The sequence below is a fragment of the Mercenaria mercenaria genome, chromosome 13 (genome assembly GCF_021730395.1).
Source record: "Mercenaria mercenaria strain notata chromosome 13, MADL_Memer_1, whole genome shotgun sequence".
Lineage (NCBI taxonomy): Eukaryota > Metazoa > Mollusca > Bivalvia > Venerida > Veneridae > Mercenaria > Mercenaria mercenaria.
In genome coordinates, this window is record NC_069373.1 from 61,747,734 (window position 1) to 61,873,198 (window position 125,465).

The window sequence follows — 125,465 nt, forward strand, 5'->3', positions numbered from 1 at the left end:
ACTTGACATAGCAATCAAAACAATGTGGGTGCAAATAAAAGTATTTTAAAGTGGCATTATGTGCATCTTACTGCACATAGTGTGTTTTTGGTGAATGTTTTATAAAAGCAATTTTCGGTTGCTGTGCATTTAAATGTGTTAAATTAACGATAATGCCGCATAAGTATTTGAAGTTGATGCTCTAGAAATAAAGAAATCAGACTAATAAGATAATAGTTTTTTTCTTCAGTCTTCTACGCAGTGATCTCCCTTACCTATAGGTAGAGATTTCTGTAGTTGAAGGGAAACAACTCCTGCGTGCAGTTTGACTTTTCTTAAAATGACTGCCCCAGTCAAAATAAGGAAAGTCATATTTGGAAAGTAATTATCTTGTACTGGTAACGGAAAGAGTTTGTTAAATTGGGTTAAAAGCTGTAATTTCCTTCACCCTTTTTTTCTCACACATCTACTTCAGCTTGATTTGTACTTGAAAAATGCGCATTTTTCCACTTTAAACTTAAGTTGGTGGGGTCTTGACGTATACATTGACGACTTAGATCAGCGAACAGGACTTCAAAGAAATAAATCAAACCCCCTTTACTCAGTCTTTTTTAAAGGCTGTGTTAGTAGGAGGGATTGGCATGATCCCAGCAAAGTTTGCGTTTCGAAATCTTTTAGATCTTACAAGAAAAAACATTTAGATGTTAGCACACATGTTAATCGCCATGTCGTCAAAAGCATTACCTGTACAAAAAGAGGTTCCTTAAACCGTACGATTCCAAAAAAATGCTGTTGTCTTTGTAGTCTGTTGTCTGTTGAAATGACGACGCAGAATTTCTCAACGCATGAAAATATACTTAACAGTTTAAGTTTACATCATAAAAACGCAACATGTTTTTTAAACAAGAGTTTCTTTCATCATTCATGCTTTGATCTTCACTGACTTACATAAAACGTCGCCAATTTACCAAAATCAATGACGTCGAAATCACATGCGCTTGTTGAAAGGTACGTATTGAGGTATAAAGGTTCGTTACTTAGTCGTCCATTTCACGCCTCCGTCGCAAATACGTATGAACAAGGTCAGTAGCCGATCATTTACGTCCTGTGAATTCACTCGTGACACGAATTTACTGAAATGTGACAGCATTGTAATGACAATAATAAGCGCGGAATCACAATATCAAATCAAGCGTAGATCTACTTCTAAGATTTAAGCTGCAGCTTGCACTTGCAAGTCTCGGAGCCGAAGCTGATCAGCTCATAGATATATTCAAGGCAATCAAGAACTTGCTAATGGACATTTACTATATTTTAGAATTGTCGTTTTTTGTTGTTGTTGTTGTTGTTGATGTTGAGTAGAGCCCTTTGTACTGACTGCGCGAACACGTACGATTATTAAGAAAATATATAAGTGCGACGCGATAAAGCGGCGCTGTGATGTCTATAATACCCCAGTCACACATACGGCGCGGATAGCTACGTCTAGCCACGGATAGAAACGTAGTAATCCGTATCGATTCGTACCTGAGCCGTACCTCAAAGTAATAATCCGTATCAATCCGTAACAACACTTGGTCAAAGCGTATTCAAGACTTATCCCAAACTTGCAAGTTTCTCCAACATTTGAACATGCACAAAAGTTTGAGCAATCCGTAGCCATTTGAGCGTGACTTTAGTCCAACTTGGTTGAAACTTATTCATCCGTAGTTTAACGTACTAAAACGTAGTTATCCATACTGAAACGTACCTTGCCGTATTGATCCGTAGTTGAACGTAGTTATCCGAGGTTGTCCGTACTAAAGCGTAGTTCGACGTAGTTCACCGCAGACCCGTCCACGCGCTGGGCAAGTTGCCAGGCGCAGCAAAACGTAGTTCAACGTAGTACTTATTCGCGTCCTGTATTTTTTTGTTCCCCGTTTTTCATCATTTTCCCGTACTAAGACGTACTGCTCCTTACTTATCCGTGTCCACAGACCAATGCCATCCGCACCGTACCTCAACGCACGGACAATCCGTATGTGTGCATGTAGCTTTATACAGTTAATGCCTTTTAAAAATACAGAAAACGACTGTTTTCACTTTCTTACATGCATTTAAGCAAGACTACATCTTTATATTCTATTATCAAAATATTTGGGGAGATTTCGACGTTTCATTAACTTCAATGCTAAACGGAAGGAAAATATGTTTTTGTAACTTAATTTGTAGGCTGTAATGCAAATGCGCGCAAATCTCTGTTTTTTTTATAGCACTACGCTTTAGTTACAGACTGTTATAACTTGAGATATGATTAAAAAAAATATTGAAAAATAAATGTTTTGTTGCGCGTCACTGCAGCTGTATCGTCTTACAGTTGTACCGGGCACGTGCCTTCAGTTGTTTTATTTCGCATTTAGAGACTTAGTTTGTGCTGTAAGTCTTTATCCATCTTCCTGTCAAGAGCCCAAAACAATCGCACATGAGCGGTTGTTGGTATTACGACGAAATACCTCTGTACTGCGCAGGTTTCAAACTTCCGTCGTTAACGAAATAAATTGAGTATGTATAAACTAAACAAACAAACAGGAATAGCGGATGCTTTTTCAGCCTGTATTGCCTGTTACAGCAGCTATCCGATCCCTGCGTTATCAGTTACATAAGCCTGAAATATGCATGGTTTAGCCCATTAATTAAACAAAATGTATCTAAACACGAATTCCACAATTAAAAAAACTGTAAATATTTGTCAAGTCACTTAAGTAGGTCTGTAAATGATGACTTGTTTACAATTCATTTATTTTACTAAAATTCATTTTGTGGAACGTAAATACATTATTTATTGTTTTAACATGCGCCATTTGGTGAAAAAATAAAAGATAAATATATAAAAAAGGCGAATAAAAAGATTAATTTCATTTTTTTCTTCTGAAAATCCTTAAAATTCAGACGATTTTAAATGTAGGCATGACTTTACTTTTGCTATAAAAGTCATTACAGAAGGTATCGTATTCACGCAGTACCGAATGCCAAATCCTGATTTTCAAATAATAAGTTCTAACTATCAAACTCTGAACATTTTTCTAGCATTGTTTTTACGCAATGATATTATTATGACATACACATAACGAAATAAGTTAACGCTTTGTTCTTGAAAGATTAATTTGTTTTTCTGTCGCCTGTGAACGGAGCAACTGAAGCTCTTTTAAATCGTTCTAAATCGTGGGTCATTGTTTTTTTTCTATTCGGCTCAAAGGGGGTCAATTGTACGGTGCCCCTAAAGTGACATGTTACACACTTTTTTCCACTTAGGTAATGAGATACTTTTTTTTTTTATTTCGTTTAAACGAAATCATTTCGTTAAAACGATAAGTTAAATAGTTATTTCGTTAAAAATAGTTATTTCGTTTAAACGAAATCATTTGGTTTGAACGAAATAACTATTCAATAACTCGTTCAAACGAAATGATTTCGTTTAAACTTATTTCGTTAAAACGAAATGATTTCGTTTAAACGAAATAAAAAAAAGTCTCACATCACCTAAGTGGAAAAAAAGTGTGTAACATGTCACTTTAGGGGCACCGTAGAATTGTACTGAATCAAATCACATCTAAGAACCTCACTTTTTTACACCAAGCATAAATTACTGGTTTCATTTTCTATGGTTTGCTCCAGCCCGCACCCGCTCGCCCCCTAGACTAAATCTGGTGCCTCATCAGGGACATGGCTTAGTATGGACTTGAAAGTTTTAAGTCCCATGCTTAACCCTGGTCCCTTATAAGTTAAAACAAAAAATAATATGTTCTGGTGGTAGGGGTTTGAACTAGGTCGAAATCCTTCTAGATAACAGCTAAATATTCAAAGTTCGAACACTACCCGGACATCTTCTATGATCTGTCCTCAAAATTTAGAGCTACCGAGGTACCCGATCTTGGTCGGACTGATAACTACACGGTCATGTAGGGTTCGCTATATTTAATTGCCATGAGAGGATAAGGGCTAGGCGAGTCCAATATAGTTTTCCAAGCTGGGTACGAGTCCAAATATATCTCGTATTGTACAGTACAATGTTAAATAACCTTTTTATTCTATGTCTATTTTATTTTAGTTTAAATAAAAAATTTATTCACTGAATATTGTATTTCTACCCTTTCTGTATTTTCCCATCTGATGATGTTTTTAATCGTATTTTAGGCTTTTGGTCATTTATAAATGTGTTTATATCCAAATCGGACAGCATTGCCATGACTTGCACTTTCGTTTTTTGTGTTTACAAACAAACGACAAATAATCCTGTAATCAAACTCAGTACATAGAGCGCCTACTTTACCCATTTACTAGCTATACTACTCGCCCCGGCGTCGGCGTGAGCGTGAGCGTGACACAAATGTTAAAGTTTGCGTACCACCCCAAATATTTTCAAAGTCCATTGAGATATTGCTTTGATATTTTGCATTCTTGTTAACCATCATGACCTCAGTCTGTAAAAAGGAGGAGGCAACTCTATCAAACATTTTGACTGAATTATGACCACTTTTCGACTTAGAATATGCTTATTGTAATGTTAAAGTTTGCGTACCACCCCAAATATTTTCAAAGTCCATTGAGATATTGCTTTCATATTTTGCATACTTGTTTACTATCATGACCTCAGTCTGTAAAAAGGAGAAGGCAACTCTATCAAGCATTTTGACTGAATTATGGCCCCTTTTCGACTTAGAATATGCTTATTGTAATGTTAAAGTTTTACTCATAGCTTATATTATACTATCAAGCACTGAAAATAGCCGAGCACACTGTCCACTGACAGCTCTTGTTTTTGTACGTACGTGCGTCCAATACGGTAATATATGTACGGTCACAATTAACGTTCACGATTGGATGAATAAAATAGATATAGAATAATAGTATTTATTGTATTACCTCGCCAAAGCGAATGCGTGAGAGGGATAGTTTATATTCATGGTGTTCGTCCGCGCGTTCATGCTGCTACGGCGACAAATGCCCCCGAAGCGTGCACAAGAATGCTACAGTTGTCTGCACAAAATATGCCAGAATAGTTTAGGTATGAATTATCTTGTGACCTTGACCTTGACCTGTGAGACCCTGGTCATAAGCGTGACGCACCTTCTCAATATGGTTAACATTTGTGTTAAATTATTTTCAAATCCCTTGATAAATGGCAAAGTTATGGACCAGACAAGAGAAAGACCCTTCAAAGGGTGATCTTGACCTGGGAGCTAGGAGTCTGTGTCTTGCGCATGACATATCATCTCATTATAGGGAACATTTATGCCAAGTAATTTTAAAATCCCTTCATCGATGTCAGAGTTATGGACTGGACAATGGATATGCTTTGAGTTAATCGACCCCTTCTGAACCAAGAGTGCGTAGTATTTTCAAAACAGAATTTTTCTTCACATGCAATCTATGCAAAGTCCTAATATGATAAAAAAATGACGTAATTTCCCCAAATGGGTGGGACCTGGTCCCATTCCCAAAACAGTGAAAAAAAAAAACACAGGCGGCTTTCTGGTGGATGGTATCCAACACGTTTACAGAGTTGGTAACGAAAGTGCAAAGGCATAAGTAGAAGGAATGATGATAGGCAGACGGGCAAAATGAATAAATGAACTCTGTCTGGTACAGGATAAAATCATAAATAATGTATTACATTTTTAGCTCGACTTTTCGAAGAAAAAGTAGAGCTATTGCACTCGCCCCGGTGTCGGCGTCGCCGTTGGTTAAAGTTTTTGGTAAAGTCAAATATCTCTGTTACTATCAAAACTATTGACTTGAAACTTAAAATATAGTTATTTACTATCAAAGTCTACACTAGAAGAAACAATCCCCATAACTCTGATTTGAATTTTGACAGAATTATGCCCCTTTTTATATCAGAATTTTTGGTTAAAGTTTTTGATAAAGTCAAATATCTCTGTTACTATCACAGCTTTTGACTTGAAACTTAAAATACTTATTAACCATTAAAGTCTACACCAGGAGACACAATCCCCATAACTTTGATTTGAATTTTGACAGAATTATGCCCCTTTTTAACATAGAATATTTGGTTAAATTTTTGATTAAGTAAAATATCTCTGTTACTATTAAAGCTCTTGACTTGGAACTCAAAACAGTTATTAACTATCAAAGTCTATACCAGGACACACAATTCCCATAACTCTGGTTTGAATTTTGACAGAATTATGCCCTTTTTTAACTTAGCATTTTTGGTTAAAGTTTTTGATAAAGTCAAATATCTCTGTTACTATCAAAGCTTTTGACTTAAAACTTAAAATACTTATTTACCATCAAAGTCTACACCAGGATAAACTATCCTCATAACTCTGATTTGAATTTTGACAGAATGATGCCCCTTTTTAACTTAGATTTTTTTGTTAAAATTTTTGATAAAGTCAAATATCTCTGTTACTATTAAAGCTTTTGACTTGAAACTCAAAATAGTTATTTACTATCAAAGTCTACACCAGGAGACACAATTCCCATAACTTTGATTTGAATTTTTTTACAGAGTTATGCCCCTTTTTAATTTGGATTATTTTTACTGGCAAAGCTCTAATTCAGAGTCGAGCACTGAGAAAAGTTGAGCGCGCTGTCTTACGGACAGCTCTTGTTTATTGTCTATTGACATCATTCCGCATCCGCCTTGGTTGGTATTTTCTTCTGGTGCGAAATTGCTAAATAAGTACTTAAGTTTTAAGCGATAAGTGTTAAGTAGTAAGTACTAAATAATAACTACTAAAACTCATAATGTCCCACCAGCGCTTCCGTATGTTACTGATATTTTGTTATATTACAATAAAAATGCGTGAAATATTCTACGAAATTTAGCTGTGACATGAAACTTTCAAATGATATTTATATGAAGAAATGCTTCATGGTTGTAATAAAAAAATTAAACTACCATCAATTAATCACTATCTTGACTCTCTGCGTAATTTTCCAAATCTTGTAGGTGTTTCTGTTTCAAATATTGCGTGCAAGTTGAACTTTCTTGTGTTAATTAAGCCAACTTGACGTTAACACGTTATATGATGTCCATTCCATTGGTAAATGCGGATACTTCCTGCAAAAAATACCGCATCTAACACTTCAGCAATGACCTTGTGGTAAAGGGAACTTTGTGTTACATCTTACACGACGTTTTCCGTCAACCAAGTTCACTGTTATTGGCTGTCAAAAGTTCGAAAGACACGTTTATATCGTTTAAAAGTTATAGTGGTAAGAAAAGAAAATATTTGTAAAAAAACATTTACACTTAAGAGAGATTCCAAAATTAAAAACATACCCAATATATGCAGTAGAACGGAAGTTTACACGTCTGGGGCTTGTAACCGACACCCTAATTCTCGACTTGGAGGTTCGGGCGTCTTACGACTCTCACGAGACACATCTTCACATAATACTTAATGCTAAATACAAATTATATATTATTATGACATGTGCCTAATGTTAAAGCATGACGCATCTACCTTCGATAAACATGCGTTTGACTATTCTGACATTAGAATAGAAAATATTCGACAACATTCTTAGTTCGCGTAAACCAATTTATTTTTTATCTTTATGTGTTGAGGTTTTGAAAATTTTATGGGTCCTAAATTGTTCTTTACTGATGATCAAGAAATAAATAATTTCCAAAAAAGTTCATGAATTTATTATATCATTACAGAGTATGCGTCGTATATTCGATAACTTTGACGATAACTGCGATGAACTTGGTGATATTCTTTAGTTGCTAGAAGGATCCCATTGAAAGGTTTTTCTGTGTAAAGATATTTGATTCCCGTGATAATGTACAGAAAAAGTTGAAATATAATTTCGCTAGTGCATTTATTACTAATGCAATTAGAGCGCGTTCATGTTTTGGCGGATGTACAATAGTGTTTACGTGAGATCCGTTAACTAAATATTAATAAATGAGGTTTCTTGCGAATAAAAAAATGTTTATGTACTCAAATGCAAACTAGTAGGAAATGAATAACCAGTTGTGATATAACGCGTTAGAGGAAATATTACGCAGGACATTTTGAAACGTACGAAATACGTCAGTGACGGACATGAATTATGGAACATGCAAAATACAATCTGAAAACTTTTTACAGAATTGTAGCTCTTCCACTTGTTGACTTTCGTCAGTTTTCTCCATTTACGGGAATTAAGTCGTTTTCTCACAGAATCAGGGGCCCCAGTAATAAAATAGTACTCAAAAGAAATGTATTCGTTTTCTTCATTTCTTCTATTGATTAAAGAATACGGCAATCACTGTTGAAGGTGCGGATGGAAATACCTGGCTCTCGCGATAACTGTTTTGCGGTAACACGGCAGAGCCTCATTACCGCCTAAACAGTTAGGCTATGAGCAAACGTGTTAAACTTTTGTGTAACACACGCACACTAGAGCTTACAGGGTACATCGAGTTTAAGTGTTGTTTGTTCTAGCCATCCAAGTTCTATGTTTATATTAGATGTAAATTTAAAGTCAGAAAAAATTCAAAGAAAACTTTGATAAAAAATATTCTTTGCTGAAATGTGGTTTTCAAGCGAAATAAAAGATAAAAACAAAAAACTGTCTTATATCCTTAAGAGGTCAGTAATCTTGCTGTAGATTAGGGACTTGTTCGATAGCGTAAAACAGGAACAAGAGGCTCATTTAAGTAACATGTGTGGGCATGACCCGCCCTTTAAATTTTTGAAGCATCATGAAACAAACAAACAACATTCTTTTCACATATGATATAAGAAAAGTTGTTACTAGAAACTCGTGCACACCTTAAAAACAACTGCAAACATAAATGTACACAGTTCATTTAATAAAACAGAAATAATTTTGCAGTATGTCGGAAAGGCGTTGTCCTTTTAACTTTTGAAAGAACGACAAACAAACAACATTCTAAAGACAATTATTTTTCGAAAAGTTGCCATAGAAAACGCATACACATTTTAAAAACGACTACAAAGATAAATGAACATTCTTTAATACAACAGAATGACTATTTTGCAGTATGAGGTGCTTGCCACTTTAACTTTTCAAGGGAGACAATTTCATCAATAAACCGGCGATTTGGCTATGAAAGCTGGCAATGACTTTTAAAACATCATCAACAAAGAACATTCTAAAGACATTTCATAAAAAAATTGCCAAAAGAAACTCGTGCACGACAAACATACATGCACATTTTATTCATATAATACAGCAGATTTAATTTTTGTTGTATGTGCATGAGGACTTGCCATTTAACAGCAAGCAACATTCTAAACACATATAAGAAAATTTGCCACTAGAAACCCGTGCACACTTTAAATGGGACGGAATGCCATACCATAAGTTAATTTAATTTGAAAGCCTTCATCCAACCACTCACAACGCTGAAAGAGATTTTTAAGAAACAGCATTTTGAAATTAAGAAAATGACTAGACATTGAGGCAGCCATTTTTATGTGTTTATGATATCATTTTCACAATTTAGCAAGTACCTTTCAAAATAGATTAATTTCTATAGTTTCCTGAGTTTAAAATGCTAAATATTTTAATTTCTTTTATTCTAATAGGAAAGGGCACAGAAAATGTTTTACAGAAATAACAAAAAAGTTTGATAAATCTAAAAAGAATTACGCCCCATCCTGTTTCCATGGAAACAAAATGGCCGACAATTTTGGTCAAATATTATAGTGTTCATGATAACTGTCTCATTTCTAAGCCAATTTTGAAAATGTTTTCAATATTTGAGCCGCACCATGAGAAAAACAACATAGTGGCTTTGCAATCGGCATGGATCCAGACCAGCCTGCGCACCCGCGCAGTCTGGTCAGGATCCATGCTGTTCGCTTTCAAAGGCTATTCCAATTAGAGAAACCGTTAGCGAACAGCATGGATCCTCACCAGACCAAAGCCACTATGTTGGTTTTCCCATGGCACGGCTCAATTTAAGAAGACGTTATGGACAGAATTAACATAACTACAACATTGTCTCTCCCTTGAAAATGACGACAAACATAAATGAACATTGTGTTCAGTTTATACAACAGAATTCATTTTTGCAGTATGAGAGGGCTTGGCGGCAAAGTAATGGAAAATCCACAAAGTGTTAGAGTATTGCATAACTAATTTGCATAAAATAGCGCAAGCCTATAATCTTAATAAAATTAATTGTCAATCCGCCTTTAATAATCAACCGCAGCCTGTCTTTATTTAGAAACGTTAGATTAACTTAATATAATTTATTTGCGTATCAACCAACATGACATAACAAATGAAGTGCATTTTGTGAACACTTATTAAATTTTTATATCGCCTTATATGACAATATTTTTGTAATATTGTTGTAGGTGTACGTAATTCATTCATGATTTGTTATCTTTGCTACTTCCGAGACTGCGTCATGTCTGCGGGCCGATCTGTTTACTTTGTAAAGATAACCCGGCCCAAAGGTGGGCCTCAATGCGTATAAAAAGAAGCGTTTTCGCTGATGTCTTCATTCGTTACCTTGTGCTACACTTTACTGAACGTACACATTGTAAATCTCCAAAGAGCAAACATAATTATATTAAAGCGATATTGAAATTTAAATTTGAAAATGTTTATGTACGGAACATTTCTTGCTTTAGTTATTGGTGTGGCGAGCGCGCAGGAGCCGAAATGTGTAGCAGGCAAATACCAGATCGTACCAAAACTGGACTGCACAGGATATTACCTATGTGTATATGGCCGACCAGTCGAGATGCCGGATTGCCCTGCCGGTTCATCGTTTAGCACGTCGGCGCACGTGTGTGTTCCTAAAGGCAGTGTCTATGATGATTGTAAACTAAATGTCATGCCAACAGTTCCTGATATCGGTAAGTTTATGAATTATTTAGGGGTGGATGATCGTTTGAAGGAGGAAAATCTTAAAGAATATAGTGATTATATACCTTAATACACTGGAAAGCGCCTCCAAGATAAAAACAGCTGGTTCATGCAAACAACACGACCATTCAATATAATTAATGTTGTAGACACTTTAAAAAGTTTCCGTCGGTATTTAGAGTTCAAATGGCATTTTGAAGACATAAAGAACATGTTCTATGAATCTGTTACCACCGAAACTTTTACTCAAATGTTCTGTTTTAATTATTATTTACATGTATTATTATCATACGTGACGACTCGTAAAACTACAAAACGATTGAGTTTTAGTTTTCAAAATTGGAAGAAGAAACTTTAAAAAAATTGTAGATGATTATAAATTCCTTTCTCAAAAGTGTAAGAAGAGCAAAAAAAAAAAGCTATACTTCTAAATATTAAAATACAAGTTTAGACTAAGAGACGGGGAAACCTTGGAATTTGTAGGATTCTCAGAAAAAAACTCGCCACTTTTATTTTATTATTTTTTTGCAAGAAAAAAAACGGCCCGTGCGTAAATATTGAACTCGAAGAGAAAAATGCACTACCGTTTGCGTAAGAGATTGAAATTAAGAACGCGGCGTGTATGAAAATAGTTGCGGTTTCAAACGATGCGACCGATGTTTTCCATGTTTCACGTTTATTTTGTCATTTATTATTATTTTTTTTTTGCAAAGTCATTCATTTTCAAAAACGAGACTGACAACAAACATGTTGATGAACGCTACATCTTTTTTAACGTTTGTAAACAGATCAATTTTTTACATGAGCGCTGCTCACGTGTTAAAATCCATAAAAACAAAGGACATACATTCGTAATTGAATTCAATCAATTAAAAAGTATATAAAATTGGGAGGATTCTTTCGTATAAATCATTGTTAATTGAATCGAATCGGGATAAGCATGTTTTCTTACTTTTCATTACAAACGGTATTTGACGTCAAAGCAAATTAATTACAAGAAATGATTGATGAATGGAAAAAAGTTAAGTCAGATGAAAAGAACATTTTCTTTGATTTTCATTCGACTTAAACTGTTGTAATTCAGGTTTTGCTACGACAGTCCTGGCAATGCTATCTTTTAATTCATGGCACTCCCCTCATACAGTTCTTCTTTTTAGCTCGAACTTTCGTATGTTGAGAGTTATTCTATACTCAAGCAGGCGTATGTGTCGGCGTCACATTTAGGTAAAACTTTCCGTGCAAGTTCTTATCTCAGTAACCATCGTTTGTGCGGGATTGAAACTTTGCACAAGCCTTCCTAGTCATAAAACCTACAGAAATAATTATGTTATATAACTCTTGATTAAATTCAATACAAATTATGACCCTTTCTTGACTTAGAAAATGCGGTTCAAGTTTTGCGTGAAAGTAACTCTCCAGCTGAATCTCAGTAACAACTCTTAAGTATTTGATCGAAACTTCAAACAATACTTCGCAATCAACAAATGATTTCTTTTCAATTCAGAAAATTCAGTAAAAGTTTTACGTGCAACTAACAATCAAGCTGTAATTCAGTAATTTGTATTTGATTGAAACTCGCGTCACCAGACCTATAGAAAAAAAATTAAGATAACGTTTTGTTGGAGCTAATATAAATTATGGCCGCCTTTCTCTACTAAAACATTTGGTTAAAGTTTTACATGCAACGATCAAGGTGTATGCAAGTGACAGCTACATTTAGACATTCTTCTTAACGGACATTAATTCTCATGATTAAAATTAATTCAAATTATTGTCCTAATTTGGTGGAAGTTTTGCATGAAAGTTGTTACCATTTCCATAATGGAATCTAAATTTGTAATAAACTGCAATGTGATAACTCAGTTTTGTAATTATTGCCCAGTTATGGCCCTTGTTCCAATTAGAATTTGCCGAAGAGTCGAGCGCGCTGTCTAACGGCCAGCTCTTGTAGATACGTTCTTGTTTCCTGTTTCTTTTTTATTGTTGTTCTTTTTTTGTTCAAATTTTCATCTCTTCAACTTTGGTTAAAATATTTTGATTTTTTGTAGGTCCAATGACAGTAGCAGAGCAGTGTCAGCTGAAAGGCGGATTAATTCCACACCCAGACGAGTGTCAAGCCTACTACAACTGCAGTGTGTGGTACGATCCCATCCCCAGATATTACGAGCAATACATGCAGGAGTGTCCTTATCCCCAACTGTTCAGCTCAGAAACCGGCAAGTGCGAACACTTCGAGAACGTTAAATGTGGCGAACGAAAAGTCTTTAAAAACGGGTGTAAGTATACCCTTTATAATTATTTATATATTTTGAGGATTAAAGTTTAAAAACAAGTCCATGATTGAACTTAGCCACACTTCAATTATGCGATTTACAAGCACCTGTCAACAGTGATCGTTTATCAAATAGATAATGACGTTATTATGGTAAACAAACCCCAAGATATTAAAATTATTTAAATTTACGATTAACAAGAAATTTTCATTATACAGGCGACTACAGACGAAATCGGTGTCCAGTTGCCCACTGTGTACCATGCAGTATTAGGTTCCCAAGCTGCGAAGGAAAACCCGACGGAATTCACGCCCATGAAGTTAAATTGTGGAGCCCATACTTCGTAGATTGCTACAAAGAACGCACAATTTCCGAGAGAATTTGCAAACCAGACGACAATGGTCGAACGCAGCTTTTCCACCCGGAACGCAACGAGTGCGTTTCCCTGGACAAAATTCCACGTGCTCACGGTGGAATGATGCCAGACTGTGCTAATTTAGCTGACGGGTTCTACCTTGACGAATTTGGACGTTGTGACCGATACACAGTCTGCAAAGACGGGAAATTCTTGAATCACGTAATGTGTCAACAAGGCGAGACATTTGACGCATTCAAAGACGTGTGCATGCCCGCAGACAAAACATGCGGTCCATGTGGGAACAGATCCGACTGGTGAGTTAACAATTTAGAAATGTAGAACACATTTTTTTTAATTACAATGCAGTCTTCACAAAATATGATTAGTCATAGCCAAAACTTTACTGTTACTTCATCTAGAACCGTGATGCATTTTATCATTTAACTGCAATAAAGTTTGTAATCAAGAAAAAATATACCTGCCCGAAAATACTCATTTTAAACGTTTTTTCCCCCCTTCAAAATCAAGGCGAGACCACGCACAAGCTGTATAATTTAATAATTTTGACAAATTATCATTTGTAAACGTATGAAATGGCATGATCGTTTATCATTTCAGTTAACACAATCTAGGGACATGTCGACGTTCGAAGGCAACTAAGCAAATGGGCGACGTCACTTTTTGCGATGAAGATCGTTACGAATTCATCATAGCAGGGCCATACAACCCTGATCATGGACACTTGCTTGTCAGACGATTATCTGTGATATTTTTGTCATTATTTATTAGTATTCTTTCATCTTCATCATACTTATACTTTCGTATTTGTGCGTTGCCCTCTAAATTGTTCATGTTTTGTTGCAGATCTGTTTAATAACCTTCTTAAGTGTTTTTTTTTTCAAAGAAATACCATTTCATATTTCAGTTTTATCGCTTTTTTTGTTAAATAAGCGCCTGTTTTTTATCATCTTGATTTTAAACATTTTTTTTTTATATCATCTTGATTTTAAACATTTTCTTTGAAAGTTTTATTAAAATGTTGCAGGTTGCACATCATTCTATATATCTTTGGAGGAAGCTATCTATATAAATTTATATAATATGAGCTTTTTGAATCATTTTAATTCTCACAGAAAAATCCGACCTTGTAAAATTTTGACCCATGAATATTCGTTTTTTTATTAACTTTTCTTAACATAACAAGAGTTTTATTTCTTTAATTGTGTCAGTTTACATTTAATCCCTTTTTTAAAGATAAATTCAAAACTACTTGGTGTATTTTTGAGAATCCCAAACGTTCCTTATATCAGTCTTTGGATTCTACCGATTCTGGTGGAGTAATATCAACATTTAAGATCTATTTTATCATTACAAATGACATCTTACTAGATGAGAACATGTGAAATTTGTAGAAATAATGAAAACTGAACAGTATATGTATTGTAATGAAATCCAAATTATATCCCGCAATAAAGTCCTATATATACAAGTTTTGTTTGCTGTCTCATTTCATTACAGACCCATAACCCACTTAGCACTGTTAGGGTAAATGGAGAGCTTATTAACCTTTGGTGTTTTTGCCTTTGCGACCAGTGCAGACCAAGATCAGCCTGGTCATGGTCTGCATTGTTCGCTATTCATTCAATAAATTTTCGGCGAATACCCCTTTTTAATTAATAAATGATATTGCCCAAATTGAATGACGAACAATTCCATTTTAGAAATTTAGCGGGCTAAGGGTTAAATATGAATGAACTAGTCAGAGGAATCAAATTAAAACTATTTCTCAAATATAACATCCAATTTATAGATAGGTACTGACAATTTTTTGAAGGCATAAAAACTCACTTCCCAAAATCATTGAAAATGAACAGGGGGAAAAATGGAGGGAAATGTTTACATGCATTATGCATGTAGGAATATCATTGGAGTACTTTTAAGGAGAATGAAGGTCTTCCCTCTCAAACAATTAAATGATAAAGGAAATTTATGGCATTATGCAAGTTTGATATCAAAAGCTTTGTTTCATAAAGTTTAATTTTCCACTTGAAATTGGCAATAAATTTGACTCAAATGATTAAAGTTTAATCTCCAAGACAGCTCAGAGTTGCAAATTAAGCAAAATGGTTAGACAGTGTGGGCGTTTCAAGTGTCAACTCCTTAATCAACTCTCCCTGGTTTACAGTGCAGTATGATAGTCTAACATTATGCAAGAATCTTAACATTACAAAAATAAAATTAAGTCAGACTGTCACTATGTGGATCATATGACAACTTTCTAGCTTTTAATCATAGAAAAAGGCCCCAAGTACCCCTGGGGCAGCATATGGGTTGAACCTCAAAGGTTCCATAAGCCACCTGTATAACTTCCTCACTGTGCATGTTGAACCAGGTGGGGCTGGGACCCTAAGATGTGAGGGGTCAGTGATTCGTAGTCAGCAAACACGATCACTTGGTCAACAAGGTCACTTTGCAGCAGAAAACCTTTAAAACAGTTTTAAAAATGTGAAAAAAAGAGAATAACATTAGTAAACCTTGTACTGTAAGCATGCTGAAACAAGACAATGCATTATACTAAACTACAATTACAAACTGCTTTTGGTGAAACTGCATATCTCCCCATACTGCTTTATTTAAATGGAAGAAAGATATTTTAAATAACGAAGTATACGGCCATGTTACAATGATACATGCCGGAAGACAACAATATAAGGTCTATGACACATAGATATTTTTTGGGAAAATAGAATGGAAAATCATCAGTTCATTAGAATATTGTATGCAATCATAACTTACAAAAACAAGAAAATCACTCAATTCGGCAATATTCAAAACCAGACTAGACATAGCACTAAAACTTTATATAAAATGCCTGAAAACCAACAATCTGTAGTTTAAGAAGAAAAGCCCCACCAATATCATCTGACAGACAGATAAACAACTGCCAAATGATGACAATATGCAAACTGAACCATCATTATTACTTTTGTTGAAATCTCTCCAGTAGTTTAAGAGAAGTCAGGACAAAATTTACCTCTTCAATATTTCAGCGATTTGAAAGTCTGACAAAAGTCATTCAAATGTAAAACCTGTACAACATGCACAATCTTATCAGCATTACTGTAAAATCATTAAATTTCGTGGGCATTAAATTTCATGGTTTTGTCAAGTTGTGACATGAATTCATAGATTTCAAATTGTTAAGATAAGATGAACAGAAAAGTTTGCCTATTCATGAAGATTTGATTTTGTGGATTGGCGTAACTGCAAAGTCCATGAATATTAATTATTTCACAGTATAGGAAAAGTAGTTCCGATAAACTTTATTAAAATTAGAAGCATGTCCATAGGACACTGGAGGCCCTCACTTCCTTGCTCCATGACTCTAGACAAAATAGTTATCATATATGCAACACAACTATTAAGAAATTTATGTGTATTTTCACTAAGTCAGAGACCATAACTCGAATCTAGCTTAGTGAAATCCCAAACAGAACACCAGGTGCACAACTTCACATGTTTTATAACAATCCTGTTTTATGACTCTAGGAAAAGTACATTTTGAGCTACATGGGACACAAACTTTTATCCCCTTAATGCATACTTTTGACAAAGTCAAGGGCCATAACTCTGGTCTTGCAGAGTGAAATCCAACAAAACTCAAGAGCACAAAATTCACATGCTAAATAATATTCCTATGTTGTTTCACGACTCTAGGTGATATATTTTTAAGATATATGCAACACAAATATTTAAGCACTTCATGTATTTTTGACTTAGTCAAGGACCATAACTCTAAAATGGCTAAATGAATTCCAAAACAAGGTGCACAACTCCACATACTATATAAAATTCTTTTAATGTTTTACGACTCTTAAGTCAAATACTTTCTGAGAACAAAAGGGTCATGATGACCCTGAATCACTCACCTAAGTAATATGAGCCACATGTTTAAAATGCCAAACTGATACTAAAATATTAGAAAGTAGGTCAGTAGGTCACATTCATGGTCATTGAAAGTCAGTTTTAAGATCGGTGTGCAAGACTGTACATGTCATCCAAATTTCAAGGCTGTATCTTAAAAAACAATAAAGTAGGTCAAGGTCACGGTCAAGTGACCCCTAATTGCTTGGGGGTCATAAGATAATAATAATTAAACGGTTTAGGAAATAAGATCTGAAAATTCTTTTAAGTATTTATTCTTCTATAACTCATATAACAAGTGACCCCAGAGCGGGGCCTCTTTTCACCCCAGGAGCATAATTTGAACAATCTTGTTAGAAGGCCACCAGGCAATGCTACATACCAAGTATCAAAGGCATAGGCCTTGAACTTTGGGACAAGAAGATTTTTTTCCCTATATAAGTCTATGTTAAATTTGGGACCCCCAGGGCCAGGGCAGGGCCTCTTTTCACCCCAGGGGCATATTTTGAACAATTTTGGTAGAGGACCACAAGGCAATGCAACACACTAAATATCAAAAGCCTAGGCCTTGCAGTTTAAGGCAATAAGATTTTCAAGGTTTTTTCTTATATAAGTCTATGCAAAACTTGAGACCCCGCGGGGCTGGGCCTCTTTTCACCCCAGAGGCATAATTAAATTTGAACAATTTTGGTAGAGGACCACAAGGTAATGTTACATACTAAATATCAAAGGCCTAGGTCTTGTGGTTTTAGACGAGAAGATTTTTAAAGTTTTTTCCTATATAAGTCTATGTAAAACTTGTGACCCCAGGGGAGGGGCCTCTTTTCACCCCAGGGGCACAATTTGAACAATCTTCATAGAGGACCATAAGATGATGTCACATGCCAAATGTCAAGGCTCTATGCCATGTGGTTTTGGACAAAATGTTTTTTAAAGTTTTTCCTTTCGGTTGCCATGGCAACCAGAGTTTTGCATGGAATTAAATTCTTTGAACAATTTTGAAAGGGGACCACCCAAGGATCATTCCTGTGAGGTTTGGCGTAATTCTGCCCAGTGGTTTTCAAGAAGATTTTTTTTAGAAAATGTTGACGGACGGACAACGGACGACACACAACGCACGTCACACGACGGACATTGAGCGGTCACAAAAGCTATCCATGAGCCTTTGGCTCAGGTGAGCTAAAAATGCAACACACACTTGTATGCCCTTTATGAATATTTTTGACAATCAAGAGCCACAACTCTGGTTTTCATCAACAGAAATCCCAAACAAAACCACAGGTGCTCAACTTCACATGCTGAATAGTATTCCTATTTGTTTCATGATCCTACATCAAATATGTTTTAAGATATATGTAATGCAAGCTATAATGCCTTTTTAAGCATATTTTTCATGGGCCATAACTCTTGTCTGGTTTAATGAAATCTCTTAAAGGATTCAAGGTGCACAACCTTTCATAATCCTAGGTCAAATACTTTTTGAGATACATGCAACACAAGCTTGGATGCCCTTTATGCATATTTTTGACAATCAAGGGCCATAACTCTGGTCTGACTGATAGACATCCTGAACAAAACCCCAAGTGCACAACTTCACATGCTGAATTATATTCCAATTATGTTTCACAACCCTACATCAAATTTGTTTTAAGCTATAAGCAGCACAACTTTTATGCCCTTTTATGCATATTTTGACTAAGTCAAGGGCCATTGAGTGAAATCTCTAACAAAACCCAATAATGTTCCTGTAATATTTCATAAACCTAGGTCAAACACTTTTTAAGATACATGCAACACAAAAGTTTAGGTCTTTTTTGCATAAGACAAAGGCCATAAGCCTGGAGTGGCTGTGTAAAGTACCAAGTAAAGCAGCAGGTTCTAATCAACCCATGCTGAATATCAATCCTGTGAGGTTAGATGATTCTGAGTCAAATACTTTGAGATATGAATGACACAAATTTGGATGGACAGACAGATATTTGTTTGTTTGTTTTGGGTTTAACGCCGTTTTTCAACAGTATTTCAGTCATGTAACGGCGGGCAGTTAACCTAACCAGTGTTCCTGGGTTCTGTACCAGTACAAACCTGTTCTCCGCAAGTAACTGCCAACTTCCCCACATGAATTATCAGAGGTGGAGGACTAATGATTTCAGACACAATGTCGTTTATCAAATAGTCACGGAGAACATACGCCCGCCCGAGGATCGAACTCGCGACCCCGCGATCCGTAGACGGACAGACAGATAGACGGACAGACAAGGGCAACCGTAAGTGATACCTACAATTTTTGGGGGTACAAAAAAATGACAGCTAAGGGGCTTTAACGTCGCCATAAATATTCATTTTACTACCTCAGTAGCTTAATTATATAAAGTTGTCTTTTACTGCGCAGATCAGGAGTTCAATCGTTATACCATAGACATTAAAAATAGTTCTCTAAGTACTTAAAAAGTTGTAAACAAAGGTAAATATCTGTTGATGGATACATTGTTGGCTGCCTTTTTATTACACACAGTAATATATTGTTATGGATTAAGTGGCGCTTTGTGTATGGTGGATACCAACCACTCACATTGTCTGTCGTAATATATTTTGATAAACAAACTTTACTGTGCATAATGTCATGTAAAAATTTACTTAAAAAAAAAACAAAAACAAACCTATCTTCAAAAAAATTTATACAAATGTTTATTTACATAAATTATATGAACACAATATTTACATTTCAGCATAAAATATGATTATCCTAATAACACCATAAAACAGTTTATTTATATACATATCATTTTACCAAACAAAAGGGCCAAGACGGCCCTAGGTCGCTCACCTGAGAAACACACCATAACAGTGAAAACATGTTTGACCTAGTGATTTCATGGAAACAAATATTCTGGCCAATTTTAATTAAGATTGAACCAAAAATGTGGTCTCTTGAGTTTAAACAAGTATTTTCTTAGATATGACCTAGTGACCTAGTTTTTGACCCCAGAAGACCCATATTCAAACTTGACCTAGATTTTATAAAGGCATTCATTCTGACCAAATTTCATGAAGATCAATTGAAAAATACAGTCTCTATTGCATACACAAGATTTTTCTTTGATTTGACCTATGACCTACTTTTTGACCCCAGATGACCCATATTCAAACTCGACCTAGATTTCATCAAGGCAAACATTCTTACATAATTTTATGAAGATCAATTGAACAAGAGCTGTCACTAATGGTGACAAAAGCCCCCCGCAGCACCTTGACCTTTGACCTGGTGACCCCAAAGTCAGTAGGGATGGTGTACTCAATAAGTACTATCAGCATGTGAAGTTTGAAGGTCTTGGGTGAAGTGGTTTGCGAGTAAAGTGCCTTCATGCAAAAAGTTAACGTTGGCCCGTGTGACCTTAACCTTTGACTTGGTGACCTCAAAGTCAGTAGGGTTGGTGTACTCATAAAGTACTATCAGCATGTAAAGTTTGAAGGTCCTGGGTGAAGTGGTTCGCAAGTAAAGTGCCTTCATGCAAAAAGTTAACGTTGGCCCCTGTGACCTTGACCTTTAACCTTATGACCCCAATGTCAGTAGGAGTGGTCTACTCAATAAGTACTATCAACACGTGAAATTTGAAGGTCCTGGGTGCAGTGGTTCGCAAGTAAAGTGCCTTCACGCAAAAAGTTAACGTTGGCCCTGACCTTGACCTTTGACCTGGTGACCCAAAGTCAGTAGGGTGGTTTCAATAAGTATATCAGCATGTGAAGTTTGAAGGTCCTGGGTGCAGTGGTTCGCGAGTAAAAGGCCTTTATGCAAAAAGTTAACATTGGCCCCTGTGACCTTGACCTTTGACCTGGTGACCTCAAAGTCAGTAGGGGTGGTATACTTAATAAGTACTATCAGCATGTGAAGTTTGAAGGTCCTGGGTGCAGTGGTTGCGAGTAAAGTGCCTTCATGCAAAAGTTAACGTTGCCTGTGACCTTGACTTGACTGGACCAAAATCAGTAGGAGGAGTATCAATAAGACTATCAGCTGTGAAGTTTGATGCTCCTGGGGCAGTGAAATCAGTCTATCGCAGTAACATGTGTCTTCTTTCTGATGACCTAACCTAGTTTTAATGTGAGACACAAATGCAACAACTAAACGAACGAACTACCGACGGAAGTTTGAAACAATATCCGACCCTTCGGGAGATATAAAATACAGCCTCTATCGCATACACAAGGTTTTTCTTTGATTTGACCTAGTGACCTAGTTTTTGACACCAGATGGCCCATATTCGAACTTGACCTATATTTTATCAAGGCAATCATTCCGACCAAATTTCATGAAGATCAATTGAAAAATACAGCTTCTATTGCATACATAAGGTTCTTTGATTTGACCTAGTGACCTAGTTTTTAACCCCAGATGACCCAGATTGAACTTGACATAGATTTCATCAAGGCAATCATTCTGACCAAATTTCATGAAGATCAATTAAAAAATACAACCTCCATCGCATACACATGGTTTTTCTTTGATTTGACCAAGTGACCTACTTCTTGACCCCAGATGACCCATATTCAAATTCGACTTAGATTTCATAAAGGCAATCATTCTGACCATATTTCATGAAAATCAATTGAAAAATACAGCCTCTATCGCATACACAAGGGTTTTCTTTGATTTGACCTAGTGACCTAGTTTTTGACCCCAGATGACCCATTTTCGAACTTGGTCTAGATTCTATCAAGGTAATCATTCTTACAAAACTTCAAGAAGATCAGCTGATAAGTACAGCCTCTACTGCATACACAAGGTTTTTCTATGATTTGACCTAGTGACCTTGTTTTTGACCCCAGATGACCCTTTTTTGAAATTGGCCTGGATTTCATCAAGGTAATCATTCTGACCAAAATTCATGAAGACCAATTGAAAAATACAGCCTCTATCGCATACACAAGGTTTTCCTTTGATTTGACCTAGTGACCTAGTTTTTGAACCCAGATGACCCATTTTCAAACTAGGCCTAGATTTCGTCAAGGTAATCATTCTGACAAAATTTCATGAAGATCAGTTGAAAAATACCGCCTCTATTGCATACACAAGCTAATTGTTGACAGACAGACGGATGACTGACGCCAGACATCGAGCAATCACAAAAACTCACCTACTCACCTGAGCATTGCTCAGGTGAATGCTCAGGTGAGCTAATAACAAAAACATGTCAAAAGTACATAGACAGTATGAAAATACTATATGATATATCAATTAATCAAAACACTAGTCCAAGGGAGATAATCTAAACAATATTAAAATTTAAAATTACTACATTTAAGCATCTTGTCCATATAGCTTTTTTTGTACATTCTTTTTTTTTTAATGTCTGTAAATCACAGACACTTTCGCATTAATTAGGTAATACTACTCAAGTATCCTCCAGTTCTGAAGTACATACTGCCTGTAAAGACTGGCACTAAAATGTCAAGTGGAAACATCCACTGTATGTAACAACTATATCCATTACCAAGGTTAAATACATTGACATACTACTACAAATTAACCAACATTTTGTCTATTCAGCAAAATACATTCTGACTTTATGAAGAAGAAAATAGATACAGATATCTGCAGATGTGTATTTGTATCTATGAAATTATATACAGTCCAACCTGTATAAAAGGACAAAAACTGGATAGCCAAAAGGTCTTTTTCTTTATTTGTATATGGTCTTTATTCACAGGTTAACAAGTACACCTGTAATACATGGAGGGGCACCTGGGGTCTTCCTCCACCATCAAAGCTGGAAAGTCGCCATATGACCTAAACTGTGCCGGTGCAAGGTTAAACCCAACAACAAAAAAAAAACACTTGCTAGAAATAAAGCCAAATGTACAAATGTAACAGAATGAAAACCTGTCAATATGGTTCCTGAAGAGGTGGTTCAAAACTTTCATTATTTTGTCAGTTTTTCTGTCTGCACCAGTATTAGGTTTAACACCATATTAACAAATAGTGACTTAAGTAGCATTTCCAAGTGTATACAGGTAGGGGATCAAACATACAACTTTTGAATGGAAAGGGACAACCTTTCTCTAACACAACAAAAAAACACATGCTCTATTACAGTGATTCTAGTCCATTCATTATTATACCAGTATACATATTATTTGACAGGTCCAGTACCCTCTTTTATATCAGGGCAATTTTAATGGTTCTGTGGGAATGCAAATGCGAAGTATTTTTCCAGACAAGTGAGATTATTTTATTGATATGTATTTCATTTAAAACATTTAAACATTTAAAAGTAAATCAAGTAATAAAACTATCAAGAAAGTTGTGTTCCAAACTTTCTACAATGGCCCGATAAACGATCCTCACCTTGTCGTATTGACCCTTGGCCTGTGTTCTCAAGGGCCCATATACTTTTTTGTGTGTGTTTACCACAGAGTCATTAAGAATACACACATGTGTAAACATTCCAGTACAATGCTAGCCAGGCTTGGATATCATGTCACATATAAAATGTCAAACTACCCTTCAAATATACCACTGCCAGCAATGGGTCATACTACATCCTGCAAAGCAGGCATACTTCTCTTGTCTTTTCATGGAATGAATTCACAAACTGGCTGATCTAGTTTTCAGGTATATGTTCCTTCGTCAGGTGTTATCATCGGATCATTTAAAGAACCTTCTGGAACACTAGCATTGTCTCTATCCACTACCTGTATAAGTTGTTTACCATGTTTGTTTATGACCCCTTCTTTTGGCATTTTAATATTGTTCTCATTCACTTCTCCACACATTGAATCATCATTGTTATCATCACTGGAATCATCACTCGAGGTGTCAGAGTCCACACTGTCATCATCACTACTGTACTCTGCTTCCATCAAAGCTAAATTCTGCAAAAGTTTAGCACTAAGGTAAGTGTGGTTAAGACTGACTAATAATCTAACAATTATTTCAGCTTAATTGTCACAACACAATTTGAACAAGAGCTCGTCGAACACGAAATGCCCCCCTTCATGCATTCAGTAATAGCACAAGGAACAGAAATTATATGCTCACTGTAAAAAAAAGTTCTACCATTCTGGTTTAATCTGACCTTGACCTTTAACCTATTAACCTAACAAGAGATTACAGAGTGATCTTGGCGCCATCCACTGAGCCATTTTTGAATGTTCCAAATTTCAAGACTAGCTCAAGGTCAAAATCAAGGTCAAATTTCATTTCAGTACAAAACAATGTGTCTGTGATCCAAATTTGAAAGCTGTGGCTTGAGAAATGTAAAAGTAGGTCACTAGATCAATTTCAAGGTCAAAGTTCATTTCGGTAGACAGAACTATGCATGTGCTTCAAATCTGGAGGCTGTAGCTTGAGAAATGCGAAAGTAGGTAATAGGTAAAAATCAATGTCAAATTTTAATTCAGAACACCAAAAAAAAAAGGCATGCGGTCCAAATTTGAAGCCTGTAGCTTCAGAAATGTGAAAGTAGGTCACTAGGTCAATCTCAAGATCAAAGTTAATTTCGGTACACAAAACTACGCATGTGGTTCAAATTTGAAGGCTGTAGCTTGAGAAATGTGAAAGTAGGTCACTAGGTCAAAATCAAGGTCAAATTTTATTTCGGAACACAAAACTATGCAAGTGGTCCAAATTTGAAGCCTGTACCTTCAGAAATGCGAAAGTAGGTCACTAGGTCAATCTCAAGATCAAAGTTCATTTCAGTACACAAAACTATGCAAGTGGTTCAAATTTGAAGGCTGTGGCTTGAGAAATGTTGAAGTAGGTCACTAGGTCAAAATCAAGGTCAAATTTTATTTCGGAACAAAAAACTATGCATGTGGTCCAAATTTGAAGCCTGTACCTTCAAAAATGTGAAAGTAGGTCACTAGGTCAATAACAAGGTCAAAGTTTTTTTCAGTACACAAACCTATGCATGTGGTCAAAATTTGAAGGCTGTAGCTACAGAAATGTGAAAGTAGGTCACGTGGTCAAGATCAAGGTCAACTCATGTCAAGGTTCATCTTGCCACTCAAAACTATACATGTGGTCCAAATTTAAATGATGCAAGTTATGGACATGAAGATTCTAAGTTTTTCCCTATATAAGTCTAAATGAACCATGTGACCCCCAGGGTGGGGCCATATTTGACCCTAGAGGGATAATTTGAACAAACTTGGTAGAGAACCACTCGATGATGCTACATTACAAAATATCAAAGCCATAGTCTTTGTGGTTTCAACAAGAAGATTTTCAAAGTTTTTCCCTATATAAGTCTATGTAAACCATGTGACCCCCAGGGCGGAGCCATATTTGACCCTAGGGGGATAATTTGAATAATCTTAGTAGAGGACCACTAGATGATTTCATATACAAAATATCAAAGCCCTAGGCCCTGTGGTTTTCAAAGTTTTTTCCTATATAAGTCTATATAAACCATGTGACCCCCGGGGTGGGGCCATATTTGACCCCAGGGAAATAATTTGAAAAATCTTGGTAGAGGACCACTAGATTGTGCTACATACCAAATATCAAAGCCCTAGGCCCTAAGGTTTTAGACAAGAAGATCAGAAACCATCTAACTGTTCCTGGCCAATGTGACTTTGACCTTTGACCTAATGACCTCAAAATCAATAGGGGTCATCTGCTGGACATGGCCAACCTAACTATCTTTTTTCCTGACACTAGGCCCAAGCGTTCTTGAGTTATTGCCCGGAAACTATTTTACTGTTCCTGGTCACTGTGACCTTGACCTTTGACATACTGACCTCAAAATCAATAGGGGTTATCTGCTGGTCATGACCAATCTCCCTATCAACTTTTGTGACCCTAGGCCTAAGCGTTCTTGAGTTATCATCCGGAAACCGTTTAACTGTTCAGGGTCACTGTGACCTTGACCTTTAATATACTGACCTCAAAATCAATAGGGGTCATCTGCTGGTCATGACCAACCTTCCTATCAATTTTCATGATCCTAGGCCCAAGGGTTCTTAATTTATCATCCGGAAACCGTTTTTACTATTAAGGGTCACTGTGACCTTGACCTTTGACATACAGACCTCAAAATCAATAGGGGTCATCTTCTGGTGATGACTAACCTCCCTATCAATTTTCATGATCCTAGGCCCAAGAGTTCTTGAGTTATCATCCGGAAAGGGATTGGTCTACATTCCGACCGACCGACCGACATCTGCAAAACAATATACCCCTCCTTCTTCGAAGGGGGGCATAATTAACCCTTACCCTGCTGAATTTCTATAATGAACTTGTCCACCTTTCAATTTGGACAGTACTATTTACTGTTAAAAGGGGTGCCTACCAAAAAGATACTGACTGAATGGCAAACAGTACAGATCATGATCAGACTGCACCGATGTGCAGGCTGATCATGATCTACACTGGCAGCAAAGGCAGACTCAATCGTGTCCAGCATTATAAAGGTTATGTATATACTAAACTAAACACAATTATTGTAAATGTTATTAGTTTTAAAAGTTTGCGCCTTCTAACATGTAAAACATGATTATAGCACAAACAATGTGTTTGCTATACAGACATAAAATGGCACACCTGTCAAAGACTTATGGCTGGTGCCTTTGTGACCCTGGCAGTGCAGGCCTAACTCTTGCTTGCAATACATCTTCTTATGCTTAACATTATCAAAAAGCTTCATTGGAATCCCTTGAATTGTTTAGCACTTGACATTGAGTGTTTCAGGTGGATGTACAGTGAGATTAAAATATTCCTCCCTCCAGTAACATAAAAACTAACAATTATTCTAAACATTCTTATCCTTTGAAGTTTGTTTAACAACTGGTCATTCATGTATGTTAACAAGGATTACATTAGAAAATCTACCATTTCTATATGTGGAGCTTCTGCATCATCTAACTGTTCTATATCAGCAGAATAATCGGGATCAGCTTCAAGTCTTCTCTGTAAGTCTTCATTCGCTGTAGCTAACTTTGGCAGGAAATCTCTCACCTGACTCAGAACTGTGAATATACAAAGCATATGATCACTATATGTCTGTACTGAATCAACACTTGGCTGTTTAATACAGAAAAACAAAAAAAAAAACTGAATCTTTGCTTATTGTTAACAGATAAGTCAGTATAAAGATATGCTGTATGAAAAATATTTTCCTGTTCTAACAAACCACAGTATCCTGTTAATGATAAACCAAGAACACAACATTACTACTCTCATTTATTCCTAAGCCAATATGAGGAAATGAAGAGATATGACCACATGTATTATGTAACAGGTAATAAATTCTTCCTTACAAAAAGGTATTAATTTATGACAAAGATATCTACCAATGATAAATCTCAGTGTTGGCACATCCTGATTGATTTGTTTGGTATGTGGTTTAGACATATTTAGACAATGGACGTCATTTAGCCAATAAATGAACAGAAAAAGTCTCTATTTATTGTATCACATGTCATCAGACTCCACTCCAAAACAAGATCACTAAGAAAGGTCTGTATCATTTACATGAAATAGTTTTTTTCCCTTTCCCTGTATACAACAGTTTTTGGGTTTCAACTAGAATTACTTGAAACAAGAGCTGTCTCCATAGGATGACATATGCCCCCGATGGCACTTTAAATGAGTAGTTATGGCCGATGTTAGAGTTTAGGACCTTTGACCTACGGAGCTGGGTCTTGCGCGCGACACGTCATCTTACTGTGTCACACATTCATGCGTAGTTATTTTAAAATCCATGCATGAATGACAAAGATATGGACCGGACACGCCCATCAATGCACTATCATGAAAAATGACCTTTACTGTCTAAGTGTGACCTTGACCTTTGAGCTACGGACCTGGGTCTTGCGCGCGACACGTCATCTTACTGTGGTACACATTCATGCCAAGTTATTTGAAAATCCATCCATCGATGACAAAGATATGGACCGGACACGCCCATCAATGCACTATCCTTTAATGTCTAAGTGTGACCTTGACCTTTGAGCTACGGACCTGGGTCTTGCGCACTACACGTCGTCTTACTGTGGTACACATTCATGCCAAGTTATTTGAAAATCCATCCATCGATGACAAAGATATGGACCGGACACGCCCATCAATGCACTATCCTTTAATGTCTAAGTGTGACCTTGACCTTTGAGCTACGGACCTGGGTCTTGCGCGTGACATGTCGTCTTACTGTGGTACACATTCATGCCAAGTTATTTGAAAATCCATCCATCGATGACAAAGATATGGACCGGACACGAAAATTGCGGACAGACTGACAGACCGACAGACTGACAGACGGTTCAAAAACTATATGCCTCCCTTCGGGGGCATAAAAACAAAACAAACAAAAAAACAACAACAAAAAGCACTAGGTGCCCCCCCCCCCCCCCCCACCACTCCTGTCACTGTACATGGTTTCATGACTCTAGGTGCAATATTTTTAAACCAAATGCAACACAAACTTTTAAGCACTTTATTTGTATTTTTCACTATGTGAAGGACTATAACTCTAGCCTAGCTGACTGAATATTCCTATATGGTCTCATGACTCTAGGTGAAATATTTTTAAGATATATGCAACAGGACTTTATCTGTATTTTTCACTCTGGTCTGCTTGTGTAAAATGCCAAACTGAACAACAGGTACGCAACTTCACATGCTATATAACAATCCTGTAATGTTTAGTCAAATACTTTTAATGTCTTTTATCCACCTGGTTATCAAACCTGAAGAAGATAATATGCCCATACATTCTGACTAAGCATGATGAGAAATGCTTCACTTATTTAGTAGATACTGTCAATTTTCCCAGTTTCAAGTAATTAAGGGCCATAACTCAAGAGTGACTAGGGGTATCCCGCTGGTTATCAACACTGTCTCAGATGTTATGCCTACAAACATTGTGACCAAATATAGTGAACACTGGACAAAAAGCACTAAAATACAAGATAGGCCCATTACCTGCACTCCAGAAAAAATAACTGGACATGAAAATATTCCTGAAAATATGAGCATGTCCACTTCATACACCAAGCTTCATTTAAATTGCATGGAAACTATAACAGTTGAGTACACAATGTTTTGATGTAGTTGTGACATTTCAAAGTCCAAAAAAAGGTCCATAACTCAAAAATGAGAAGGGACCTGAAAGTCCAAATAATATGCGCATGTCCACTTCATGTCGATGACATATCAGCTGAATGGAAACTGTAGGAGGTATTGAGTACACAAGAAAATGTGACAAATGAATGAATGGACAGACACACTGACACACGGACTGAAAGATGGACAGTTCAAACACTGTATGCCTCCTGGGTCTTCTACACCACTGGCATACAGACTTGAGAGAAGTCCTTATAAGGATGCTACAAAAGCTCCATTAACTGGTTGTTTACAGGTTTTTATATATTTTAGCTCTGGTGTCCCCTTAAAAGGGCTGAGCTGAACAATTTGAAGAAATTGGGAAGGGGTCCATCCAAGGATGTTACAGACCAAGTTTGGTGAAAATCCATGAACTGGTTTAAGAGAAGAAGCCAATTAAAAATTGTTCTTATTTTTAGTTCTGAGGCCATGCAGAAAAATTTACCAGGTAAACAACTTTGACATAGAGTCATTCAAAGATGCTACAGACCAAATCTGGTGAAGATCCATCAACCTTTATATGAGAAGAAGCTGTTTAACAGTTGTTTCTATTTTTAGTTTTGGCAGCACCTGAACGGAACTTAGCCCAACAAATTGAAGGTAGGTCCGTTGAAGAATGCTACAGACCAAGTTAAGTGAAGATCCACTGCGAGGTTCATGAGAACTCTTTTAGAGTTTTTTTTTTCTAGTTTTATCTCCGGCAACTTCTAAAGGGGACCAAAACAAATCATTTCAACAAAGCTACAGACCAAATTTGGTGAAAATTCATCAAGTTGTGTATGAGAAGGTAGTTAAAAGGTTTTCTATTTTAGCAGGGGTCAACTGGAACCATTTGAGCAAATCTGAAAATGGTACAAGCACAGATTCTACAGACCATGTGTGGTGTAATTCGGACCAGTTCTTGCAGAAAAGGTGTTTAAGTACAAATGTGGATGCTGGATGACAGACGAAAGCCGTATCTTCCACTATACTCATAGCTCACCATGAACAAAGTTCAGTTGAGCTAAAAACAAGAGCCCAAAGGGTTACATCAAAGGATGGGAGCAAAATTTAAAGAACTTGACTGTTGAAGCCCAAATGACAGGAACAACAAAGGGAAGAAATTCCAAAAAAAATCTAAGTCCACAAAAAATTCCTTACCAGGTACAGGTATGTCAAAATACACCTAAAAATTGGAGGTACCATCCATGTTGTACCACAGAAAAGTGGTCTTGGTTTTTCTCTACGGCCAATAATAAAAAAGTTTCAAAATAAGCTATTTATAGTAACATTAAAGGCAAGTAATTCAAACATTTTTTATTGTAAGTGAACAAAAAGGGGATCTGCCAAATAACAAGAGGGCCATGATGGCCCTATATCGCTCACCTGTTATTATTGCACGGTCCTCAGAAAAAATATCTAAGTCCAAAGGACAGGAACAAAGCGAAGAAATTTACCCAAAAAGAAAAAAAAATTCTTATAAGGTATATTTATGTCAAAAAGCACCTAAAAATTGGAGGTACCATCCATGTTGTACCACAGAAACGTGGTCTCAGTTTTTCCCTACGGCCAATAATAAAGAAGTTACTAAAAATAAGCTATTTATAGTAACGTAAAAGGGAAGTAATTAAAAAAAAAATATTGTAAGTGAACAAATGAAGGATCTGCCAAATAAATCTGTTGACATAAATGAAATTTCAGATCAGTATCTTCATTAGTTATGGAGATATACCCATTTTAATTTGAAACAAGCAAATTCGATGAATTGGAATCCCCCGCTGAAAGGGTCAGAGTTGAGGAACGGCAAAAAAATATATCCAGCAAAAAGTTAAGAATGTTACCAAGAAGCAAATAATTTCATTAGTCAAAATCAAATTAAAAGAAAATGAATGGTTTGTTTGGGTGGGGCTGGGGGGGGGGGGGGGGGAGGATACAACAGTTTACATGTTGATTATAAATATTGATAGAAAATGAAAAAAAAAAAAAAAAAAAAATGGGGGGGGGGGGGGGGGAACCAAGGTAAGGTGGTGATCAGGTGTAGGTACACAACATCACATGTTTATAATAAATGTTCATGGAAAAGAATGAAAGAAGTTTAATGAAATTCTTCCAATTGGTTGGTTTGTTATGTACAGATCTGTGGATTTTTAAACAATTAAAGGGCAATAACTATATGGAAAATTGACCAATCGAAAAAAACCTTGAAGGGCATCGTCGCAGTATCTTGGTTCATGTCTGTTTCAAGTTTGATGAAATTCTACCTGCTAGTTACTGAGAAATGGCTGCAGACGGACATTTTTCATTAAATCAAGGGCAATAACTCTGACGGAAATTGACCTATCAAAAAAAAAACTTGACGGGCATCAGCATAGTATCTTGGTTCATGTCTGTTTCAAGTTTGATGAAATTCTACCTGCTAGTTACTGAGAAATGGCTGCAGACGGACATTTTTCATTAAATCAAGGGCAATAACTCTGACGGAAATTGACCTATCAAAAAAAAAACTTGACGGGCATCAGCATAGTATCTTGGTTCATGTCTGTTTCAAATTTGATGAAATTCTACCTGTTAGTTACTGAGAAATAGCTGCAGACGGACATTTTTTATTAAATCAAGGGCAATAACTCTGACAGAAATTGACCAATCAAAAAAAAAACTTGACGGGCATCATCGCAGTATATTGGTTCATGTTTATTTCAAGTTTCATGAAATTCTACCAAGTAGTTACTGAGAAATGGCTGTGGACGGACGGACGGATGGACGGACGGACAACGCCATTTCAATACCCCCCTCCCGATTTCATCGGCGGGGGATAATAAAGGGAGGTAATTTGACATATAACCAGTTCATAGTTATCTACCCTGATTGTCTCAGTCTAACTAATAACAATAATGAAATTTCAAATAAGTCCTATAAGTACTTACTGATATAAATCCATTTTGATTACAATCAGGGGAGGTAATCAGATATAAAATAACTCTGGAACCTACGATTGGATCTGATTTGTCATGGAATCCAAGATTTATTGTTGTTGAAGATATTTTAGAAGTTTGTATCAAATAAAACCATAAATGAAGTCTCTATATGGCTGCAAAGCCAAAATAGACAATTCTGGACCTTTAAGGGGCCTTAACTCTGGAACCCATGATGGAATCTGGCCAGCTGAAGAAAGGAAGCAAGATCTTGTGGTGATACAAGTTGTGTGCAACTTTGGCCATAACTCTGAAACCCATAATGGGATCTGGCCAGTTCAAGAAAGGAACCGAGATCTTATGGTGACACAAGTTTTGTGCAAGTTTGATTAAATTCAAATCATAAATGAAGCTGCTATTGTGCAGACAAGGTCAAAATAGCTAATTCTGGCCCTTTAAGGGGCCATTACTCTGGAACCCATAACGGAATCTCACCAGTTCAAGAAAGGAACCAAGATCCTATGGTGATATAAGTTGTGTGCAAGTTTGGTTAAAATAAAATCATAAATGATGCTGCTATTGTGCAGACAAGGTCAAAATAGCTAATTCTGGCCTTTTCAGGGGCCATAACTCTGGAACCCATAATGGAATCTGGCCAGTTCAAGAAAGGAACCAAGATCTTATGGTGATACAAGTTGTGTGCAAGTTTGGTTAAAACAAGTGAATGAAGTATTGCCATGCAATACAAAGTCCCCTACTGGAAGGCACCTAACTTTCTCTACTGCAGTATAACATCATGAACTGATATCTGTCAATGATGTATAAACAATATTGTACTATTATATACAATATGTTATAACAACACACCTGGATTAAAATGTGCATATATAAAAACCCACAGTTGTTTTCATATTGAAATGTTTTTGCCGATTATAAAAAAGTTATCATATAAGTTATTTATAGTACCAACAAAGGGAAATTTATCTTAAAAAAAAAAAAAAAAAAAATAATAAAAAATATATAATATAAGTCCACAAGAAACTCTTGACCAGGTAGAGATAGGTCAAAATACACCTAAAAAATGGATGTAACATGCATGTTGTACCACAGAAAAGTGATCTCGATTTTTCTCTACGGCCAATAATAAACAAGAGGACCATGATGGTCCTGAATCGCTCACCTATCTCCACATGACCCAGTGTTCAACTGAGTATGACATCGTTATTTCTATTATTTGACATAGTGACCTAGTTTTTGAGCACATGTGACCTAGATATCATCAAGATAAAAAATTCTGACCAATTTTCATGAAGATCCATTGAAAAATATGGCCTCTAGAGAGGTCACAAGGTTTTTCTATTCTTTGACCTAATGACCTAGTTTTTGAAGGCACGTGACCCACTTTTAAACTTGACCTAGATATCATCAAGGTGAACATTCTCACCAACTTTCATGAAGATCTCGTGAAAAATATGGCCTCTAGAGAGGTCACAAGGTTTTTCTATTTTTCGACCTACTGACCTAGTTTTTGACCGCACATGACCCAGTTACAAACCTGACCTAGATATCATCAAGCTGAACATTCTCACCAATTTTCATGAAGATCCATTGAGAAATATGGCCTCTAGAGAGGTCACAAGGTTTTTTCTATTTTTAGACCTACTGACCTAGTTTTTGACCCCACGTGACCCAGTTTCGAATCTGACTTAGATATCATCAAGATGAACATTCTGACCAATATTCATGAAGATCTCATGAAAAATATGGCCTCTAGAGAGGTCAGAAGGTTTTTCTATTTTTAGATCTACTGACCTAGTTTTTAACCCCACGTGACCCAGTTTCGAACTTGACCTAGATATCTTCAAGGTAAACATTCTGACCAATTTTCATGAAGATCCATTTAAAAATATCGCCTCTAGAGAGGTCACAATGTTTTCCTATTTTTAGACCTACTGACCTAGTTTTTGACCGCACATGACCCAGTTTCGAACTTGACCTAGATATCATCAAGGTGAACATTCTGACCAATTTTCATGAAGATCCATTCAGAAATATGGCCACTAGAGAGGTCACAAGGTTTTTCTATTTTTAGATCTACTGACCTAGTTTTTAACCCCACATGACCCAGTTTCGAACTTGACCTAGATATCATCAAGATGAACATTCTGACCAATTTTCATGAAGATGCATTGAGAAATATGGCCTCTAGAGAGGTCACAAGGTTTTTCTATTTTTAGACCTAATGACCTAGTTTTTGACCCTACGTGACCCAGTTTCGAACTTGACCTAGATATCATCAAGATAAACATTCTGACCAATATTCATGAAGATCTCATGAAAAATATGGCCTCTAGAGAGGTCACAAGGTTTTTCTATTTTTAGACCTACTGACCTAGTTTTTGACCCCACGTGACCCAGTTTCGAACTTGACCTAGATATCATCAAGGTGAACATTCTGACCAATTTTCATGAAGATCTTGTGAAATATATGGCCTCTAGAGAGGTCACAAGGTTTTTCTATTTTTAGACCTACTGACCTAGTTTTTGATGGCACGTGACCCAGTTTCAAACTTGACCTAGATATCATCAAGATGAACATTCTGACCAACTTTCATAAAGACCCCATGAAAAATGTGACCTCTAGAGTGGTCACAAGCAAAATTTTACGGACGGACGCACGGACGGACGACGGACGACGGACACCGTGCGATCACAAAAGCTCACCTTGTCACTTTGTGACAGGTGAGCTAAAAAGTTACAATAAAATCTATTTATAGTAAAACAAAGGGACGTAATTCTAAAAACAAGGGTGCCTCATGGTGGTGAACATTTGGTCCAAGTTACATCAAAATCCCTCAAAGCATGAAGAAGAAATGCTCCGGACAAAGTCATTCTTGAATTTGACCTTTGATCTCTAAATATGACCTTGACCTTAGACCTAGGGACCTGGTTTTTGCGCATGACAATCCGTCTTATGTCGGTGAACATTTGTGCCAAGTTACATCAAAATCCCTTCATGCATGAAGAAGAAATGCTCCAGACAAAGTCATTCTTGTGTATGACCTTTGGTCTCTAAGTGTGACCTTGACATTAGACCCTGGGCTTGGGTTTTGCGCATAACATGTTGTCTCATCCAGGGGAATATTTGTGCCAACTGATATCTAAATCCTGTTTTCCAGTTTTAGACTGGACAGGAAAAAAATCCTACTGACCTTTGAACTCAAAGTGTGACCTTGACCTTTAAGCTAGGGTACTGGGTATTGCGCATGACATGTCATCTCATCATGGGGAACAATTATGCCAAGTGATATTGTAATCCCTTGATGGATGACAGAGTTCTGAATCGGACAGGAAAAAAAATTTATTGACCTTTGACCTCCAATTGTGACCTTGACCTTTGAGCTAAGGGTCCGGGATTTGCGCACGACACATCGTCTAATCATGGGGAACATTTGTGCCAAGTAATATTAAAATCCCTTAATGAATGTCAGAGTTATGGACCGGACACGAAACAGACCCTGTTCATGCTATGTTAACATTTGACTGCTAAGTGTGACCTTGACCTTTGAGCCAGGGGTCTGAAAGTTGTGCATGACACATTGTCTTATTATGAGGTACATTTGTGCCAAGTAATATTAAAATCCCTTCATGGACGGCAGAGTTATGGACCGGACAGGAAAAAAGCCCTGTTGACCTTTGACCTCAAATTGTGACCTTGACCTTTGAGCTAAGGGTCCGGGTTTTGCGCATGACACGTCATCTCATCATGGGGAACATTTATGCGAAGTAATATTAAAATCCCTTCATGGATGGGAGGGTTATGGACCGGACAGGAAAAAAGCCCTGTTGACCTTTGACCCCCAACTGTGACCTTGACCTTTGAGCTGGGGGTCCGGGTTTTGCGCATGACACGTTGTCTCATCATGGGAAACATTTGTGCCAAGTAATATTAAAATCCCTTCATGGATGGGAGAGTTATGGACCTGACAGGAAAAAAGCCCTGTTGACCTTTGACCTCCAATTGTGACCTTGACCTTTGAGCTAGGGGTCGGGTTTTGCGCACGACACGTCGTCTCATCATGGGGAACATTTGTGCCAAGTAATATTAAAATCCCTTCATGGATGACAGAGTTATGGACCGGACACGAAATTGCGGACAGAGGGACGGACGGACAGACAGACGGACAGACAGACAGATGGACGGAATGACAGAAAAGCGCATTCCTATAGTCCCCGAAACTGGTTTTCAACCAGTAGGGGACTAATAAAATCATAAATGAAGCTGCTATTGTGCAGACAAGGTCAAAATAGCTAATTCTGGCCTTTTCAGGGGCCATAACTCTGGAACCCATAAAGGAATCTGGCCAGTTCAAGAAAGGAACCAAGATCTTATGGTGATACAAGTTGTGTGCCAGTTTGATAAAAATCAAAACATAAATAAAGCTGCTACTGTGCAGACAAGGTCAAAATAGCTAATTTTGGCCCTTTCAGGGGCCATAACTCTGGAACCCATAATGGGATCTGGCCAGTTCAAGAAAGGAACCATGATCTTATGGTGATACTAGTTGTGTGCAAGTTTGGTTAAAATAAAATTATAAATGAAACCACTATTGTGCAGACACGAAATTGTTGATGGACGCACGGACGGACGGACGGACTGACGATGGACGAAGGGTGATCACAAAAGCTCACCTTGTCACTATGTGACAGGTGAGCTAAAAACAAGAGCACTGCAATGCAGAGCAATATACACAAAGCAAAGTCATATATGACCTCTGACCCCTAAGTGTGACCTTGACCTTGAAGTGAGTCATCCGAAACATGCACTCTGCACGTCGTCTCGGTGTGGTGAACATTTGTGCCAAGTTTCTTTGAAATCCTTCAAGCAGTTCAAGAGTTACAGAGCGGACACGAAACAAACTGATATGACCTTTGACCCCTAAGTGTGACCTTGACCTTGAAGCGAGACATCCAAAACATGTGCTCTGCATGTTGTCTCAGTGTGGTGAACATTTGTGTCAAGTTTCTTTGAAATCCTTCCAGGGGTTCAAGAGTTTGCTAACGGACGGACAGACAGACACCGGGGGTATAACATAATACATCCTTTGGGCATATAAAAAGTCATGAACATCTACACATTGTGTAATCATTAATACGGGTATGTATAAGTTTTACTGGAATTAGTGTGGAAGTATTTTGAACCACAAACAATTTGCAACTTACCAAATGTCTGCATGAAATGGACCACAGGACATACAAAATAGCTAAGTCACTGGTTACTTTCACTGTAATTTATGATAAACACATCCTCCTTTGTTTATCGTTACAACTCCTAGTAAACTGACAAGACAACATCCAAAGTAACTAGTAGAAACAAATATCAGTTTTTCTCACCTGAACTCTGCACTGGATTAAAGTTTTTTCTGAGGTCTTCTAATGTCCTGATATCTTTGTTTACAATCAGTTTTGTATCTGTAAAAAAACAAACAGAACATTTTTTAAACTTGGCCACTACTGAAAAAGATACATTCTGATAGCTTAAGGTCACAAAGGGATGACCAAAATGCTCAACTCCAGGGGTGCATTTGATTTACATGGAACTGAATGTAGATTCTGAGTCATATTTCTGTTTCAACAGTTTATTTAAATTTGAGCCGTGCCATGGGAAAACCAACATAGTGGATCCATGTTCGCTTTTAAAGCCTATTGGAATTGGAGAAACTGATAGCGAACAGCATGGATCCTGACCAGACTGCACGGATGCGCAGGCTGGTCTGGATCCATGCTGGTCGCAAACCCACTATGTTGGTTTTCTCATGGCGCGGCTCATTTTATGAAAACATGATACAAATAAATCAAACTAGAAAATGCTTTTGTAAAAAAGCGCATGTCTCCCCCAATGCAAAGTCCTATAGGCAAGAAGTCAATTGGGGTCAGGAGCGAAAGTCAAAGAGACACTGATGGTTGGCTGCAATAGGGATCATCTACTTGGCATGTCCAGTCATCCCGCTAAATTTCAACACTCTTGGCCTAGTGGTTCTCAAGTCACTGTTCAGGCTACTGTGACCTTGACCTTTGATCAAGTGACCTCAAAATAAATAGGGGTCATCTACTCTGCATGTCCAATCATCCTATTAAGTTTCAACATTGTAGGTCAAGTGGTTCTCAAGTTATTTCCAAAAAATGATTTTACATGAACAGGCCACTGTGACCTTGACCTTTAATAGACTGACCCCAAAATCAATAGGGGTCATCTACTCTGCATGAACAATCATCCTATGAAGTTTCAACATTCTGGGTCAAGTGGTTCTCAAGTAATTGATCGGAACTGGTTATCAATGTTCAGGCCCCTGTGACCTTGACCTTTAACGGAGTGACCCCAAAAACAATAGGGGTCATTTACTCTGCATGAACAATCATCCTATGAAGTTTCAACATTCTGGGTCGAGAGGTTCTCAAGTTATTGATTGGAAATGGTTTTCCATGTTCAGGCCCCTGTGGCCTTGACCTTTAACAGAGTGACCCTAAAATCGTTAGGGGTCATCTACTCTGCATGACCAATCATCCTATGAAGTTTCATCATTCTGGGTCAAGTGGTTCTCAAGTTACTGACCAGAAATGGTTTTCAATGTTCAGGCCCCTGTGACCTTGACCTTTCACAGACTGACCCCAAAATCATTAGGGGTCATCTACTCTGCATGACCAATCATCCTATGAAGTATCAACATTCTGGGTCAAGTGGTTCTCTAGTTATTGATCGGAAATGGTTTTCAATGTTCAGGCCCCAGTGACCTTGATCTTTGACGGAGTGACCCCAAAATCAATAGGGGTCATCTACTCTTCATGACCAATCATCCTATGAAGTTTCAACATTCTGGGTCAAGTGGTTCTCAAGTTATTGATCGAAAATGGTTTTCAATGTTCAGGCTCCTGTGACCTTGACCTTTAATGGAGTGACCCCAAAATCAATAGGGGTCATCTATTTTGCATGTACAATCATCCTATGAAGTTTCAACATTCTGTGTCATGTGGTTCTCTAGTTATTGATCAGAAATGGTTTTCCATGTTCAGGCCCCTGTGACCTTGACCTTTGATGGAGTGACCCCAAAATCAATAGGGGTCATCTACTCTTCATGACCAATCATCCTATGAAGTTTCAACATTCTGGGTCAAGTGGTTCTCTAGTTATTGATCGGAAATGGTTTTCAATGTTCAGGCCCCTGTGACCTTGACCTTTCACAGAGTGACCCCAAAATCAATAGGGGTCATCTACTCTACATGACCAATCATCCTATGAAGTTTCAACATTCTGGGTCAAGTGGTTCTCTAGTTATTGATCGGAAATGGTTTTCAATGTTCAGGCCCCTGTGACCTTGACCTTTGACGGAGTGACCCCAAAATCAATAGGGGTCATCTACTCTTCATGACCAATCATCCTATGAAGTTTCAACATTCTGGGTCAAGTGGTTCTCTAGTTATTGATCGGAAATGGTTTTCAATGTTCAGGCCCCTGTGACCTTGACCTTTGACGGAGTGACCCCAAAAACAATAGGGGTCGTCTACTCAAGCAGCCCTACAACCCTATTAAGTTTGAAGGTTCTAGGTCAAATGGTTCTCCAGTTATTGCTCGGAAATGAAGTGTGACGTACGGACGGACGGAAGGTCGGACGGACAGACAGACGGACGGACAGGGCAAAAACAATATGTCTCCTGGGGGAGACATAATTACCATTTGATTATGACTGAAAATGAATTAGAGTCAAAAGCTGCACAAATTATCCTAAAAGACTGACTAAACTAATCCAAACTGTGTTGTGGAACAATAACTGCAACATAATTATTGCATCTACTTGCATCATCTCTTTGACAGACAACAAGCAATATGCTGCACATTTCAGCTATGCAATTCCGATGTTGCAATAAATAATGACTTTTAATGTTATATCTTTTTTAAAGTCTTGAACTTAAGAAAAGTAAAAGCAACTACAGTAGCCACTGCATACTTCTTGTTTGTTGCCATTTGAAATCAGAACATAAAAATCATAGTGTTATAATATTAACTTTTAGCCTGCTGGTGGCAAGTGATTCTGCCTTTGCGACCAGTGCAGACCAAGATCAGCCTGCTCGCCCATGCAGGCTGATCTTGGTTTGCACTGTTCGCTTTCAGCCAGTAAATTTTCAGTGAACACCCCTTCAAATAATGAATGGCATTGCCAAAATAGAATGGAGAAGATTTTTGTCAAAATTGGGAAAAAACAAACCCTCCCTTATCTCCTTTAAAGCGCTCTCTCTTATAAGACAGTCCTCAGACTCTAGACTGACAATCTAGAGGGTTTTGCATATCACAGAAACTGTCAGAGACAAATAGGCACCATAATTATGCAAAGGATGATTAAACAATACCCAAAATGTTGAGTTGAACAATTTGAAGAGATGGAAATAAAACATTTTTTTTTACATGATTGTACTAAATTAATATGCATTGTCAAATGAATAACAACGAGTCAAATGAATAACAACGAATGCCCTGTAGCAATTTACACGTTATAACTTATCTCTGAAAACTGGCGACAATGAGCTTAAAAAAACTTTTCATCAGCCTCAGTTTGTTATTGGTGATACTTTCGTTGCTCAAAAATGTCTTGAAGTGATGGACAAATTAAAGCAGATACAAAGCAATGTAATGAACATTTTAGAATACAAAACTTAAGAAAATCAAAATGGAACAAACTTCATGTAATAATAAATGGAATTATAAAATGAAAGAAAGAGAAAAAAGATCTGTATAGTGTGTCAGAATATGTTACATGCCTGGTCAGCTTTTAGCACTGCTACAGATGCAATGCCTGCCAAAAACAAAAGTATAAGACAAGTTACAGAAAGGAAGACCTAAAGTATAGTAATGAGTGAATTTAGTCATATGTATTTATTCCAATTTTAGTCACATCTGCAGTCATGTTCACATTTTCAATGACTCCAGTCTTAGTGTTTGTTCTGCTCTGTGCCCAAGATTGTAAGCATATGATGCCATTAGCTGTTCAGTGTATGTTATCACCCAATTTGATTGGAGATCATACATTACTGATCCAGTTTCTCAAACTTATTAGCAGAGCTACTGGCATCACATTACGGTTAGACGTGTGAAAAAGAAAATGAATATTGTGTATACTATCGAGTTGAAAATTCGTGGAACTTTTTGGAATCGGTGTTGTTTGGGTTTCTTCCAGCAGTACACTATGGGCATCAAACTCCAACACAGTGTTACCTCCCCTTATCGGTACAGTACATATATTTCATCCACAGACCACTATCTTAAAAATTACTGACCAGTGTTTAACACTTGGAAAAAAACTATTGGCTATACAAAATGATGAGAATTATCAATAAACATCAAAAAGGTTCTTACTACCATCCCTACTCTATAGAGCTATAAAAAGATTAACCTTAAAAAACCCATAGATTGTTAACTTAGTAGTTCAGTAAATTAAACAGGGGTTTTCGAGAATTTCGGTAAACAGTGTTTTTCTCTGAGTAAAATTCTGGTCAAATTTTAAAAATGGTTTGTCTTTTGAGTTTAAAACAAGCTTTGTACATGTAAATGATTGTTTGTCATTCTCCCATACCAGACGTCTATGATAGCAGTATTTTTGCCTGAAAGTTGGACCCATTCTTCCTTCGAAAAAGAACCGTAATTTGACAATAATGTGATTAAAAAGAATTACAATTTAGTCATTGTCTACGATCCCAGGATTACATAAATTCTGATCTATATAAAGTCTGGAATTGGAACATAAACTATTTACATTAAAGTCCTCATTTCCAAACATTCACACGAAAAGAGACACAATTTCTTAGGCGATAGGCCTAATGAGATTCTGTTAGGTTTAAAAATTTCACAGTCCAAGCTTTTCAATTTTGAAGCAGCTATCATTTGTGACTGGTTTCTATGAAAATAATTTATGTAAAATTGTTGATGCAGTATGTTTTAACATGAATAACAGATATTAATTCAAATAAGTTTTTCTCTTCATCTTGGTAAATCTATACCGAACTTTCTTTTGTTTAGAATATTTGTTGAGTTTTCACATGTCGAGATTTAATATTAATGCAGTCTAAGATATAAAAAAACTTATACTTCATTCAGAAATCATGAATAATCATTAATGCAAATAATTGTAATAGCAGAGCTACCGGCGCTGCAAAGCGGCACCGACAGCGTCGCATTACGGTTAAACGTGTGAAAAACAAAATGAATAAAACTGTGTATAGAGTTACTATCGTGTTGAAAATTCATGGTACTTTTTTGGAATCGGTGTTGTTCGGGTTTCTTCCAGCACACAATGCTCATAGTAATTAATCAGTAAGACGTCAGTAGATGCTTATTTGAGCTGATGACGTCATACTTCCACATTGGGGCAATGATTAGCGGGTTCGCTTTGAAAACCAAAGGTCGGGAGTTCGATCCTCAACAGATGCATTTTTTTTATTTCTTTTTTATTTTATTTTTTATATTTATTAAGAGTTTTGAAAGCATTGTAAAAAATAAACTCATTCATGTGAAATTTAACAAGTGTTTTGTTAGAGATGTCAGGTTCCAATGTAATGTCTGTAGATAAAACTTATTTTTAAAAAAGGTTTTGGGGTCAAAATATACAGGCATTGAACTGTGAAAAGCACATAATGCTCTTCTCCCCGTTCACATATATTTCATCCACAAGCTTAAAAATCACTGACCAGAGTTTATTACTAGGAAAAAAAAAACTATTGCCTATGAATTATCAATAAACATCAAAAAGGCTCCTACTACCATTCCTATTCTATACCAGTAGTGCTAAAAGATTAACTATGAAAATGTCATAGACTGTTAACTTTGCAGTTCAGTAAATAAAACAGGAGTTTTCGAGAATTTTGGCAAACAGTGATTTTCTCTGGGTAAAATTCTCATCACTAACTTTTAAAGATGGCTAGTCTTTAGAATTTTAAACAAGCTTTGTACATGTAAATGATTTTCATTCTCCCATACCAGACGTCTGTCTGACATACAAATGTAGCAGTATTTTTGCCTTAAACTTTAAAGTTGGACACATTCTTCCTTCTAAAAAGAACCGTTACTTTCTTTAGTTTGTATATAGCATATTTGTAGAGTTTTTGCATGTCAAGGTTTAATCTTAATGCATTCTAAGACATTCATTCAGAAATCATGAATTATCATCAAAAATTTTCTTAAAATTTTAATAGATCTTTATAAACATATTCCTAAAACGGATCCATAATTAAAGATAATTCCAGCAGCACTCCTTTAATGTTCAAGGTTATTTTTCAAGGGAGCTCTGCCTTCTAGGTAGCACCTAAGTTCATATTGGATCTAATAGAACATAAACTTCCTAAAACGGATCCATAATTCCAGATATTTGCAATAACACCACTCCTTTAATTTTTTATGGGGCACTGATGATTTTTCAAGGGAGCTCTGCATTTTAGGTAGCACGTAATTTCATATTATTGGATATGGTGTATATGAAAGCAACTCTGTAAAACCAGATGTCATCATGTTAAAATCATGAATACTTTAACGTCCGAAAACTACCTGACCGATTCATATACAGTTTACAGAAGTCGTTATCTGATTGGCAGTGGCTAGGTAGCCGGTTTCGGCTACCTAGACCTTTAGTCTACGTAGCCGGTTCTGGCTACCTAGACTAAAGGTCTAGGTAGCCGGCTCTATATACATATCGTATATGAAACATGCAAGTAAAGGTAGCCGGCTTTAATAAACTGTATCTATAAAGGATTATAAGGATCATTATATTAGTTAAATAAAATACATTTCTTGTGATTTATTGTTTATTATTTGTGTTAAATACCTGTTAATTTGCCATATTTACGCACTTATATCATATCGGCGGAAATTTTGTTATGTTAGAATGTACTCAATACATATTCAAGATACAGTGATTAAATCTTTAAAGAAAACAAAACAAACAGTTATGAAAAGATAAAACAAAGAGTATCATCGTACATAAAATGATGCGGCTCTACTGAACATAATGGCGTTTGATCATTTCCTATGCCTTTTTTAAGTGAAAATTTTAAGTAATCATCTCTTTCGCACTTCTATGTGCGTCTTTAATTAATTAACTAATTACTTATTAATTTCTTCGCTGGTTTGTCTATAAGTCAATGATCTTGATTGGTTCTAATTGTTTGTTTGAACATTTATTCTAAGGTAGCGTGATAAATGTGAAATGTATAATTACATGTACATATCAAAAGACTAAATTCTAAAGGATCGCTGGCAATTGAAATCATCTATCAATTTTTAATATTTATTTTTTTCAATTTACAACAAACTACAAAATTTTATTAAAAAGTTTACTTTTAATTAATAAACATGCCATTTAAACACGCCGACGACGATAACGACACTTTGATCATTTAATGATAAACATAACATAATATGGGCCGATATCATACGAGTGCGTAAATACGGCGAAATAAACAGGTAAATCACATATTTTTAGTAAATAATAAGTCACAAAATTGTAATTTATTTAACTTATATAATGATCCTTTATAACAAAGTTTATTAAAGCCGGCTACCTTGACTTCTGTGTTCATATATGATATGTACATATATAATAGAAGTGGCTACCTAGACCTTTAGTCTAGGTAGCTAGAACCGGCTACGTAGACTTTTGGTCTAGGTAGCCGGAACCGGCTACCTAGCCACTAGTCTAAATAATGAGACCTCGGGTAGACCGATTTTACATTTTGATATTTTACGTTGTCTACCTAGAGGTCTCAACCAGAAACAATCAAAACTGTGGTGGAAACTGTGGTCGATTGAAATTACGATTTATCAGAAGTCACGATTTTTCTTTAGCCCTAACTGCTTACCTGTTGTTTTAAATCATAAAAAGTAAATAAAAAACATAAGAACAGGACATATTTATCAAGAATTTCTGTTGTAAAAAATTTAAACCTCTAACGTTTCAATCGTCTTCATGTAATGGCGGTCGGAGGCGTGACCAATGAAAACGCTTCGTGTAGTAATGTGTTTACCGGTGATCGGCCATTTTCCAATATGTAGTACACTCGTGTTAAACCTTGGCATTTTTTTAACTGCCATAGTTTTAATTTTTCTCAAGAAATCTCGGTAATATCTACATCATTGAAAAGGAAAAATTACAGGCTTTCTATGTATGTATTTCTTTTTTTTATCCGTTGCATTATTATAACATAATTCTCGCCCAACGGATTCCATTGGGTGTTACTTACGCAAAGAAGAGGGCAGTGCTATCACATTCTATACCTTTTCTGGTTTGTACTCGGAGGCGGATATCGACAAGTCAAAAAATATAACGATATTCAACTCTCGAGTACAATTATTTGGACTACCTAGCCACTGCCTATCTGATTGACATGACAAACGTGATCACTATTACCTCTTGCATCAGGATTGATATCCATCAAAACTTTTGAATTCTTCGACGTTTTATCATCCATAATCTTTATCTGTGAATCTCGCTAATAACTAAAAGCATGCACAAACTTTCCAGGGCGCAGACATCTTTGGTACAGTATAAAGTTTCAACTAAACTGAATATTTCTGTTTTTTGATATCATAGCACCAATACAAGGAAAAAATAGGCTGGCATAACAGTTATTTATTATTTGTTAAAGTTTTAATGCGCATATTTCTATTTGCCCAAGTTTTCTTTTTTGCCCGTTTTCAAACTGTTTCTGTAGGAAGATGACTGTTAATTTCTGATGTAGTCGTGAGAACTTTATAATATTTTTGACATGTTGGCAGCAAAACATTAAAAGAGAAATTTTCGGTTAACTTCCCGGTAAGGGAGCGCTGGCACTATTGATTTCTAATCATTTATTGTGTTTAATTATTTTCATTTTATTTATTAGTTTGATTATTTGATGCGGTGCTTGTGATGTGAGAATAATCAGTGAATGCTCTCTCGGACACACATTTTTTCGGATACATACAATATGTAGAATACAATATAGAATGGATATGTTACAACGGAGTTGAGAGACTACAGAATTCATGCAGGCACATGTGTCTTAGATAGGCTCCATATATAATTAAAATTCCAAAGCTAGATTGTAAAATAATTTTACTGGGAACTAATTTCCAGATACCTGCTCCAGTTTCTGGACAAGTTCATTGTTCATTACATTATTGTACATTATTTCAGCATTTTCAGTCAGTAGTTTGACATGGATCCATTGGATGTTTGATTTTGATATAAAGTGATTGAAATAGTTTTACTGAATTAATATTGATGAAAATTTATAAAATGGTATCATGCATGCATAGGCCCCTACATGTACATGTGTTTACAAAACAGAATTTCATCAAGTACCAACTGTAAGGTACTAATGTTAATCATACCATGTTATTAGATGCTCATGTTTATAGATATTTTACATTTTTACTTCCTAAAAAGGTAGTTTGTAGGGTCTCTACTTTTTGAGCAAGAGGTGTACAAAATACTTGGAAAAATTATGACTACTGGTAGCGCCCTAGCTTGCTTTACACCTGGTATTTACAAACTGGGATTGTGCAATTTAGCTTTGTTGCATGTTGTCAATTAGTGGCTAGAAGCCACTAATTGTTTTCCCATAGACTTCAGTTATAACAATATGGTGTGTACGACATTCCATAAATCGAAACACTTGTATTTAATCACATTTTTATTTCAAGAACTATCTTAGTTGAGTTATTTCCATGGAAACATTGGACAGAAAACATATAAATAGTGATACTTTGAGAAATTTTAGTGTGAATGAGATGACCCCTTGTTTACTTCATTTGTATGGCGAGAGAAATTTGTTTGTCATGTTTGTCATCATTATGTCTCTCCCCCTGTAGGGGAGACATATTGTTTTTGCCCTGTCCGTCTGTCCGTATGTCTGTACGTCACACTTAATTTCCGAGCAATAACTGGAGAACCATTTGACCTAGAACCTTCAAACTTCATAGGGTTGTAGGGCTGCTGGAGTAGACGACCCCTCTTGTTTTTTTGGATCACTCTTTCAAAGGTCAAGGTCACAGGGGCCTGAACATTGAAACCATTTCCGATCAATAACTAGAGAACCACTTGACCAAGAATGTTGAAACTTCATATAATGATTGGTCATGTAGAGTAGATGACCCCTATTGTTTTTGGGGTCACTCCGTCAAAGGTCAAGATCACAGGCGCCTGAACATTGAAAACCATTGCCGATCAATAACTAGAGAACCACTTGACCAAGAATGTTGAAACTTCATAGAATGATTGGTCATGTAGAGTAGATGACCCCTATTGTTTTTGGGGTCACTCCGTCAAAGGTCAAGATCACAGGGGCCTGAACATTGAAAACCATTTCCGATCAATAACTTGAGTACCACTTGACCCAGAATGTTGAAACTTCATAGGATGATTGTACATGCAAAGTAGATGACCCCTATTGATTTTGAAGTCACTCCTTTAAAGGTCAAGGTCACAGGGGCCTGAACATTGAAAACCATTATCGGTCAGTAACTTGAGAACCACTCGACCCAGAATGTTGAAACTTTATAGGATGATTGTTCATGCAGAATAAATGACCCCTATTGTTTTTGGCGTCACTCTGTTAAAGGTCAAGGTCACAGGGGCCTGAACATTGATAACCATTTCTGATCAATAACTTCAGAACCTCTTGATCCAGAATGTTGAAACTTCATAGGATTATTGAACATGCAGAGTAGATGACCCCTATCGATTTTGGGGTCACTCTGTTAAAGGTCAAGGTCACAGGAGCCTGAACATGGAAAACAATTTCCAATCAATAACTTGAGAACCACTTGACCCAGAATGTTGAAACTTCATAGGATTATTGAACATGCAGAGTAGATGATCCCTATTGATTTTGGGGTCAGTCTTTTAAAGATCAAGGTCACAGGGGCCTGGTGATGTAAAATCATTTCTGGAGAATAACTTGAGAACCACTTGACCTAGAATGTTGAAACTTAATAGATGATTGGACATGCAGAGTAGATGACCCCTATTTATTTTGAGGTAACTTGATCAAAGGTCAAGGTCACAGGAGCCTGAACAGTGACTTGAGAACCACTAGGCTAATAGTGTTGAAATTTAGCGGGATGACTGGACATGCCAAGTAGATGATCCCTATTGCAGCCAACCATCAGTGTCTCTTTGACTTTTGCTCCTGACCCCTATTGATTTCTTGCCTATAGGACTTTGCATTGGGGGAGACATGTGCTTTTTTACAAAAGCAATTTCTAGTTGGATTTTGCTTGGAAACTGAAAAACAATTAACTCTATAAGAAACAGAAATAAAGTTGTTTAATTTTGGTCATTTTCTGGCATTACAGAGATCAATATATCATATACACTACACAGATGATCATGTCCACTTCTGTTATATGTATACACTAACAACACATATGTCCTTCCACTTCTTTTGTTTGTTTGTTTGTTTGTTTTGGGTTTAACGCCGTTTTTCAACAGTATTTCAGTCATGTAACGGCGGGCAGTTAACCTAACCAGTGTTCCTGGGTTCTGTACCAGTACAAACCTGTTCTCCGCAAGTAACTGCCAACTTCCCCACATGAATTATCAGAGGTGGAGGACTAATGATTTCAGACACAATGTCGTTTATCAAATAGTCACGGAGAACATACGCCCCGCCCGAGGATCGAACTCGCGACCCCGCGATCCGTAGACCAACGCTCTTACCTACTGAACTTCTTTTGTACTAACACTAACAACACATAGACATTTGTTTCGTATTAGAGTTCTGAACATCAGTCTTTGGCTCTGTGCCATTCCTTTACTGCACCACTGAAATTAAAGTGTCATTCAATTTTTGTCCTTGCATGAACACTATGAGTAGAGCATTAAGCACTTTCATGCTCAGTGATGAATGGTGTGTGGTCTTTACATGATTCAACTGCTGAAACCTCTCACAATCTGAAAGCTCAAAAAAGTATTTGTTATTTTCCCAGAGCAAGGATAACTAAGGATGGAATTATATTGTAAAAGTTTCTAAGATTTGACATATATCTTGTGTTCTTCTGCACAATGAACTGTATTTCTGTTAAATATTTTTGGGTAAAACACCATTGCACTAGTGTGTGATCAAGATATTGGTTTAAATGGTTTTAATTCAGTCTTATTACATCAAACATGTGTTTTTGTGTTTCAGGAGAATGGAGATAGAATGATGTAGGTGTGAAGTTGAGTATGTCAAGGAAGGGAGAGACATACCCCAACCTCCGTTCCCGTAAACCCAAAATGGTACCCTACGTTCATTCCCATGATTCTCCAGTTTTAATTGATGATGACATAGACTCGGTTACCAGGATAAATCATGCCAAGGACATTCGTTATGGATCTGAGAAATCTGGTCAAAGCTCAAGCGAAAGAAAAGCAACCAATGGAGAAGTTATAGCTGGTAGTCTTATTGAAATTGACGACAGCGGTGGGGGTGGTAGAGACTTAGAGACAGAAGCAGGTGACTTGGGTCTAGGAAGGATTGCTCAGAAGTCTTATTTGAACGACCGAGACCTAAGTGAGACTGCAGAGACTAGTTTTATTGAAAATGGAACAGACACTCAGCCACTGTTGGAGAGTAGTGAGTCCGGGGATGATGGGATAGATATAGAGATAGTAAGGACTGAAGACACTGGAGAAAGCTCATTACAGATCTGTCTGCAAGTATCACTGCCATATATTATTGCAGGATTTGGTATGGTGCTTGCAGGAATTGTCCTAGATATTGTTCAGGTGTGTGTTAAATTTGATAATATTAATTTTTGGAGTGCTGTACTTAGCAGAAATAAATGTCAAGTTGCATAGGTAACTGAGATAAGTCACTCAGAAATCAGTAGTTAAAAGGACATAATTTTTAGCTCATCTGATTTTTAAAAAGTAAAAGGTGAGTTATTGTCATCACTTGGTCGGTGTTGGCGTCGGCGTTGCCTGGTTAGGTTTTGTGTTTAGGTCAGCTTTTCTCCTAAACTGTCAAAGTTATTGCTTTAAAACACTTGTTCACCATCAAAAGCTGACTGTGAACAGCAAGAAATGTAACTCCATCCTGCTTTTTGCAAGAATTATGGCCCCTTTTGGACTTGGAAAATCATGGGTAGGACAATATTTCTATTATACAGAGACAAAAAAATCAGATGAGCATCTGCACCCGCAAGGCGGTGGTGCTCTTGCTTAAAATGTAGATTAAAGCATAAGAGGTTGGTTTGATTTCTTGTTGATTTCTTTGAGCATACGCAGAAACTTATTTTGACCTTTACAATGTTTGATTTTCAATTTACTATTACAATTGTATTTTTGTTTATCATTAAGCCAAATATAAAACATGTTTTGTTAAAGGTAATTTGACCTTACCTAGCTAAATAATGTACATTTCCGTGTTTGATTTTCATTTTTTTCTAGCTGCAATTGTCACAGCTTTTCTTTTGAAATAATCGTAACTGAAGAACTGAAGAATATGCCTGTTTGTTTATACTTTCAGCACTGGCCTGTGTTTGTGAATGTTTCGGAGATATTTGTACTAGTACCCGCATTGCTGGGACTAAAGGGTAACCTTGAGATGACCCTTGCATCAAGATTGTCAACTCAGGTACTGGAAGCTTCCATTCATGTTAAATGTGACTGTGTATCATAAAAATGCAGGTCATAAATTTGTTAGATCTACAGTATATTCTATGTTTAGATCAGTGTATACTTTCTCTTGACTGTCCTATTGATGATGGAGGTCATTATCCTTAGTTTGGTAGGGAAAATATTTGATTGAGAGACCAAAAATACTTTTCAAAGACAGTATATCTAAAATCATTTGTCCCCCACCCCCCACCTCTAAATCATGTGGAGAAGTTGTCACTATACTTTTATTTTTTTGGTAACATAAGTACTTTACACAGTTGTAATATACTACCTGGTCCTTTTTAATTAATGACTGGAATTACTACAAGAACACATATGAGCCGCACCATGAGAAAACAAACAATGCATTTACAGTCAGCATGGATCCAGACCAAAAACATCTGACTAGACTGCGTGGATGTGCAGGCTGGTCTGGATCCATGCTGTTTGCTTTCAAAGCCTATTGCAATTAGAGAAACTGTTAGCGAACAGCATGGATCCTGACCAGACTGCACGGATGCGCAGGCTGGTCTGGATCCATGCTGGCCGCAAGTGCACTATGTTGGTTTTCTCATGGTGCGGCTCATATATTTATGCACTTCATAGCTATGTTAATTTTGTCTACAAAGATTTAGGTTCATATTCAGTTTATGTACAAGACTTTTTGCAATGCAGGCTCATCTAGGAAACATGGATAAGAAGTCTGAGAAATGGAAAATGATTGGAGGAAATATGGCACTGATACAGGTTCGTTCTTTTAAAACACTAGCTCATAAATTTACATAGAAGATCATTTCGCAATATATAACTATGCGACAGTCTGCACAATAATAGGTTAGTTCATTTATCTTTATATCTCTCACCATATGTTTTTAAGATAATGTATTTTATTGATTTGTAATGTGAAATCATGATAAATGTGAATACAGGCTAACCTGCTTAGCAGACATATGTATATAGCATGGTCTTGCTTACAACTGACAAATAGAATGACTGTCTAACATGTTCAATGCCCAGTAGAAATCAGCATGTGCTATTTGTCTTAGACAGTGTTACAGGTAGTTTGGTGGTCTACATGTAAACATCTGTAAAAATCTTTTAAGCAATATTATTGTCTTATTTGCATGAAACTAACACAAACCAAAATATTTTGGGAAGCGATGATGGCAGATTAAAACATATGTTTAAACTTTAGACATTTCCAAAGCAGATTTATTATAGTCAGTCCCTTCGATGATGATTATAAACCAGTTATACTATACTGAAGTAATGTCATGTCTCTGACGTGTTTGTACCCACCATGCTGACAATACCAATCTGTAACTTAATAAAAACAGAGTATATGTTATTACTTTGGATCTAATACCTTTATTTTTAAATACAAATGTACAGTGGTATCCTCATACATGCTATAAATTAACCTAATTTTTTGTTAGTTCCTTTTTTCAAAATCCAAGTGTATTTATCATGCATGTAACTATTGTATAATGTTTTAAATCCTACATTCGTTTGTAGTGTATAAAATATACATTTCATAGCTTCCATTGTTACCATGGTGATAAATAAATGTACATGTGAATAATGTAATATTTCAGGCCCAAGCTATAGTTGTAGGTTTCCTGGCATCTATGGTTGCCATGGTGATGGGTTGGATACCAGAGGGAAAGTTCAACCTTCATCATGCCCTCTTGTTGTGTGCCAGCAGTATGTGTACTGCAGCCGTTGCCAGCTTTGTGCTAGGTAAGCCTTTAACTTTGCCAGGTTTGGCACCATTTTGTTCTGGTAATTTGCTGCAGTCCAGATTAGTATCAGTAGTTAGTTTAGTTTATTATTTTGTTTTAGCTTGATTGTGATGGAAGTTCTAGCTTATTTGAACCACTGTCGAATCTGCTTCCTCGAAATACCAGTAGTTGTATTATATGAGAAAGTGTGATTGTAATACCTATTTTAGAGTCAGTTGTGACATTTATTGGACTAAGATTTCCTTTGGTAAAGCAGTAGTTGCAGGGTTATCTGTCAAAGGGCCAAGTTAAATGTTGAAACAACCCTAGAAATATCTGAAGAATGTCCATAATGCTTGTTGATCATATGTTTCTTTAAAATCTGGAATACATTCCTGCCAGACAGTTTTTGCAAAAGAATTTTCTAAGTCTTAGTGTACTTTCTTCTTTTTAACTGTTATTATATATCAGTATCAAGATTAACCACCATAGCCTTTGCATATGATAAATGTAAGTTATTGATTTACAGGTTCGATAATGGTTGGTGTGGTTTTATTGTCAAGAAAGTGCAACATTAACCCAGATAATGTGGCCACACCTATAGCAGCTAGTCTTGGTGACCTAACTACACTAGCCTTGTTATCAGGAGTTGCCTGTTTATTATATAAATCTATTGGTAAGTTTTAAAGACACCTATTGCATGTGGTCAAGGTACAATATTGCACAAGTCTTGTCATTAGGATTATAATCCCGAGGGAAAAACCAAAAACATTGAATAAAACATTTATTTTTTGTGAAACGTAGCAGTTTTTACCAATGGGAAACAGTTTTTTTTATAGACAGAATAAGCATCAATCAAATATTTCACTTGTAAAAGAATAGAAAGGAAATTGAAATTCGGTGCATATTCAGTCAGTCACTTTGTTATATAAATCAGTCAGCTGTTCAGAGTCTGTTTATAAAGAATGTATTTATAGCAAACTCTGTGTATAACAAACATATACTACTGGTTCTGATGAGTTCACTATAACTGGAGTTTACTGTTTTCAGTTCTAGAAACAAGCAAATTAATGCTCATTTTAAATTTGCAGCATGGTTAAAATTATCTACAAACTGACTAATAGCCAAAATTATGGTAATGTTTATTGCTGTAAAGAGAAATTATTGTAAGGTATTAACTTTTCCTAATTTTGTGTCTTGAGTATTACATGAAAATCAATGCTCACCTGCACAGAATCTCAGATTTTTAGTTATCTTTATGGAAGAAAAAAAAACCCATTATATCTTATGCCTAACTTAAACTTTGCTTTATCAGTTTGTTTTTAAATTACACAATTTTTTTTTGTCACATGATAATATTTGTTTGAACAGAACTTGCACTTTGTTGAAAATGATTATGCAATATTTGATTACAGATACTCAGCCATGGATAGCCCCTGTGATGGTGACTTTATTTATTTTATTGACTCCCTTGTGGATCTATATATCTCTACACAACCATTATACAAACCATGTTGTTTATTACGGCTGGGTACCAGTTCTCAGTGCAATGTTTATAAGCAGGTATGATATATCTTTACAAAACTGTTTGTTGAATTCTTCATCTAACCATTTCAGTACATACTAAATCTAAAGTAAAATGCACAGATTGAACAGAGTTGAATTTAGACAAAGCTAAGTTTTTGGTTTTAAAGGATATCGAAAAATTTGAAGGCAAGCTCTGTTAAGAGTTGATTTTGTTATTTACCGGTATAAGGCTGGTGCAATTGTCATTTGGAGTTTTCTCCCACATCTGGTCTTAGATATCTCCCTCTGTCATTAAAGTTAAAGGTAAGTTTTATATAATGTTGCATATGGTCAATGGACAGCATGAACAACAAAGCTCTTGTATGACCAACATGGATGTCAAGTCACAGATACTTACCTTGGCTTATTTAACCTCCTGGTGCAACAATTTTAATACTGTGAGTTCTAGGCAAGGGAGATACCAGAACCATTTTTCATAACAGTGTTATGGAGTGGACAGGAATCGAACCCCCAACTCCTGCGCTTAAAGTGGACACTTGAAGTTGAGGCATTATGTTGCATTGTGTAGACCATATTTTCCTGCAGAGAGTTTGCTTTCAACATTCTGTTTTATTTTATCAACATGGCTGCACTACTTTATACACTGACAGGGATTGCTTTAAATGTAACAGGTAAGGAGTGCAACTGAAATGTGGACATGCAAAATGGGGATTTTAACTTCATATCATCATAATTCAGTTGTTATTTCTTTGTAATTTCAGTGTTGGAGGGTTAATATTAGATTTTACTGTAGCAAATTACCATGGCATTGCTGTTTTTCAACCTGTGATCAATGGTAAGTTTATGAGGTAAATTTTAATAAATGCAGGCTTAGTCAGCTTGGAAATAAAATGCAAAATTTCGTAAATGTTTAAAACTAGTAAAGACGAAATGTCCTTTCATTCATGTGGTAAAGTTGTTAATTACTTGCAAAGAAAGGTACTACCTATTAAAGGTTACTGTTGGGTTAAATGAACACTGTATACATGTGAAAAAAATGTTGAACATACTAATTAAACTGAATTTAAAGATATATAATATTAGACCAAATTCACATTAAATATTTATAAAATATGAAAAATTAACTACAATTACCTAGTAGTATTTTTGTAAACACAAAGTGAATGTGTTTGTAAGAACAGACAGTACTGCATGTTAGGTTTAAAACAATACATACATAATACATATATACCTAAGTACAGTATAAACAAGTATATATAAATTCATTTGAGGAGGATTTTCTACATTTCAAGTTAGTATCTAGAAGAAATGCCTTTTTTATCTTGAAATATTTACTAATATATTCAATACATCTATACATACTAAAATGATTAATACAGTTGAATTCATATCCATTATTAAAGAATAGAATAGAACAGAATAGAACAGTATACTTTGTTCGTTTCAGAAATGAGCCAGAATGGCCCTTATTCTATACAAAGACATTTAATAGCATTACATAAGGTCAAAATACATAATTTACACATACAAATAAAGTTTAAATTACAAATAAACATTATATTAAATTGCATTACATAAACATTTCTATCAAATAAGTCAGTTATATACTGAATCAGTCTAGTCCAGGTGAACTAATATACTTTTACTTCTTGGTATGAAACAGCCTGTGACAATAAAATGAGCCGCGCCATGAGAAAACCAACATAGTGCGTTTGCGACCAGCACGGATCCAGACCAGCCTGCGCATCCACACAGTCTGGTCAGGATCCATGCTGTTTGCTTTCAAAGCCTATTGCAATGAGAGAAACCATTAGCAAACAGCATGGATCCTGACCCGACTGCGCAGATGTGCAGGCTGGTCTGGATCCATGCTAGTCGCAAACGCACTATGTTGGTTTTCTCATGGCACGGCTCAAATGAAAATACTATCATTATGTTCTTACATGAAGCATAACTGTTCTCACTTTAAATGCCTTCTCAATGAAACCACATAAATTATTTAAGACTTTGCAATTTTCTGAGTTCAATATTTCCACCAGTTTAAACATGTTTGGTCTGATATAAGTTTTTTTTTTTATAAAGATAAAATAAAAGCTTATGTATCATTTTAGAGACCACAAGTAATGGTAGTAAAAATTTTCACAGTTTGTGGGCATTGTGTGTAAGATTAACAGATAGTAAGGGATGACAATTTTTACAATACAAAATGAAAAAATATCTTTTATCTGTATTTTATGCATGTTATATGTAGATATTTAGGTAATGATATATTGAAATAAAGATATGCAGTAGAAAAAATGAAACTTTTATTGTTCTTAGGGTTTGTATTTCTGTTCGTTTTGTTTGACCAGTCTGTATTGTATTTATAAGAGTACACAAGTGTAGAGTCAATGCCTTTGTCACAATCACTAGAACATAGACTATCTCCCATGTGACAAATGTTGTTTCCTGTTTCAGGGGTGGGAGGAAACCTGGTAGCTGTGCAGGCTAGCCGTATATCTACATCATTACACAGGGTCAGTCGACCTGGCAAGCTGCCAAGTAATGCAGTGCAAGGTTGTCCTAATTGTCCAAGTGCCTTCTTTGGAAAAAGTATGATGTTCTATTTTTGGTGTTTAGTGAAGTTTTTTTTTTTGCTGACTTAGAATTATTATTGTAAAAGTTTAGTTTGTAATCAAGATACATGTGGTTTAACAAGTGATTTGGGAGCTACAGAATCTGTAAAACATAGTCGTTATGTGATAGAAAACATGAATTCTAATTGTATTTTTATTTCAGATATTAATGCAAGAGCCACCCGTGTTTTGTTAGGCCTAGTCATTCCTGGTCATCTGATATTTATGTATACCATTTCCTTTATGAAAGCTGGCCACACCAGTATCACACCAATATTTTCTGTGATGTATCTCACTGCCGCTGTCTTACAGGTAAGCTGTACCGATATGACACCAATATTCTCTGTCATGTACCTCACTGCCGTTGTCCTAATCCATACCAGTATGACAAAATTTATCTGTCATGTGGGTACTACTGATCTCTGATGGGTAAGCCGTATCAGCATAACAACAATATTCTTGGTCATTTGAATTGCTGCCATTGTTTTAAAAGCAAAGCAAATGCAGTAAATTCATTGTACAACAGTAAATCTCTATGATAAGTGTTAACCTTTAGCCTGCTGCCGGCAAGAGGTTCTGCCTTTGCGACCAGTGCAGACCAAGATCAGCCTGCACATCCGTGCAGGCTGATCATGGTCTGCACTGTTTGCTGTTCAATCAGTAAATTTTCAGTAAACATCCCTTCAAATGATAAATGGTACTGCCCAAACTGAATGATGGACCATTCCATTATAGAAATTTAGCAGGGTAAAGGTTAAAATAAGTAAAAGGTACATTGTCTGCATTTGTATTTCTTGTAAATTTTACTGCAATGTAGTGCATGTTTAATGGGTGTGATTTGAAATGATGTATTTACAGGTTGCTGTTTTGCTGTATGTTGCAAACTGGATTGTTCATTTGATCTGGCGCAAGGGAGACGACCCTGACAATGTTGCAATTCCATATTTAACTGCCCTTGGAGATCTCCTAGGCACTGCTTTCCTTGCCATTGCATTCCATATTCTCTTCCTGATTGGTGATAAAGATGCAGATGTAGGCGACTGATTTCTTGTTTTCTTTTAGTACTGACATTCTTAATAAAAGGAAGATACAGGTTAAATTGTGGATACAAAAAATAAAAACAAAAAAATGACCTATGGTGGTCGTGTAAGGATATAATAAGAAAGTTGCTATGGATAGATGCAAGTAAGCTGGTAGTCTTTTTTAAGTTCTCTTTCTTTCTACAACCTGTAAATATGACACTCGATTTTTTAGCTGAAGTGAGTTTTTCTGATCGCTCAATGTCCGACGTCCGTCGTCTGTCGTCTGTCTGTCAACATTTAGCTTGTGTATGCGATAGAGGCTGTATTTTTCAACTGATCTTCATGAAAATTGGTCAGAATGATTTCCTTGATGAAATCTAAGCCGAGTTTGAAAGTGGGTCATCTGGGGTCAAAAACTAGGTCACTAGGTCAAATCAAAGAAAAACCTTGTGTATGCGATAGAGGCTGTATTTTTCAATTAATCTTCATTAAATTTGGTCATAATGATTACCTTGATGAAATCTAGGCCGAGTTCGAAAATGGATCATCTGGGATCAAAAACTAGGTCACTAGGTCAAATCAAAGAAAAACCTTGTGTATGCGATAGAGGCTGTATTTTTCAATTAATCTTCATGATTTTTTGTCAGAATGATTACCTTGATGAAATCTAGGCCGAGATCGAAAATGGATCATCTGGGGTCAAAAACTAGGTCACTAGGTCAAATCAAAGAAAAACCTTGTGTATGCGATAGAGGTTGTATTTTTCAATTAATCTTCATGAATTTTGGTCAGAATGATTACCTTGATGAAATTTAGGCCGAGTACGAAAACGGGTTATCTGGGATCAAAAACTAGGTCATTAGGTCAAATCAAAGAAAAACCTTGTGTATGTGATAGAGGCTGTATTTTTCAATTAATCTTGATGAATTTTGGTCAGAATGATTGCCTTGATGAAATCTAGGTCAAGTTCGAATATGGGTCCTCTGGGGTCAAGAAGTAGGTTACTACGTCAAATCAAAGGAAAAGCTTGTATATGCAATAGAAGCTGCATTTTTCAATTGATCTTCCTGAAATTAAGGCCAAAATGATAACCTTAATGAAATCTAGGCCGAGTTTGAAAATGGATCATCTGGGGTCAAAAAGTAGGTCACTAGGTAAAATCAAAGAATAACCTTGTGTATGCGATAGAGGCTGTATTTTTCAATTGATCTTCATGAAATTTGGTCAGAATGATAGTCTTGATGAAATCTAGGTCAAGTTCTAATATGGGTCTCGTGCTCTGGGGTCAAAAATTAGGTCACAGGTCGAATCAAAGAAAATACTTATTTATACTCAAGAATTTTGCTCCAGTTTTAATGATAATTGGTCAGAATATTTATTTCCATGAAATCACTAGGTCAAACATGTTTACAACACTGTTATGATGTGTTTCTCAGGTGAGCAACTTAGGGCCATCTTGGCCCTCTTGTTTCAATTTGTCTCATATTTTCACAATATCAGATCAATTTTTTTTGGCAAGTTTTCAGCAAAATGTTTCAGATAGATCCATAAGAAAGACCTGTATCTTCTCTTTATCTGTTTTGTATATAGAGTGCTTATTTCATTGAAATTGAACCACTGTTATAATTTACAAAAAGCCAAAAGCCTTAAAAAAAACATATGTAATCTTTTCGAACATCAGTTAATGTTGTAGTAGTAGTTTGGTGCTTACAATGATACAGAATCTGAATTTATATGATATTTCTTTAATGAAATGGATGTACATCTCAACAATTTTGCTCTATATTCAGTTATAATACAGGTAAGTTATACGAGGGCACTTATATTAACTTTTAAGTTTACAGGGTAACAGTATAATGTTGGATAATTTTGAAATTTTCATTGATTTGCTGTACCACAGGATCAATTGCAAATCCCGATGCTGATATCCAAAGATTTCACTTTTGTTTGAGCATAAAAGTTGAACTGGTGTTTTGGATAACTGATTATATTTTTTTCTCAAATGTTCCCAAAACTGCTTGGGATTGTTAATGGTGACTTTGACATACTTTTCATTTTTCCTAGTACTGAAATTATTTTTATTTTTCCTTATAATAAAACAGATATATTTTGACTTTCCTTGTATGAAACAGTCTAACCTCTGGGACTTTTGATAACTAGCTTTATTATATTCTTTACTCTGTTTTAGTGAGTGTTTTCATTGTATAATGTAGGCATTGTGCTTCATATAAGCACACACGCACTCTCATACACATGCACACACTGCTTTTTCAAGTTTTTATTTAAAAAATAACTATTAGTTGTTTAAATTCTTGAAGTTTTTGTAATTTTGTAGTAAATGTAGACTCATTTTTAATTTTGCTGTGTATAATGACCAAAATTTCTGCAAAATAAAAAGTTGCTTTCCTTTTCAAAATTATCTTTCTTTAGAATACAGTGCATTCGCGATGCTACGAATCGCAATTTAACGAAATACCGGTATACTACGAAAAGGTGTTGTGGTCCCGGCTGCTTTCCTTCTTATTTCTATGTAACAAAGTCGCGGTTTTACGAAAATGCAATTGTACGAAAAATGCGCTCCTACAAATGTATTGTTATCCCCTTGAAGCCTGTTTTCAACTTGTTTTAGTTGCGATTTTACGAATGTATCATCTAAGTTTTCACACCTTCCATAACGGCATGAAAATGCTTTAGAGTGGAAGGTGTCACTATCATTTAGCTGGGCGTAAACAGTGATTAAAGTGTGAAAACTTAGTAATTAAATTCAAAACACATACGCTGTACACTATGACACAAGTTAGTGGTAATTTTTTTCTTCTATAACTATCCGATCGGATGGCATATAAGACACACTTGCTTCGATATCTATACGTCTCAAAGAATAAAGAAAATAAAACAATATTTAAGGCTGATCATCTGTATATTGTTGTTTTATTATACCAAACAATTCAGTAAAGGGTAGCTGAGGGTATCGGAATATGCAACTGCCAATTTTTTTTTCTTTTGCAACAATGTACCCTGTATATGTTTTATGTACAGTGAATAAAAAGTGAAGAAAAAAAACAACCCGTTCTACATTCTACATACCATCTGAGATTAGATTCGAATAAGATTTGTAGTAAACCCAGATGTACCGGTACATATAAAATTGGTATACATGTACTCCGATACGAAAATCACATGTATAATATCACGAGTTACGACGTGTAGACATTAAGGTGCTGTATAGCGAAATTTCCTATGCTACGCTTGAACGAAAATGCGATATTACGAAAAAAACTGCCAGTCCCTTGGCTTTTCGTAGGATCGTGATTGTACTGTATTTACATTGTTTTTGGTCATGAAAGTAGTTTACAGATTATTGTGGTAGGAAAACTAAGATCTACAGCAACCAAAAAGATGATAACAATTTTAATGTTCTTTTGGAAACTTTGGTTCATGTTATGGTTTTGACTTAAAGAGAATAATAGTTTTTATTTGTTTGATGCTCAATGGGCATTTTATTTCAGGGTTTAGTTTACTGACAATTTATACTGTTTAATTAAAGTACTTGTTAGTCCTGGGGAACACATTTTAAGACCAGGTACTCTACCATTTCTTTCTGAGTTCCATTAATAATACCGAATTCTTGATTGTTTTATAAAAACTTGAGACTTATCATTATATAGTAATTTCATGAAGAAAGGTAGTATTTGTTGAATTGATTGAGAACTTGATTTAGTTTATAAGACTGGATGATCAGTTAAGAAACCTTAGATTCTGGTCTGATTGAATACACAACCCCTAGATAGACACAAGTACTTATATTTATCTCAGCTGTAAATCTTATATGCTTTAAGAGTTCTTCAGAATTGAGCTGAAACGGAATGAAATGAAATGAAGAAAGTCTGTCTCTGTTTGTTTCTACTTCTGAATTGTATTTAGAAATTAGGCTATTCAAAATCAAGTTAAATAGTAATTTCTGCAAATGATTTATCTGAAACTGTTTAGTGTTTAAAAGTTTAACTTTCATTTCAAATTGACCAAACACTGTTTATATCTTGATAGATACTGTAATGGTGGTTTTGGAAATGGTATTGTGTCATAAGTTATGTCAAAAGACAGTGGTCTTTGGCAGTAAGCTGATGATACTGGTGAACGACAGCATTTCCATACGTCTATACATCAACAACTGGATACCGCCGGTATTTTTTACTTAATTGTGACGGGTATACTTACCATAACAACCTGTGAGTGAAGGTGCATTTCATATTATTTGCTTTATGGTCAAATGAGATAATTTTCATATTGACCAGGAAATGGTAAATGTTTGCTATTTCGGTTAATGCAGTATTTAAATATGTATCCTTGCACAATTTTTTAATATTTGTTTTGATAATGCAGGCTTTACAAAATTGTTGACAGATTGCCTGACATTTTGTCAGAGAAACAAATATTGTCAGACAGAAAGTAATAAAATTGTCTCACTGAAATTTTCAATATTCATAAAATGTTATAGCCATATCCGAAATACAGAGGTCGAAATTAGATGCTAAACTGAAAAATCAAAACATTTCTTTTTTTTCTCATGAGAAAACACTTGACCAATTTTGTTTGCTATTTTTGTATCAATTTTGCCTGATATCCAGTCTGGGACCTTGAAAAAGTGTCCAGACCTGCTGACAAATTGGCCTGACATGTCTAACTGTCAAAGAACTTTGATAAAGCCTGATGGTGGTGGAAAAGAGAACTGAATTAATAATTTTCTATTCGTGTTCGAGTTATCACAATATGCCTGATAGTATTTGCAGAAAGTTTTGCTTATTCAGCATTTTCCAACTGTAATATATACATACATTTAGTACCAAAGAAAGCTTTGAAAGCTTGCAAGTTTGAAACATTTCTAATGCTTTATTGATTCTGAAGACTAATACTGGTATAAATGTTTCATTATAAAAAGCAGATTTTTCTTTTGGAAAATTCATGGTGTTGGAAATGGATAGTTTTAAGTTACAAAGTCATATTAATTACTGTAGTGGTAAATGGGAATATTAAAGCCTTGTGGATGCGGTATACAAACAAATTCAGGGAAGAGTATTAATGTAGCTTTAGAACTATTAGAATGTTATTGAGATGGATATAACTGCATGTTTCTGCTATCTTTGTTTATTACATGACTCTTTATGGCCAGTCCATAGTTTGTGCTATATGGCCACGATATCCATCACAAGTTTGCCAGGTTTAAAGTCAAAATCTGAAGAAAAAAAACTAGATTAAAACTAGTGTGAAAAATTATTTCTGGTGTCGTGTAATAAAAAACTTAATTGAATGGCTTGCATATTTTGTTCACTGAATTATAGATATATATTTATTATCAATTGCATAAACATTTACTGAGTAAATTCATCTGCTCACTATGTAATCCATAGAAGTGTGGTTGTCTTTTTAAGGTGATATTTTATGGTGGAAAAAATAAGGATATAGAAACATAAGTACGTTTCTACCATAAAAATATCTTAAAATGTGATAAAGTCGCAGATAAATTTAGTACTACAGCAATATTTATTGATTACTGTTTGGTCCACCATATCTGTAACAGATATTTGGTGAATTGTGGGTATGAACTACATATCATTCTGAAGGCCTTCTAGATTAGTTGTAGAATCTTTCAGAATTTTTAAAAAATATTAAATAATGTCTGTTTACTTGACAGAAATATATTTTTCCCAATGCAAACATCAGACAAAATCACATTTCCCCAAAAAATTTTTTTTAGATTTTACAAAAATGTTGCATTGAAATATTGCAGTTGTGCTAATTAAGATGTCCTGAAAGTTTTACAACAATCCATTTTCAAAGAAAGTCAAAATTTATTTTTTTAAGACTTTGGTGTCAAAAACGGCTGAAATTTACCATGGAAAATACCCTTAATCAGAATTGTTCTTTATAAATTCTAAACTGATAAAAATGTTTCAAAAATCAAAAAAAATTCATATTACCCTCCTCAGAATGCCTTGAAGTGATACACAATCTCAGTGGAATTGTCTTACTTTTACCTTTAAACCACTGGCAGCAAGTGATTCTGCCTTTTGCGACCAGTGCAGATCATGATCAGCCTGTACATCCATGCAGTCTGATCATGATCTACACTGTTCGCTATTCTGTCAGTATCTTTTTGGTAAGCACCCTCTTTAACAGTTAATGGTACTATCCAAATTGAAATATGGACAAGTTCATTATAGAAATTTAGCAGGGTAAAAGTTAAAGAGAAGTCTAGGCAAAACACTGTTACAGAATATTGGGAGCAAACAGTAGGTATATTCAAAGCATATAAATAGTTAGCTATTATTATGATAAAAAATGCTAATAAAAATATCTAATTATAGCAATATCTGTGAAGTCTTTCTCGTGCTATATTTTCTGGTTTCTTTGTATATCTGTAGAAGTGGTTTAACTTAATATTTGTTTTATTTCTTGTTGCTCATTGTAATGTTTTATTTTATGAAATACTCATTTTTGCTTCAGATAAAGGTTAGAAATCAGGGGCATAGATAATAACAGTCAGTCTTAGTATATTGGACTAGTATAGTGTAGTACATCAGTACAGTGATGTTTTAGTACTCTTTATCTTAGCTTACTATTACTTTTCTGTTAAAATATGCACAATTAATGTGTAAAAACTATTAGAAAAGAAAAGAAGATAGAAATTTGACTGAAAATAATTGTATTTGAATTTAAAAATATGTTTTTATTTGAAGTATGATCAGGGTGAATGTGTACATATTATACTTGATGCATACATGTATATTACATGTGATTTTAATTCTCTTGTACTTTGACATTTTTTATGATTTTCATGACTTTAAAATACAAGATATTTGTCACAGAGATACTTATTTTTTGAGTAATGTTATTTCTGTTTTTAGAATGCCTTGTGAAAGAGTATTAATAGTTATAGAAAAATATGTAAAAAATATGTAAACTTTGCAAGTATTAAAGTAAAATTTTATTTGTCAAGTTATTTTAAGAAGTTGCAAACAAATACATGACATGCCTCATTTTCACTGTACAAAAGTGCTGTCATTCAGAAATGTTTGAGAAATAGTGTTCAAGTGGATGAAAATTAACATATGAGCCACGCCATGAGAAAACCAACATAGTGTGTTTGCGACCAGCATGGATCCCGACCAGCCTGCGCATCTGCGCAGTCTGGTCAGGATCCATGCTGTTTGCTAACAGTGCCTCTGATTGCATCAGGCTTTGAAAGTGATCAGCATGGATCCTGACCAGACTGGTTTTCTCATGGCACGGCTCATATGGCTCATATTTTTGCACTTGCGAGTATGTTATGAAACCTTTTCTTCAGAGCAATGAAATATACAGTTGAAACTCAGTATCTCGATTTCCAAGGGATTGGGCATTATACTTCTAGATAATCAGATTTCAACTTAAAAGGATATTTTGTGCATGTGTTTTCAGGACGGGACTTGAAAATTAGAAAACAGAATATTGCAAGTTATTCATGCAGTATAAATGTTCAAAATGTACTTGTCAAGCCATTATCTAAGTTTTAAATTGTCTTGATTTATGTGTAACAAGCAACTCCATGATATGTATAGATCAATTTCATGCAGATGAAACATTTTGTATAATGGTAACCTCTGTAATATGAATTATTGTCTTACTTGATTAATTCCCTAACTGTCAAAGAATCTGCCTCTCTTTCACATGTATTTGCATAGGCATTCTGTTTGCTTATCTCATATGTGATTATATACCTCGGCATTGAAGTGCTATTTACATTATGTTTAACAAAATATGTGATTATATACCTCGGCATTGAAGTGCTATTTACATTATGTTTAACAAAATGAAGTGTACTGTGAAATCATCAGATTTTTAGGGGGACTATTTTCATAGATTTTATGGTTGCATTAAAGTATCCAATCCTTATTATGCCCCCTTTCAAAGAAGGAGGGGTATATTGTTTTGCAGATGTCGGTCGGTAGGTCGGTCGATCTGTCGGTCGGAATGTAGACCAATCGGTTTCCGGATGATAACTCAAAAACTCTTAGGCCTAGGATCATGAAAGTTGATAGGGAGGTTGGTCATCACCAGCAGATGACCCCTATTGATTTTGAGGTCTGTATGTCAAAGGTCAAGGTCACAGTGACCCTGAATAGTAAAACAGTTTCCGGATGGTAACTCAAGAACCCTTGGGCCTAGGATCATGAAAGTTGATAGGGAGGTTGGTCATCACAGCAGATGACCCCTATTGATTTTGAGGTCAGTATGTTAAAGGTCAAGGTCACAGTGACCCTGAACAGTTAAACGTTTTCCGGATGATAGCTCAAGAACGCTTAGGCCTAGGGTCACAAAAGTTGATAGGGAGATTGGTCATGACCAGCAGATGACCCCAATTGATTTTGAGGTCAGTATGTCAAAGGTCAAGGTCACAATGACCAGGAACAGTAAAATGGTTTCCAGGCAATAACTCAAGAACGCTTAGGCCTAGTGTCAGGAAAATTGATAGTTAGGTTGGCCATGACCTGCAGATGACCTCTATTGATTTTGAGGTCATTAGGTCAAAGTTCAAGGTCACATTAGCCAGGAACAGTTAAACAGTTTCTGATCTTCTTGTCCAAAACCATAGGGCCTAGGGCTTTGATATTTGGTATGTAGCACAATCTGGTGGTCCTCTACCAAGATTGTTCAGATTGTTTCCCTGGGGTCAAATATCGCCCCACCCCGGGGGTCACATGGTTTATATAGACTTGTATAGGAAAAAACTTTGAAAAACCTCTTGTCCAAAACCACAGGGCCTAGGGCTTTGATATTTTGTATATGAAATCATCTAGTGGTCCTCTACTAAGATTGTTCAAATTATTCCCCTAGGGTTAAATATGGCTCTGCCCTGGGGGGTCACATGGTTTACATAGACTTATATAGGGAAAAACTTTGAAAATCTTCTTGTCGAAACCACAAAGACTATGGCTTTGATATTTTGTAATGTAGCATCATCGAGTGGTTCTCTACCAAGTTTGTTCAAATTATCCCTCTAGGGTCAAATATGGCCCCGCCCTGGGGGGGGTCACATGGTTCATATAGACTTATATAGGGAAAAACTTAGAATCTTCATGTCCATAACATACATCATCCAAATTTGAACCACATGTATAGTTTTGAGTGGCAAGATGAACCTTGAATTGAGTTGACCTTGATATTGACCTAATGACCTACTTTCACATTTCTCAAGCTACAGCCTTCGAATTTTGACCACATGCATAGGTTTGTTTACCGAAAAAAACTTTGACCTTGTTATTGACCTAGTGACCTACTTTCACATTTTTGAAGGTACAGGCTTCAAATTTGGACCACATGCATAGTTTTTTGTTCCGAAATAAAATTTGACCTTGATTTTGACCTAGTGACCTACTTTCACATTTTAGGTTAATAGGTTAAAGGTTAAGGTCAGATTAAACCAGAATGGTAGAACTTTTGTTTACAGTGAACATATAATTTCTGTTCCTTGTGCAATTACTGAATGCATCAAGGGGGCATTATGTGTTCGACGAGCTCTTGTTAATATTATACTGTAGATAACATTTCAGTGCTATGTTTTTATTGGTATCATTTGAAAAAGTTGTGACTGCTAAACAAGAATTAGTAAATAAGATGACCATTATAATATGCACAAATCAATACAGTCATGTTTTTTGACTGCGAAATGATAAATCTTACACATTAATAATTGGATGTCTGTAAAAGTATCATTGAAAACTGTAAAGTAAGAAAATAAAATTTTTATAACATTTTTGTCATGTGATTTATATTTTTCTTTTCAGTAGACAATACACTTTCAAATGATACCAAAATCTTAATGTGCTTGCTAGGCATCAGTATTTGAAATATTTTGATAGCACTGTTATATAGAACATGCTTATTTATGGACCAGATACCTTAATCCACAAAACTAAATTCCAACAAACGGAGAGAATTTTTGTACATTTTGTTGTCAAAAGTCAAAATCCACAAATTCACATTCCCACTAAACAGCCATTTTGGCCAAAACCAGAAAATTCTGTTTCCACAAAATTAAATAATTTCACAGTATTAGTATCACAATATAAACTATAGAATTTCAGTAAAAAAAAACAGTTACCTTTCTGTTTGAAGGATTTTTAGGGGGTTTTCAGGGCTTCGCCTTTAATTGGATATCATTGTGTTTATATTGACTTCATTATTTACCAAATTTAAGTTATATACATAGATAGATATATATTTATATATTTAACTTCTGTGATAAATTTTCTAATTTCTACAGCTGAAGAAGATAGCTTGTAACACACAGTAGAGAGAAAAATACAGTGAAATCACTCTAAGTCTGTTCAGTTTTGGAAAACATATAATTAAAAACAGTTCTTTTATGTGCCATATTATATTAATATATTTTTTCAAATTCATCATATAACTGGAAATGTATTTTATTTATAAGTCATAGGATTGTACTTTTGATGTAGGTTACCCTTAAATGACTTATGGATGAACATTTACTGTTGGCATTTTTCTTATTAAAGGTAAACAAAACAGTGAATGTACGGAAATAATTGATAAACAAAACATAGACAGTAGCATGGTGATGATGCCGGATAATTTCCTGGAATGTTTTAAATTATAAAACAAAAACTGTTCATAGTTCCTGTTTATAGAGATAGACTGCAAGACATTTGGTACATTACACATGGTCTGAAAGTAGTGGTTTTTAAAGTTTTTATCACTGGTAAGATAGGTATAATTAAGTAGGTAAAACCAGTTGGTGGTGGTGGCTCTAAAACAGAGGCTCTATAATTATAGTAAAACGGGTGTTAATGTTTTGGAATATTTTTAATGCACACTTAAGTAGCTTTAGTTCTTTTTGGGCTTATGATTTACACATACATGTATACTCCTGTTTGAAGAACAGGGGTGGATTGTTTTGTTCATTGGTTGGTCTGTTTGTTTGCCGATAGACTATTTAGTTTCAGAACAATATCTAGTGGAGCTCAGTAGGCTAGAGGTCAATAACCTTTGACACCTAGTGGGATGATTGGACATGCCAAGTAGACGATCCCTATTGCAGCCAACCATCAATGTCTCTTTGACTTACGCTCATGTCCTTATTGACTTCTTGCCTATATGACTGTGCATTTGGGGAGACATGCGCTTTTCTGAAAAAGTATCTTCTAGTTTTTTTGAGATCAGTAGGTTAAAGGTCAAGGTCACACTGAACTTAAGGCTGAAAACAGTTTCTACTCTATAACTAAAGAATGCTTTGTTCTGCAGTCTTCAAATTCTTATGATGATTGCCTATCCCCAGTAGATAACTCCTGGTCCAATTGTTTAGGGGGTCGATAAGTTAAAGGTCAAGGTCACATGATATTCAGACTGAAAATGGCTTACTCTCAATTACTAAAGCACACTTTGACCTACAGTTGTTTAACTTCATAGGATGGTTGCCTGTGGTCAGTAAATGACCTGTATTGCTTCCCAGGACTGAAAGTGGGAATACAATCATTGGAGGCATATATGTTTTACTAATAGCTCCTGTTTAATTTATATTGCTCCAAAATTTGAATGTTTGTTTCGTATGCTTTGTTAGTTGATGTATAGTAGGGCCGCCAAGTAAGTTTTAGTTTTTCATTTGTCATATTGCTGAGACAAGATTTCTAAGAATGAAAAGTTTTGCCTATAGAATAAGAATATTTTATTTTGGATACATGTTAAGTCTATATATAAGTCAAAAATCATTACAAGGTTGCAGGCACTGAAGTTATTACATGCAAAGGCAAAAGAAGTATGTAAATGTTAGAGCAGTTAGTAACATACATTTTAAATTTTCTTTGTGAACTTCACATAACTGTTTATTACCTTTCATGTATTTCTATGACTTATTTATTTCAAAATGCCTTTTCTGGCAGATGCCATGTTGTTGTTGTTGTTATCAAAACCTCCCTTCTGGAAGAACCGTCATAGACGTGGTTAATAATAATCTGACCACCGAATATTTATGCACCTGGCAATACCACCATCTGCTTATTTACACAGGATGCTATTTACATCACATATATATATATATCTATATCAGTTCATGTTAAACTTCTGTTATATCCTAAAGAGCACCTATCAACCTATGCCAGAAAATTAATTTAGTTTTCAGCAATATAATGAATGGATGTGTATAGTCTGTTAAATTTATTCCTCTAAAAGATAGGATTATACAGTATTGGAATATGCATTTATCTTTTAAATTTGTGATCTTTCCATTAGCATATATCATGTTTTAATGCCCTTTGATGAATTGTCTTCCTTCTTAAACAAAATAAATGATATTTAAGATATTTTCCTGTTGTTTTTATTCACTTATTTTGGTTCATTTTATAAGGGATGCTACCTCAGATGGATCATTTAAACTGTTGTATAGTGTGTATTTGATAGAAGCTACTTATCAAGGTTTAATTGCCTGTAAAACAAACATATGTTTCAGATATTTTATAGTATTACTGCACTGAAGCCGAGAACAGGCTACGGAATCCTGTTTCCGCCATCGACTTTTCGACCAGACAGATACGCGAAAACTTGAAATTAAGCATCTAATTTCAACTTTTCGCGCTAAAAATTTACCGCGAAAAGTCGAAAACTTGATGTTTTTAACACGACAATTGTCGTGCAAACGTCAATTTCTCGATCTAGAATCAAGCGCGAAAAGCAGAAATTTAAAAGCATAAACTTCAACTTCTCGCGCAAAGATGTCCCGCGAAATGTAGAAATCTTGAAGTTTTTGACCCGAGAATTGTCGGGCATCTAATTTCAACTTTTCGCGCTAAAAATTTACCGCGAAAAGTCGAAAACTTGATGTTTTTAACACGACATTTGTCGTGCAAACGTCAATTTCTCGATCTAGAATCAAGCGCGAAAAGCAGAAATTTAAAAGCATAAACTTCAACTTCTCGCGCAAAGACTTCCCGCGAAATGTAGAAATCTTGAAGTTTTTGACCCGAGAATTGTCGGGCAAACATCAACTTGTCGACCCATAATCTAGCGCAAAATGTTAAAATTAAGTGACCTATCTTCTACTTTTCGTGCCAGTTCTCTGGCCGATATTTTCGCGATGTTATCGCTTTAATTTCGACTTTTCGTTCTAGGACTAACTAACTAACCCTAACTCTGACCCTAAACTAAGTAATCCTAACCCTAACCCTAGAACGAAAAATCAAAATTTAAGCGATAATATCGCGAAATTATCGGCCAAAGAACTGGCACGAAAAGTAGAAGTTAAGACTTAAATTTATACTTTTCGCCCTACAAATTCAGTCGATAAGTTGACATTTACATGACAATTGTCGCGTTACAAACTTCGACTTTTCAACTTTTCGAGGAAATATCTTAGCACGAGAAGTTGAAATTAGCTCTCTTTATTTCTACTTTCGCGTTTGATTATAGGTCGAAAAGTTGACGTTTGCACGACAGTTGTCGGGTCAAAAACTTTAAGATTTCGACTTTTCGCGTTAAATTTATAGCACGAAAAGTTGAAATTAGATGCTTAATTTCAAGTTTTCGCGTATCTGTCTAGTCGAAAAGTCTATGGCGGAAACAGGATTCCGTACAAGACAGTCAGTATTTCAGTTTAATTACGCCAGACACAATGAAGCATAGGGAAACGCCACGTATAGACCGCGAACATGTCCCTTTCCATGTTCTTTGTTTTTTTTTTTTTTTTTTTTTTTTTTTTTTTTTTTTTTTGCTAAATAGGGATCAACATTACCTCTGCAATTTCCAGTGAGTTTTTCCCAGACGGCGGTATAAATTTTTACTAAGTTCAGCGGCCAGTGAGACCTGGGCGTACTTAAGTCCGAAAATTGAGTGATGGTGGAGGAGCTTACCGGACCTGACCGGGCACATGTGCCTTGTGTAGACAATATAGCAGGGGCAGAGTAGGTAATCTGCTATCATTTCAGCCTTAATCATCAGATTTAGGGAGTCCCAGCAGAACCTCGCACAAACCAACGCGCCAGCCAACACATGGTTATCTGGTATATGATATTGTATTATGTTTCATCAACAGTGTAGATGGGGGTTATTTGAATGTATGCACATGAATATCTGGAGTTAAAAGGGAGGCCTAAAATCTTGGGTCATCATATTTATACCTGTTGTTACCTTAGGAGGCAAAACCATGGATATTTAATAACCTGTACCACATTTGAAGTGAGTATATAAAGGGTTTTCTGCTTGAAAAGTTATTTTGCTCTTGTCGGTTGGTGCAGTGTTTGGTCCGTTAATTTATAGACCAATGGGTTTCAAATGACGAGAACAGTAACTAGAGAAAGCTTGAGACTATAGTAATCCAACCAAATAGGATGACTGCCTACAGTCAGTCGATCAGGTTTGTAAAACGCTTAGTCCGTACGATCACTAAACTTCATAGGACAAGTGTTTATGGTCAGTATATGATCCCTTTCGTTTAAGGAGCTTTCGATTACACGCGTAGTCTTGGATTGTCAGTAGGTAACATGTGACAGTACAATGACAATAAGTGGAGGCACCAGTATGGACGCATATCTAGTTTATTTTAAAGTCCATAACGCATTGAGTTTTTTTTAAAGTGCTTGTATAGAGTCGATTTCATTTTAGTTTAGTTTTCAAGATTTAAAGGTTGCATAAACAGGCAGAAAATTGACGGATTCGTTATATTTATTATTCAATTTCTAAACGTCCAATATTAAAGCTAATCTTTTGACGATCTATCCAACTGTTTGACTAGCCTGAAAGTAATGAAAAGAATAATTTTGCTGCATTGCCAGTCTCATTGGTACCTTTATCAACGTACGAAAATTAACAAACATTGCCTTACCAAATGAATAGCTTATTGATTATCGATTAGGAAAATCAGGAACATAAAACACGAAAATATCACAGGAGGAAAATTGAACAAAAGACACTGAACATACATTGATTTAGCCATATCTCCTAGCAAATACTGTTCTAACACAATATATAAGTATAGGTGCACTGTATACGTACTTGTTTACAGCTATCTGGCAATGCAAAGACATCGTCGCCACTGACCTGTCCTTGTTTCATGTTAGCAAACTGGTATGAAAAGAACATTAGGGCAGCTGAAAGTAAACAGATTAGGTTGTCATGGAGACACACAAGATTCGAATTGATACAATCGTATTAAAGTAAGAAAACGGTGCAAAAAGATGGCACCACTCTCTTCAGGGACAAGCCAGTTTCCGGTACCGTTACTGTGCATGTCCACCCAAAGCATAAAAAAAATGTGTTATCAATTAAACACTTACTATTGTCTGGTGTAGGACCATATATAGTAAGCGACTTCGTCGCGCAGGTACCGTCAATGAAGTGAACATTCATCCACAAAGTCCCGAGATACTGTCCCTCCCAGGCCGTCACCGAGACGGCATGTGTCCCTGAACCAATGGTATACTGTTGGAGCATGGTGAAATTGGCTTGAAACAGTAAAAAAGATATTTTAATTACTTCTTTAAACGTTCCTTGCAACTGTTAAAACCGCATGCAAATAATGAAAACGATTAGACATGAAAACTAACACGCTGCTAAAATAAAACTAAGAATCGATATTTAGGGCTAAAATTAAAATGAAGAGACACGTACGAAACTCAAAAAGGTACAGCCCCACGTTACAAACAACAGTTAGATTAAGGAAGAGGGGAAAAAATAATGCCAGTGGCTAGAGAAAAAAGATACATTGATGGATATATACCTGCTACACAAGGTGGAATCATCAGTTCGTTGAGATGCTCTACCTTACAACCAGAGGACGTTACAGTGTATCTCTTCGACTGAAATTTAAATTTGAACTTATCTCAACTTCATTTCCACCAATCAAAAGATATCAGTGTTTTGTTTTTCGAATAAATTCTAAACTTTCATAAAATTTTCTTGCTATCATAGAACGCCGATTATCTTTCTTGTTCAAATTTCATGCATGCAGTCATATACAAGGTACATTTTAAGTTCAGAGAATTCATTGTATTTACGTGTTTGAAATCCTTGTACTCCGTGTAGTTACTCCGTAGGCCAGTGCTCGGGTCTAGAAGATGGCCCTGAATTCTCTCCATTTTGGCATCGGCGTCGTATTCTATCGTAGAATATATCTAGGAAGATAAAAAGGACGGAAGACTTTTGGTTTAAAATAAAACTGTGCTATATATGCGGGTCAAGTGACATTTTGACTTTACGACTTCACATTTACAGCAAATGAAAAGACGTTGTATAAGCTCATAGTTACATGCTAAAAAGGAAAACAGCTGTGATTAAATCTGCAATAAACAATGGTAAACGCGCGGACATGTGGAAGAACATTTGACGTTAATGACGCCCAGTTCATTACTAATATATGATAAATCAAGTTCAACGTGAATTTTATCATAATATTTCAATGAACAGCATGTTAGAATGAAACATGTGGTTTAAAGTATGATACAGAACGGTTCATCGTTCAAATGTTTGGATATTTAACCACTCTGGCTAACACTCTTGGGATTCAGTTCCTGCCCATCTGAACTCTGAACCATGCCAGTGTGAATCAGACGACAACCTCACGAAGGATTTGATTATTTGATAAACTGGCTTTAAGGCTCATATTTGTACAGGTAGAAAGTCTACACGCTAATCGAATCAAAATTAGGAAAACAGGTACTATGCGGCTGCACAAATAGCCGTCGTCTTGACAGCTCGCGTTGATTTGACAGATCTATCTTCTTCGAAATTCTGTAAATGTATAGTCACCACAGCCCACAACTTCCTTTAAAATTATGCCAAGGTAGTTCTCGAGCAATATTTTTCAACCAACGGTAATGGATTGAACCTGGATTGGCAATGGAAACGCTCGCTCTTTCTACCTATATCGCGGCTTTTTTTTGTTTTCATTGCCAAGCCGGACTCAATCCACTTCCGTTGGTTAAAAAAATGGCGTTAGAACTACCTTGTCATTTTTTGATATCATCGCCAAATCCTTAATATTTTGAAGAAGCATTTAATTAAATCAAGGGTTGTGGGTTATTTTGTGACTATATATAGGGCACAAAAAAGGTAAATAGTTTTCCCTATATATTCTATATAAAACTGACATTTTTAAAGAGCTACCAAACATAGCTAGACCCATTCCAGAGAACAAATCCTTACCTCATTTATGATAAAACTGATATAAGATGAAGAGAAAAGTAGGGGTCATGTATCTTCTAAGAGAGATTTCTCTTGTCACATTTGCTTACAGTACAATCACACTGCTGTGACCTGGAAGTACTACTCGTACTAAAATGGAGTTTCACTTCACAAATACAACCTCCTCTCCCATCTTCCCTACCAAAATGTCACAAATACATCCACAATGACATTTAACCAGAAACTAGCTTTATTTCAGACCTCTGTTGCTATGCCAGTTCAAAAACCTGTCCGCCATTATGCGACTAGACCGATGGCTCCCACGCTGGTTCCTTTACTATGGTATTAATGAATACAGAATACAGATATATTTGAGTTGATAAAATGTGCATATGATGCCAGGCCCAAGGCATAGTTTCCGCGCGTGCATATAATTATAAAAAGTAAAGAACGATATCCAGATGAAGAAAATAATGTTGATGCTTTGTCTGCATAATAAAGTTTTTGATCATGCACCGATAATAAAATTATACTTATTTCTTTAATGAAATGGATATACAAATGAACATTAGTATACATGTATAGGTACATGCATGTAGATATACGTACGTCCTCTATCACAGGAGCTGTCGCTCCAGATGGTAGTGTGGCCTCTATTCGCATCATCAACGCTGAAAACTTCCGGCTCACACAACATGGTGTCCGTCCGTCGGCGCGGAAAACTGCACCAACAAGAAGTAGCAAAAGTATCTTCATTTTAAAAAAACTTCCTTGTTTGGTTATTTTCAGGTTTCTTTTTTTTTTTGTAAGAGACAATATCTGAGATAAGAGCTTATCATTACATTAAATAATTTAGTAGGTTACCAGCTATTAGGACAATTTGTAAAGCCTGCGAACTCGACCACATGCAACAGAAGTTTGTGCTGTAGGCCATAAAATGACTTCTGATGCTATAAAAGGAGTTTAAGATCATATGAGCCGTGCAATGAGAAAACCAATATAGCGGATTTGCGACCAGCATGGATCCAGACCAGCCTGAGCATCCGCGCAGTCTGGTCAGGATCCATGCTGTTCGCTTTCAAACCGTTAGCGAACAGCATGGATCTGGTCTGGATCCATGCTGGTCGCAAATTCACTATGTTGGTTTTCTCATGGCGCGGCTCATATGCCATAAAGCGTGTGTGCAAATCTGGCGGTTACAAGGAAATTGCATTTACAGCATATTCGATACACATATCTTTTTTGTGCTCATTGGGTGTGATTTTTGTTTCAGTAAGTTTATATACTATCGAAACTGAGTCCCATATATGTGTAAAGATGCGCAGAGTTATGTTTGACACCACTTAATGTGTAGAAAAAAATCACAGAACGAAGAATCATTTTCGCTTATATTTGCCATAGCTTAATGCGCAGAAAAAAAGTAATTACAAAAAGTGCGTTCAGATTATGAGGAATAGTTTCCCCTCATGTTTGTATTCATGTATTGTTTTGGAGTAAGTAGGTCATAGGCCAAGGTCACAAAGACCTCGAGACTGAAAACGGTTTACGTTCAATAGCTAAAGAACGCTTTGGCATATAGTCGTCATATGCTAACTGCTTGTAGCCAATAGATAATTGATACTGTTTTTGAGGTCAGTAGGTCAAAGGTCAAGGTCTGAATAACCTTGATACTGAAAGCGGTTTCCATTCAATAAGTTGAGAACGCTGTAGCCTACAGTGGCCAAGCTTCATAGTGACCCCGAGACTGAAATCGGTTTATGCAAAAACTACAGAATGCTTGGGCTCATAGTCATCAAAAAGATGATTGTCTATGGTCAGTAGGTGACCCTATTGTTTTGGGATCAGTAGGTCAAAGGTTAAAACCACAATGATATTGAAACTGAAAACATTTTCCACTCAATTACTAAAGAGAGTTTTGACCTACAATGCTTATATATTTGGAGGTCATTGGGGCAAATGTCAAGGTTACAGAGATCTTGAGACTGAAAACAGTTTCCGCTTCGTAACAATTTGGCCTACAATTCACAAACTTCATAGGATGTTTGCCTATGGTAAGCAGACAGCCGCCAGAGCAACTGATACGCTTTTATGATTAATTGAGTATTATCCCATATTGGGTATTGGTGGCTAAACTGAATTGGGTATTCTAAAACACATTACCCCGATCGAGCATCCTTGCATTTCAGTGGCATCTGATTAATATTTCTATGCCTTCAACACGGATGAAACTGTGACACAAAAAATAAACAAAATAATGATTACTTGATCACAATGTGTATTCAGTTGAACTATTCACATGCCTGGTACACAGTTTTTGAGAAGCCTTGGATACCTACTTGTCCGTTCATTTCAGTTCACCAACTTTAAGTGTCGGCAGAATTGCAAATTTCTTGACAACATTCTTATTGTTCTTTCTAATGAACGCTTTGAATTGGTAAGTCACACTTGACTGAGCAACTGGCCTAGAAAGCTGTTCTAATTACAAGCTGCCTAATCAAACTCCGTGACCTTAGAAATAACTATTATGTCCTAATTGAGGCGACTGAAAGCGCTCCGTGGATTACATATTACTAAACCCGATGATGGAAAAGTGGCTTTTTTAAACATGCCAAACATCTTATATACGCCATTGCATAGAGACGCCTTATTTTAAGGGCTGTATTGGAACAGACCATTTTCGTACTGTTTCGCGGTAAGTGAGTGTCCGAGACTACGAGTGACAGCTTAAAGTCTGCGGGATCGACATATATGATGATACGCATGCATGTGGATGAATGGAGTATTTTGATTATATGAGTTTTGATGCGCATTAAAAGAAAATTCCGTTGCGTATTTTGCAAATTTAATTTGGTATTTACGCAAATTCACGGCTTATCTATTCCTCTGCAGCCCCTATTGTACTGGGGGTCAGAAGGTAAAATGTACATAGTTATCTTGGTTCCGAAAATGAGAAGGCCATCATGGGGGACATGCGTTTTTATAAACAGCTGTTGTTTTTCTTTCCAGGTCAACGTCTTCAGATAGCTTTACCATTCATCTTTTGTAGCTGTATTAGGTAGGTACACAGAAATGTGATTAATAATAATGGTCACTCTAAAAAGATCAAGCATTGCATTGCTTTAAAGGCCTATATACTTAAATGATACATGTATATCGTATATGTTTCGTTTGAAAGGCAAATATTACATTTTCTAGGCAAGCATTGAAAAAGAAAAGAAAACAAAACCATTTGTATGTTGAAATGCATTTGTTTATATAATGATTAAACATTGAATAGCACTTTTATCAGAATATGATATCAAGAAAGTGCAATGTATGTATTTTGCCAATAATTTGTCAGTTTTTATATGTTAATTCTGCCGTACTGTTGAAATATGAAAATTGTTTGAATTTTTATCGGTTTCTATTCATTATTTTCCGTGTTTTTCCCTCACATCTTTCTGATGCAGCTTTTTATTTTCACATAATGAATCTTTTAGCAATATCGCGCTGGTTTGATGTGACTGAACGTCCTTTTAATAATTTTATAGCTATTTGAAAGCATTGCATAGGAAAAAGAACGCGAAAAACGACTCTGTATGCAGCAAGGCCCTGGCATTCTAAGCTCAAGAATAACACGATAACCTCCGGAATATACATGAAGCTACATGTATTATATACTTCTTGACAAATGATTATTATCTTATTTTCTTCTGTCTGGGTACCAAAACAATCTTGTTAATCCATTTGATACTTTGTGTACCCAAATGCATAGTGTTTTGGCTATTACTGTTTGAATTTTAAATGTAAAGAATTGCATTTTTTTTTCAAAATCCAAAACACTTTTTGACCCTTCTCCAAAGTCTTCCAGGAATGCTGCCTCTTTTCGTTTTTTTAGCGGTATTCGTTCGGCTTTCAAAATTTTCCTGTTGGAATTCTTCAATTTCATACTTCTGCCCGCGACAGCAAGAAAAACGTGTGCACAATTTAAATAGTCCGCATCTTTTCTTCTTGTGTCCGGGTTCGCTTGCACTATAATCGAGCACAGTATAACGAATCTCAATACCTTCCTTTCTCTCTTGATCAGTATTGTGATCTGGCACTTGGCCGGGAAGTAAATAGTCCGAAACATTTTCCGATGGTCGTCCTGCGGAAAGAGATTTGTGTAAGTTGTCAGCTGTTTCTGTGATTTTCTGTATTTCTGAGACGGGGTTACGGTTTGACACATCAAGGTTTGGAAAGTGATGTGGTAGATGTAGAACTGACATATCTGTAATTGTTCTATGGAAAATGTCCTCTTTCTTAAAAGAGTCCGAGTTGACAGGAGGCAGGCGAATTGACTGAATGGGACAAGGAAAGGAAGGCGCTGGTATTCCTTCAGTCATCTGATGTTTGTTTTTGCTGGAAGTTGAAGAAACGCTTGCAGAATTAGAAGGTTTAAATGAAGTAGACGGGTTGTTGTTAATTTTTGTCTGTTTCAGACCGTGCTGGGTTCCATTTGTGGGATCAGTGCCTATGATAGTACCAATTTCTTCTACAGCTGAATCAGCTTTTTTCATTTTGGTACTGACGCTTTCATTTTTAGTGGCGCGTTTTGGTACAGATACATCCATGGCCTTTTCTGTTTTGTTTAAGTCAAGATCCACTTCCGGTGTCGAGACCCATTTTTCCACGGCATCTAAATCGATTTGTCCAGTTTTATGAAAAGCCGCAAGTCTTGACTGCTTGCGGGAAGTTATTTTTACGTTGTTAGTATCACGCAGACTTCCCGTGCTGGTGATCGAACCAAGATTCACATGATTAATGTGTACCTTTGCTCTCCTGCCAGTAGCACTATCAATGTCACGTAGGAGGTTTTCTGCTGCCAGCAGACTATCTTCGCTGTCTGTCTTATACACTTCTTTACCTTTGTCTGAAGATTTCTTCGTTTGACTTCCAGTCTAAAAAGTAAAAAATGATGATTCCCAATCAACACCAAGAAAACAAATGACAGGAAATAACTGATCCGCTAAGATTTGATTGGTAATTGTAATAACATTTTATTGCACCGTGCACTGGCATCATAACAGAAAGAAAAAAAAACAACACTACATACATTTTATACCCTACCCCCAGGTATAGTATTATTATTTATTTCGCAATTACATGGATCACAACATAACTGCAAAATAAATAATGTTAGTATACCTAGGGGTAGGGTATAACATGTCCAGCTAATCAAGCTGCGATTGAATGGGGTAGCAATGGTAATGAAAGAGAATTGGAGCACAAGTTAAGAATAAAAAGCCATTTAGAATACAAACAAGATTTTTCAAGATTTCAACAAATCATTTACAATAAACGCACAAGTCCCACAATAGCGAGGAAGATCAGCAACATGATAGCATATATATTAGTATACAAAATGCATTATAACAGAAAAGAGTACGATGACTTGTAATACACGTATTTTCTAATGTTTGTTTAATGTAAATATTTTAGTCGCAAATATTTCAAAATTTATGTATACACTTATTGTATGATATGTTAATATATACTTCATGTCCATTTATTATTTCTCTGCATATAGCATTACAGTACAGTAAGCATGTTTTATCCTATACATCCTCTGGGTTTTTTTATAACATTTAAAAATAAATATTGCATTCACTTTCATACTGGAAGCAGTAAACTACGAATTTCATACTTCATAAGAGAAATAGTTCATGATTACCTAAACATTGTCATAAGAGAAATATTTCACGATTACCTAAACATTATCATGTGAAATATTTCATGATTACCTGGACATTATCATAAGAAAAATATTTCATGATTACCTAGACATTATCATAAGAGAAATATATCATGGTTACCTTTTTGCTTGAAGCACTTATTCCACGAGTACGCTTTGACTGTGTGATGTTACCATTCTCGTCAAGTACACAACTCTTAATGCTCGAGTGTTTTTCTGCCATTCTTTTATTTCATACTACGATGTAGGAAAAGTTGACTGTAAACATAAATTAAGCAAAATGATACAGTGGTGTGAAAATAACAAGTTTAGAACTGTTATACTAAGACATCATGTATTAGACAGACATATTTTGTCAAATCAGTTTGACCGTCTGATGGTAAACAGATATATTATGTCCTATACTAGTAAGAAAAAAATTGATGAAATGCATTTTCTTTTCAAAACTAAGAGAACAAACTCTTGAAGATCTTACTGCTTCTTAAATTTATTGGCCACATTGATAAAACACATTGTAATTGGTTTTAATAAGATTTGTCGGTGAATGAAATTAGAACTATGCTTAGCCGTGTTTTATACCCACGAAAGAACTATATTTTTAATTCACTTATTCCATAACATCTTATTTTGTGAATGTTTCCTAATTTCGCAGACCTTATACATTATTATATGTATTTCTAAGCCTGTTTTGTTGAACTTTTAGTCACGCCGACAAAGTGCTAAAACACTTTGTTTCCGGAAGGTGTTCTTCGATGTGAATCAATATTTTAAGGACAGAAAAAAATAATCTGTTAGAATATTACAATTACATGCAAGTGTATTATTATTATTATTATTATTGTTATTAAAAGCAAGGCTGGAATATTCAAACTTTTCAATTCAGTTAACTTTCTTAATCGTTTTCTGAACCTACCCTTTCGCAGTATTATTAGTATTGATTTTAATCATGATTTTCCTAATTGTCGCGAAATGCTACAATAAAAATGCTTTCAATGTAATAATAGCAATTTATTTTTCAATAATAACGTCTCAAGATTTAAAAAAAAATCGCTTAAAAAAGCAGTATTTCTTACCTAAAGCTTTAGCGCCGCTGAAACTCTTTGTCTGTTTCTATGTGACGTCACAATAATGGACAACGCTATGTAAGGATTTAAGCGGTTTTGATTGGTTAATTCAGCTCATACATTGTTATGGCTAGGCGTCGCGTCAGAAAAAAGGCTCCATGACAACTACAGAAAAAACCCCAAAACAACAACAACAACAACAACAACAACAAAAACAGCAACAAAAAACAGACTAAGAAATTGTTAATAATGAAAATCAATCTTTTTTTTTATTTTTAATGCCTAAAACCATTTTCATGATGAAGCCGTCTTTTTGATGACATTAACCATAAACTTCCTTGTCAATTTGGCCAAGCGTCGCAAACATTCCGCAATCGTCAAGGACAAATACAGAGATGTAACAGAAGTGTTAGACAAGTCCCTTGTTCGTATAAAACATTTTATGTACTAAATTGCGGATATGGATAATCACAATTCAGTTCAATATTTTATTTTCTTCTCGTCCTATGTACAACACAATACAACATAATGAAATCTTATTAAAGTACATAACAGAATTGTTTGAAACGGGTAAGAATAACTTTACTTCAGGCTAATGAATATTTACAGCTCTTATTCACATTTATACAGGTCATTATTACTATTAGTAAAACGATTCAAAACTATCCTTATCTAGAAAATCAAAGCGCTGAAAGCACAGAAAGGTAAACCATTCCGCTGTAACAGTTCAAGTCACTTCCATGAAACAGTATAACATTCAAACCATTTGCATCCATGTTACATTATATACTAGAAATTCTGCTTTGACTAAAACCATCAAGTGTCTTGAAACACACTGACAAGCTGGATAAGGCAACTCTTCATCAGCTTAATTAAAATTTACTATGATGATACAAATGAGAAACACAGTGTATGTTTCATTAAAACACAAATATTCACAAAGAGATACATTACATCCATGCTTTTTTTTTTGAGATGGGGTGGGGGGGGGCGATTAGCCCTTGAGTTAACAATACGGTCCAGATTGCCTACAGGCAACCAGTAAACAATCGCCCCCGAAATAGTCCTTATATTTCAGCAGAACAGTAATAACATAAAGGACACATAAATATGTATAACTGTCCAAAATACACAGAATGCCATAATTTCTACGTGATTCTGTAACAGATTATGTCATACAGCTGTCTATTATCCTTTCATAACATAAGAAAATAAATGAAGGTAAATTAATTCGCCCCCTATAAATGAAATATCCGTATGAATGGAACTTTTATTTCGTCTTTGGTAAGACATAATGCACTCACTGTGTAATATGCAGATATAAAGCTAATAAATCATACGAAATGTAAAATGTATTTAACAAAAATATATACAATATTTCTATTTTTTTTATCGAAACAGTTAGGTAATGTTTATGTTGTTTAATCGTTATAGCTATGACTTCGGTCTATAAATAGCCTATCAAACAAACGTTGTTATGAATTAAATTGTGCATTATAATTATATTTTTAATAAAAGTTTTACTTTTACTAGGTATAGTTTTGCATATTAAACAATAAATAATGAGCAAAAAATTTGTACAATATAAAAGGGAAGCATGAATTTTAAAAGTCAATTCTTCCGGATGAATTACTAGGTTCTAGGGGAGGTAAGCACTGCGTGGAATTACCAAAATAACGTGAGAAGAAAGGGGTAGATGTAAGCGATTTTTGTTTAAACACCTGTTTTCAACAGTATTTCAGGTTATATTAAGGCGGTAAATTTTCTTGCGGCGGTCTATTTTCCTACCCATCGTATTAGAGATAGAACAGGACAAGACCACAATCATTAAAACTCCGGGTTCAAGCCCTAAATTACCGTCACACTAACAAGTCAATCACCACATCAGAACTTCAGTGCTTTGATTATTCAATTACTTAAAATTTAAGCTAAAATCTATAAATGCTATTTTCAAACTGCAAGTGTGTCACAGTTTCTCTTTTGATTGTTTACAGATATACACCATTAGAAAGCTTGCGATCTGAGCTTTTCATTGATATATTTTCCTTATCATGTGCATTGAAACGATTGTTTAACCTGACAGGAACTTTTACATAGAAATTATGCGGAGAGATAAGCGGTCGGTATACTGGTAAATAATCAATAAAAGTAGTATGGAAATAGAACGGTGTATTAATCTGCTTCAGTGAAAACTGTCATTATTGAATTCTTGCAGTCTCCAGAATACGATAGTAATATGTTTCACCGCCTAACTAGAAAAGAACGATACTAAGCTGGGGTCACGACCATGCCTTCTCACATGACACCAGTACTGGTTTTCCCGGAAGCGAACTCGAGAGTGGTTCAAATATATGACGTACCAGTTTGGTACCATACACGCTTACCGTGTAGATATGCACGCTGAGCGTGTAAATGTACACGCTTACCGCGTATCTCGGTCGGGTCGGTACATGTATAAAAGTACATTCTCACCGTGTATATTTACCCGCATAGCGTGTAAATTTATACGGTTACCGTCACGGTAATTTAAGAATCACTCGCTGGAGCTATATTTTTTAGATGAAACAGCCAATCAAAATGTATGTTACAAAACTAGATATTTGAATGACTAATTTTAATCACGTACTGATGTTCATTTTCTAATAGCAGATTACGGCAGTGGTACAACAGATGACATCTCTGATTGCAGTACAGGGGAATTAAAATGCGCTATCTTAAAAATTAGATGATCATGTAGATTTTTTATTCGTTGATAACAATATAGAATAAAATGTTTACGGAATATAATAACGTGAACATCATTTATTTGGCACAAGACCGCACGATTTCTAAAATCCAATCAAATAATCCGTTTTGAAAATTTAGAACCGCCCACTACCCCGTATGCTTCAGGAGGCACAACAGGGGAGCATTCCAGGAACGTATTGTTTTTGCGAAAAAAGGAGTTAGAACGGTTTTACTTAGCGGATAAATACACAACTGATGCTAATATTGCACAGCCGCTAACTGTAGTAAGTTATCGCTGGAGGGTATGTTCTGACAGGTATACAATGAGATGTACATGTATTCTTTTTAGTATGAAAGTCAAAGCTCATATGACTCATTTGCGCTCCATTGTTCCCACTCCATAGTTAACTGCATGCAAGTACGATCGATCATCAGCCATTTTAGGTACAAGGGTTACATCCGTCGCCGTCGCTCCCTCTAGCTGAATTTCTACTGTTATCTTGTTCTTTGCACGTAAAGAATCATGTGAACGCAGACTATCGTCTTGCAGGTGCTCGGCCAGGGGATGCTGGGAGGTGTCTCGCAGGTGCTCGGCCAGGGAATGCTGGGAAACTTGGTCGTCTGTGGTAAGTGTGTTGTAGGTGTCAACCACACCAGATTCTCTAATGTCCGAGTAGAGATCGGAGTATTCCATGCGCTTATCATAACAGTCGAAGGTAGGTGCCATCCTGTGATAAAATAATAATATACAAGTTGAGCGAGCTAACGGACAAAGAACAAGTTTTTAGATCGGATTTGAAGGTTCAGTTGTAAGACACCTGTCGACGAAACCAGGGTATTCCAGTAACATGTCACACTAAGGTATGCTTACGAACCAGGGAAGTTACTGCAGCCTATTTCAAGTGCACTACTCTCTAGTAAGCAAAAGACAAATTAAAAGCCACAGTTTCTGGCAAGTTTGTAAACTCTAGAATCTGGTATTATTGGCAATTACCTGTTTAATCGTATTATATCTGAATTCTCATTTAAGCTGTTCTGTTTAACTAGATGTCGTAGTCTGCTTTTCATTCTTCTGTACTGCCGACAGATCAAAATAGTGGCTGTAAGAGAAAAATATATAATCCATTATTTGTATATCTAGATATAATTATGTGGTAATGATTATTCTAATTCTAAAAGAAATAACAGTTTTGTCCCATATAAAACATCTAAGTTATGCAACATAATTATGATGAAGCAGGACTGGCATGTACATGTATTTCTAAAGTGCAACATTTGTTGAAAAATAAGATATTTCATTGAATAATTCTTGCATTCAATGCAAATGCAAAGTGATCACTTGTTCTGACACGAGAATGTCCTTGTTTACCTATTGAAATGATAAGAATGAGAACTGCAGCTATCCCTGCAGCAGACAGCAGCACAACAGGACTGCTGATCCAGTCTGTGCTTCCTTTGTACTGTACATACCCAATCATCTTATGTATGTTTCCAATGGTTACCTAAAATTATAATGTGTCAAATATATATATCAAATGCCTTAAATTATATTTCATTTTCATCAGTTACACGTTTAAAGGATAACAAAATTGACACATAATTTATTATGCAGGTCTATACAGTACCGTTTTGTCGTGTGTATTGGTATGCATAGACTTACCTATCTCTTGTCAGAGCTGTTCCTATACTAACTCTTACCATGCTAAATTTCTATAATGAACTTGTCCATCTTCCAATTTGGACAGTACCATTTACTGTTAAAAGGAATGCCTACCAAAAATATACTGACTGAATAGCGAACAGTGCAGATCATGATCAGAATGCACGGAAGTGCCGGCTGATCATGATCTAAACTGGTCGCAAAGGCAGAACCAGTCGTATCCAGTATGGTAAGGGCTAACGTTTAACAACTCCAGATTTAATATACTATCTTTGTTAACTTTATATTTCTTGTCATCCGAGAATTATATACTTTCAACAGACAGAATTCCAAGAAATGATAGTGGAGAGAGGTAAGTGTTTCAGATCATTTTGCATTCACCAATGGAATACACATAAGGTTTAAGTTCCTTACATTAACTTCTGGGTATTCAGCATGAGATATTCCACATTCGGGTTGAGTTTTAGGCGCAATGCAGGTTATATATGATGAAGTCAATTTTACTAACACACACGGTTCAACTCCCACTGTTATGTTGATATCAAATAAAGTAGCAACCTTGTTCAACCTGTTACCCTGAAATTACAAATTACAGACAAATCAGTTTGCAGGCAGGATAGAATATTTTCCAAAGTCACAATAATCTTCGTGCGCGCAACGTTTGCAATTCCAAGTTGGTTGTGACAGAGCTTTAAATTATGCAACTTTTACAGACTAATAACATATAAATATGCTGTGCCTGTAGGAATACTTGTCAAATAGGTCCACTAAAAATGAAAATGCAAACGAACAAACACAAGAAGTAAAAGATAAATTCCTACTTTAATTCTCAGATGCCGATCGTCTTCTTCGATTTGTACGACGTTATTGTCTGCCCGAAGATTGTCTATAGACGGATCCTGATAGTAAGATATTTCAACATTTTCTCGAATGTTGTCCAAGTGGAGAATAGATGTTACTTTGATGTATTCTGACAATTTATACGTATTCTCCATATTAAGTAACTCTTCCTTCAGACTCTGAGGTGCTCTTGGGGCCTTACATATTGCCGAACTCTCCGACTGTATAATGCAGTCCCCAATCTGTATCAAAAACATATTAACAGTAAATTGTTATAAAGCATAACCTCGTCTATATATGTATTTTGCTTTATTTTCGTGCTAAAGTTAATCGAACAGTGTATATCGAAAATAAAGTCGACAGAATCGTTGTCTACGCTAACATTTACTGCTAGAATATTTTACCAAAAACTGTTAGACAGGTGTAACAGTTCTAATAAATCAATATAGAACGTTGGTAGATGGAAAGTTGATTGATGCAATAATGATTAATTTACCTCGGTCACGTGTCCGTACGATAACGTTATTCTTGCATCATGGGCATTGTCCAGCTGCACACCCTCGACAGATATTTGTGTTCCACCACTAAAATTGAAGAAACAATAGACAAATAACTAATTTCTAGCTCAGCTGAAATAAAATCTTGGAAATGTATTACAAAATTGTTAATCACCTTTAGTAATTTTAACCAAAATTTCCACATGATTAATGCTTCGTGATACATGTACATCAAAATCACACTGTATGAATGTCATACTTACTTTATCGTTAACACGTGACTTAACAATGGCATTTCATCGAACGTAGCTCAAATTTGCAATAAACATTACCTTAAGAATGCCTTCTTTGGCGATATGGGATGTAGAGTTGGGTCAGTGACAAATCTGAAAGATGCAGATGCTTCCGAGACAACCGTTTTGCCGTCGATAGATAATGTGACTGTCGTGATATTACCACTGTATTCTCCAGCGACAGTGCAAACAATTGTGAAAGTACCTAAAAATCTGAAACAAGATGTTGAAAGAAAAGCTAATAATGAGTCTTGTTACAGGAATAATTGCGATCTTGTCTGTGACTAGGGACTACACTTTACACTCGTACAAATGTTATTGGATGTGTGCAAAGCAATAGTTTTCGAAAAATTCTTTAACTTTTCTAATATTTTACTTACACAGTTTCTCGCGGTATATCTGGCCTGACTTCCGGTTTAAGGCAGTGCTTGCCCCCGAGCAATAAACCGATGTGTCTGTTACCAATTCCTAGATTCTCGCCGTATATAGTTACTCGTGTCCCTCCAGCCTTTGGTCCGTACTTCGGTACAATATCTCCAACAGCTGGGATCTGCGTTTTCCAAATAATCACCATTTTAAAACAAACTAGATATTTAGCATGATGTGTGTAAAAGCAGCATGCCTTAAAGCCCTGCTCCGCGTCTATTCAAATTCTACTGTGTGTATGCAACCCATGATTACAATAGGTAACAGTTAACGGCCACGCGCCACACTTTAGCACGCAAAACCACAGGTATTTTATATAGAATTTTAAATAAAATAGACTCTATTTTGACAGGCGTGACTGTTCATAGTTAGGATTTTCATGCTTTTTCAGTGACAATTTAAGGTTAAAAGGTAGAACTAGAGCAGGTCTTTAAGTCCTTTTAAAAACAGAAACTTTATCATACATTACTTAGCAATACTAGGTTCAAGATTACCATTTAAAAAAAAAAAATCGTATACAATTATGAAATTATTGATGTTCCAGTCATATCTTTCAAGTTATGATCAAAAGATGAAAATTCCGTCATTCAAGTCAATGCTATTGTTTACAGTTATTTAAAGTTACGGAATAACATTGAGATCAGCACAAAATTTCATAAGAAATACAGAGATTTATGACATGTAGAACATTTACCCTATAAGAGTAAGTATCAGTTGTAATTGTTGTTTTTCCATTCACTGTAACATTAAGAGCCCCTGTTGTCTCGTTCACAGTTGACCCGGTATAGCAAACAAGCCTGAAAATGTAATGCCACAAAACGATATTTTACATAATGCTTATTGTCGACATAAATACTTCATAACAAACGAATTAAAAAGTTAAATCAGACAGACCACTTGTGTTTCTAAATTTACATCTAATACAGAATTTGATTTTTCGATGAAAATGAAACAGGAAGAAATGCACTTGAATTATAAAATTGAACAAACTACATGTAATTTGCTATTTATTCAGGCACAATTAAGTTTAATTTTTGGTGAACACAACAGCTTGTCTCACCGATTTGGTACACTTGTTTCAAAATCTCCATAGTCTGTGACAAGAAACTGTGTAACATCATCACTCAATTTGCAGGGAATATCCGCTATCTGTACACTGTCTATGTCCGACAGGTTCGAGCCAAGATTGGAACCATAAACAGTAATCTTTGTATGACCCGTCACCGGTCCATCTCTTGGTACCATCTATATAAAACAGAACCACAATTTGACGAAATAGACAATTCTAACAGTCCTAATATAAATATCCGATACATTGCTAGCATTCTGCAGGAACTTATTTTGATATTTTTACAATAATAAAATATTTATTTAGTGAACGTGACAAACGTGTACATAACAAAAAGATAGTAAGAAAGAAACATAGATTTTTTTATAGAATTTCAAGTTGATAATATATATCAACTGATTGAAATTAATCAAAACATTTGTTTTCTTTAATATGAATTAAGGCATCGCCTAGCATGGGGATTTATCTTTTATATATCCACTTACAACGAAATATTCAACAATCAAAAGAACTTGAGTGAAATTTCGCTCTACCAGTTTACATTTAGTGTCATCATACCTCTTTCAGCGAATATCATTCTTTGCAAAATTTACGGGAAGCCGTGACGATGACGTCATTCACGGCGTTCTCGCACTGACTTTAGGATTTTTTGTTTGTTTTTGCACTCCAAGCAGAAACTTGACGGCCTTTAACACTTCCTTACTGTTTTAAAAGTGTTTTTTTTTTTCAGTTGCATGTACAGTTTTCATTACGAAAAGGAAGTAAAAGAACCATGTTGGCGCGGTTTACGAATTTTTGTGACTAATTCGGGGTGCTCGGATGTTCATGCAGACAACCAGTCTGCGACGTGTACGTAAACCGGAACCGGAAAATATCGAAAAAATTGCCTCAGTATATGCAAACAACACAGACGAATAATTATATACGGACGTTACCGTCTTGGGGATTTTCATCCCCTATTAGGGTCTTATACATACAGTCTATCAACTTTTTATAATGTGCACAATCTGGAAAATATATAATAACTTAAAAGAAATCACCATGGAAATGGTAGGAGCAGGACACGTTGCCGTGGTGTAGTTTTCATGTCTATATTCACATAGGTTCTTGTTGACACACCATTCACAGTTATATCTTGTTTTGTTCAAAGCTCTACAGTGGCTACAGTCTTTGGCCAACCGAGTGCAGTTGTAAACTGTAACTAAAATATAAAATCTTATTTCAAAACTTACGTCTTAAGATATCAAATCTGGATACTTTATGCGAAACATTTAGAAAAAAAAAACTTAAATGAAAATGAAGAAATGACCGTTCATTAAGCCGGTGGTCTTCCATGCATTTTACCAGTATGTTCGTCCCTGCAGCATTGCATTTCAGAACTTAATCTAAATACTTGAGAAAATTATAATTCAGCACATCTTTTTGTTTCCTACGACAAAGAAGGCCCGAAGTTCAGCACTTTGACATTACATATGATATTTTAATAATGTCACCAAATCATGCAAATACATTCTTCTAGAGTAAACACAACGAAAAGAGTTCACTGAATGTTTTCTGATAATGCCCTTATTATTTAAAGTGGGCCCAGCAGATTATAAGACTCAGGACTATTGGAAATACCGAAATTTGCAAACTCGTCATCTATATCAGATGCTTTTTGACCTTTCGCACCATAGTAGATTCTGATTTTCTGGTCTTGTTTTGGCTGATCTGGCGATTGTTGTAACTGCAAATAAAGTTACAGTCAGTACTAGTATGTAGGTAGAAGGCAGTTTAGTGTTGTTTAGTACGAACAAGGTTAAAGTTAGTAATATCTTTTTGCATAATTGTTCGAAACCGCAACAGGTAACTAGTGTTTAGGAAATCTGTATTCAAAGTAACTTGTATACGAAATGTAATATATCAGGGACACTCGAGTGTATAGATATGGAAAGAAGTAAATGAAATTGTAACTTACATTGACGCTACAGAATATGGAGTTGTTGAAAGCAGCAGCCGTGGAAGATACTGCACCGGACGGCATCTTACAGGTGTATGTGTACTGGTTTGCAGTTATGGACTTGAAAAGAAAGAAATTTAATTTAATACAAATATATGAAAATAAATGTATTAAGAAAAAACTATTTGGTGTCCGTAGTGTTTTTTTATATAGGAGAGATTTTGCTACATTATTAACAAAGTACTCGTATTACGTTTGTCTGTAACTCTGTGGTAAGTAAATTTCTTACCGCTGGAATATGTATTCCGCGAAAGGGTACAGTGGTCAATACACCGGCATGTACAAAATGTTGCCCTCTTGTGTCTAATAATTGGGGGCATGTGTCTTCCTGGAAAAACAATAACACGTTTATCTTAGAACGACATCATTTATTTTTCTGTTTAAGGGTATAAAATGTACGTAAAACGATGAAGTAAGGTAGTTGCTATATTATTAATCAGCCGAATGTCTGGTAAAACACCTCCTTTTACCTAGCAAGTGAATAATATTTCAATTATATTTTACGAAATAAACTCAATGTAATCGAGTAACTTATTTCAACGAAGACCCACATCCACTGGTATGTCACAACTAACGTTAATGTCTAGTATCATGAGACACATATTTTTTAAATCTTTAAACCTACTGAAGATCTCAAATCGGCAGTGCATGGTGATCCATGTGGCAGACACATTGCTTCGTCTGTACACCAATCACAGTGTTGCTTTGATCTCCCGATACAGTCACGGCATCTACAGTAGTCGCGTCAATGTTTTATTTATATACAAAGTTGCATTTCAAAGTTGTAGATATAACAATAATTGTAAGATAAATCTTGAAATTAAAAAAATAGATATGGTTAATAGTAACCAGTAGGTAATACGAAATTGTACACACAGTTAGAACACAAATAACTGATTTGTACATATTTTCTTATACCATAGGTATTTTCCTGATTATTTCCAGTGATAAGATAGGTAGTATTGACTGAATGATATTAAAATTTTGCTATTTGTTTATAAATTTTTTGGCGTAATATAACTTGTCACAAGAACAATCCTTGTACATACCTGTTCAATCGTGCACACTCGAAAAACAAAATGTTCGTTTTAGAAAGCACTATATGCTCATTAGAAGCCGTTTGGACTGAAAGTGCTAATGTTGCCTCAACGTGCTCTGAAATAACATACACGTATTTTGACATATGTACTCAAACAGGGGCCTCCGTGGCCGAGTGGTTAAGGTCGCTGACTTCAAATCACTTGCCCCTCACCGATGTGGGTTCGAGCCTCACTCGGGGCGTTGAATTCTTCATCCATCCAGCTGGCTTATGGAAGGTCGGTGGTTCTACCCAGGTGCCCGCTCGTGATGAAATAATGCACGGAGGGGCACCTGGGGTTTCCTCAACCATTAAAGCTGGAAAGTCGCCATATGACCTATCATGTGTCGGTGCGACGTTAAATTCAACAAAATAAATAAATAAATGTACTCAAACAATACCTACAGTATGGAAACACAAATAAACACAATGATAACTCTCAATGACGCCCAGGGACAAAACATAAAACTTAATGAATGTCATTGGGTCGCATGCAATTGTATCGGCTACTATATTTTTGGTTGACAACAATACCTACGCATTTAGAAACTTGTATTGAAATAACTTATAATCCAATGCGCTGGCGTTGAATTTGATATATTCTTGTGATCATTATGTTGAGACCAGCAATTCAAAATAAGTACAGGGAAAATGCTTGAAATAAGGTAATTTTAGTTCGTTCTGATTGGTCAGTAATGTAAACAAACCCAAGAAGCGATTTGTGTTGAAAACTGAATTCATCTATTGCGTTTATTTACTACATTTGATAGGTACTGAAAAACAAATTCATGAAACGGTTTTTTTTCTCTCGCCATAACAACAATTTAGACAAGGGGTCATATCATTCAAGCGAAAAACAGCCTTCACGAATAAAGTGTCACTATTCACAATTATATTTTTCGTGCTTCATTTTCAGTAGGATAGTTCTTGAAGAAAAGTCTGATTATGTTACAATGGAAGTCTATGGGAAAACAAACGTTGGTCTTTTACCTGTAACTTATTCTTTGAAAACAACAACATTAAATCAATAAGCAAACTACAATTATCTATTTGTAAATAAAAGACGTTTTAAATGTTTCATCTTAACTCATTAAGATTTTATGTGTTTTATAACATACGAGATGCTACCTTTAACAAATGGTAAAGTGCACGAAAATACACTCCCATTCCGCTCAGCTTGTATGTCAGTTCCAATGCTGGGTATTTCATTGATGAGTCTGCATTGGTATACGTCCTCTGTACGAGGTTTCGGCAAGTTTTCTAGTGTCAACGTCAACTGTTTGTCAAAATGAATATAATACATGACTTTAAGATACATTTTGGTTTCAAATTATATATAATTTTAGTATAAATTTGCATGTCTGTACACAAACCGATCATTTTTGTAAGACTGAGTTGCATAAGTACGTAAGGCTTATGGCGTAGATGACGGACCCCCGCCTCCCCCACGCCCCCTCCTGACCTTGGATGAATTAAACAACATATTTCAAGTAAAGCCCACGATAGGTGTCATAATTTACGTTAGCTACAAGAAACAGTATCCTCTAGTCGGGAAATCACACGCGACCAGCAATCGATCCCAAATAGCTAACATTTAACCCTGGTAATCACTCTATCATAAACTCGCTATGGCAATGATTATCAGTGAATACATGTTCAATATACTATCTTTAATTATACCAAGCACATACATTATATTGGTGCAAAATTTAGGGAACTGATTCAGTATAATGCCACTAACTAGTACCATTAGAAATATATTTTCACATACAGTAACTAAATATTGGTCAGACTATCTTCTTGGATTCGTTTTAAATCCATCCCGGGTATTCATTTGTGAGAAGTAACAACGGGAAGGGATGTATACTGATGTTAAAATATCGTAGTTCTATACATTTGTTTATTTTTTTTTCTGTAAAAATGCATGTACTGTATAATATCTTTGTAACAGAGGGCAATAAATATTATTAACCTCCCCCCCCCCCCCCCCCCCCAAAAAAAAAACCCAACTAATAAACGGAAACTAAGCAGCAACTTACGGTAACGTTTGTGTTACTGGAGACGTTTACAGGTATATTAGACGGCGTCACGTGCATCCGAGATACGCAGTCGCGTATTGAGGACAACCAATGATTTGGTTCATCTGAACAGTTAGATTGTCTTGTTGCTCTGTGAAAAATACACACACATATAGTTATCAGTACCAATTTCCTGGTTGCTTTACAAAAATGCATATATAATCATCAGTATTAAGTACGAAAACACACACACACACAAGTAGACAGTAGACAGTATTTATTTAGGCTATACGAACTAATCACCACCACATATTTAACATCAAGTCCACTAACCCAATAAGATTAGTTTCGATGCTACTTTTTATACACACCTGAATTGTACTATACATTCGCACTGGTTCAACATTTGCATATATACTCAAATCTATGTTATCACGTCTCACAAATCAGCAGCGACATTTTAGGGGTTTTTTTTACTGATTGGGACCAGAGAAGCTATAATCATTCTCTCTCTGAAAGTTAACTGGATCTCGAGGATACAATGAACCCATAAGATAGTTGGCATTAGAGCATAAATTAGATTCGTAGTTAACTTTCCCCGTGTGGATACAAGTTGATTATAAATTATTATTATAGAGGATATAACAACTAATCCTCATGTTATATATATCATCAGTTTACAATTTCTTGTTGGTCATCGAAGTACATTCTTCGCTATACTATGTTACTTTGCGACTGGAATACAAATACATGTACTAGTACCCTATTCTTTGTTAGTTACGGATTTTGAATTGAAATAAAGTGACATGACTCACTTAGACTGTTTTACTATACTAAAAGCTAAACCGCCATTGATATTTTGCCATTGTCATGAAATGCTAGTGTATTTTTAATGTAGTGTAAGCTCAGAACAACATGTTGATGGCAATGAAAAATCAAACATAACACAAATTTATTAATTTTACGATTTCATCCATTTTTGAAAAGTCACACACAAATACACTTAAACCTAAGCAGAAAATATCCATTGCACATCTTTAGCCAATACTGGCATTTGATGAACTTTTCGGCCTTAAACAAAATCAGGGAACCAGTATCTTTTGACAATTACGTGTGCTTCAACAAGATTACCTTTTAACAGTACACATATACTTTATTTGTTAATCTAAAAGAAATGGCGCTACAAATGGGAAAAAAAACTAATAAAGAAGTCAATCAATGTGTTATTTTCATTTACCTTTGTTTGTAGACACACCAACCACACAGTGGATTTCGGCCGGTCATTGTGTCGGAGCACGTGGTATACTCAGAGCAGTTGGAACGTGAGAACAAGAACACCTTTGAAGGTAAAATGTTCATTTCTAATCATAATTCACTAGAAACTTACAGAAAATCGTTACAATTAAAAGTACTAGGCGGTGGTACGTAGTGATGCATATGTTTGGCCAGGTGCCTATAGTGATATGCTCCAAAACACGGGCCAACATTTTGCAATAAACATGTTCACACATCTGCAGTAGGATTAATGCAAAGTCACACTCTTGCAAGTTTTTTTTTTAAGTTCAGCGAGATATATCATGATGTTGTATATATATAAAAGCTAATCAATCATAAATTACTGCTGGTTTATTTGTTTTGCTTGTAGAAGAGAGAAAATAATTAAAATATACATTTTTACTGCTCATCACATAAATCGTATCGTCATCTTGTATGTGCACACGCTTTATAGACTTTCTCACATTTGCTGTGCTAATCACTTGGAGAGGAGATTCCAGGCTTTCCATTGTCATCTGTAAAATACAGGCAAAGTAGGTGGTTTACAGAAAGATTAAACGCGACTTGTAGAAGGGTTCAGCGGCTTATATTTTGCTATTCCAAACACGTCAATATAGGAATACTTGAGCAGGACAGATACTTTATTTGTTACAGTTACTTGAGATGGCCGTCTTAGCAAAGCATAAGCAATTACCTGAACTATATGTCCAGTGGATGTTCCGGCAATTATCACAATGTTTCCTTTAGCATTTCTGGCTCCGTTTAGTGCTGTAACAGAACCCTTCTCTGCGTGTAGTAGATATCTCGATGTCATCGAAAAGGTTATATTCCCTATCACGTAGAAGAAGGTCGGATACGGATTTTCACAGGAAAAATTATAGTCATGGAATTTATGTTGCTGAAAAGTAAAAGTCCATTATTGTGCAGAACCTTACTTTTGTGTAACATCTAATAATTTGAAAATTTGTATTGTTTTAGAAAATTTGTCACTGACTGTAGATGCGGGTGGGAATATTCAATTCTAGGGACGGTATTTCTGTAGGCATCTAGTAAAACAAGTAGTAATTTATTACATACGGTATTTTACATTTTCAGAACAAAGCAAAACGAAATACTTTCTTTGCTGGACTCTGTCTTCTGGTACATGTGGTAGCTAATTTAAAAAAAAACGCGGGAAAATAACACCTGTTAGGCATAGGAAACAGTGATCAATATAATTGCACCTTACTAATCCTACCAGGTGTTCTGTATTACAAAAGTGATTCTCATGTGACATTTTGATACAAGCAAAACTGTATTATCTGCACTATAAAATACTTACAAGTATTTCATTTTGTTATCGGCTTGTTACAAGTTATTTTTTCACTATAAGTAAGTTGACCAAATCACAGGAACCAGGTTTTGAGGGGTAAATCAAATACATATGAATAAATCCTAAATGTTTTTGTTGTGCAAAAAAGTATCATATTGTGTCTTAAACCGTTTTCTTTTTCCACTCATTTGTGTAATTGCAAGGGAAGTAAACTAATAGATATCTCTGCTTATAAGTACTAGCCCAAGGCAAGAGTTGTCATTCTTTGTGGATCACAACTTTAAATTAAATATTTAAACTTCTGTAACTGATATTAACAAAATTATCATAAATTTCACATTTGTGAAACCATTTTTGGTTTTGTCAAGGACTTGGAAATCATTATCTAGACTTAATTTAATGTGTTTCTATCATTGAAAATTTTAGGGTCTATCTCTACACCTGTAAACAGTAATGAAATAATGTCATTTCAAAGACGCACGCAAGTAAAATTCTGACTTAATTTTATCATTTGTAGCGTAAAATACGGTACGCAAGAAAGTGATATCCTACTGGTAGTAGATGCAGATAAAAATATTCCTACAGAGCCTCGTTACCGCCAAAACCGATAGCATTGAACCGAATATTTCCATCTGCATCTACAAACAGTGATAGATTATTATGATCTCCCATGATCTGTATGTTATAGGTCTGTATGACCCTTCTTAATTGCAGGCAATGTTACTAAAATACAAACAAAAGTAATTACTTCTTATTTTAAAATTCATTTAATGTGTAGTTAACTGTATCAACGTTCACAATTAGAAAGGAAATAATTAAATGGCTTTCCTGAAAAAGAGGTATTTACCCTTGACCTCTCAACACACACACAAACCAAAACATAATAGTCATGGGAAAAAGGAAACAATTCCGTTAAAACTTCCTTGTAGTCATAGGCCACTTCGTACCTTTCATCCGTTCCGCGAGATTGCATGCGCAATCTAACGTTATTCACAAAAAAGACGGTAAAGGCTGAACACCACTAAATCCGGCTGTTCTTTATTTCATATAAAATCCACTTACTTCATAACGGTTTTTCGACATTTTCTAGCATATCAGATTTTCAGAGACTCACACAAAGAACTATATCGCTACTTTAGAAAATCAAAAAGAAGGGGGTGGTCAGCTTTCATATAAGAAAACTACAGTTCGTTAGATACAACCTGCAGAATTTACTACTTTTCGCTTCTTTCAATTTCTCTTTTCGAGACATTAAATTCTTACGCCGCCATTTTTACCTAGCATGCGACAGGGACATGCTGATTTCGACAGAATGCAAAGTGATACATATTGAATCGCGGTAGGGTAAAAGTAAACACGTTGCTGTTGAGAAAAGGCACTAGGAAAGAAAAAATGATTAGCAGTACATGTATTTATATTTGGACTACTTTGGAGGCTTACATTTGATTTGGTAGTGATCAGCCTAAAGAACAAAATTGAATCGACACGGCTGCATGATATGAAAGCCAGGAACTATTTTTTTTTAACGGAAGATGAATTACGATTGAACATGGGCGGGTCTTTTTGGCTGTTTAGACGTTGAAAAGATCGATATATCCCGACATTTACTTACATTTATCATGATTTTCTGATATTTATGGAAAGCAAACCACTTATTATTGTAGCAAGCTACCTGTTTAAAATAGCATTTCTTAAAAATTCTTAAATTATACGAGCTTTGGTCTCTCTCTAAGTGCCGTGACCGACTTGACCGCAACTGCCTCGGTAGCCTAGTGGTAGAGCGTCCGCTTCGAGAGCGGGAGGTCGTGGGTTCGATCCCTGGCCGCGTCATACCAAAGACGTAAAAAATGGTACTAGAAGCTTCCTCGCTTGGCGCTCAGCATTAAGAGGATAGTGCTAGGACTGGTCAGCCCGGTGTCAGTATAATGTGACTGGGTGGGATATCATGCCACGTGTCTACGGGGTGATATTCCAGTGAGGCAGCACTATAAAGTTGGGCATTGTGCTCACTGCTACAAGTAGACACCGTCGTTTATATGACTGAAAAATTGTTGAAAAAGACATTAAACCCGAACACACACGACTTGACCGCGTCATTTTATTGTAGAGAATATGTTTCCTTAGTAATAAAAATGTTCTCAAGGAACTAAAAACATGGATTGTAACAAAATATTATTATATTACTAATGAGGCATTGACCGCGGGAGCTACGTTCTGCATATCAATTCATTATGACACACATTTATGTTACACTGTTTTAAAACGTTCAAAGGATTAGGAGAATGTCGGATGGATAGGAAATACTCCGACGCTGCACTTAAACTTCGTATATGGCATTGATCTTCACCGCCGTGACTGTACGTTGTGAGAATTTAAACCGAGCAAACACGATATAATTACGCACAGACGGAAGGGCCGAAAGCAATATGTCTTCCAAGAATGTGTGGCGAGGCTGACAAGGGGAGAAATACAAAAATCATCAAAAGAAAAAGTTTGCTGTCTCCTAAAATCATGGCTTGATATAAATACAGAGTAAATAAAGATTGTAAGTTAGTTAGTGCACGCTTAAACTGGCATTTAAATTTACTCAACTATTATGCTAAATGATCTATGATCATTGAGAGAAAATAATTGCGAATAATAAACCTTTTCATTGACGCAGTTGGGCGTAGACCTTAAGTCTGGCAGATATCTTTCAGACGGATCTTGAACTTTACATGAAAACGCATGTATCTTTTTGGCTTGTAAAATCTCATTATCCAAGTCTTTAAGCTTCGACACACAAAACACACTGTCACCAGAAGGTTTGGTAGGGTCGTTTCCTCGTGTAAACACACCAACAAAAACCCTGTCTGAGCCCGCGAATGCGACAGAATCAGGGACTTCCAATATCACTGCCTCTTGGATCAGATTGTATTCAGTACCGTTGTGTAAACAACTAATCACTATGTCTGTGTATGACTTAAAGTCTGTGTCATTTTGGCAAATTCTGACAAGTTTTGATACATATTTGGTGTGTCCAACGTATTTCTTTTGGTTTGTCACAAAATAGGTATACCAGTTGTACTGAAACCCTGCTTTGTAATAGATAATATAGTCATGTAAACTTGCATTCTTTATAACCGTGAAAAGACCTTTTGTACCGCGTTGACTTAATGGTTCAAAGTCTATGAAACTTCTTGTGCTTATAGCATACTCGTATGAAAGGTACCCAAAGTTTGATGTGCTTGCAACTATTCCTTTCCCAAACGTAACGGCTAACGTAACGCTCCCATCTCTTGTCAAAACACCTTGCGCAGGACGACTTCGATCCGTAGAAACCTTTAGTGGTGCATGTATCCAAGTATTGTTCCTGAGAATGATTCCAATATTCTCTGTACTTCTGACTTCACATATTCCACCTTTGCCTGTTCCACATACTAGCAGTTCTTTCCTTTTGTCATTCACCAGTAACACTTGATTCACGTTACCGCATAGAATCGTTGATCTACTGCACGTGTTGGCTGAATGATTCATGCTCAAATCTTTGTTTAGCACATACATCATATTGGTACCTCCAATGTAGAGTTTTTCATTGAAAATACACAAATTTTTCAAAGGACCATTCAAGGCAACTGACACAGACCGCTCATCGAGCGCGCCACTGAAAGAAGCCAACATGACTGAAACAAAAACACGCTGTATCCTTGTGAAACTATACATTTTACTTTGTATATTACTTTTCCGCCATGACAATGGTTAAAATTTAATTTTGTTCAGCAGAACATAGCCAGCTTATAGAAAATGGTGATAACATTTCCCTGAAAGTATATAACTGCGAGGAGATGATGCGCAGAAGAAATTTATTCACGTGAATCATTTCCGTTTTCCAGCGATTGTGAAGATTGTTACTCAACCAGCAAAAATCCCCGCACGATGTATAAAGCTGTACATACAGCGTATAACGGGTTCAAATCACCTGGCAGTTAAATATTTTCTTGACTATCAATGACCACGGGGTCATATATATTAAACATATACGGAGTACGGAACTGTTGAGAAAACTATCAGTAAGACAGTGTTCTCAAAACTATGAATAAAACATAGTTAGCAAAAATATATGAAGAGAAATGAAGAGAAATTATAGATCTAATTGCTATTAAAACGAGAACCTAATCCAAAAATAGCCAAGAAATACCAACTGAAGTTAAAATAGACCATAATTCTGACAAAATGCGATTATGAGAGAGAGTTACGGTTCTTGGCCTACGAACTGTACATCAAAGCTGTCACTAAGCCCTCATAGTATTTAAGAAATGTGTACCAACGAAGAATTTCCAATTTTCTAAGTAAATAAAGGGCCATAATATTGACAAAATGCATGTCACAGTAAATGGTTCTTGGTCAATGTTCTCACGCGCTCACATAAGAATGATTTAAGTTTAAAAGCTATTAGTATTTAAGTATTGTGGACCAAATTGAAAATCCCAGCCTTTTAAAGAACTGTTATTCTGACGAAATTCATGACTCATCTAATAGTAATAAACAAGTCTGCAAATTTTCAAAACTAGTGTTTTTATGGTATGGTTTGTCAAAGTGAACAAAAGCAAAACTATTAATCGTCTTAGAACAAAATGGCCAATTTTCCCGCCAATTATGGTTATTACCCTATCTACTGGTCAAGTGTGCAATGTTTCAAAGCTATAGTTCATATGCTTTTTGAGAAAAAGTGCACTTCAACAAAATAATTTAACCAACGCCCATGTCGACGCTGACACCGACGATCAAGTGACGATAATACCTCGTCGTCGTTTTTTTTTTAATTCAGATGAGCTAAAATCGTCCGAAGCAGTTACTAGTCGATGACTAAGAAATCCAGATAAGGAAATTTACTCAACATCATACCAGAAAGTCACCTACAGGAAGCGGTGCTTATTGTTTATTGTTTCTTTCTCGCTCTTTGTACAGAGACTTCTAACACATGGTTTTGTACTTTGATTGAGGTTTATATGAACTGCCCTTTGTACGTTTTATACATTTATTCGACTCATCAAAGTTCCTTAGTACTATGACTACTCCATAATTAAATTAAAGTCGTTTATCTCAACCTATCCACATTTAAACACAATCGAACAGTTTTGCCTGTTATCACGCCTATGTATGTTGGTCGCACGAAGAATTGTTTTCGTACAACTGATTATGAAGTGTTAACGGATTACAGGACGCTAAGAATTCTGTTACTGGATGCTCAGAAATCCGTTATCGTGGTTCGTGTCACCGTGACGTGTTTATGTGCTTCAGTGAGAGGACATAGCGATGTGGTAGGCAGTACGATAAAGGTGAAATCGAGGTCTTGGGTTCAACAGGCCTTAAATATTTTATCGGACTATTTCACTGTTCTATATTAGTGCAAACGGTATTCTGCACCGTAGTTACATGAGGCATCCAGTGTAACGAATCGGGTTCTGGTATGACAAAAGCACAATCGAAAGATAGTTAAAACAACCTTGTTTGTTTAGTATCCCGACGTATTAAACTCTCCATTTGACTACATTCAACTTCCAACACTTACCTTCCCACTTCAACTTTCAACACTTTTAATTTTAAAGAAACAACCAACCGACTACATTTCCCAGAAATCCTAAGTGCCTAAAATTCCATATAGCAAAATGTTCCTGTATTTCCATAATATGCAAAAGTTAAAGATGTTTTTGTCAGAACAATTGAAAGTGTTTTAATGAATTTATATCATTTAGTTTGTTTTGCACGACAATATCTCATTCTAAACGTTATACATCCAGATTATAGTTAAAACGTCTTTTCTGGAAAAAATACCTTTTTATATTTTTTGTGCATTTTTTCCGCTTGCAATTTTTTATTTTTAAATGCGTCTTATGTCGACTTACCTCTCTTCCTTTCTCTAGGCCTACACACGATGGAAGGTGGTGGAGGAGGCGGTGTTTCCGACTGTGCTGGAAAACACCTTGCATACCAGACTGGCATTTCCAGAGATTTCACTTGTGTTGGAAAAACTCCGTCTTATACCCCGGTAATGTAATGTTTCACTGCAGATAATAAAACAAGCTTGAACTATTACGTTGCTTTTGTCCTTGTAACGTCTGCTTAAAGGTGGTCAATCACATTTAAACAACATTTAATGACATTTTTTACTTTTTGTATATTCTGGTAGAGAATTATTTAAGGAACAAAAAGACCGATTACATAGAGTTAAATTCCTATTTGAAATGTATATTTTATTATTTTTATAAAATTTTGTAATTACTCCCCTTTAATATGAAAGTATATAAAAAGTTGGGTATTTCTTTTTATTTCGATACAATGTCTAGTTTTACATTTGTATTTGATAGACATATCAATTATTGAACAATCTGAACCAAAATGTAAGTTTAAAAGCTGTGTGTAGCTTCTGAATTCATTTATTTCCAATCTATCTTGGTTGCGCAACCAAGATAGGCAAAGGGAGGTAATAATAATTTTTCAAACTTGCGTTTCTAATGAATTCCATCTAAATACATATTTTTTAATGCAAATATTTTACAAATATATTACAATATGTCTAATATTTATACATTTCCTTAGGCAAAGTATGTTTATCAAATTTATACTTATGATAAAATAACTCTATCTTGGTTGGGCAACCAGGATACAAAAATGAAATTTTAAAAATTGTATTAAGTGTTAAGTGAACATAAATGAGTGTAAATGATCAGATGCTAAAGTTTCGAACAAATCCGTTACATGGCCAAAATCTGATTATCCACCTTTAAAGTTAATACATACTGTTTATATCTTTCCGGGATCATTGATGTGCATGATCACACATTAATCCGCGATTTTTTGTGGTCTTTATGTCCCCACACATTAATGTGGGGGCATATAGCGTTGCTGCTGTCCGTACGTCCCGAAATTTTGTGTGTTTTTCTCATGTAAATACAATTTGTCACATCACTCTTACCTGTTATCACAAGTGCATATATTAAAGGCCTAGGCCTAGATTTTGGCAGTGGGCCAAGGGATTTCTGTCTTCACCAGCACAGTTGGGGGCTAATGACCATCACAGTATGGTTCCAATAAACAACGGTCATTGTTTATTGGAGAGTCAGTCTACCTTTCAAGTGTATCAATTAGTGAGAAGGGGAAACAAAGTAATTTATTTTAAATTAATGAATAATTAATAACATTTAAAGTTATACTAGGTTTTTTTGCATTTCTATGTAAAGAAAAATATTGTTGATCAAACACAATAATAAAATAATCAGAAACTTATTTTCACAATAATAAAATAATGAAAAACTTTCTTAAAGAAATATGCAAGTTTTTATTTTTTCAAATTCTGTCTGGAGAATGTGATATTTCAGAAAAATGTGACTTTCACTCATCTAAAGCTTGCAGAATAATGTAGATAACATTTGTCTAAAATTGAAAACAGAATGTGCATTTTTTAAAGTTACAAAGCAAAGCATGAAAAAAGTCACTTTTGGCAACATACTGAAAATGAAAGTTGAGTATAGATGGAAAACAATAATTTTATATTATTTTTTTGTCAGCACAAAGAACTCATGAAGTTTTCACTATACTTGTGTTTTATTATCTTTATTATTTTCAATATTATTACTGTATCTTTTATCATCCTATATGTAATATAATAATAATAATAATAATGATAATGATAATAATAATGATAATAATAATTATTATTATTATTATTATAACATTAAAGTAACAGTTATTATAATCTACATAATATCAAAATAATAATAATTATCATTATCATTCCACATTCACTGAAGAAAAATTAATTTCTTTCAACTCCACTGCACACATCTTCATGGTCTAGTTGGGGTCCCTGCTGTGCTAATTGCCCTCTAATCAGTTACTGTTACATAATCGCTGATAAGCAGCAGATAAGATGGGAGTTGTATATTGGATTTGGGGGTTGACAGGGGTGGGGGGGGTGGGGGGGGGGGGCACTTATATAGTAGTTAATCTAGGCCTTTAAGACTATTCGCAAGTAAATTATTTTAGACCATTCCATCAGTTTCTTTTGTAACAGTTTGCAGGAAACTTATTTGGACCTAATTGCATCAAGTGAGGAGCCTTGGCAACATTTTCAGGGAGGTTATTGCACATGTGTAAGAAAACCAAATCTTCTTCTGAGCTACGTTCTGACCATTTTTAAACAACTTAAACGGATGCCCTCTAGTAGCTGATCGTGAAAAAGTAAAAATTTTGTTCTCAGCAACCTTATCGACATATCTTAAAATTTTAGATATCTTAACCACATCTACTCTTTCTCTTCTATACTCCGAGGTAATTCCAAAACTCTCATTCTGCCATTATGTGCATGGGAACTGACTTAGATTGCTTACCATTCTTGTTGCTCTCAACTGTTATTTAGTTATCTTTCTTTAGGACGTTCTGTCCTCGGTCAACATTAATTCTGCCGCATTAAGTGTACGCGCGCATTGAATTTAAACTATTTAACATATGTAAAATCTAACCATAACCTTTAGTCAGTCAATAAGTGCGTACATCCAATAGGGGTCATATAATGTTGGCGCAATGTCCATGCGCATTGTTTAATACTCTACTTAAAGAAAAAAAAGTACTGTAAGAAATTCATTTGTTTGATTTTATTTTTACTATTATTTACTGAATATTGCATGCAAGAAAAAGATTCTGACAACGACTGTAAGTGCAGATTAGAATATCTCCTTCGCTGGTAGGCCTAACTGTTTTCTTGGTAGGTCGGCAGCCTCGTTACCAACCCGGGTCGGATATTCCAGTCTACTCAGGAACTACAACTAATGAAATAATCTTAAAGTCTCCATCGCGTTTCTTTTGTTTGTTTTAGAAATGTATGTTGTTTAACAATAGAAATTCAGATACCATTATTCTTATTGATTTATCTTAAGTGAATACATATAAGTACGTGAACTTCTCAGTTACAAAAAGCAACTAAAAATATCGATAGAATTTAAACTTCGTCCAAACCAACCTCAAATGAACAAACCGGTTATAATACAATTTAAGCATACTTACTTATTTCTTTTATTTATTCTTTACCTAAAACTTAAATTAACTAAATACAGAAAATATAAACAACGAACTTGATAATGTGCTTCAAAATAACGTCTGACAAGTGACCAGGGAGTGCTCTCAAGTCGAAATCAAACATTTTAAATACCATGTATTTTTGTGCGTATGCGTCCTACAAGTGAACACTTTTTATTCTAATACAGGTATTCATAAATCATGTATGTAACACTAAGTACTAGAAATTTGGTAGAAAAATAGAAGTGGTTCAAGTATGGCAATAATTCTCGTCTATTTTTTCACTTTCAATGTTGGAGGTAAATCAAAGTCTGAGAAGACTGGCGGGCATGTTTTGGGGAAAATAAAAATCCAGTTCGTGTCAATAATCGTGTGTCTTGATGTTGGGGTGAAGCTGATAATAGCGGCCATTCATTGCCGCGGTTTGTTTGCCAACAAATTCAACGTCATTTGTACAAAATACCACAGGAGTCTGAAATTCTATCTATTTTTTTTTTCAATATGTTAAAATACGGTTCTGCTATATATTATTTTTTAGATACTTAGCAATACTTCACTTAATCATAAGAGCGGGCGCAGTGGTCCAGTGGTAACACTGTGTGACTACAAAACAAGGGCCGTGAGTTGTCCCGTGTTAGGTGCTTTAATGCCCGACAGAAGAACCTGGGAAGCTTCTAGAACATTGGCGTCTTCTGTATTTTGCACAGTTACTTTTGAAGGCGTCGTCCGTGTGGGTTTCCGGTGGCGACTATACATAAACTTACACGAAAAAAACAAATACTTAATAAGCTATTTTTTTAATAAATAACTGACATGACATATCATATGATGCAATGAGGCAAATGTAGATCATACACAGACGAATATATCCTAATAGTCTTTGTTGTGGAAAGAAACGTTTTAAGGTGTCTTCTCCATTTTTTGTCTGTGCAAGGGAGATAATCTAGTAGATATCTATATGCTTGTAAGTTATCGAAGGCAAAATTTATTTAACCTTTAGCGAGCTAAATTTTTAAGATAGACTGGTCCATCATTCAATTTGGGCGGAACCATTTATAATTTCAAGGGGTATTCAATGAAAATTTACTGATTAAATAGCCAGCAGTGCAGACCGTGCAGGCTGATCTTGGTCTATACTGGTTGCAAAGGCAATGTCACTTGCCGCCAGCTAGCTAAAGGTTAACGAGTTATTTCAAAACTTCATTATTTGATATAAAGCTTTCATGAAATACACGTTGTAAAATAATTTTGATTATTTGAAAGACTTAATAAATGAATCACTTCGTTTTTATTCTATGGAATTGTAAGAGCCTTCCTCCAGTTCATCAGAACTGCATGTCTCCAGATTAATTGTCATTTTTTCGAACAGAGCTCAAGTGTGGCCGGTCATAAAAGATTCTACACCATGAACTAACTAAGTCAAAATTTCACTTTCATACATTTGAAATTTAACATTACATTTTTTTCGATACTTTGATTACGTCAAATAAAAGGACAATAATAGCATTATGGGGCTTTAAGACTGGAGAAAATCCAGATTAAAGACTAAACTCGACCCTATTATGTCTAAAATAACTGGTAATCCTTTAAGTATATACATAGATCAAATTTTATCGTGTGAATTTAATTTCATTGTCGGTACATTTGTATCATTCAAAGTAAATAAACATACACCAAATGTGCATAAATGGTGCCTTTTTAAAATCACTTTTAATGACAAGTTAGTTGATCGCTCCTGTATGAAATACCAAAATAAGAAGCTCGGAGTCGACAAAACCCATTGGTTGGGCATATGATATTATAAATCTTACTGTAAATTTATAGATCTACACACATTTGCAAAACAGGAAAAACTGGCTTAGTTATGTTCAGGTGTTTGACAGCATACGTTTTAATACTTTTAGCAATAAACTGATGTTTCTTGAAACTCGTACTATAATCTGCTTATAAACTAAGTACGTTGAATGAAATAGACAGGAAAGACAACAGTTCTGTGATCAAATTTTCATTTATTCATTCTGGGTGAATCTGTCATTTTGTCTGGCCAATCAAAAAAATCAGAACTCAAATTAAAAGTGCTGATCTGTGCAAAATTTCTTTTTCATTTCTACATCACCGTGCTAGCGTATTCAATCTCTTCAACAGAGATCAAAGAACACAGGAAGAAAAAACAACTCTGTGTAGGAGATTGCATTCTATTAGTCAGTCTAACAAATGAATTTAACTCTATTTTGGTATTTAACAAAATATTTTCATAAATAAGGCATTATAGTAGGCCTACATGTGATGTTTTTTATTTGCAAAATGAACAGGGGAAAGAACTCTGCATACCCAGCTCAGAAAACACTTTTCCCAGTGCATCATTAATACCATGCCAGTAGCTAACATGTTTTTCTTTTTGAATATAAACGTATGATATCAAAACGTATTGGTGTTTATACGGATACACAACCAAAAAATAAAAAATTCCTAGTCAATCTGAACACTGAGCAACAATGCTCCCTCTAAAGCCTGACTGTAACATCGAATTACAAAATATTGACAGCTACTAAAACTAGCAAAAGCTCTTTTCTTTGAACCAAGACGGATTCGTGTTCTAAAAAAAGCTCTGATCTTTTAGGCGGGATGCTTTGTCTTAATTAGATATTCCAGAAGTAATCAGACGCTACTTTTGCATAACTATATCATTTTACAGTTTTACTGTTGCTCTCATGTTATATATTTTATCTAGATGTGATTTCCTCGTCCTGTAGTTTGACGGTATATATTGTTAAAGTTGGTGACTATCACCGGAACCGGAAGTGCTATAGCTAGAAGTCCGGACAGCACGCACATACTTCCGATAATTTTTCCAAAAGTTCCAGTCGGATATACGTCTCCGTATCCAACCGTCGTCATGGATATAACAGCCCACCAGAACGCGTCTGGAATACTTGTGAAAAATGACTCCTCAGACTGTGCCTCCGCGTAAAAAATAGCACCCGCAAAGATCACAACAGCAATACTTAGGAACAACACGAACATCGACAGCTCACGTAAACTGACTTGCATTGTTTTTGCTAGTATCTGGAGTCCGTCCGAAAATCTACTTAGCTTGAATATCCTTGCCACTCTTAATACCCTTAGAACTGAGAGAAACCTGCTGTTGTTCTGGCAGCTGTTGGTAATAAAGAAAACGACCAAGAATACAAAGTACGGCGCAATTGATAGCAAGTCAATCCAATTAACTATATTTTTCAAAAACTTGATTTTTGAAGGACACACAATGAATCGAACCACTATCTCAAACACAAACCACGTGATACAGCAAGATTCAATGATAAACAAGGGATCGAGATAGTTGAACTTTTTAACGGAAGTGACGTTGCCGTCCTCGTCATAAACTGAAACGTTCGTGCAGTCTTTGTTTTTAAACTGAGGTAGGGTTTCAACACAAAATGTTACTATGGATGTTAAAATAAAAGCAACAGATATGATAGCAACGATGTTGGAAATCAATGAACTTCCGGGGTATTCAAAAACTTCCCATATAAACCTTTTAACTTTCTGCTCGGGCATCGGGATGTCATCGTTCTCCAGTATAAAACCTTCTGACACTTTAAATGCATCAATCACTGAATCACCAAGTTGATAAAACTCCAGCTCCTCCAGGAATATGTCCACAGGTACCTCGACAGGGCGTTTTAGCCGTCCACCGCTCTGGTAGTAATACAGAATAGCGGGGAAAGATGGTCGATGACGATCAAAGAAGTATTCGTTTGTAGCTGAAATCCAGTATTTGTCGCGTTTGTTCGGGTTTCCAAGTAAAGTTGTTGGCAGTCTGTTCAGTGTTTTCAACTGGGTTTCAAACTTGAGACCAGCTACATTTATAATGATACGTTTACAGTGTTCAAGTTCACAGTCGTGCTCGGAGCAGACGTCATCGCCATCTCCTTCCGGAACGGTTGCTTCCTTCTCCTCGTGGCTTATTAAAGGTTCAAGGGCATTAAGTTCAATATCATTATTATTCTGCTTCGAATAGTGCGCAAGTTTAATGCTACCTCCAGAATGTGTTCGCCTGTGTGTTGATATTGGAGATCCATGAATTGTCGTCGGCGGTTGACGGAAAAGCACGAGGGGATCTGCACGTAACGTGTACCCTTGGGACTGATAAGCGGCGTCTGTAGAATTTCTTGCAACAAAGTGCATGGTGCTACCTTGCAAATGTTTCTTTCCGTAAACCCAAGTAAAATTTGTCACTTCATCTTCATGTATAAACTATAAAGTCCATTTTCGTATCGACAGTCCTTAAATCGTCTAAAGCACACAATATTTATCAGTCGAACATTTTTACACAGATAAGCAAGTTTTTCACATACAAACTGTTGTACATTGTGTACAAATGCGTCTTATAAAAGGTTTTTAACAGCAATTTAAGCGCCTTATCGTTTTACTTTGCATAAAATGTAAGAAAATATATCCTTTACTAATATACCCGATCAAATTAAAAATCTAAACAATTCCATCTAAATTCGTTTTAAATCCTTGTTAAACTTAAACAAGAAAAGTCAACAGTGCATACTTTTAAAGGTCTTAACCTACATACGACAGTATGTTAAAACTGGTTGTACGACATGAATAGAAGAGGTTTTATATAGAATAAAATCATATAATTGAGAATAATAACAAAGGGTTATTTAGAGAAATATGATACACAAACCACGGGGATATTTTCATTTTCATTTGAACAAACCGACTGTAAAGTATTAACAAATGTAGCACGTTATTCATCTCTAGTACTCTCCTATTTCAGTAATTATTTGGTGTCACCTTTTTTTTTCTTTTCAACACAAAAATTATGTCTCGATAGAAATATATTTATTTCCCTAATTGTTTATTTACAAAACAATGTACAGAAGGAAGTTTTTGTCGTCAGGATCATGCATGTATGACACTATTTTGCGTCCTGCTCTTCCAACTGTGCTGCGTCACATTCTTAATCATCTCGTGCTGTTCTGAAACCCGGAAATAAAGCGCCAGCTTAAAGCCCGTACTTTGAAAATGATATACGCTTTATACATCATATGATTCACATGTCAAGTTTATTACAAATGTAACAGAAAAAAATAATACAGAATGCTCGTTTTTCGACATTTTTTATACAAACTTTCACTAGAATTTGGTGTAACCGTACCAAATTTCACCGCCCCAGATCATTTGAAACTTGTGCAAGACGAAAATAATGGCGAACCATTTCAAATTTTAAGCTGATACTGTTTATTTTCAGGTGCAGCTGATAAATTTTTATTTCTATTTTTCTGAACTGGTCGAGAAGTGGTCGAGCTTTCCCTACAAAAGAGTTAGATATTTCATTTTTTTTCTATGCAAATATCAGTGTGATAAAAAAAAGGTCTAATATTGCAGAAACTGTGATAGATCTAATGAAATATTTGAATGTAGCGACAACGCATGTGATATTATTTCATGTTATAACGTCTGTAGAGTCCCGAAGGGTTGGTTAGTCTTTGGTCATCAGTTGTAGCATGCTTGTATACGTTAAGCGTCCGCTTTGTTGATTCCGCCATTATGTTAACATTCTTTCAATACCGTAGAATCGGTGCAGTACCTTTAAAATCTGTTAAGACTTTCATGTAGATAGTTCTTTATATAAAAGGTCGCCATTTACTGAATGTGTATTGAAGTATTTAATTTTACGTATGTTGGTAAAGACAGTCGTAAATTCGACTTTTGTATTGACAAAATAATATCGCAAATTTGTGGTATATGTAAACATTGTACTTAATGGTTATTTTGTTGAGATTTCATTTAACATTGGCTGTGAACTAAAGATTTAAACTTATGAAAATGCTCCAAATCTATTATAAAAATCCATATCCAAAAAGTGTCGAATAGCAGTTTTTGTTAAGATATTTCAGTCTATTTATCCTTTCAAAATCTTACTGTTTAACATAATTCGCATAAAGAGAATGGTTTTCTGACGTAAATTGTCACATTCAATTGCCCGTGAAGAAATAATGGAGGTTAAAATCTTCAAACAGAAAAAAATCTCAATGAAACAATGCATTCCTAAAAGGTAATTACGCACTATATCACATAATATACGCCGATTTCGTACCATCTTTTTATCCAGTCATTCAGCCAATTATACATTGATCTGTGAATGCAACCATTCATTGCTTCTAAAAGACTTGGTACCCTGCCTATGTTGTCTTTTGTGTGAAAACAAATTCAACTGTTATTCTTATTCTGTGTTAAGGTGGCTTTCAAATCTCCTACTTATATATATATGGATTTCGTTACCCGTCTACGGACTGTCATCTTTTACAGATGTGTACGAAAAACTGTTTTCTTGATATTCTACCATCGCCCATCGCTTAATTATCAAAGCTTGATGGGAGGGTAGTACGATGGCGATGATAGGGTGGTATGATAGCGATAGTAGATACAATGGTAGGAATGCGGTGGTATGGTGACAGGATGATATGTCTTGCTATCGCTATCCTGCCATCCTAACATCGCCGACCGCATTATAATACATGTATTAAGTGCATATTGTGTGCTAGGGTGGCCACTTTCTTACTGTGTGACAGCTAAGTGTGCTAACTTGAGTAGCGTTGATTCTAGCAGTAATAGGGCTATTATCACTAAATACTATAAGGCTGAGAAATGGACGGAAGGCGATGTTAGGATAGCATGATGGTAGGACAGCGACAGTAGGATCGTTCTATCATTGTTATCCTACCAACTTGATGTCGCTATCCTTTTATTCTACCATCGCGCATTGATAATTATGTGATGGGCGGTGGCAAGATATGAACATAACGATATTCCGTAAATGTGGCATGGTTTAAAGGTAGAATGTAACAAGACGGCCAAGATGGCCCAACGTCGCTCACCTGTGTAACACACCATAACAGAGTAAACATGTTTTACCTAGTCGTTACATGGAGACAAATATCCTGACCAATTTTCTGTAAGATTGGATAAAAAAACATGGCATCTTGAGTGTAAACAAGCATAGTCTTTGATTTGATCTAGTGACCTAGTTGTTTACCCCACATGACCCAGATACAAACTTGTCCAAGACTTCATTATAACAAACATTTTGACTAAAATTTATGAAGATAAAATAAACAATAGATCACAGAGTGATCCTGGCACCCACCATTGAGCCATTTTTGAATGTTCCAAATTTCAAGACTAGCTCAAGGTCAAAATAAAGGTCGAATTTCATTTTGGTACACAACACTGTGCATGTGGTCCAAATTTGAAAGCTTTAGCTTGAGAAATGTGAAAGTAGGTCACCAGATCAATTTCAAGGTCAAAGTTCATTTCGGTATACAAAACTATGCATGTGCTTCAAATTTAGAGGCTGTAGCTTGAGAAATATGAAAGTAGGTCCAAGTTAAAAATCAATGTCAAATTTCAATTCAGAACACAAAAATATGCATGTGGTCCAAATTTGAAGCCTGTAGTTTCAGAAATGTGAAAGTAGGTCATTAGGTCAATATCAAGATCAAAGTTCATTTCGGTACCCAAAACTATGCATGTAGTCCAAATTTGAAGTCTATAGCTTGAGAAATTTGAAAGTAGGTCACTAGAACAAAATCAAGGTCAAAGTTCATTTCGAAACACAAAACTATGCATGTGGTCCAAATTTGAAGCCTGTACCTTCAAAAATGTGAAAGGTTACTAGGTCAATGTCAAGGTCAAGGTTTTTTTCAGTGCACAAAACTATGCATGCGGTCCAAATTTGAAGGCTGTAGCTAAAGAAATGTGAAAGTAGGTCACTAGGTCAAAATCAAGGTCAACTCATGTCAAGGTTCATCTTGCCACTCAAAACTATACATGTGGTATTGTGCTATTTTTTTAACCTGTCAAATATGCATACATTACACGCTTTGTGCATTCGATATTTTAATATTCGGCCCAACTTCGGTGCTATCTGTATGTTTTACGGAAAGAAATTTTGGTAAAGTGTCTAAATAAACCATGTGACCCCTAGGGCGGGGCCATATTTGACCCCAGGGAAATAATTTGAATCATCTTGGTAGAGGACCACTAGATGATGCTTCATACCAAATATCAAAGTCCTAGGCTCTGTGGTTTTGGACAAGAAGATTTTCAAAGTTTTTCCCTATATAAATCTATGTAAATTATAGAAATAAACAAAGGGCCATAACACACTCATAAATTGTTGAACCAGTCTGATTTTCAGGGGGACACAACTAGGGTACCAATACATCATTCTGACAAAGTTTGGTCAAAATCCCCCTTGTAGTTTCCGAGGAGATGCAATAACGAGAAATTGTTAACGGACGGACGGACCATGGATGCAGTGATTTGAATAGCCCACCATCTGATGATGGTGGGCTAAAAATGTACATGTACAGAGTGTTTGTTGAAATTTGTGGAAAAAAAACACAGATACTGAACGGTATCGATCTTACGAACTCCAAGTTTCAAGCTATTGACGATGACCACTGAGCTATCGTGTCTTGGGTATATACGTATACACGCTTTAAAAATAAACTATTTTAATTGCTGGTTACTTTCCGTATACAAAACGGAATGTACCGAAAATCAAACGAAGATTAAAATATTCTATGCACCGCCCATTTAATCAATATGCATTTGACAGTTCAATAAAATAGGACAATACAAATTTGAATGTTGTAGGTTATTGACCAGAAGATTTTAAAAGCTTTTCCCGATGTAAGCTATGTAAACCAAGTGACCCCCAGGGTGGGGCCATATTTGACCCTAGGGGAATAATTTGAACAATCTTAGTAGAAGACCACTAGATGATGTCACATACAAAATGTCAAAGCCCTAGGCCCTGTGGTTTTGGACAAGAGGTTTTTCCCTATATAAGTCTATATAAACCATGTGACCCCCGGGGCGGGGCCATATTTACCCCAGGGAAATAATTTGAATCATCTTGGTAGAGGACCACTAGATGATGCTACACACCAAATATCAAAGCCCTAGGCTCTGTGGTTTTGGACATGAAGATTTTCAAAGTTTTTCCCTATATAAATCTATGTAAATTATAAAAATAAACAAAGGGTCATAACTCAATCAAAAATTGTTGAACCAGTCTGATTTTCAGGGGGGACACAACTAGAGTACCAATACATCATTCTGACAAAGTTGGACAGAAGGACGGACGGACGACAGACCACTGATGCAGTGATTTGAATAGCCCACCATCTGATGATGGTGGGCTAAAAAGTGCCCACTAGCGTGTAAACAAGCTTATTCTTTGATTTGACCAGGTGACCTAGTTTTTGACCCTACATGACCCAGATAAAAATTCATACCACATTTCATGCAGACAAACATTCTGATCAAGTTTCATGCACATCAAATGAACAAGTGTTAACACGCTTTTCCTTTGATTTCACTGGGTGACCTAGTTTTTGACCCCATATGACCCAGTCTGGAGACAATATCTCCACCAACAATGGCAATGAGATAGCTTGGCATTGGTGTTTTCTGTCTGATAAACATTCTGACCAAGTTTCATGAAGATAGGGTCATAAATGTGGCCTGAAGAGTGTTAACAAGCTTTTCATTTGATTTGACCAGACGACCTAGTTTCTGACCCTATATGACCCAGTTTCAAACCTGGCCTAGAGATCATAAAGATTAACATTCTGTGCAAGTTTCATGAAGATAGGGTCAAAAATGGGGTCTCTAGGTTGTTTCCTTTGATTTGACCTGATGACCTAATTTTTGACCCGACATGACCTAGTTTCAATCCAGGTCTAGAGATCATCAAGATAATAATTCTATGCAAGTTTGTATCAAATCAAAGCATAAATGAAGCCTCTATATTGGGGGAAAAGGTCAAAATAGAACCCATGATGGAATCTAGCCGGTTTTCGAAAAGAACCGAAATCTTATTGTTACTTAAGTTGTGTGTAAGTGTGGTTAAAATCAAATATAAAATGTCACTTCTATAGTGTTCACAAGGTAAGAATTACCAAATTTTGGCTCTTATAGGGGTCAATCAGGGGCCATAACTCCGAAACCTATGACTGGATCTGAAAGATTCATCACGGAATCCAAGATTCATTGTTGTTGAAGATATTTTGCAAGTTTGTATCAAATCAAACCATAAATGAAGTCTCGATAGGAGAGATCGTGTTTGTATACAACTCTGTTGTATTTTCTGTTTTTAGAACTGATAAGACAGTGATCAGGTGGGCATAACGCCGAACATCCATATTTTTTGTAAACAGTGATATTTTTCTAATGGCCTAAACATTCTTAAAACAAAAATTATATCAATAATTTTTTGATCAATGGAAAGGTTATAAAACAAGCAATTTATTAATTACTTTTAATTATTATTTCGAAATGGAATGGATTAATTATGAGTTAACTACAGTTTTTAACATTGAATAAATACCGCTATAAAATTATGTCATGTAATGGTTTTCTTTAAAAATATCTGAATTGAAAAGTATTCAATTTGATTTTAATCCATTTTGTTTTTTGTTTGGTTACGCGTTTTCACAGTATTTCAGTATGTAACGGGCAGTAACGTAACAGTGTTCGGATTCTGTACCAGTAAAACTGTTCGCAAGTATGCAATTCACATGATTAAGAGGTGGGATAATGATTTCGAACATGTTTATCAAATAGTCGGAGAACACAGCCGCTGGATGACTCGGACCGAGTCGTAGACAAAGTCTTACCTATGGTAAGGGGGTTTTTTAAAATCCATAAATGAACTGAAAAGTTATTGAAAATTAAAAATTCCGATCCCATCCACAATGTAAAAACATTTGTTTTGCCCACCATCAGATAATCAGATGTTAAAGCGTGACGACATGGCGATCTCTCCTTTATGGCTGCAAAAGCCAAAATTGCAAATTTTGGACCTTTAAGGGGCCATTACTCTGGAATCCATGAAGGGATCTGGCCAGTTTTCGAAAGGAACCAAGATATTATACCAATACAAGTTGTGTGCAAGTTTGATTAAAGTTGATTGCAAAATGTTGTCTATATCTTGTTCACAAGCCAAAAATTGCAAATTTTGTTCCTTTAAGGAGCCATAACTCTGGAACCGATGATGGGATCTGGCCAGTTTTCGAAAGGAACCGAGATATTATGGCAATACAAGTTTGATTAAAGTTGATTGCAAAATGTGGTCTCTATTGTGTTCACAAGCCAAAAATAGCAAATTTGGCCCTTTAAGGGGCCATAACTCTGGAACCCAAGATGGGATCTGCCCAGTTTTCGAAAAGAACCGAGATATTATGCCCATTCAAGTTGTGTGAAAGTTTGATTAAAATCATATACAAAATGTGGTCTCTATCGTGTTCACAAGGAAATTGTGAATGGACAAGTTATTGATCAGAAATTGTTTTCCATGTTCAGGCCCCTGTGACCTTTGATGGAGTGACCCCAAAAACAATAGGGCTTGTCTACTCCTTAAGTCCTGCCACCCGATGAAGTTTACAAGGTTCTAGGTCAAATGGTTTTCCAGTTATTGATCGGAAATGAAGTATGACGGATGGACAGACAGTGGGGGGGGGGACATAAATTGAACTCCAGGACGTCATATTATCACAAAACAGCTGTTCTGGCAAAACCACAAATTTTCATGCTTCACAGGAAGTATTTTCAACTCTATTGAGCAAATAAGCTTGCATTTCAGACCAATAATCTGAAAAACAAGAGCTGTCCGTAAGACAGCCAAGCTCGACTATTCGAAATATTGTCACAGAAGCAGGAAATTATTACCCAAAATGTTAAATATCAAAAGAGTTTTAAGTTCGAAAGCGGGACATAATTTGACCAAAATGCATATTAGAGTTATGGGACTTGATGCTATCAACTAGTTTTATAACCCCGAAGAAACATGTTAAGTTTCAATTCCATATCTGCATTAGTTTTGGGATAGTAACTTGCATGTAAAACTTTAACCAGAATTTTCTAAGTCCAAAAGGGGGCATAATTTGCTCAAAATACATGTTAAGAGTTATGGAACTTGACCCAGTGAGGTTGGTAATTGACCTAGAAAAAGAATAAATAAGTTTCAAACCTATATGGCTTTTAGTAATAGCTGTTTGTACTTCACGCAAAACTTTAACCAGATTTTCTAAGTCCAAAAGGGGGCATAATTTGGCCTAAAATACATGTCAGAGTTATGGGACTTGGGTTCTATCAACTAGTTTTATAACCCGAAGACACTGTGAAGTTTCAATTTAATATCTCATTAGTTTTGGAGATAGTAACTTGCATGTAAAACTTTAACCAGGATTTTCTAAGTCCAAAAGGGGGCATAATTTGCTCAAAATACATGTCAGAGTTAAGGGACTTGACCCAGTGAGGTAGGTAATTGATCTAGAAAAAGAAAAAATAAGTTTCAAATCTATATGCCTTTTAGTAATAGCTGTATGTACTTGCACGCAAAACTTTAACCAAAATTTTCTAAGTCCAAAAGGGGGCATAATTTGGCTAAAATGAAGGTCAGAGTTATGGGACTTGATATTATCAATTGTTTTATAACGAAGACACATGGAAGTTTCAATTTATATTGCCTGTTTGGAGATATGTAACTTGCAGAAAACTTTAACCAGGATTTTCTAAGTCCAAAAGGGGGCATAATTTGGCCAAAATACATGTCAGAGTATAGGACTTGACCCAGTGAGGTAGGTAATTGATCTAGAAAAAGAAAAAATAAGTTTCAAATCTATATGCCTTTTAGTAATAGCTGTATGTACTTGCACGCAAAACTTTAACCAAATTTTCTAAGTCCAAAAGGGGGCATAATTTGGCAAAATGAAGGTCAGATTATGGGACTTGGTGCTATCAACTAGTTTTATAATCCCGAAGACACAGTGAAGTTTCAATTCAATATCTGCATTAGTTTTGGAGATAGTAACTTGCATGTAAAACTTTAACCGGAATTTTCTAAGTCCAAAAGGGGGCATAATTTGCTCAAAATACATGTTAGAGTTATGGAACTTGACCCAGTGAGGTTGGTAATTGACCTAGAAAAAGAATAAATAAGTTTCAAAGCTATATGCCTTTAAATGATAGCTGTATGTACTTGCATGCAAAACTTAACCAAGGTGTGACGCCGACGCCGACGCCGACGAGGGTGAGTAGAATAGCTAGACTATTCTTCGAATAGTCGAGCTAAATGAGAGCCTTAGGCCCTGTATCCTTAATGTGGCTACGTTTTCTCAAAAACTTAGCATCTAATTTGTCTAGTTTTCTGATCAATGACCCAAGAAGCACAAAGGAATTATAAGCCGACAAACAAATACAAGAGCTGTCCGTAAGACAAGCAAGTAATATTCGAAATATTGTACAGAAGCGAATTATTTACCCAATTGTTAAATATCCTAGTTTTTTACGAAAGGGACTAATTGACCAAATATCATATAGATGTTATGGGACATATGTTATCAATAGTTTTATAACGATAGAAAATGTTGTTATCAATTTTTAATATCTGATTAGTTTTGGGATAGTAACTTGCATGGTAAAACTTTAACCAGAATTTTCTAGTCCAAAAGGGGGCAAAGTTGTCAAAAATACATGTAGTAGTTATGGGAACTTGACAGGAGGTTTGTTATTGACTAGAAAAAGTTATATATTTTAAAGCTATAGGCTTTTGGTAATTAGCTGTATGTACTTGCCGCAAAACTTAACAGATTTTCTAAGTCAAAAGGGGCATTTAATTTGCAAATATACATGTCAAGAGTATTGGGACTTGGTTATCAACTAGTTTTAGAAACTTCGAGAACATTGTAATTTTTAATAAATTCTATATGTATTTGAGTAGTTAACAAGCATGTAAACTTTATACCAGGATTTTTCTAAGTCCAAAAGGGGGCATAATTTGCAAAAATACATGTCAAAGTTATGGGACTTGACCAGTGAGGTAGGTAATTGATCTAGAAAAAGAAAAAAATAAGTTTCAAATCTATATGCCTTTTAGTAATAGCTGTATGTACTTGCATGCAAAACTTAAACCAGAATTTTCTAAGTCCAAAAGGGGGCATAATTTGGCCAAAATACATGTCAGAGTTATGGGACTTGACCCAGTGAGATAGGTAATTGTTCTAGAAAAAGAAAAAATAAGTTTCAAATCTATATGCCTTTTAGTAATAGCTGTATGTACTTGCACGCAAAACTTTAACCAGAATTTTCTAAGTCCAAAAGGGGGCATAATTTGCCCAAAATACATGTCAGAGTTATGGGACTTGACCCAGTGAGATAGGTAATTGATCTAGCAAAAAGAAAAAATAAGTTTCAAATCTATATGCCTTTTAGTAATAGCTGTATGTACTTGCACGCAAAACTTTAACCAGAATTTTCTAAGTCCAAAAGGGGGCATAATTTGGCCAAAATGAAGGTCAGAATTATGGGACTTGGTGCTATCAACTAGTTTTATAACCCCGAAGACACGTGAAGTTTCAATTTAATATCTGCATTAGTTTTGGAGATAGTAACTGGCATGTAAAACTTTAACCGGAATTTTCTAAGTCCAAAAGGGGGCATAATTTGCTCAAAATACATGTTAGAGTTATGGAACTTGACCCAGTGAGGTTGGTAATTGACCTAGAAAAAGAATAAATAAGTTTCAAAGCTATATGCCTTTAAATGATAGCTGTATGTACTTGCATGCAAAAACTTAACCAAGGTGTGACGCCGACGCCGACGCCAGGGTGAGTAGAATAGCTAGACTATTCTTCGAATAGTCGAGCTAATAATGGCTCTTGGCCAACCTACTCATGTAAGTCAGGTGGATCTAACCACGTTTTTCAATAATTTAATCTAGTGACATAGTTTTTGACCTCAGGTACCCCCACTTTTGAACTTGACCTAGATTTCATACAGACAAACATACTGACAAATGCTTATGATGATCAAGTTGAAAAAGTGGCCTCTAAAGTATTAACAAACTTTTTTCTTTGATTGACCTGATGACCTAGTTTTTTCCACAAGCGACCCAGTTACAAATTTATCAAAGATTTAAGCAGACAAACATTCCTACCAAGTCTTGTGAAGATCAGGTAGAAAATGTGGCCTCTACTGTTAACAAGGATTTCCTATTAATTGACCTAGGTACTTAGCTTTTGACCTTAAGATGACTCTGTAGCCAAATGGTAAGATACTTTGCTGAGAGTTACATTCTGACCATAACTGACACAGGGTGATCATAATAACTCACCTTGAGCCCTCTGTGCTCAGGTGAGCTAAGAACTTATTTTTGTTGAAGCAAGTTATTATCTTTTACTATTATTGCAAGGAATTCATATATGAAAGCTGGCATAGACATAACTAACAACTAACAACAAAGGCATTTCAGATTTTCAAATTTATAATGTAACAGTAAAAGTCACATTGGAGAAAAAGCTGGATTAGACATATATTGGTCAGAAGCACTTCGTAATTTATATTTTTTACATAAACTTTCTATAAGCATGAACTAAATGTGTTAGTATACATAAAACAAAACAAGATAATATCTGTAATATACCAGGTGTGTCACATTATTAAATAATGTTATAATGAAACAAAATTACAACTTAAATAATCAACAATTGTCAAAACTATTCTTAACAGGTGCTTAACTAAACAATCATACCTTAACAAATAAATAACTTATAAAAATGTTCCTTCACATTTAAAATGATATAAACTATAAGATAAAACAACAGAACTGTTGAAACTATAAACTACTAGAATAAAATTTTATTGATAGCTGAAAATATTTGATTGCAGTACAGTATAATAGAGTATTAACAAGGCAGTCTGAAAGACAGCTGAATCCCCCGCCAGTGCTATGGATAGTGAAAGGGTAAAACCTTTGATTTTAGCTGTGACCTTGACCTTGAACTGACATGGCTGACTCATGAATTCTGCACAACGTCTTGATGAAGTGTTCATTTGACCAAAGTTTCATGAAATTCTTCAAGGGGTTTAGGAGATACAGAGCTGAAACCTTTGACCTTCAGTTGTGACCCTGACCTTGAGTTGACATGGCTGACTCATGAGTTCTTGATGAGGTGATCATTTGACCCAAGTTTGATGAAAATCCTTCAAGGGGTTAAGGAGATACAGAGTGGACACCAAATGGAAGGCTCAAACCTTCGACCCTTAGTTGTGACCTTGACCTTGAGCTGGCATGGTTGACTCATAATTTCTGCACATCTTTCTGATGAGGTAATCATTTGACCCAAGTTTTATAAAATTCCTTCAAGGGGTTTAGGAGATATAGAGCGGACACGAAATGGAAGGCTCAAACCTTTGACCTTCAGTTGTGACCTTGACCTTGAGCCGACATGGCTGACTCATAAGTTCTGCATATCGCCTTGATGAGGTGATTGTTTGACCAAAGTTTGATGAAAATCCTTCAAGGAGTTTAGGAGATATAGAGCGGACACAAAATGGAAGGTTCAAACATTTGACCCTAAGTTGTGACCTTGACCTTGAGCCGGCATGACTGACTCATGGGTTCTGCACATCGTCTTGATGAGGTGATCATTTAAACCAAGTTTTATAAAATTCCTTCAAGGGGTTTAAGAGATATAGAGCGGACACAAAATGGAAGGCTCAAACCTTTAACCTTGAGTTGTGACCTTGACCTTGAGCCAGCATGGCTGACTCATGGGTTCTGCACATCGTCTTGATGAGGTGATCATAAAATTCCTTCAAGGGGTTAAGGAGATATCGAGCGGACACAAAATGGCAGGCTCAAACCTTTGACCTTGAGTTGTGACCTTGACCTTGAACCGACAAGGCTGATTCATGGGTTCTGCTCATCGTCTTGATGAGGTGATCATTTGACCCAAGTTTCATGAAAATCCTTCAAGGGGTTTAGGAGATATGGACCGGACACGATTTTGTTACGGACGGAAGGACGGACGCAGACCATTCCTATAATCCCTCCGCCACGGCGGGGGATTAACAAACGAACAAGCTACTCTAGAAGCTCAATTTTTTATACAGCATTGCTTTGTCTTACATATCTTATTCTCAGCTTGCTTGCCTATACTTTATGTGAATTGATTTTAAAGACTGTTTCAAAACTAATGATTTTCAAACTGAAAGACATTTCAACTGATGCATTATCATTAAATAATCAAGGACTTTGTTCAAAGTTAAGAAGTACAAGAATCTGTTCACAACAAGAAGGCCTAGACTGATTTCATTTTAACAGGCTCATAAAAATATTATGAATAAAATGTGTGTTTGTATGACACTGGTGCCAACACTAATTGTCATTGTAGTTATTTGTTGACGGTGGAAGACTAGTTTAACTTTGATATTATATATCTGATGGGGTGTGTTGGGGTAGCTGCAGAGGGACTGGTGGTAAGGATACTACTAACATCATCATATACTCAAAAGATACAGAAAAAGCAAAAAAAAAAAAAAAAAAAAAAAGCATGGATGGAGTGGGGATTGGGGAATTAACCCACCCCCTGCCCAAGAAATAAAATTAGGAGCAAAACTTTATATGCTGAACAGCATTCTTATAGTTTCATGACTCTAGGTCAAATAGCTGCTGAGATATTAGTGACACCAACTTTCAGGTGCTTTATGCACTGTTTTTACTAAGTCAAGAGCCATAACTCTGGTTGTACTAAATGCATTCCCAAATAAAACCCAAGATGTACTACTTCACATGTTGAATATCATCAGAGGGACAGACATTTTGACTGACAGATGTCCAAAGGTAAATCTAAGCGCTCCCCTATAAAATTTGCTTATCTAAATCCCACTAAGAGACTTCTGGCGGAGTCGCTCATATGGGTTACCGGTGGTGACTATAAATAAATTTACATATAAACATCAATGTGTAGTAATGCACCCAATTTCATCAAATTAATTAACTTCATAGTGGTCTCTTATCAATCTGAATATACCATACTACTACTTGATTTCCCACTTAAACTGATAAACGAATCAAGCCATGCTAAAATGATTTTGAAAAAAAAAAAAAAAAATCTTTACAATGGGAGGGAGCACTTGCATACTGTCTTAGTACTGTAGGTTTGATAATGTTACTGACAATTTTACTTTCTGCAAACGTTGTTACCAAAAAATTTATAATAGTTGTGAGTATTACCAAGCATTATGTATTAGACTGTAACTTTGTAGTCTAAAAAGTTTGAATTCTTAAAAATGCAAATAAGGTGGCTGGCTATTAATGACAAAATGAAAGCGATATAAAAATACCCACATCAAGTACGCTGAAATTTCCATAATGATAGAAAACCTCTAATAACCATTGCCTATACAGTCACTGTCCCATGTTTGGTACCAAAAAAAAATGTCACCCCTTGAGAAAAATGTACATACAGAGGCAGTATTCATGAACATTCTGTGGCTGAATTTCACATTTTTGACTTAAAAGCATCAAATATTTGATTGGCCTTAACTCTGTTTGAGTATGTTGAATATAATTCTTACACTTAGCAGAATGTCTTCTTTTAGCAGAAACTATGTTCATAACCTGGTACAGTTTCACAAAAACAAGACAAGAGGTAACTTTCATCATTTTAAAGTCAAGGTCTAAATTAACTACTTTAGACCACTGGTGAATATGGACCCGGGTGTCTTGGAATACAGTTCTAATATTCTACCAACTGTAAAACCAAGTCATTTACAAATGTCTCCCCACACTGTGAAATTTGTTTGTTTGTTTGTTTTGGGTTTAACGCCGTTTTTCAACAGTATTTCAGTCATGTAACGGCGGGCAGTTAACCTAACCAGTGTTCCTGGATTCTGTACCAGTACAAACCTGTTCTCCGCAAGTAACTGCCAACTTCCCCACATGAATCAGAGGTGGAGGACTAATGATATCAGACACAATGTCGTTTATCAAATAGTCACGGAGAACATACGCCCCGCCCGAGGATCGAACTCGTGACCCTGAGATCCGTAGACCAACGCTCTTACCTATTGAGCTAAGCGGGCGGGCTACACTGTGAAATACATCCTTACAAAGAAACAAAGTCAGACCTACAAAGCATGCATCATACAGGTTTTTGTATGGACAATAACATATCATCAAAATAGTACTTATTTACTAACATCGAAACAGAAACACTGCCATCTTAGGTTAACAGAAAGGCTTTTATCATAATAACTGAAAACAAGAGCACCGCCTTGCGGGTGCTGACGCTCATCTGATTTTTTTTGTATAATAGAAATATTGTCCTACCCATGATTTTCTAAGTCTAAAAAGGGCCATCATTCTTGCAAAAAGCAGGATAGAGTTATGTTTCTTGATGTACAGTGTCCACTTATGATTGTGAAAAACTGTTGCAAGTTTTAAAGCAATAGCTTTGATAGTTTATGAGAAAAGTTGCCT

The 125,465-nt window shown here is 35.7% G+C and overlaps 7 protein-coding genes across 8 annotated transcripts; 2 read left to right on the forward strand and 5 right to left on the reverse strand.

Annotated features, from left to right (window-relative positions):
- The first annotated feature begins 10,455 nt into the window (after positions 1–10,455).
- Positions 10,456–14,947, forward strand: LOC123529227 (uncharacterized). The gene is made up of 4 exons (XM_045309462.2): positions 10,456–10,817; positions 12,876–13,103; positions 13,319–13,772; positions 14,077–14,947. Exons 1-4 carry the CDS (start codon positions 10,559–10,561, stop codon positions 14,078–14,080), a joined length of 945 nt encoding a protein of 314 aa, XP_045165397.2. The 5' UTR covers positions 10,456–10,558; the 3' UTR covers positions 14,081–14,947.
- An 8,835-nt stretch (positions 14,948–23,782) lies between these two features.
- On the reverse strand, positions 23,783–45,954 carry LOC123528754 (NOP protein chaperone 1-like). The gene is made up of 4 exons (XM_045308717.2): positions 45,819–45,954; positions 37,768–37,845; positions 27,212–27,348; positions 23,783–24,252 (listed from the first exon to the last, which is right to left on the reverse strand). The coding sequence occupies exons 1-4, from the start codon at positions 45,877–45,879 to the stop codon at positions 23,989–23,991; spliced, it is 540 nt and encodes a 179-aa protein (XP_045164652.2). The 5' UTR covers positions 45,880–45,954; the 3' UTR covers positions 23,783–23,988.
- A 141-nt stretch (positions 45,955–46,095) lies between these two features.
- LOC123528739 (solute carrier family 41 member 1-like) lies at positions 46,096–65,712 on the forward strand. Of its 2 annotated transcripts, XM_045308703.2 has the most exons (12): positions 46,096–46,223; positions 49,582–50,162; positions 50,905–51,012; positions 51,711–51,782; positions 52,631–52,775; positions 53,286–53,432; positions 54,172–54,319; positions 55,045–55,118; positions 56,741–56,875; positions 57,062–57,210; positions 57,757–57,930; positions 61,968–65,712. In XM_045308703.2, the coding sequence occupies exons 2-12, from the start codon at positions 49,620–49,622 to the stop codon at positions 61,974–61,976; spliced, it is 1,704 nt and encodes a 567-aa protein (XP_045164638.2). In that variant the 5' UTR covers positions 46,096–46,223; positions 49,582–49,619; the 3' UTR covers positions 61,977–65,712. The 2 variants fall into 2 exon arrangements, with proteins under 2 accessions (XP_045164638.2, XP_053378002.1); XM_053522027.1 differs by having other exon boundaries at positions 57,757–65,396.
- Positions 65,713–72,617: 6,905 nt separating this feature from the next.
- Positions 72,618–75,989, reverse strand: LOC123528750 (uncharacterized). Its single transcript, XM_045308714.2, has 6 exons — positions 75,696–75,989; positions 73,961–74,077; positions 73,684–73,762; positions 73,241–73,408; positions 72,960–73,054; positions 72,618–72,700 (listed from the first exon to the last, which is right to left on the reverse strand). Exons 1-6 carry the CDS (start codon positions 75,840–75,842, stop codon positions 72,680–72,682), a joined length of 627 nt encoding a protein of 208 aa, XP_045164649.2. The 5' UTR covers positions 75,843–75,989; the 3' UTR covers positions 72,618–72,679.
- Positions 75,990–77,976: 1,987 nt separating this feature from the next.
- Positions 77,977–82,184, reverse strand: LOC123528743 (uncharacterized). The gene is made up of 3 exons (XM_045308707.2): positions 81,873–82,184; positions 80,921–81,057; positions 77,977–80,005 (listed from the first exon to the last, which is right to left on the reverse strand). The coding sequence occupies exons 2-3, from the start codon at positions 81,020–81,022 to the stop codon at positions 78,893–78,895; spliced, it is 1,215 nt and encodes a 404-aa protein (XP_045164642.2). The 5' UTR covers positions 81,023–81,057; positions 81,873–82,184; the 3' UTR covers positions 77,977–78,892.
- A 2,405-nt stretch (positions 82,185–84,589) lies between these two features.
- LOC123528734 (plexin-B3-like) lies at positions 84,590–100,891 on the reverse strand. The gene is made up of 22 exons (XM_053522028.1): positions 99,704–100,891; positions 96,440–96,643; positions 96,141–96,260; positions 95,708–95,808; positions 94,492–94,621; positions 93,581–93,728; positions 92,424–92,529; positions 92,000–92,105; positions 91,604–91,702; positions 91,333–91,434; positions 90,996–91,101; positions 90,416–90,576; positions 89,367–89,551; positions 89,001–89,103; positions 88,261–88,430; positions 87,920–88,093; positions 87,587–87,674; positions 87,072–87,332; positions 86,665–86,826; positions 85,960–86,092; positions 85,585–85,690; positions 84,590–85,318 (listed from the first exon to the last, which is right to left on the reverse strand). The coding sequence occupies exons 1-22, from the start codon at positions 100,757–100,759 to the stop codon at positions 84,964–84,966; spliced, it is 4,176 nt and encodes a 1,391-aa protein (XP_053378003.1). The 5' UTR covers positions 100,760–100,891; the 3' UTR covers positions 84,590–84,963.
- A 7,401-nt stretch (positions 100,892–108,292) lies between these two features.
- LOC123528742 (potassium voltage-gated channel subfamily A member 1-like) lies at positions 108,293–110,748 on the reverse strand. The gene has a single exon (XM_045308705.2). The coding sequence runs from the start codon at positions 110,297–110,299 to the stop codon at positions 108,839–108,841; it is 1,461 nt and encodes a 486-aa protein (XP_045164640.2). The 5' UTR covers positions 110,300–110,748; the 3' UTR covers positions 108,293–108,838.
- Between the last annotated feature and the right edge of the window lie 14,717 nt (positions 110,749–125,465).

Excerpts from the sequence above, each read along its gene's own strand:
- LOC123529227 (XM_045309462.2), top strand. The coding sequence starts at position 10,559 with ATGTTTATGTACGGAACATTTCTTGCTTTAGTTATTGGTGTGGCGAGC. Across the intron at positions 10,818-12,875 it reads GCCAACAGTTCCTGATATCG|GTCCAATGACAGTAGCAGAG; the intron begins GTAAGTTTATGA and ends GATTTTTTGTAG. Across the intron at positions 13,104-13,318 it reads AAAAGTCTTTAAAAACGGGT|GCGACTACAGACGAAATCGG; the intron begins GTAAGTATACCC and ends TTCATTATACAG.
- LOC123528754 (XM_045308717.2), bottom strand. The coding sequence starts at position 45,879 with ATGGATGATAAAACGTCGAAGAATTCAAAAGTTTTGATGGATATCAAT. Across the intron at positions 37,846-45,818 it reads TATCAATCCTGATGCAAGAG|ATACAAAACTGATTGTAAAC; the intron begins GTAATAGTGATC and ends GTTTTTTTACAG. Across the intron at positions 24,253-27,211 it reads AAGCTCCACATATAGAAATG|AATTTAGCTTTGATGGAAGC; the intron begins GTAGATTTTCTA and ends AAACTTTTGCAG.
- LOC123528739 (XM_053522027.1), top strand. The coding sequence starts at position 49,620 with ATGTCAAGGAAGGGAGAGACATACCCCAACCTCCGTTCCCGTAAACCC. Across the intron at positions 51,013-51,710 it reads CATCAAGATTGTCAACTCAG|GCTCATCTAGGAAACATGGA; the intron begins GTACTGGAAGCT and ends TTTGCAATGCAG. Across the intron at positions 57,211-57,756 it reads TCACTGCCGCTGTCTTACAG|GTTGCTGTTTTGCTGTATGT; the intron begins GTAAGCTGTACC and ends ATGTATTTACAG.
- LOC123528750 (XM_045308714.2), bottom strand. The coding sequence starts at position 75,842 with ATGAAGATACTTTTGCTACTTCTTGTTGGTGCAGTTTTCCGCGCCGAC. Across the intron at positions 74,078-75,695 it reads CAGCTCCTGTGATAGAGGAC|ATATATTCTACGATAGAATA; the intron begins GTACGTATATCT and ends TTATCTTCCTAG. Across the intron at positions 73,055-73,240 it reads TGGTCCTACACCAGACAATA|CTGCCCTAATGTTCTTTTCA; the intron begins GTAAGTGTTTAA and ends GTTTACTTTCAG.
- LOC123528743 (XM_045308707.2), bottom strand. The coding sequence starts at position 81,022 with ATGGCAGAAAAACACTCGAGCATTAAGAGTTGTGTACTTGACGAGAAT. Across the intron at positions 80,006-80,920 it reads TAAGTGCTTCAAGCAAAAAG|ACTGGAAGTCAAACGAAGAA; the intron begins GTAACCATGATA and ends TTTACTTTTTAG.
- LOC123528734 (XM_053522028.1), bottom strand. The coding sequence starts at position 100,759 with ATGTATAGTTTCACAAGGATACAGCGTGTTTTTGTTTCAGTCATGTTG. Across the intron at positions 95,809-96,140 it reads ATGTGATGAGCAGTAAAAAT|GTGTTCTTGTTCTCACGTTC; the intron begins GTATATTTTAAT and ends TTACCTTCAAAG. Across the intron at positions 87,333-87,586 it reads CGTACGGACACGTGACCGAG|ATTGGGGACTGCATTATACA; the intron begins GTAAATTAATCA and ends TTTTTGATACAG.
- LOC123528742 (XM_045308705.2), bottom strand. The coding sequence starts at position 110,299 with ATGCACTTTGTTGCAAGAAATTCTACAGACGCCGCTTATCAGTCCCAA.